At 37.2% G+C, this 144,179-nt stretch overlaps 1 protein-coding gene across 1 annotated transcript; it reads left to right on the top strand.

Annotated features, from left to right (window-relative positions):
• Positions 1-19,308: 19,308 nt before the first annotated feature.
• Positions 19,309-111,681, top strand: KLF8 (KLF transcription factor 8; the record flags this gene model as incomplete). The annotated part of the gene is made up of 5 exons (XM_084259236.1): positions 19,309-19,371; positions 51,661-52,222; positions 62,781-62,892; positions 63,523-63,662; positions 111,500-111,681. The coding sequence occupies exons 1-5, from the start codon at positions 19,354-19,356 to the stop codon at positions 111,679-111,681; spliced, it is 1,014 nt and encodes a 337-aa protein (XP_084115362.1). The 5' UTR covers positions 19,309-19,353.
• Positions 111,682-144,179: the final 32,498 nt, after the last annotated feature.

Raw genomic sequence — 144,179 nt, forward strand, 5'->3', positions numbered from 1 at the left:
TGGTATTTCAAATTCCATGAAATATGATATATTTTCCCTCTCACTAGTCATTGGTTAAGTTTTATTCACACTCATTTATTTTATTTTATTTTATATATTTTACATCATTTTTCACTTTTGCACAATGTATGTATTTTCATCTTGATTATATTCCCCATACAATTACCACCCCCCTTATTTGACCCTAATCCCTCCTCCTTTCCCCAAACATGTGTAGTGTATCTCTGCTTTATAGTTGCTTGCTGATTTTGATTTTTACTTTATTATAATTAGTTTTTTTCCTGGTCCCTTATTCAGGTTTTCTAAATTCTTGCTATGATTGAGACCATCCAGTATTTTTATTTTTCTTTCTGGCTTATTTCACTGAGCATAATCCCTTCCAGCTCCATCCATGTTCCTGCAAATTTCATGAGTTTATCTTTTGTGATTGCTGAGTAATATTCCATTGTGTATATGCACCACATCTTCTTGGTCCAGTCATCTATTTTTGAGCATTTGAGTTGTTCACATAGCTTAGCTATTGTAAATAGTACTACTATAAACATAGGTGTGCAGGTGCCCTTTTGAATTAATGATTCTGTATCCTTTGGATAAATACCTAGTAGTGGAATTGCTGGGTCATATGGAAGCTCCATCTTTAGCAGGTTGAGGAATCTCCACACAGCTTTCCATAGTTGTTTGACCAGTTTGCACTCCCACCAGCAGTGCAGGAGAGTTACTTTTTCTCTACAACCTCACCAACTTTTGTTGTAGCTAGATATTTTTTTTTAATATGTGCCATTCTCACTAGTGTAAGATGGTATCTATTGTAGTTTTGATTTGCATTTCCCTGATTACAAGTGATGCTGAACATATTTTCATATACCTGTTGGCCATTTACATTTCCTCTCTGGAGAAGTCTTTTTAGCTCTTCTGCCCATTTTTTGACTGGATTATTTACTTTGTTTGTAGATATTTGTGATCAGTCCTTTATCATTAGTGTTGTGTGAAAAAATTTCCTCCCAGTCTTTGTTTTTGTTACTCTTTTGCTGTACAGAACTTCTTTAATTTGATGTAGTCTTAGCTGTTTATTTTTGCCTTTGCTATCACTGCTTTGGGCGATGAATCTTTAAAGATGTTGCTGAGGTGTATGTCATGTAGTGTTTCAATTATATTTCCTTCTATGTATTTTATGGTTTCAGGTCTTATGTATAGTTCTTTTTTTTTGTCATTTCAAAGTAGTTTTATTCATAGAAAGTGGTTCTGGCTTTTGGTATGTGAAAAATTAATTTTCATAGCTAACTATGTTTTTTTTTTAAAATAATAAATTTTATTTTTACATTCCCCATACAATTGCAGCCCCCCCATTCTGACCCCAATCCCTCCCCTCCCGCCCCCGCCCCCCTAAAAGTGTCTCTGGTTCATAGTTTTTTGTTGATTTTGATTTTCACTTTCTTATAGTTATTCATTTCCTGGTCCCTTATTTAAGTTTTCTAGATTCCTGCTATGAGTGAGACCATCCGGTATTTTTCTTTTTCGTTTTGGCTTATTTCGCTGAGCATGATCCCTTCCAGCTCCATCCATGTTGCTGCAAATTGCATGTGTTTATCTTTTTTGAATGCTGAGTAATATTCCATGGTATATATGTACCACATCTTCTTGATCCAGTCATCTATTTTTGGGCATTTGGGTTGTTTCCAAAGCTTAGCTATTGTAAACAGTGATGCTATAAACATAGGGGTGCAGGTGTTCTTTGGAATTGATGTTTCTGTGTCCTTTGGATAAATACCTAGGAGTGGAATTGCTGGATCATATGGAAGCTCTATGTTTAGTAGGTCCAGAAATCTCCACACAGCTCTCCACAGTGGTTGGACCAGTTTGCACTCCCACCAACAGTGCAGAAGAGTTCCTTTTTCTCCACACCCTCGCCAACATTTGTTGTTGCTAGTTTTTGTAATATGTGCCATTCTCACTGGTGTAAGATGGTATCTCCTGGTAGTTTTGATTTGCATTTCCCTGATGACAAGTGATGTTGAACATTTTTTCATATGCCTGTTGGCCATTTGCATTTCCTCTTCAGAGAAGTTTCTTTTTAGCTCTTCTGCCCATTTTTTGACTGGATTATTGTCTTTGTTGTTGTTGAGTCTCATCAGCTCTTTGCAGATTTTTGTGATCAGTCCTTTATCATTAGTGTTGGGTGCAAAACTGTTCTCCCAGTTGGTGGGGTTTCTCTTTGTTTTTGTTATTGTCTCTTTTGCTGTGCAGAAGCTTTTTAATTTGATGTAGTCCCAGCTGTTTATCTTTGCCTTCACTATCACTGCTTTGGGTGATGTGTCTGTAAAGATGTCTTTGATGTGCAAATCACATAGTGTTTCGCCTATATTTCCTTTTATATATTTTATGGTTTCAGGTCTTATGTCTAGTTCTTTAATCCATTTTGAGTTGATTTTTGTGTATGGTGTGAGGTAGTGGTCAAGCTTCATTCTTTTGCATGTAGCGACCTAGTTTTCCCAGCACCATTTATTGAACCAACTCTTTGCTCCAATGCAATGTCTCTACTCCTTTGTCAAAGATTAGTTGATCATAAATCTGTGGGTTTATTTCTGGATTTTCTATTTGATTCCATTGGTCTGTTTGTCTGTTCTTGTTCCAATGCCATGGAGTTTTGATGATTATGGCTTTGTAGTATAGTTTGAGGTCTGGGAGTGTGATGCCTCCATTCCCTTCTTTTTTTTTTTTCAGGAGAGCTTTGGCTATTCGGGGTTTTTTGTGATTCCATATGAATTTCATCAATAATTGTTCTATTTCTTTGAAGAATGACATTGAAATTTTGATTGGAATAGCATTGAATCTGTATATTGCTTTTGGTAGGATGGCCATTTTAATAATGTTTATTCTTCCAATCCATGAACAGGGGATGAGTTTCCATTTCTTTGTGTCTTCTTCTATTTCTTTTAGGAGTGTTTTATAGTTTTCTTTGTATAGGTCCTTTACCCCTTTTGTTAGATTTATTCCCAAATATTTGATTTTTTTTGTTTCAATAATAAAAGGGATTTTTTTTATTTCTTCTTCTTCAGCTTTATTGTTTGTGTATAGGAAGGCTACTGACTTTTGCATGTTGATTTTGTATCCTGCCACTGTACTGAACAGACTGATGAGTTGAATTAGTTTTTCTATGGTGTTTTTGGGGTTCTCTATGTATATTATCATATCATCTGCAAATAGTGATAGTTTGACTTCTTCTTTTCCTATTTGGATTCCTTGTATATCTTTCTCTTTTCTTATTGCTCTGGCTAGGACTTCCAGTATTATATTGAAAAGAGGTGGTGAGAGTGGACATCCTTGTCTTGTTCCAGGTCTTAGTGGAATTGCTTTCAGCTTTTCACCATTCAGAATGATACTGGCTGTTGGCTTATCATATATGGCCTTTATGATGTTGAGGTATGTTCCTTGTATCCCAAGAATTTCAAGGGCTTTTATCATGAATGGGTGTTGCACTTTGTCGAAAGATTTCTCAGCATCTATTGATATTATCATATGGTTTTTATATTTTTTTATTGATGTGTTGGATAATGTTGATTGATTTTTGGATGTTAAACCACCCTTGTGTCCCTGGAATGAATCCTACTTGGTCGTGGTGAATTATCTTATGGATGCATTGTTGGATTCTGATAGCTAAAATTTTATTGAGGATTTTTGCATCAGTGTTCATTAGGGAGATTGGCCTGTAGTTTTCCTTTTTTGTGTTGTCCTTGTTCGGTTTTGGTATTAGTGTAATGTTGTCTTCATAGAACGTGTTTGGTACTGTCCCTTCCTTCTCAATTTTTTGGAAGAGTTTGTGAAGGATAGGCACTAATTCATCTCTGAATGTTTGGTAGAATTCATTTGTAAATCCATCAGGTCCTGGGATTTTGTTTTTGGGGAGGTTTTTGATTACCATTTCAATTTCGCTAATTGTAATTGGTCTTTTTAGGTGTTCTATTTCTTCTTTATCTAGCTTTGGGTGATTGTAGAGTTGTAGGAATTTGTCCATCTCCTCTAGATTGTTGAACTTGTTTCCATATAACTGCTCATGGTAGTTACTGATTATTCTTTTGATTTCTGCTATGTCCGTTGTGATTTCTCCTCTTTCATTTATGATCCTTTTTATTTGCTCCTTCTCCCTTTTTTCCTTTGTGAGCCTGGCTAGGGGTTTGTCTATTTTATTGATTTTTTCGAAGAACCAGCTCTTGGTTTCATTGATCTTTTGGATTGTTTTTTTAGTTTCAATTTCATTTATTTCTCCTTTGGTTTTTATTATTTCTTTTCTTCTACTGGTTTTGGGGTTTTTTTGTTGTTCTTTTTCTAGATCTTTGAGCTTCGAGATTAGGTTGTTTCTTTGAGTTCTTTCTTGTTTCTTGATGTGAGCTTCTATTGCTATATATTTTCCTCTTATTACTCCTTTTGCTGCATCCCATACATTTAGGAAATTGGTGTCCTCCTTGTCATTCAATTCAAATAATTTTTTAATTTCTTCTCTGATCTCCTCATTAGTCCAGTGGTCTTCCAGTAGTGTGTTGTTTTTAATCTCCATGAGGTAGGAAAGTTCCTTGCCTTCTTTTTATTGTTTATTTCTAGTTTGATGCCTTCATGGTCAGAAAAGATGGTTGGTATGATTTCAATCTTGGTGTATCTGTTGATGTTTGTCTTGTGCCCCAGTATGTGATCGATCATGGAGCGTGTGCGCTTGAGAAGAATGTGTACTCCATTTTTTGGGGGTTTTAGTGTTCTATAGATGTCTGTTAAGCCCAAATGCTCTAGGTCCTTATTTAGATCTTTAGTTTCTTTACTTATTTTTTGTCTTGTTAATCTATCCATTGTTGATAGTGGTGTGTTGAAGTCTCCCACTATGTATGTGTATTCTCTGATGTGTTTTCAGAGATGACAACCGTTGTCTGATATATTTTGCTGCTCCTTCGTTTGGTGATTATATGTTAATGAGTGTTATTTCTTCTTGAATTACAGTCCCCTTCATCATAATGTAATGACCGTTGGGGTCTCTTTTTATTTTTTTGAGTTTGAAATCTTTTTTTGTCTGATATAAGTATAGCTGTTCCTGCTTTATTTTTTTGGTCCATTTGCTTGTAGGATTGTTTTCCATCCTTTAACTTTGAGTCTATTTTTATATTTTGTACCTCAATGTGTTTCCTGGAGGTAGCAAAAGGTTGAGTTTTGTTTCTTAAACCAGGCTGCCACTCTGTGTCTTTTAGTCCATTTAGATTTAGAGTTAATATTGATATGTAAGCATCTGTATTTGCCATTGTGTTTGTCTTTCCTTTGATTTTATTTATTTATTCTTTTAGTAACCTTTTTTTTGGCCTTTTTTCATTGTTATTTGTCCCTCTGAGGTTCTGGCTTTAGGATTCCTTGTAGTATTTTTTGGAGTGGGGGTTTAGTCGTAATGAAATTCCAGAGTTTCTGTTTGTCTGGGAAAGTCCTTATTCTTTCTTCATAGAGGAAGTAGAGCTTTGCGGGATAGAGTATTCTTGGTTGGCATCTGTTTTCTTGGAGTCTGTTGACTATGTCCCTCCACTCTCTCCTTGACCCTAGTGTTTCTTCGGAGAAGTCTGATGTCAGCCTGATTGGTTTTCCTTTGAATGTTATCTGTTTCTTCCCTCTTGTCAGCTTCGTTATTTTTCCCTTGTCCTGGATTCCTGGGAGTTTTACTATTATATGTCTTGCTGTATTTTTCCTTTCGTCGTGGAAGTTTGGTGATCTTCTTGCTTCTTGTATATCAAATTTCAGCTCCTTCACATTTGGGAAGTTCTCTTCAATTATCTCTTTGAATATTTTCTCTGTTCCTACATCTCTCTCCTCTCCTTCTGTTATTCCTATAACTCTTATATTTCCTTTCCTCATGGAGTCAGATAGTTCCTGAAGTCTTTCTTCGTTCTTTTTCCTTCGTTATCTTTCCTTTTCTGTTTTGGTTCTTTTTATTTCTGTGTCTTCAAGAGTACTTATTCGTTCTTCCATTTCATCTATTCTGCTTTCATTGCTTTTCCAGAGTTCTTTAGTTCCTCCATTAATGCTTTAATCTCCTGAATTCTTTTGCTTCCCTCTTTAGGGACTCAATTTCATTCTTCTGACCATTGTTTTCCCTCTTTAGAGACTCAATTTCCTTCTTCTGATCATTGTTTTCCTTCATGAGTTCTGTCATTTTTTTAATCATGGCAATTTTAAATTTTCTCTCTGGAAGGCTCAGAAATTCTTCCAAGTTACTGTCGTTGCAATCTGGGGGGTGTCCTCCTTTTTGTGGTGTGCTATTTTCCTGAGCGGTTGTTAGGTTGCGTGTGGTTCTTCTCCTCCCTACTGTCTGTTTTCTAATTTGTCGCATGCATTGGGACACTGTGTTGCTGGGACTGGCCGGCATCTTGGGTGAGCTTCTCTGCTCCCCTCCTCCAGGAGCCATCTGTCGGTTTCAAGCAGTCTTTACCTAAGAAAGGTCCCTGTTCTAAAATGCCGATGTGGGGAAACACTCCCCTGTGCACTTGGTCTGCCCCGGCGGTGGATTCCCGCTCCCCCTCTGGGTTTGGACTGTAGGCCAGAACGGGCCTGGCATGCGCGAGCTTCCCCGCTCACCTCTGGCTCCTGAGGGAGCCTTCTGCAGGCAGTCTTTACTGAAGAAATGTCCCTGTTCTAAAATGGCGATGCGGGACTCACTCCCTGCGTGTCCCGTCTCAGGCACACTCTTCTGAGCGCATGGTCTGCCCTGGCCATGGGTGCCCGCTCCCCCTGTGGGCTCAGACTCCTGGTCTGAAGGGGTCTGGGGTGTGCTAACTTCCCAGCTAGCCACGGGCTCCTCCAGGAGCCTTCTGCTGGTTTCAAGCAGTCTTTTCTGAAGAAAGGTCCCTGTTCTATGGGGTGTTAGTGACTTTTTTTCTGTTCGCTAGGTGGCGACAAAGATCTCTCCTATTGTTCTTGGGGAGCTGTTTTTTTAACCCTGTGGGACAGGAAACAGAGTGGGAATGGTAGGGAAAACCTCAACGGCTTTGGGGTGCTGTGTCTGCCTTGTGCCTCACCGACGTGGAGGACCCACACCCCGAATTTCATGCCCCGGGTCTCAGTTCCAAAGCCCTCAGGTCCAGGACACGGGCTGTAGCCCAGTTTAATGACCGCAGAAATGGCGCCTTTTGCACCCTGCTCCCGTGTCTGGGCGCCTGGTTTCTGATTACTCAGTGAGGGACTTTCACCTCAGTGAGGGCACATCTCCCCGCAAGCCTAGGTAGCAGGCACGGGTACCTGGGCATCCGCGATCCGCGTTTGCTTTTCAAGTGCACCACTTTTCTGCACAAGCTTTCCAGCCAGCCCGGTGCTGTGTGCAGGTCTCCAGAGTCTCTGTTGTTCTCTAATGGCTCCCGGAGTCGTTCACTCACCTCTACGGCAAATCCTCAAGGTTTCTCCACAGCTCCAGTTCACGGGGTGTGGTGGCTGAAATAGTTCCTTTCCACTCACAGTCCCGCTTGATGTGTACTTTGTTCTTGTTGGTCATTTTAGTTTGTTTTTTTCCTCCTTTCTGTTGGTTGGAGAGTGCTAACTTTGTGGGTGGGGGAGGGTAGCAGGGTTCTGCGCTTTCCTCCCTTCTAGTCCTCTTTTATGACAACTTTCTTCTTCGGGTAGTTTGCTGGAGTCGTCCGTTTATCTTCCGTGTCCCAGTTCTCACTGGGACCTGCCGCTTTTCCTCCCTATTAACTTTTTTTAATGGGAGATCTTACTCACAGCGTCTCCTCGCCGCCATGTTGCTCCGCCCCCTTCCTTCTCAATTTTTTGAAAGAGTTTATGAAGAATAGGCACTAGTTCGTTTCTGAATGTTTGCTAGAATTCATTTGTAAATCCATCTGATCCTGAGCTTTTGTTTTCAGGGAGGGTTTTGATTCCATTTCAATTTCATTGCTTGCAATTGGTCTGTTTAGGTGTTCTTTGTATTCTTTATCTAGCTTTGGGTGATTGTGGAGTTGTAGGAATTTTTCCATCTCTTCTAGATTGTTGAGCTTGTTTGCATATAACTGTTCATAGTACTTTCTGATTATTCTTTTGATTTCTTCTGTGTCTGTTGTGATTCTCCTCTTTCATTTGTGATCCTATTTATTTGTGCTTTCTCCCATTTTTCCTTTGTGAGCCTGGCTAGGAATTTGTCTATTTTATTTATTTTTTCCAAGAACCAATTTTTGGTTTCATTCATCTTTTGGATTTTTTTTAGTTTCTATTTCATTTATTTCTGCTTTGGTTTGTATTATGTCTTTTCTTCTACTGGTTTTTGGGTATTTTTGTTGTTCTTTTTCTAGTTCTTTGAGATGTGAAATTAGGTTGTTTCTTTGAGTTCTTTCTTGTTTCTTGATGTGAGCCTGTATTGCTATATATTTTCCTCTTATTACTGCTTTTGCTGTGTCCCATACATTTAGGAAATTGGTTTCCCTCTTGTCATGCAACTCAAAGTATTTTTTAATTTCTTCTCTGATCTCCTCATTAGTCCAGTGGTCTTCCAGTAGTGTGGGTTTCAATCTCCATGAGGGAGGAGGGTTCCTTGCCTTCTTTTTACAGTTTATTTCTAATTTGATGCCTTCATGGTCAGAGAAGGTGGTTGGAATGATTTCAACCTTGGTGTATCTGTTGATGTTTGTTTTGTGTCCCAGTATGTGATTGATTCTGGAGAAAGATCCCTGTGCACTTGACAAAAATATGTACTCAGATTTTTTTGAGTTTGGTGTTCTATAGATGTCTGTTAAGCCCATGAGCTCTAGATCCTTATTGAGAGCTTTAGTGTCCTTACTTATATTTTGTCTCATTGATCTAGCCATTGCAGATAGTGGTGTGTTGAAGTGTCCTACTGCGTATTTGTTTTCTCTGATGTCTGTTTTCAAAGATGATAATAGTTTTCTGATATATTTTGGTCCTCCTTAATTTGGTGAGTATATGTGAATGAGTGTTATTTCTTCTTGAAGTATTGTCCCCTTGATCATAATGTAGTGACCGTCTGGGTCTCTTTTTGCCTCTTTGAGTTTGAAGTCAATTTTATCTGATATAAGTATAGCTGTTCCTGCCTTTGTTTTTGATCCATTTGCTTGTTGGATTGTTTTCCATCCTTTTACTTTCAGTATATTTTTTTCTTTTGTAGTTAAATGTGTTTCCTGGAGACAGCAAAAGGTTGGGTGTTGTTTCTTAATCCAGCTTGCAATGCTGTGTCTTTTTTATTGAAGAGTTTAGTCTGTTTACATTTAGAGTTAATATTGATATGTCAGTGTCCGTATTTGACATTTTGCTTGTCTTTTCTCTGGTTTTATTTATTTTTTTAATTTTTTTTGTCTTGTTTTGTTCATATTCATCCCCCTTTGGTTATGGCTTTAGGACTCCTTGTAGTATTTTTTGGAGTGGTGGTTTAGCTTTCAGGATAGAGTATTCTTGGTTGGCATTTGTTGTCTTGGTTCTATTGACTATGTCCCTCCACTTCTCCTTGCCTGTAGTGTTACTTCGGAGAAGTCTGATGTCAGTCTGATTGATTTTCCTTTGTATGTTATCTGTTTCTTCTCTCTTGTCACCTTCATTATTTTTTCCTTGTCTTGGATTCTTGGAAGCTTTACTATAATGTGTCTTGCTGTATTTTTCCTCTCATAATGGAAGTTTAGTGTTCTTGTTTTTTGTATGTCTATTTTCAGCTCCTTCTTCATGTTTGGATAGTTCTCTTCAATTTTTTCCTTGACTATTTTCTGTGTTCCTATGTCTCTCTCCTCTCCCTCTGGGATTCCTATAACCGTTTTATTTCCTTTCCTCATGGAGTAAGATAGTTCCCGAAGTCTTTCTTCGTTCTTTTTCCTTCGTACTTCTCTTTCCTTTTCTGTTTTGTTTTTTTTAATTTCTGTGTCTTTGAGAATGCTTATTCATTCTTCCATTTCATCTATTCTGCTTTCACTGCTTTTCCCAGAGTTCTTAGCTCCTCCATTAATCCTTTGATCTCCTGCATTTCTTTCACTTCCCCCTTTAGGGACTCAATTTCATTCTTCTGATCATTGATTATCTTCCCCTTATCATTGTTTTCCTTTATGACTTCTGTCAGTTTTTTAATCATGGCAATTTTAAATTCTCTATCTGGAAGGCTCAGAAGTTCTTCCAAGTCACTGTTGTTGCATTCTGGTGGGTTATTTTCTTTTTGTGGTATGTCTTTTCCTTGAGGATTGGCTTGGTTGCTTGTAGTTTTTCTTCTCCCTGCTGCTTGTTTTCTAATTTGTCCTATGCGTTGGAACACTGTGTCACTGGTACTGGCTGGCATCTTTTTGGTGTGCTCTTTCTGCGATGTTGGAAACCGGTGGTCCAATCGAGTCAAAAACTGTTACGCGAGAATTTTAGTAGGGCATTGGTACTATGAATATGTTAGTGATTGCTGTCACAGAAAATCTCCCCCTTCTGTATTTGTTTAATTCCGGAGGTAGGTCCTGTGGTCCCACAGACTGCCCTATTCATGGCTGGATTGCCCACTGGGCTCCAATACCCTATATCCCCCTCTGGGCTCTGACTGGTGGCCAGATGGGACCTGGCTTGTGGGGGCTTTTCAGCTCACCTCTGGCTGTGGGGGCAGCCCTTTCCCAGCTCCAAGTAGTCCAGATGGGTTCCGGACACAAAGATCCCTCCAACTTGTTCTTCTATTAGCAAACATTTTTTCTGAAAAAAGATACTCACTAGATTTGGGATATTAGAAAATAGTATGGGATCACTGTAACTTAAGTCATAGGGAAAGAGTTCAGATTCTGATTCTATTATTTCTGAAACTATGTGACCTTGTATCACCAAATTCATTATTTATGAACTGAGAATGGCATAAATGCTGTCTCTTTCAATACTTTCAAGCTATGTAGATGCCTTTGTTGTTTGTGGGTTTTTGTGATATGAGCCATTCTCACAGGTATGAAGTGGTGGGTATCTCATCAAGCTTTTTATTTTCATTTCCTTGATGATAAGTAATGATGAGTATTTTTTCATATGTCTGTTGACTAAGGGTGGGTGTGGAGAAAAAGGAAACTTATTATTATGTTGGTGGGATTGTAGACTGGTCCATCCCCAATGGAAAGAAATATGGAGATTCCTCAAAATATTAAAAATGGATTTAACATATGATCCAACAATTCCACTCCTGGGTGTTTATCCAACAGGCCAAATAAAACACAATAATTTGAAAGGAAACCTGCATACCTTAGAATAGATGAGTGAATCAAGAATTTGTAGTGCATATGTACATGGAATACTACTCAGTAATCAAAAAATATGAACCCATGCCATATATGGCAATATAAATTGAACTAGAAGGGATTATTCTAAGTGAAGTGAGCCAGAAAAAGAAAGATAAATACTGGATGGTTACACTTATGTGTGGAATCTAGAGAAACCACAGTGTCAGGAAACATACGAACTATAAGACTGACCTTTGAAAGCATACCTTATATTTGTGACATTCAGGAGGTAAGGGAGAAAGAGAGGAAGAGGAGAAAAGTAAAGAACAGAGGTGGAGGAGAGTGCAGTGCAATGTGGTGGACTGTGAGCACTTTTGTGGTGGGAAAACTGTGGAAACTGCACCTGTAGGGACAAATCCTAATTGGGGCTTCCCCTGGTAGTGCAAGGGGTTAAGATGCAACCTATGAAGATATCCACAGCAACTGAAGCACCAGTTCAATCCCCAGCCAGGGATCTACCCACATGCCACAACAGACCTCACCTGTCTCACTCGCTGCTCCCCTCAGCAGTGCATTTCAGTCAATCTGCCTGTTCTGCTCCCCACTCTGTCTCTGGTGTATTCTCTCATCCCACACACCTCTGGCCTGTCTCCCAGTTCCTGTATGTATAAATAAATAAATATTAAAACAAAAAGAAATCCTAAATTGTGAAAAAATAAACAAGGATGTTTAAAAAAAACTATGTAGATACACTTGAGTTATTATTATTTATTTTGTCCAAATGTTCTGTATTGTTACAGCACTAGGTAATTTTTTTTTTTGGCTTGTAGGGTTGTCAGTGGTCTCGTTTTTTTTAAAGTTGTAGGTCCCAACAACTTTAATTTGCTCCCCTTCTTTTGTAAAAAAAATATTTATTTATACATACAAGAACTGGGGTACAGGCCCTAGGTGTGGAGGCGGGGTGAGAGGATTCACCAGAGACAGAGTGGGGAACAGAACAGGCAGAATGACTGAAATACACTGCTGAGGGGAGCAGTGGACAAGACAGGAGAGGTCTGCTGTGCCATGTGGGTCACCTCCCTGGCTGGGGATCGAACTCGTGCTTCAGTAGCTGCAGATAGCTTCATAGATTGCGTCTTAACTCCTTGAGCCACCAGGGAGACCCTGCTCCCCTTCTTAAAATTTTAATTTCTCACCTCTTGTTTTCCCTCTAAGGGCTGGCTAATGAGTGGCATATGTTCTTATTAGCCAGCTCCTGTGCCTAGAGATTTTGTTCAGTTTCATACAAACATATCACTATGGGAAATGTCATTTGGGTATCAAAATATACTTGGAAAAATGACAAAATAACTTTATATAATCTTTTTAAATTCATATGGTCACAGTCCCAGGAATATGGTTTGTGATACATTGATCCTCTTGTGGATGAGGCTCAGTTTTCTTATTTTCTCCTCTAGTATTCTCTCCCGTAGGAGAACCAGAAAGTCCACCTTCCAGACACAATGTCTTGAAGAGCCAAACCAAGCAGAATAAGGTTTATTATCTTAAGTAGGAAATTTGCATTTCTGACACAGTCCTGCCTATGTGATTCACATCTCAACTCCCCAGGATACATCTTAGCTCCCTTTGGAGGTTTCTTCACCACATCCCTCATAGTTTTTGTGAAGCTGCCTGTTGTCAGACACTCAATTCTAGAGAAAAGCAATATATTTAAGTCCTTTTATTAAAAAAAAAACTGGCCATTTAATACCATTCTGTTGGTCTGAATATACTTTATTTTTAAATTTTGGCTCACTAAATATTAAAGAAAACAAATTAGCCCCCACACCTCTGGCCTGTACCCCAGTTCTTGCATGCATAAGTAAATAAATCTTAAAAAAAAAACTTTCTTTAAAAAAAAAAAAAAAGACAAGGTTATACATCTTCCTGATAGCTTTTCCTATGCTCACTCCTACAAAAAATTTAGAATGCTGTCCATGGTTATCTAACAGCTATTCCATTTGGCTGGTCTTCAGCTGTGGGTACATTAATCAAGGATATTTGTCATGTGAATGGGGCAAGAGAATGGAAACACTAATTCAAAAACATATACACCCCCATCTTCATTGAAACATTATTTACTATAAACAAGGTATGGGAACAATCTAAGTGTCTATCTAAGGATGAATGGACAAAGAAAATGTTGTGTGTGTGTGTGTGTGTGTGTAAAACACTATTGAAATATAGAAAATAATACAATATTGCATTTGTGACAACACGGCTGTACCTTGAGGGCTTTATGCTAAGTGAAATAAGTCCGACAAAAATTGTTTTATCTAATTTATACATGAAATATTAAAAAATCATGCCAAACAAACACTGAAAGAAAACACAAACTTACAGATTCAGAAGACAGATTGCTGGTTACCAAAGGCAGTGTCGGGCCTTGGGGGAAGGAGAGGTAGAAGGGATTGGCATAGGGATTGAAATGAGTTAAGGATGCTAAAAGGTACAGACTTCAATTTATAAAATACATAAGCCGTGAGGAGTGAAATGTACAGCATGGTGACTACAGTTAATAATACTGCATTGCATATTTGAAAATTGCTAAAAACAGATCTTAAACATCCTCATCACAAGAAAAAAAATTTAAGTATGCATGAATAGAGATATTAACTGGCCTTATTGTGGTGCTCATTTTGTAATATATGCAAATATTGAATCATTTTGCTCTACACCTGAAGTTACTATAATGTTATGTATGAATAAAAATAAATTATAAATAAACAATTTCTTTATTCCTATGATCATTCATTCATGTGACATCAACAAATAATATGGAAGAGATACTCTGCTAAAAGATAGCTATATAGAGAGGAATACACTTTAGTAACTATTGAGGGGTTCCCCTAATGGTGACGGAACTAGACATATAATTCCTTTTGTACCAGGCACTATTGTAACACTGGAGCACATGTTAACTTGATAAATCCTCATGATAACCCTGAGAGCTAGTACTGTTATTACTCCCATTTTTTTTTTACATCATTGTCATTTTTAAACAATATTTGCTTCCCTCCCATCAGGTGTAGTCCCTATAGAATTACCTTTGCCAATGCACCTGTGCACCATAACCACAGTCCGCTGTGCTTCTCTCTCCCTCCCTTTGATCCCTCTCCCTCCTCCTCCCCTGCAGGATGTCTCTGATTTATAATTTTCTGTTTTTGTTTTGTTGTGTTTTGTATTATTATTTTTTACACTGATGTTTTATTTGGTTCCCCTATATTCCTCCTATAAGTGAAACCATCTGATATTTTTCTTTTTCCTTCTGACTTGTTTCACTGAGCATAATTCTTTCTAGCTTCATCCACGTTGCTGTGAATGGCATGAATATATCTTTTTGGATTGCTGAATAGTATTCCATTGTGTATACATACCACATCTTCTTCATCCACTCATTTATTTTTGGGCATTTGGGTTGTTTCCAGGTTTTACTTATTAGAAATAATGCTGCAATAAAAATAGGGGTACATGGGCTTCCCCTGGTGGGCTTCCCCGCACTGTGAAGCTGTCTGCAGCCTCTGAGCTCCAGTTTGATCCCGGCTGGCTGACAAGGGTCCCACATAATGCTGCAGACCTCTCCTGTCTCACCCACGCTCCCTTCAGCAGTGTAGTTCATCAGTCTGCCTATTCTGTTCCCCGCTCTGTCTCTGGTGAATCCTCTCTTCCTCCCGCGCATCTGGCCTGTACCCCGGTTCTTGTATAAATAAATAAATAAATTAAAAAAAAAGTTTAAAAAATATAGGGGTACAGGTGTTCTTTTGAATTAGTGTTTTTGTGTCCTTTGGGTAGATCGCTAGGAGTGGAATTGCTGGGTCATATGGTAGCTCCATTTTTAGTAGACTGTGGAAATTCCAGACAGCTTTCCATAGGGGCTGGACAAGTTTGCACTCCCACCAGCAACATAGGAGAGTTCCTTTTTCACCACATCCTCACCAACATCTGTTATTGCTAGTTTTTTTGATAAGTGCCTTTCTTACTGGTGTAAGGTGGTATCTTAATGTGGTTTCGATTTGCATTTCCCTGATTACAAGGGATATCGAACATTTTTCATATGCCTGTTGTCCATTTGCATTTCCTCTTTGGAGAAATGTCTTTTAAGTTCTTTTGCACATTACTCCCATTTTAAAGATGCGGAAACATCAGCTGCTAATAATAGTTAATTGTATTGAGATCTTTTTATATGCTAAAAACTAGTTTACATGCATCCCTATATACTAATTTATGTAATCGTCACATTAACCCCATTAAGTTAGTACCATTTCCGTCCCCACCCTCCTTCTTCACAAGTGAGGAGACTAATGTTTGTAGGAGCTAAATAGCTTGACAAAGTCAGTCGGATTTCTCAATACTGTTGTCTTATAACCCATAGCAATTAAAGAATACCAGTTAGGAAATGACTTATAAATTATTTTGACTAGTAACAATGAGGCCTAGTTGAAAATTATGTGAATGGAGAATAAGAACAAAATTCTCTCCTACATGTTTTTCTGGGAGCAACCAAGTATAATCTGCTGGGTTTCTGGTGCCCGTCTGTGGACTGTGTTTCCCTCCTCCTTGAAATCAGAAAAATAAGTTGTCACTGCTACCTTGTACTTCATAGCTAATTATACCTCAAGTATCTCTCATGCATGTACTCTTAATTCTTTCATTCTTTCCCACTCTTGTCCAATTCTGGCACTTGAACAAAAACACACTTCTCATTCTCATTTTCTGTATTGAATACCTGCCATGTGCCAGATGCTATTCTAAGCCCTTGAAATATATCATGGGAAGAAAACTTCAAAAATCAAAATCTCTGTCTTCAAAGAGTTTACAGTCTAATGGAAATCAGTTTTCTACATATAATACTATGTTTATTCCTTACTATACTTCTTCCTTTGTTAAGCCAAAATCCTAGACTCCAAGAGGCTTCATAGAAGACTTAGAACCCTGCAGAGAATGGTTTTAAATATTTTAATTCTAGATGGAAAAGTAGAAATTTGTAAAGAAAAAGACCTTGTCAGAAATGTGATTTCCAGGCACTTAAATTGCAGGTTAGTGTTCTCCGGTATATTTGCTGTTTCTCTAATTCTGGTTGACCTAGAGACAAAACAGATAATAATGTGCCTTTTTTATATTTTTTATTTTTTTGGTTAATGATGAATGTATGTATGAACTGGTCTACTCATATACTTAAATCAATAAAAAGAAATTTCATGCAATAAAGATATTTTAAAGCTTCAAAATTCCCCAAGCTCTCTCTGATAGTAGCCCAAAAGCTTTCCTTATAACCCCAATAGAATGTTCTTTGTGCATTATTGCCATCTAATTGGGACTGGTTTCCTTCATTCCTGACATTCAATAAAGGAATTGTTTTTAGGTTTAACTTTTACTTTTTTAAAAAATATATTATTTATCCAAGAACCGGGGTATAAGCCAGATATGTGGGAGGGTGAGAGGATTCACCAAAGACAGAGTGGGGAACAGAACAGGCAGACTGATAAAATACACTGCTGAGGGGAGCACCATGTGGGTTTCTCCCCAGTCGGCTGGGATTGAATTCACGCAGCAGAGGCTGCGGACAGCTTCACAGCATGGCGCTCAACTGCCTGCACCACCAGGGAGGCCCCTATCTTTTACTTTTTTTTTAAAGATTTATTTATTTATTTATACAAGCACTGGGTACAGTCAGAAGTGTGAGCAGCTTCGCAACCCAGCGCTCAACCGCTGCGCCACCAGGGCCCGGATGGTCTCACTCATAGCAGGCATCTAGAAAACTTAAATAAGGGACCAGGAAAAGGAATAACTATAAGAAAGTAAAAATCAAAATCAACAAACAACTATGAACCAGAGACACTCTATGGGGGGTGGGGGGAGGGGAGGGATTGGGGTCAAAATAAGGGGGTCGCAATTGTATGGGGAATATAAAAATAAAATTTATAATAAAAAATAAAAAAAGAAAAGAAAAGAAAAAGAAAAAAGAAAAAGAAAAAAAAAGTGGGGGGGGGGGCGAGAGAATTCACCAGAGCCAGAGTGGGGAGCAGAACTGGCAGAAGGACCAAAGTACACTGCTGAGGGGAGCAGCGGGCGCAACAGGAGAGGTTTGTGCGCCAGGTGGGACCCTCGCCTGGCAGCCGGGGATCGAACCCGCGCTGCAGAGGCTGCGGGCAGCTTCGCAGCCCAGTGCTCAACCGCTGCGCCACCAGGGGAGGCCCACTATCTTTTACTTTTTATGTGCTTTTATTGTAATTTTATATCATCGCTGTTTGTGCATTTGCTGTATTTTAACTGCATTATGTCTTAAATGGCTATTGTGGTATGATCTGTAAAAGGATCATTTCTATGTACAACTGTATTTGACATCTCAAAATTAACTGATTTATGGACTACTTTTTGAAATGCTATCAGGTATGAAATGAGTTGCCTGACTGTGGGTCCACACCCGTGTACTTGAAAGGGACTTATTAATACTCAACTGCAGGCACACAAAAAAGGTTAACAAAGAGGACCTCCCTAGTGGTGCAAGGGGTTGAGCACAGCACTGTGAAGCTATCCACAGTCTCTGCAGCACAAGTTCGATCCCCAGCCCAGCAGGGAGCAACCCCGTGGTGCACTGGACCTCTCCTATTTCCCCTACTGCTCCCCTCAGCATTGTATTTCAGTCCATCTGCCTGTTCTGTTCCCACATCTGTCTCTGGTGAATCCTCTCAAGCCCCACACCTCTGGCCTGTACCCCAGCTCTTGTATGTATGAGTGAATAAATCTTTAAAAACAGGTTAATAAAGGGTTTATTTGCAAAAGGAGACATGAAGAAATGAATAACTCAGGGAGAAAAAGAAAGAGATAAATTCGTAAATGCATCCTACCAGTTCTGCTGTCCTGGAATCCCAATGGCACACTGAGATCTGGTGAAAAGCCAAGAGCCGTGAGGGCAAGAGAGAGACACCCCCAAGGACCACATGTCTGGTTTTATACCCAACATGGCTGTTTAACTCCACCCTCAGGTCCCAGCAACCATCCCTTTGGTGATGATGGGATTTGTAGTTCCCAGTGTCTTGATGGCTGGTCTGGAGTGGGGGTGGAGTCCACAAAACCTGTATGGAGTTTGCTCAGGACATCCTTTCCCCTTAACAATTCCCACTTTCACTTTTGCCACCATTTCTATGGTGATGAAAATCAAATGTATGGATGCTGGGGTGTAGCCTCAGATGAAATTTTTTCAGTGTTCCAGTTTGAAAGAAAAACCACTGTCAGTCTCTCCAGGTATTGTCCATTGTGGAAAACAAAAGTCTCCATTCCTGGAAAATAGTTCATTAGTCCCAGCCAAAAGAAAAAAAAAATCTGGGGGCATTAGCCAAAACAAAACATCAAATATATTAGAATCACAGGAAGAAAAAAAATAATAATTGGTTCAACTTCTCTAAAAACAATTGAAATTAAGTTACAGCAAACTGTGGATTCATCTTTTTTTAACCTCTCTAATGAAATTAGACTGTAGATAGACAAAAGAACATCTGTTTGAAGAGCGGATGCCATATTCTTCTGGTGGGAATATCTATGATGGTGTAGTGCAGATGACTGAAGTCTCTGAGTCTCTCCTTTCATAGGAGAAAAAACTATATAACAAGGAAATAGAGGACTGCTTATGTTAACACCACATGGCTTGTATGTTTATGAAAGGTTGACAGTTAAAGTGTTTCTTTAGAGAGATCTGGTGTGTGAATGAATTCACTAGGGTAAATATCCACACAGGAGCATGGAACTCCTTAGAATGAGAACTATACCAGGATCACAAGGATTCTGGAAAGTAGTATGTTGATATTCCCATGGAGATGGAGTGGGTTGGAGAGGTAGGAAAAAACAGGAGTCACATTCATATAGGATTTGAGTGCAGGGGGCAGCTAATATTGTGGGAACAATTTAGGGTATCTTGTTGTTTAAAATATATACATCAGACTATTGCCCAAATATGTAGTAAATCCGAAAAAAAGAATAATGTTCATAGATCACTAATATTTGTAACCAAAGGTAAATGGTATGCTGTATGCATATAAAAGCTTAGACGTTATTTTAAAATTGTCTTTCACTGTTCTCTTTTCCAGATTTGGATAAATTCATAAACAACTTGGAACTCCAACTTAAATCAGAAGGTGGATCAATGCATGTATTCAAACAGGTCAGTTATCAGAAAAATGAGTTACTAATACCAAACCATAATAGTTGGATACCAACCTGTAATCATTATAGATGCTCATTTTTCTTTCTAACAACATGTTGGAAACTGTGGAAGGGTGAAGAGTGGGAGGTTTCTGAATGCCAGTTTTCAAGTTCAAATAGGGAGTTGATCCGAAAGAAAAGAGACATAGTAATATAGATCAGTAATATAGGGGCAAGATTAAACTCTTTGTATACAACAGCAATCATTTATCTAACATTATTCCATATTTCAGACACTCTGAAGATTAAATATGTTGTCTTACTTAATCTAAACAATAACTCTGTTGGATAATTCAATAGGGTTCTCCAGAGAAACAGAACCAACATAATGTATATATTTCAGTATCTCTCTCTAGATAGATAAAAGAATGGGTGGATGGGTAGATAGATAGATACATAGATGATAGATAGATATAAAGTACAAGATACATGTCTCTCTCTCTCTCTCTCTCTATATATATATATATATATATATATATGACATATGTAGATACATTCAGAGAGAGAGAATGGTTAAGAAATCGGCTCACATGACTGTGGAGTCCATATTTTGAGTTAGTCCAAAATTTGATGGGGTAGGCAGGCAGTCTGGAGATGCAGAGAAGAGTTGCCGTTCAAAGATAGTTTGCTGGAAGAAATTCTGGCTTGGAGGTCAGTCTTTTTCTATTAACCCACTTTAGGAAGGGTAACCTGCTTTACTCAATGTCCAATCATTTAAATGCATACACCACCCCAAAAATCACCTTCACAGCAACATTCAGAATGATGTTTAACCAACTATCTAAGAACTGTGTCAGCCAAATTGACACGTAAAATTAAGCATCAAGATAAGTATTCTCAATGTTCCCATTTTTATAGAAAAGAAATTTGTGACTTTGGACACTTCCAGAGCAAGTATTCAAAAGAGATTACCTGATTTTTGTAGGCAAACACTGTGTGTTAGATGTGGAAATTGGGGGGACTTCCCTGGTGGCCTAGGGGTTAAGTTTCAGTACTACCACCATTACTGCCTGAGTTAGATCCCTGGCGCGGGAGCACCAACCCATACATGGCACAGCAGACCTCTCCTGTCTCTCCCCACTGTTCCCTTTAGCAGTGTATTTCAGTTAATCTGCCTGTTTTGCTCCCCACTCTGCCTCTGGTGAATCCTCTTGCTCCCCCTCCCACTGCACCTCTGGCCTACACCTCAGTTCTTCTACGCAAAAAAGAAAAAAAAGAAAAGAAAAGAAAGAAAAGAAAAATAGACCTGGAAGTCAGTTTTGCTCAGGTTTGAGTTGTAAAATGATTGCATAAGTGAAACTTAAATACAGTTTAAAAAAATCCTTGAAAAACCATTCAATTGCCTGTATAACTATGTATAGTAAGTCCTAGTAAACAACTACAATAGGTTCTTGAAAACTGACTTTAAATAAAACAACATAACAAAGCCATTGCCTCAAATAATGTCCTTTACTTCAAAGTCTGTTTGGATTTCCTTTTTAATATCAATGTGTTAATGAAGCGACATTATTCAGGGACCCATTGTATACAGTCTTGTGAATCTAGTACTAACCTGTTTATTTACTTAAATCGCCAGATAAAGTTATCTGGATTGTATTTAGAAGTCATTTTTTACACACACACACTTTTTAATTATTAAATGTTTTGCCCTTGGTGTATAATTAAACTTGTTTAAATTACATGTGCATTTGGATGGCATTGTTTTAATTATATAATCTCAATTTAATGCCTTATCTTACTTGCATCTGTTGCCATTTATGGACAATTAGTACATCAAAACTTGCTAAATGTTGCAAAATGTCTGCTGGTTATTTGTGTTCAGTCATAGTTAATACTAAGAGGAAACTGATTACAAGTGTTGGGAATCTATTGTGTTTGTAATAAAAATTACCCAGTTAAATTTTGTCAAGCATGCATAGCTACCGGGCCTCCCCTGGTGGCACAGCGGTTGAGCGCTGGGCTGCGAAGCCGCCCGCAGCCTCTGCAGTGCCGGTTCAATCCCCGGCTGCAGGCCAGGGTCCCACATGGCGCGCAGACCTCTCCTGCCGCCCGCTGCTCCCCTTAGCGGTGTGTTTCGTCGGTCTGCCTGTTCTGTTCCCCACTCTGGCTCTGGTGAATTCTCTCACCCTCCCGCACTTCTGACTATACCCAGTGCTTGTGTAAATAAATAAATAAATCTTTAAAAAAAGAATGCATAGCTACCTTATCTTGAGATCTTAATACTTATCTTGAGATCTTAGTACACCTAATTACAATTCCAAAAATGTTTTTCCATGCATTATTTTAGTATACTAAGTTTTCAGAATTTGAAGCAACTTTGAAATTGGCTCAATGGTATGGGAAATTCTGGATAGTAGATAAGCAAAACACTGTTTTTGTTTCTTCTCATTTCCAGGATATCTCCTTTAGTAAAGGTTGGGTGATTGTGGAATATGGCTGCAGAGCACTGCAGCTCACCCAGGGACAAGGACCCAGACCTTGTATTTTTTTTTAAAGATTTATTTATTTATGCATACGAGAACCCGGGTAGAGGTCAGAGATGCGGGGGGTGAGAGGATTCACCAGAGACAGATCCGGGAACAGAACAGGCAGACTGACTGAAATACACTGCTGAGGGGAACAGAAGGCAAGACAGGAGAGGTCTGCTGCACCATGTGGGTAGCTCCCTGGCCGGGATCAAACTAGTGCTGCAGGGGCTGCAGACTGCTTCATAGGTTGCATATTAACCCCTTGTGCTACCAGGGAGACCCCAGAGCTTGTGTTTTATAACAGCTCTCACTAATCTATAGTGCACTTTATCCCCTGAATGGCTAAATTATCTGTATCAGTTACTGATGTGATTCTGTTCAATGCTTGTTCTCTAATTGTCAAATTCTTCATGTAAATACTCTTGTCTTCACAGTGATATTTGTCTCTCAAACTTGTTATTTAATTTATGTACCACCCTCACAATTTTGCCATATCTTTATCATGTATATTATTTGCTTATTTTTTAAAAAATTGGGTAAGCTAAAAATAAACAAATGCCTATATTAATTGTGTTTTAAGCAATCTAAAGAATTCTGAATCTTTTAGTGCTGCCACAAAAAAAAATATTACTGAAACTCGGTTGCTTAAAACAACAAAAATTTATCACTTACAGACATAAAAACAGAAGCCTAAAATAAAGGTTTTGTAAGAGCTGCAATTTCTCCTGAGGCTCTAGGACAGAATCTGCTCTTTGTTTCTTCCAGCCTTTGGTAGAAAAGGATATTCCTTGATTTATGGACTCAACACTCCATTAACTGTGCATTTCCTCAGTACTTTCTCCTCTATGTCGCTGTGAGCCTCTCATATGTGTACATCTTACAAGTAAACTTATCAATGAATTTTTTAAAGATTTCTCTATTTATGCATACAATAACTGGGGTATAAGCCAGGGGTACAGGGGGTGAGAGGATTCACCAGAGTGGGTAGTAGAACAGGTAGATCTACTGAAATACACTGCTAAGGGGAGCAGCAGGCAAGGCAGGAGAGGTCTGCTGCACCACGTGAGTTAGCTCCCTGCTTGGCCTGGAATCCAAATCCTGCTGCAGTGGCTGATGATAGCTTGATAGTGTTGTGTCTTGAACCCCTGCACCACCAGGGAGGCCCAATGAATTTAAGATCTACCCAAATATTCCAAGATAATCTCCTCAATATCAATAGCTAAATTGGCTCTTCAAAGACATTCCAAGTAAGGTAACATTCCTGGGTTCTGGGGATTGATTAGGGTGCTAACATATATTTTGGGGTAACACCTTTCAACTCAATACAATGTATTATATTCATTTTTACAATATGTAAACTATTAAGTATATAACAAAAATTTAAATGAAATAACATCTATATACCACCTAAAAACAATCTTAGATGCTTTGATGATGACAAAGTCATTAATCTTGCTATTATTTTTCATAGCTTCACTTTAGTTAATAATATTTCCACATTATCATTTTAGGTAATAATCAAATACCTAATGAATGAATATATGCATGCATACACATACATACATATATACATGCATATATACATACATACTTCTTGGACATCATTTTCCTGGATGTGGATTTTACTATGCTTGAAATTATCCTCCAGTCACTTAGGACTGCTTAGCTCATTAGTTTGTACAAATTGATTATTTGTTCTTATAGTGCTCCATTTCCTGATTTGAGGCAGTGTAAGATTTGAAATCTCTCTAGGTTTATATTAGCACTACCTTTATAATGATATCCAACTACATCTACCTTTACTTTTTTTAATACTCAAATACATGATGTCCTTATTGGAGAAGGATTGGATTGGCATTTCAGAGATTTAAAAAATGAGTATGTACATAATAGTGTGCATGTGCGTATTTGTGCACCCAACTATGAAAATTGTTAGTCTAAACTCAGAAGGAGAGTATAAAGGACCTCTATACAAAAGTATGTTTTCTCTTTCTATTTGGGAGGATCATGGGCTTTGTATTATTACCATGACAATACTACTCTTTGCACTTACTATATTGTGTGAAGAAATTTGTTCTTTTACTTTTTTTCTAGTGTACCTTCCCAGTTTCAAAATACAAATCAGAAGTGTTTCAAGCTATTAATTCCCTTAAACCTCCACATCCCTGGGCCTTTCAATCTAAATCAAATGCTTGAAAGCTTAAATAGTTGTAAAATTTACCACCTAGTTCTAGGTTACTTTCTAGAATTCAAGTGCCAAGGTGGGGGACAGGTCACTGTACAACAGAGCCATGGTGGGGGACAGGTCACTGTTTTGAATTTTCACCTGTGCACTCACAATTGCAGATACCATGCAGGCTTAGGTATAACAAAAAATGGGGTTCATTAACAAAGGGAGATTGCAAAAAAGGAATGGGTTTCTAAAGCTAATATTCGTCAGCTCTCCCACCCTAGACAGTGTCTGTACTGTTCACTAGTCCAAACAAGGCTGCTAATGCAAGTTGGTACTATCCCTTTGACAAAAGCCTGGAGCTGTTGGCACAGTGGTTAGCTCTGGACCAAAATACAACTCATGAAGGCAGGTGATGACATCAACCACATGGTGGTAGAGAGAAGATGGGATCAACCTCTCTCCTAAAAACAAATAAAAAAAGGACTAATAACAAGCTTTTAGCAAAACCCAGACACTTTGAACCAGCTATGTGGCACCAGCGATTTTCCAGGAATCCCAAAAACCAAAAGGGGGCAAAAAATGGATGTGTCTGGCCAAACGGGGAAGTCCAGCCCACTAAGCTGGCCAACATCAAACAGCCTAGACTGGGTCCCAGACTGCAATCTCCAGTATCCCACTATACTACATCGGGAACCCTTGGATAACCACATTTAGAGAATTCAGAATTATGTCAATTAAAAAAATAAAAGAAGCTGAAAATTAACAGAATATTATGAGAAACATAATCAATGAACAGAAGAACAAGATTGAGGGCCTCCCTGGTGGCACAAGTGATTGAGCGCCGCACTGTGAAGTTGTCTGCAGCCTCTACAGCGTGGGTTCGATCCTGGCCGGCCGGCGAGAGTCACACATGGAGCAACAGACCTCTCCTGTCTCGCCCACTGCTCCCCTCAGCAGTGCATTTCATCAGTCTGTCTGTTCTGCTCCCTGCTCTGTCTCTGGTGAATCCTCTTAACCCCGCCCCCCGGGGCATCTGGCCTGTACCCCAGATCTTGTATAAAAATAAATAAAACTTAAAAAAAAAATATTGAATCTTTAAATAAGAAAGTAAAGGGACCGAAAGTTATAAGCTCAATGGAGGAACTGAAAAATTCTGGGAAAAGCCACAAAAATACAATAAATGAAATAGAAGAATGAATCAGTTCTCTTGAGAATACAGATATAATAAAAAGAGTCAAAAAGGAAAAAGTAATAGAGCAACAAAGGAAAATGGAATAAAGAAACACTCTGAGGGGGCCTCCCTGGTGGCGCAGGCTGTTGAGTACCACGCTTTGAAGCTGTCCACAGCCTCTCCAGCGCCAGTTCGATCCCTGCCGGGGAGATACCCACATGGTGAGCAGACCTCTCCTGTCTCACCCACTGCACCCCTCAGCAGTGTATTTCAGTCAGTCTGCCTGTTCTGTTCCCCACTCTGTCTTTGGTGGATCCTCTCACCCTCCCGCACACCTGGCCTGTACCCCGGTTCTTGTATAAATAAATAAATCTTTTTTAAAAAGTTAAAAAAAAAAAGAAACACTCTGAGAATTATCTGACTCCATGATAATAGGATATATAAGAGTTAATAGAAGAGAGAGGTGAGGGAACTAAGAACAATTCAAGGAAATATTGAAGAGAACATCCCAAACTTGAAAAAAGAAACAAAAATGGACCTATGGGAAACTAAAAGGTCACCAAACTACCATAATGAAAAGAAAACTACAGCTAAGGCCTCCCCGGTGGCGCAGTGGTTGAGTGCTGGGTTGCGAGGCTGCAGCGCCAGTTCGATCCCCTGCTGCTCCCGGGCCACCGGAGGAAGGTCCCACATGGCCCGCAGACCTCTCCTGCCGCCTGCTGCTCCCCTCAGCAGTGTACTTCGGTCCTTCTGCCTGCTCTGCTCCCCACTCTGGCTCTGGTGAATTCTCTCACCCTCCCGCACTTCTGACTGTACCCAGTGCTTGTATAAATAAATAAATAAATATTAAAAAAAAGAAAGAAAGAAAGAAAAGAAAACTACAACGAGACACATAGTAGTAAAGCTTCCAAGAGTCCAAGACAAAGAAAAAATAATGAAGCTAATGAGGGAGAATGAACAGATAACCTATATATGAAAACCAATTAGAATGACATCAGACTTCTCTGAAGAAATACTACAGGCAAGAAGAGAATAGAGCAACATATTCAAAATGCTCCAAGACAAAAAATTGCCAGCCAAAAATACTTCATCCTACAAAGTTCTCCTTCCTTTATGAGGGAAAAATAAGGGCATACTGAGACAAAAAAAAAAATCTTCAGGAATTCACGATTACTAAACACCACTTCAAGAAATGTTAGGGGGCCTCCCCAGTGGCACAGCGGGTTGAGCACAGTGCTGTGAAGCTGTCCATAGCCTCTGCGGCACAGCTTCAATTCCCAACTGGCCAGGGAGAAACCCACATGGCAGGGCAGAACTCTCCTTTCTTGCCCGCTGCTCCCTTCAGCAGTGTACTCCAGTCCATCTACCTGTTCTGTTCCCCACTCTATCTCTAGTGAATCCTCTCACCCTCCCACACCTCTGGCCTATACCCCAGTTCTTGTATAAAAATAAATAAATCTTTAAAAAAAAAAAGAAATATTAGAGGGGCGGAGCAACATGGCGGCGAGGAGACGCTGCGAGTAAGATCTCCCATTAAAAAAAGTTAATAGGGAGGAAAAGCGGCAGGTCCCAGTGAGAACTGCGACACGGAAGATAAACGGACGACTCCAGCAAACTGCCCAAAGAAGAAAGTTGCCATAAAAGAGGACCAGAAGGGAGGGAAGCCCAGAACCCTGCTCCCCTCCCCCGCCCACAAAGTCGGCACTCTCCGACCCCAAAACGGCCAACAAGAAAAACGGACGCAGCAAGTGGGACTGTGAGTGGAAAGGAACTATTTCAGCCACCACACCCCGTGAACGGGAGCTGTGGAGAACCCTGCAGGATCCGCCGCTGAGGTGAGCTCCAGGCGCCATTAAAGACAGCCCCGCCCCCCAGGAGGAGACCAGCACCAGCACACAGCCCCGGCCGCCCGGTAAACTTGCACAGAAACCTCGGAGGCCCTCCCTGAGTGAGCAGGAACAAGGCGCCCAGGCAGGGAAGCGGGATTCAAAAGGCGCCATTCCCGCGCCACTGATCTGGGCTACAGCCCGCATCCTGGAACTGAGGGCTTTGGAACTGAGACCCGGGACACAAAATTAGGGGTGTGGGTTCCCCACGACGGTGGGGCACAAGGCAGACACAGCACCCCAAAGCCGTTGAGGTGTACCCTACCATCCCCGCTCTGCTCCCTGTCCCACGGGGTGGAAAATCAGCTCCCCAAGGGCTCTAGGAGAGATCTCTGGCGCCACTAGCGACTTGAAGCCAGCAGAGGCTCCTGAAGGAGCTAGTGGCCAGCTGGGGAGTTAGCCCACACCGGGCCCCTTCCGAACAAGTAGTCTGAGCCCACAGGGAGAGCGAGCACCCACAGCCGGGGCAGACCAGGCGCGCAGAAGAGTGTGCCTGAGACCAGACACGCAGTGAGTGTGTCTCACATCACCATTTTAGAACAGGGACATTTCTTCAGTAAAGACTACCTGCAGAAGGCTTCCTCAGGAGCCAGAGGTGAGCGGGGGAAGTTCACCCATGCCAGACCCCCTCAGGCCTGCAGTCCAAGCCCAGAGGGGGAGCAGGAACCCACCGCCGGGGCAGACCAGGCGCACAGGGGAGTGTGTCCCCACATCGGCATTTTAGAACAGGGACCTTTCTCCAGTAAATACTGCTTGAAACTGACAGACGACTCCTGGAGGAACCAGAGGGGAGCAGAGAAGCCCACCCAAGATGCCGGCCAGTCCCAACAACACAGTGTCCCAACGCATACGGCAAATTAGAAAACAGACAGTAGGGAGGAGAAGAACCACACGCAACCTAGCAACTCTCCAGAGAAAAAGAAAACCACAAAAAGAAAACCAGCCCCCAGATTGCAACGACAATAACTTGGAAGAATTTCTGAGCCTTCCAGAAAGAGAATTTAAAATTGCCGTGATTAAAAAACTGACAGAAGTCATAAAGGAAAACAATGATAAGGGAAAAATAATCAATGATCAGAAGAATGCAATTGAGTCCCTAGAGAGGGAAAACAATGGTCAGAAGAAAGAAATTGAGTCCCTAAAGAGGGAAGTAAAAGAAATGCAGGAGATCAAAGAATTAATGGAAGAACTAAAGAATTCTGGGAAAAGCAATGAAAGCAGAATAGATGAAATGGAAGAACGAATAAGTAATCTTGAAGACACAGAAATAAAAAGAACCAAAACAGAAAAGGAAAGAGAAGTACGAAGGAAAAAGAACGAGGAAAGACTTCGGGAACTATCTGACTCCATGAGGAAAGGAAATATAAAAGTTATAGGAATACCAGAAGGAGAGGAGAGAGATGTAGGAACAGAGAAAATATTCAAAGAGATAATTGAAGAGAACTTCCCAAATGTGAAGAAGGAGCTGAAAATTGATATACAAGAAGCAAGAAGAACACCAAACTTCCACGACGAAAGGAAAAATACAGCAAGACACATAATAGTAAAGCTCCCAAGAATCCAGGACAAGGAAAAAATAATGAAGCTGGCAAGAGGGAAGAAACAGATAACATTCAAAGGAAAACCAATCAGGCTGACATCAGACTTCTCCGAAGAAACACTACGGGCAAGGAGAGAGTGGAGGGACATAGTCAACAGACTCCAAGAAAACAGATGCCAACCAAGAATACTCTATCCCGCAAAGCTCTCCTTCCTCTTTGAAGAAAGAATATGGATCTTCCCAGACAAACAGAAACTCTGGAATTTCATTGCAACTAAACCCCCACTCCAAAAAATACTACAAGGAGTCCTAAAGCCAGAACCTCAGAGGGATGAATAACAATGAAAGAAGGCCAAAAAAAAAAGTTATTACAAGAATAAATAAATAAAATCAAAGGAAAGACAAACACAATGGCAAATACAGATGCTAACATATCAATATTAACTCTAAATGTAAATGGACTAAACTCTTCAATAAAAAGACACAGAGTTGCAGCCTGGATTAAGAAACAAAACCCAACCTTTTGCTGTCTCCAGGAAACACATTTAGCTACAAAAGATAAAAATAGGCTCAAAGTTAAAGGATGGAAAACAATCCTACAAGCAAATGGACCAAAAAAGAAAGCAGGAACAGCTATACTTATATCAGATAAAAAAGATTTCAAACTCAAAAAGATAAAAAGAGACCCCAATGGTCACTACATTATGATCAAGGGGACAATACTTCAAGAAGAAATAACACTCATTAACATATACTCACCAAACGAAGGAGCACCAAAATATATCAGACAACTGTTGTCCTCTCTGAAAACAGATATCAGAGAAAACACATACGTAGTGGGAGACTTCAACACACCACTATCAACAATGGATAGATCAACAAGACAAAAAATAAGTAAAGAAACCAAGCTCTAAATAAGGACCTAGAGCAATTGGGCTTAACAGACATCTATAGAACACTAAACCCCAAAAAAACGGAGTACACATTTTTCTCAAGCGCACACGGATCATTCTCCAGGATCGACCACATACTGGGGCACAAGACAAACATCAACAGAGACACCAAGATTGAAATCATATCAACCATCTTTTCTGACCATGAAGGCATCAAACTAGAAATAAACCATAAAAAGAAGGCAAAGAACTTTCCTACCTCATGGAGATTAAAAACCACACTACTGGAAGATAATTGGACTAATGAGGAGATCAAAGAAGAAATTAAAAAATTTTTTGAATTGAACGACAAGGAGGACACCAATATCCTAAATGTATGGGATGCAGCAAAAGCAGTAATAAGAGGAAAATATATAGCAATAGAAGCTCACATCAAGAAACAAGAAAGAACGCAAAGAAACAACCTAATCTCGAAGCTCAAAGATCTAGAAAAAGAACAACAAAAAAACCCCAAAACCAGTAGAAGAAAAGAAATAATAAAAAACCAAAGCAGAAATAAATGAAATTGAAACTAAAAAAACAATCCAAAAGATCAATGAAACCAAGAGCTGGTTCTTTGAAAAAAATCAATAAAATAGACAAACCCCTAGCCAGGCTCACAAAGGAAAAAAGGGAGAAAGCACAAATAAACAGGATCATCACTGAAAGAGGAGAAATCACAACGGACACAGCAGAAATCAAAAGAATAATCAGTAACTACTATGAACAGTTATATGGAAACAAGTTTAACAATCTAGAGGAGATGGACAAATTCCTACAACTCCACAATCACCCAAAGCTAGATAAAGAAGAAATAGAACACCTAAACAGACCAATTACAATTAGCGAAATTGAAATGGTAATCAAAAACCTCCCTAAAAACAAAAGCCCAGGACCTGATGGATTTACAAATGAATTCTACCAAACATTCAGAGACGAATTAGTGCCTATCCTTCACAAACTCTTCCAAAAAATTGCGAAGGAAGGGACAATACCAAACACGTTTTATGAAGCCAACATTACACTAATACCAAAACCGAACAAGGACAACACAAAAAAGGAAAACTACAGGCCAATCTCCTTAATGAACACTGATGCAAAAATCCTCAATAAAATTTGAGCTATCAGAATCCAACAATGTATCCATAAGATAATTCACCACGACCAAGTAGGATTCATTCCAGGGACACAAGGATGGTTTAGCATCCGAAAATCAATCAACGTTATCCAACACATCAACAAAAAGAAATATAAAAACCATATGATAATATCAATAGATGCTGAGAAAGCTTTCGACAAAGTGCAACACCCATTCATGATAAAAGCCCTTGAAATTCTTGGGATACAAGGAACATACCTCAACGTCATAAAGGACATCTATGACAAGCCAACAGCCAGTATCATTCTCAATGGTGAAAAGCTGAAAGCAATTCCATTAAGATCTGGAACAAGACAAGAATGTCCACTCTCACCACTGCTTTTCAATATAATACTGGAAGTCCTAGCCAGGGCAATAAGACAAGAGAAAGACATCCAAGGAATCCAAATAGGAAAAGAAGAAGTCAAACTATCACTATTTGCAGACGATATGATATTATACATAGAGAACCCCAAAAACTCCACAGAAAAGCTAATTCAACTCATCAATCAGTTCAGTAAAGTGGCAGGATACAAAATCAACACGCAAAAGTCAGTAGCCTTCCTATACACAAACAATAAATCTGAAGAAGAAGAAATCAAAAATACCATCCCTTTTGTTATTGAAACAAAAAAAATCAAATATTTGGGAATAAATCTAACAAAAGAGGTAAAGGACCTATACAAAGAAAACTATAAAACACTGTTAAAAGAAATAGAAGAAGACACAAAGAAATGGAGAGACATCCCCTGCTCATGGATTGGAAGAATAAACATTATTAAAATGGCCATCCTTCCAAAAGCAATATACAGATTCAATGCTATTCCAATCAAAATTTCAATGTCATTCTTCAAAGAAATAGAACAATTATTGATGAAATTCATATGGAATCACAAAAAAACCCGAATAGCCAAAGCTCTCCTGAAAAAAAAAGAAGGGAATGGAGGCATCACACTCCCAGACTTCAAACTATACTACAAAGCCATAATCATCAAAACTGCATGGTATTGGAACAAGAACAGACATACAGACCAATGGAATCGAATAGAAAATCCAGAAATAAACCCACAGATTTATGGTCAACTAATCTTTGACAAAGGAGCAAAGACTATGCATTGGAGCAAAGAAAGTTTGTTCAATAAATGGTGATGGGAAAACTGGGTCGCTACATGCAAAAGAATGAAGCTTGACCACTACCTCACACCATACACAAAAATCAACTCAAAATGGATTAAAGAACTCGACATAAGACCTGAAACCATAAAATGTATAGAAGGAAATATAGGCAAAACACTACGTGATTTGCACATCAAAGACATCTTTACAGACACATCACCCAAATCAGTGATAGTGAAGGCAAAGATAAACAGCTGGGACTACATCAAATTAAAGAGCTTTTGCACAGCAAAAGAGACAATAACAAAAACAAAGAGAAACCCCACCAACTGGGAGAACATTTTTGCACCCAACACTAATGATAAAGGACTGATCACAAAAATCTGCAAAGAGCTGATGAGACTCAACAACAACAAAGAAAATAATCCAGTCAAAAAATGGGCAGAAGAGCTAAAAAAGAAACTTCTCTGAAGAGGAAATGCAAATGGCCAACAGACATATGAAAAAATGTTCAACATCACTTGTCATCAGGGAAATGCAAATCAAAACTACCATGAGATACCATCTTACAACAGTGAGAATGGCACATATTAAAAAAACTAGCAACAACAAATATTGGCGAGGGTGTGGAGAAAATGGAACTCTTCTGCACTGTTGGTGGGAGTGCAAACTGGTCCAACCACTGTGGAGAGCTGTGTGGAGATTTTTGGACCTACTAAACATAGAGCTTCCATATGATCCAGCAATTCCACTCCTAGGTATTTACCCAAAGGTCACAGAAACATCAATTCCAAAGAACACCTGCACCCCTGTGTTTATAGCAGCACTGTTTACAATAGCTAAGCTTTGGAAACAACCCAAATGCCCAAAAATAGATGACTGGATCAAGAAGATGTGGTACATATATACCATGGAATATTACTCAGCATTCAAAAAAGATAAACACATGCAACTTGCAGCAACATGGATGGCGCTGGAAGGGATCATGCTCAGCGAAATAAGCCAAAAAGAAAAAGAAAAATACCGGATGGTCTCACTCATCGCAGGAATGTAGAAAATGTAAATAAGGGACCAGGTAAATGAATAACTATAAGAAAGTGAAAATCAAAATCAACAAAAAACTATGAACCAGAGACACTTTTAGGGGGGCCGGAGGGGAGGGATTGGGGTCAGAATGGGGGGGCTGCAATTGTATGGGGAATATAACAATAAAATTTATAAAAAAAAAAAAAGAAATATTAGAAGAAGCCTGGAAATCTAAACCAACAGAGGAATGAACAGGAAGAATGGGACAAGGTAGTGAATAGAACCACAAAATGATCACCAAAATAGCAGTAACACACTTCCATATATCAATAATCACCCTAAATGTAAATGGACTAAACTCACCAATAAAACAACAGAGAGTAGCATACAATACCAAAAAAAATAGAATCCAACCTTCTGTTGCCTCCAGGAAACTCACTTAAACTATAATGATAAGCATACATTGAAAGTAAAGGATGGGTTAGAAAACAATTCTACATTAAAATGGCCCCCAAAAGAAGACAAGGGTACCCATACTTATATCAGATAAAACAGACTATAAACTGAAAAGGTGAAAAGAGACACCAGGGACACTATGTAATAATCAAGGGGACAATGCATCAGAAAATCATGACACTCATTAATATATACTCAACAAATGAGGGAGCACCAAAATACATTGGACAAGTACTACCAGTTCAGAAAACAAACATTGGAGAAAATACATATGGGGTGGGAGATTTCAACACCCCATTCTCACCAAGGACAGATCAACAAAACAGAAATTAAACAAGGACACAGTAACCCTAAATAAAGATCAAGACTACACAGACCTAACAGATATACATAGGACACTGTACCCCCTAACAACTGAATACATATTTTTTTCTCAAATGCACATGAATCAACCACATATTATGTCACAAGACAAACATCAAAAATAAATGAAGACTGAAGTCATACCAAGTATCTTCTCAGATCATAAAGACATCAGGGTAGAAATCAACTGTGCAAAGAAAGCACGGAGATTGGAGATTGCCCATTACTTGGAGAATGAACAACATGCTACTGAGAGACCATTGGGTTACTAAGAAAATGAAAGAAGAAATTAAAAAGATACCTCAGACAAATGACAAAAATGACACAACTTTCCAGAACTTAGGAGAATCAGCAAACACATTATTAAGAGAAAAGTATATAACAATACACACCATATGAAGAAGCAAGAAATAATCCAAAGGAATATCCTAATCCCCCATCGTGAGGAACTAGAAGAAGAACAACAAAAAAATTCAAATGCCAGTAGAATAAACAAAGTAATAAAAAAGCAGAAATAAAGTAAATAAAAATAAGAAAGGCAATCCAAAGATGAATGAAACCAAAAGCTGGTTCTTTATAAAGTTAAATAAAATAGACAAACCCCAGCAAGGCTCACACACAAAAAATGCAGAAAACCCAAATAAGTTGTATTATTAATGAAAGAGGAGAAACTACCACAGACACAGCAGAAATCTACAGGATGATTAGTGATTATTATGAACATTTATATGCAAACAGATTCAACAATCTAGATGAGATGGACAAATTCTTAGAACTATACGATCACCCAAAGTGGAACAAAAAGAATTTGAAAACTTAAACAAACCAATTATAAATGGTTAAATTGAAATAGTAATCAAAACCCTCCCAAAAAACAAAACCCCAGGAACCAGAGAGTTTCACAAACAAGTACTGCCAAAACCATCAAAGATGAATTAATATCTGTCCTACAAAAACTTTTAATAAAAAATTGAGAAAGAAGGAAAATTACCAATTTCACTTTCTAAGGTCATATTACAGTGATAGTGTAAACTAAATCAACAAACTAGATTTGGGTTTGGTATCAAACCCAAAAAGACATTACAAAAAAACAAACCAACAAGCTAGATTTGGGTTTGGTATCAAACCCAAAAAGACAATACAAATAAAAGAAATCTATGTTCCTATTTGTGCTTTCTCTTGTTTTTTCTTTGTGAGCCTAACTAGAGGTTTGTCTATTGTGTTTATTTTTTTGAAGAACCTACATTTGGTTTCATTGATCTTTTGGATTGTTTCTCCTATTTCATTTATTTCTGCTTTTATTTTTATTATTTCCTTTCTTCTAGTGGCTTACGGGGTTTTTTTGTTGTTGTTGTTGTTGTTCTTTTCCTAGTTCTTTAAAGAGGGAGATTTAGTCATTTCTCTGAGTTATTTCTTGTTTCTTGATATGAGCCTGTATTGCTATATATTTTCCTCTTATAACTGCTTTTGCTGTGTCCCATACATTCTGGAGAGTTGGGTCCTCATTATCATTGATCTAAAGGTATTTTTTAAGTTTCTTATTTGATCTCTTCATTGATCCAATGTTCTTCCAGTAGTGTGGGTTTCAATCTCCATGAGGTAGGAGGCTTCATTGCTTTGTTTTCATGGTTTATTTCTAGTGTGATGCCTTCATGATCAGAGGAGATAGTTGGTATTATTTGAATCTTAGTGTATCCATGGATATTTGTTTTGTGTCCCAGTATCTGATCAATACTGAGAATGATCAGTATGTATGCGAGAAAAATGAGTACTCAGATTTACTTTTCGGTGCAGTGTTCTATAGCTGTCCGTTAAGCCCATGAGGTCTAGGTCCTTGTTTAGAGCTCTAGTATCCTTCCTACTTTTCTGTCTCTGGTGCAGTGTATTGAAGCCTCCTACTAGATATGTATTTTCTCTAATTTCTGTTTTCAGAGATGATAATAATTATCTGATATATTTTGGTGTTCCTTCATTTGGAGAGTATATGTTAATGAGTGTTATTTCTTCTTGAAGTATTGTCCCCTTGATCATAATGTAGTGACCGTCTGGGTGTCTTTTTAGCTTCTTGAGTTTGAAATCTGTTTTACCTTATATAACTGTTCCTGCCTTCTTTTTGGTCCATTTGCTTGTAGAATTGTTTTCCATCCTTTTGCTTTCAGTCTATTTTTATCTTTTGCAGTTCAATGTGTTTCCTGTACAGAGCAAATGGTTGGGTCCTTTTTTTTTATCCAGTCTGCTACTCTGTGTCATTTTATTGATGAGTTAAGTCTAACGAATAATCAGAGATTGCTATGAAAAGGCATATGCAAACAAGTTCAACAATCTAGAAGAGATGGGCAAAGTCCTACAACTTTACAACCATCCAAAGCTAAATAAAGAAGAAATAGAACACCTAAACAGAACGATTACAAGCAGTGAAATTGAACTAGTAATCAAAACCCTCCCCAAACACAAAAACCCAAAACCAAATGGATTCACAAATGTATTTTACCAAAAGTTCAGAAATGAACTAGTGCCTATCCTACACAAATTCTTTCAAAAAATTGAGCAGGAAGGGATACAACCAAATACGTTTTATGAAGCCAACATTAATCCAGTACCAAAACTGAACAAGGACAACACACACAAAAAAGAAAGCTACAGACCAATCTTGCTGATGAACACTGATGCAAACATACTCAATAAAATCCTAGCCAACAGAATCCAACAATGCATCAAAAAGCTAATTCACCGTGGCCAAGTGGGATTATTCAAGGGACACAAGGAATGTTCAACATCTTAAAAATCAGTGTAATCCATCACATCAGCAGAAAGATAAAAACTATATGATCATATCAATAGATGCTGAGAAAGCATCTGGCAAATTTCAACAACCATTTATGATAAAAGCCCTTCAAAATTCTTGGGATAGAAGGAACATACCTTAGCATAATTAAGACCATATGTGACAAGCCCATAGCCAATATCTTCCTCAGTGGTGAAAAGTTGAAAGCCATCCCCTTAAGATCTGGAACAGGACAAGGATATACACTCTCACCACTGCTTTTCAATATAATACTGGAAGTTCTAGCCAGAGCAATAAGACAAGAGAAAGACATACAAGGAATCCAAATAGGAAAAGAAGTAAAACTATCACTATTTTCAGATGATATGATAATATACATAGAGAACCCCAAAAACTCCACAGAAAATCTAAACAAAGTAATCAATAAGTTTAGTAAAGTAGCAGGATACAAAATCAACACCCCAAAATCGGTAGCCTTCCTATATGCAAGCAATCAATCTGAAGAAGAAATCAAGAAAACCAACCCCTGTACAATTGAAACGAAAAAAAAAAATCAAATACTTGGGAATAAACCTAACAAAAGAGGTGAAGGAGTTATACCAAGAAAATTGTAAAACATTGTTAAAAGAAAGAGAAGACACAAAGAAATGGACAGACATCCCCTGCTCATGGATCCTTCCGGAAGAATTAACATTATCAAAATGGCCATCTTACCAAAAGCAATTTACAGATTCAATGATATTCAAATAAAAATCTCAATGACATTCTTCAAATAAATGGAACAAATATTGATGAAATTCATATGTAGACACAAAATCCTTGAATAGCCAAAGCTCTCCTGACTAAAACGAACGGGAATGGAGGTATCACACTCCCATATTTCAAACTATACTAAAAAGCCATATTAATTAAAACTACATGGTACTGGAACAAAAACAGACACACAGATGAGTGGAATTGAATAGAAAACCCAGAAATAAATGCACAGATTTATGGACAACTAATCTATGACAAAGGAGCAAAGCATATGCAATGGAACAAAGACAGTTTGTTCAGTAAATGGTGCTGGGAAAACTGGACTGCTACATTCAAAACAATGAAGCTAGACTACTACCTTACACCATGCACAAAAACCAACTCAAAATGGATTAAATAATTAGACATAAGACCTATAACCATAAACTATATAGAAGAAAATAAAGGCAAAACACTACATGACATACAAGCTCAGTAACATCTTTAAAGACATAGCACCCAAAGCAAAGGAAGTGAAGGAAAAGATGAACAGCTGGGACTACATCAAATTAAAGAGTTTCTGTACAGCAAAAGAGACGTTAACCAAACCAAATAGTACCCCACTGATTGGGAGAAAATTTTTTGCACAAAACACTAATGATATGGAACTGATAACAAAGGTCTACAAAGAGCTAATGAGACTCAACCAAAACAGAGTTAACAACCCTGTCCAAAAATGGGCAGAAGAGCTAATAAGACACTTTTCAAAAGAAGAAATGCAAATGGCCAACAGGCTTATGGAAAAATATTTTATATCCCTCATAATCAGGAAAATGCGAATCAAAACTACAATGAGGTACCACCTTACACCAGTGAGAATGGCATATATTAAAAAAAAAAAAAAACTAGCAACAACAAATGTTGGCGAGAATGTGGAGAAAAAGGAACTCTGTTACGCTGCTGATGGGAATGCAAACTGGTGCAACCACTCTGGAAAGCTGTGTGGAGTTTCCTCAAACTACCAAAAATGGAGCTTCCATATGATCCAGCAATTCCAAAGGAAACAAAAACAATAATTCAAAAGGACACCTGCACTCCTATGTTTATTTCAGAACCTTTTACAATAGGTAGGATATCTAAACAAACCAAATGCCCAAAAATAGAGGAATGGATCAAGAAGATGTGGTATATATACACAATGGAATATTACTCAGCAATCTAAAAGGATAAATTCATGTTATTCACAGCAACATGGATGGAACTGGAAGGGATTATACTCAGAGAAATAAGCCAGAAAGAAAACAAAAACTGTTGGATGTTTCACTTATGGGAGGATTGTTGAAGAACCAAATAATGGATCAGTGAAAAAATAACTATAATAAAGTAAAAATCAAAATTAACAGGCATCCATACACCAGAGACATTCTGTAGGGGAGGAGGAGGGAGAAGGATCAGGACAGGAGTGAGATATTTGAATAAAAATTACAATGACATTCTTCAAAGAAATAGAAATAATATTGAAATTCATATGAGACCACTAAAACCCTGAATAGCAAAAGCTCTCCTGACTAAAAAAGGGGGAAGAATGGAGGCATTATACACCCATTGCAATAATGCTGCAAAACCATTATAATAACAGCAGCATGATATTGGAACAAAAACAGATACACATCAACAGAATCAAATTGAAAACCCAGAAATAAAACCACACATATATGGTCAACTAATCTATGATGAAAGAGCAAGGAATATATGCTGAAGCAAGGGAAGCCTCTTCAATAAATGGTATTGGGTAAACTGGACTGCAACATGCAAAAAAATGAAACTAGACTACTATGTCCCACCATATACAGAAATTGACTCAAAATGGATAAAAGACTTCAATATAAGATCTGACACCATAAATTATATAAAAGAAAATATAGGCAAGACATTCCATGACATAAACCTCAGAAAAAACTTTTGAGGATTCTTTCAGAAGCAAGGAAAATAAAGGAGAACATAAACAGCTGAGAGTAAATCAAACTAAAAAGGTTTGTACAATAAAAGAGACCACAATCAAAACAAAGAGACTTCATACTGAATGGGAGAAAACATTTCCCTACTATATGACAGATAAGGGACTGATATCAAAGATCTACAAAGAACATACTCAACTCACCAAAAACAAAGCACACAACCCAGTCAAAAAATGGACAAAAGAGCTAAAAATACAGTCTCCAAAGAAGAAAAGCAAATGGACAACAGGCATATGAAAAAATATTAATTCCTAGTTATCAGGGTAATGCAAATCAAAATTATAATACCACCTCAGTCCAGTCAGAATATCCCACATTAAAATAATGGAAACAGCATATTCTGAAGAGGATGTGGAGGTAAAAGAACCCTCTTAAACTGCTGGTGGAATCTAAAATGGCCCAGCTACTATGGAAAGCTGTGTGGAGGAACCTCTGAACATTAGAACATTAAATATGGATCTACCAAATGATCCAGCAATTCCACTCCAAAGAATCTACCCTAAGGAAACCTGCACTCCTCTGCTTATTGCAGCACTATTTACTATAACCAAAATATGGGGGAAAAAACTCAAATGTCCCCAAATAGAGGAATGGATCAAAAAGTTGTGCTTATTTATACAATGGAATATTACTCAGCAATGAAAAAAGACAAATTCATGCCATTTGCAGCAAAATGGATGGAGTTGGGAGGGGGTATGCTAGCTGAAATTAGTCAGAAGGAAAAAGATAAATATCGGGTGGTCTCACTTATATATGGAATATAGATAGACAAAAGAAAATATCAAGAAAATGTCAAAACTAGCAAGGTGACCATAGAACTGAAGCATACAGCAAAGGAGGGATTAGAGTGGGAAAAGCAGGAGAGGGATGAACACAAGACAACATGGTGATGGTTAATGGGTGATATGATGTTGGGAAAACTATGTGGACTACAATTATGTAAGAAAAATAATTAATAAAAAATAAAATAATACATATGGATAAGGATATGAAACCAAACAACATCTAGTAGTTCACATATAGGTACATGGTTATGAGCCCACAGAGTCCTTATATAGAAATATATAAGAGGTCTTATATAGAAATAACCACATGAACCACACAAACCCAAGGAATTCATTAACAATAAAATTATATGAACTCACAATGATGTTATGTTTATATGTATATGTATAGGTATATTAACCTCCAAACACTGTGGTGTACTTATAAATGGAATGGTATATGATCCCACTCAGCCTCATGGGGTTCATTTACAGAGATAAGTTTATGAACCCACACAGCCCCTAGAGCCCACAAATAGAGATAAGGAAATGAACTCACATAGAAATGTAGTGTTAATATAAAGGGGTAGGGATATGGACCCAGCCCCTTCCCTCAGATTCATATAAAGGGATAGGCATATGAAACCCTTATCTCAGTGGGGTTCATATGTAGAAAAAAGGAAATTAAAAAATATATAAACAACTCATGGTAGCAGCTGGAAGTGATCACAAGTGGGGCAGCTGAAGTGACACCACAGCAGCCAACAGCAGGATTCAAAAGGCCAGGAAGGACAGCACCTAATGCTGGAGCAGACAATATAGATGCAACATCACCAAGAGGTGGCACCAGAGGATCAGTAGCCGTGGCCAGCTCTCAGAGGTTGCCAGACACACGTCAGCAATGCCAGTCATCAGGTCAGCACCAGTCATCAGTTCTGGTCAGCTCAGGTCAGCAGTGCCAGTCAGCATAAGTCAGCAGGTGGCAGAACCAGAGATATCAGTGTTACAACTCTTTGAGTGCTATTGGCATAGGCCAACAGCTAACAACTCTTTTAGAGACACCAGGCATAAGCTGATGGTGCTCTCTACAGGTGATGCTAGGGGAAAGCATGGAGGCAGGTGCAGTGGTTATGTCTCTGTGGAAGTCTTGGAGATCTCAAAGTCTGTGAAGCTCTACAGAGGTCTCAAAGTCTGTGAAAATCTATGAAAAGTCTCCTGGAAGTCCAGGAGTCCTGATGAATAGTCTGCAAAGGGTCTGATCAAATGATTCATGCTGGCTGCCTCCCCGGCTTAAATCCTCTTCAGTGTTCCCACCTTTCAAGCCTGATTGGTCCATTTATAATCCCAGCTGTTTGATTTGTGCCAGTCAGGCTCCCATCAGATTGGTTCATTTTCAGTCTGCAGTGGTCTCAAAATTTTTGGATGGCGTTGGTAAGAGTTCAAATTTGATTGGTCCATTTGCAATTCCATTGTGGTATTCAAAAACATTTATTCAAAAGGATACCTGGACCTCTATATTTATTGCTGCACTATTTATAATAGCTAAGATATGGAAACAACCCAAATGCCCAAAAATAGATGACTGGATGAAGATGTGGTATACATCCACAATGGAAGATTACTCAGCAATCAAAAAAGATAAACTCATGCCATTCACAGCAACATGGATGGAGCTAGAAGGGACTATGCTCAGTAAAATAAGCCAGAAAGAAAGTAAAAATATTGGATGGTTTCACTTATAGGAGGAATGTAGGGGAAACAAAGGGTCAGGAAAAAATAATTATAATAAATTAAAAAACAAGATAAAAAGGAAAATATAAATCAGAGACATTATGCAGGGGACGGGAGAGAGAGGTATCAAAACAAAGGAGGGAACAGCACCAGGGACAATGGTGATGGTGCATGGGTGAATTGGTGGTGGGAATTCTACGGGACTACACCTGAGAGGAGAAAGCATACATTGTACAAAAAGGAAGAATGATGTAAAAAAAAAAAAATATATATATATAATAAAAAACAAAACAATTTCATTGTGATATTCATAAGTGAAACCCCAGCCAGCTGTCCAGACCTGACCTACACTGAGGTCAAGTGGTCTCATTGATTGCAGAGCCATGGTCAGACTCAGCTTCACCATTGCTGGGTGCTCACTGCACCCAGCATGCATCAGTGGGCTGGGTGTGGTGGTGCAGGGGGGTCCCACAGCAGAGCTCGGGCATCAATATGAGTGGCTGGAGTGCAGATGCTGCTCAAAGCCCACCAAGCTGGCCTGGCAATTGTAGGCTTCTCTCCTGTTGCTTGCACTGGGCAGGGGCATGACTTGCTGCTGGACACCCAAGGCCAGCTTGTGCTGGGTTGGGGTGAGGAAACTACTGCCGCTACTGCTGTTGAAGCCCATCAGGCTGGCCTTTGGGCTGCCACAGTGCATATTAGGCCTATGCCTCCAGAGCTCAGAGCAATGGCCTTCAAACATGGCTGGCACCTGCATTGGCCATCAATCCCAGATCACAGAGGCAGACCTCAGTAAAGCCATTCATTCCCCAGTGGGCTTTTGTTACAATAGTGCCATTATTACACCATTTGGTGATATATCAATAAATATTTCTTTTTTTATTAACTCAAATGGATTTAAAAATTACTTAGGTTTCTGAACATTTATGAACTTTGGAAATTAAAACTTCTCTCCAAGAACTACCAGGTTTCTATATTATTTTTTCTTACCCAACTTTCTCTAAAAAATCAGAACTCTTAGAAAACTACAGCCTAGAGTTTAAAAATAGCAAATGGGTAAAGTTGCTATTCTTTTTCTTTTTAAAAGTGACAGTTACTACAGAGTGCTTCAAAACTGAAGCCATCACAAGATGTTGAAGATGAAAGGTGATTGAAAGGAAAAAATTGGGGATCCACCATCAGGGTGACCTGCCAGCACCAGATGTGTGTACCCCCTGTGCCATTGTTGGAAGCAAGAAACTGCACTATTCCCCTCTGGAACTGAGAGAGGGTAAGCTCAATGAACAAAGGTCATCAGGGTAATGTGCATGGAGCCCAGCAGAGCTGCTGTAGGCTCCGAGCCCATGATTTGGAACTGAGCTGATCAGCCAGGGTGGGATCTGCCATCATGGTGACCTGCTAGCACCAGGAGTGTGCACCACTGTGCCACTGTTGGAAGCTAGGGATCCCACTATTCCCCTCTGTAAATAAGTAAATACAGAGGGAGGGGAGGATCATGGACAGCACTCATAACATACACAGTATCAGGTCCCTTTTGGAGTTTTGGGACAATAGAGCTGGACTTGATCTGACTAGCAGTTCCCAACATCGTAGAAGGAGCATCCCAAAGAGATGTGCATCAGTACCAGCAGCACAGTGTCCCAACACATAGAAAAAAATAGAAAACATACTACAGGGAGGAGGAGAAATACAAAAAAAACCAAAACAAAAAAAACAAGCAAGCCCTCAGGGGAAGGACATGCCACAAAAAGAAAATCAGCCACTAGAACTCAACAACGATGACATGGAAGATCTTCTCTGCCTGCTAGATAGAGAATTTAAAATCATTATGATTAAAAAAACACAAAGAAGATGAAAGGAAAAGAATGATATGAGACAAATAATTAATGTAGTAAAGAATGAAATTGAGTCCTTAAAGAATTAAAGAAGGAAATAAAAAAATAGGAGATTAAAAGATTAGTGGAGGAGTGAAAGAATTTTGGGAAAAGCAGTGAAAACAGAATTGATGAAGTGGAAGAACGGATAAGTACTCTCAAAGATACGGAAATAAAAAGAACCAAAACAGAAAGGGAAAGAGAAGTACAAAGGAAAAAGAATGAAGAAACACTTCAAAAAATCTCTAACACAATGAGGAGAGGAAATATTTAAGTGATAGGAATCCCAAAAGGTGAGGAGAGACGAAGGAATGGAGAAACTACTAAAGGAGCTAATTGAAGAGAACTTCACAAACATGAAAAAGGAGATGAAAATAGACATACAAAAAATGAGAACACAAAATTTCCATGATAAAAGGAAAATTACCACAAGACACATGATAGTAAAGTTCCTGAGAATCCAAGACAAGGAGAAAATAATGAAGATGACAAGGGGAAAGAAACAGATTACCTATAAAGGAAAACCAATTAGGCTGACATCAGACTTCTCTGAAAAAACACTAGGGGCAAGAAGAGAATGGAAGGACATATTCAAGAAACTCCAAGAAAACAAATGCCAACCAATAACACTTTGTCCTGCAAAGCTCTCCTTTATCTATGAATAAAAAATATGGACATTCTCAGACAAACAGAAACACCAGAAATTCATTACCACTAAACACACACTAGATAAAAATACTACAAGAAATTCTTAACCCAAACCAACAGGGAATGAATAAAAAGAACAGAATAAGGCAAGGAATAAAATCACAAAAAGACAAACAAAACAGCAAATACAGACACAAGCATATCGATATTAACTTTAAATGTAAATGGACTAAACTCATCAATAAAAAGACACAGATTATCAGACTGGATTAAAGCACAAAATCCAATGTTATGCTGTTTCCAGGAAACACATTTAACTACAAAACATAAACATAGACTGAAAGTAAAGGGTTGGAAAACAAGCCTATAAGCAAGTGGACCAAAAAGAAGGCAGGAACAGCTGTATTTAGATGGAATAGACTTCAACTAAGAAAGGTAAAAAGAGACAAAGATGAAGAGTACATTGTGAATAAGGGGATATACATCAAGAAGATATAACACTCATCAACATATACTCACCAAATGAAGGAGCACCAAAATATATGAGAATTATTATCAGCTCTGAAATAAGACATTTGAGGAAATAGATATATAGTAGGAGACTTCAACACCCCACTTCACCAATGGACAGATCAACAAGATAAAAAATAAATACATTAGAGCTCTGAATAAAGTCCTAGACCTCATAGGCTTAACAGACACCTATAGGACACTGTACCTACAAAAATCCAAGTACACATTTTCCTCAAGTGTGCATGGATCATTCTCCAGAATCGATCACATATTGGGCCACAAGACAAACATCAACAAATATATTAAGATCAAAATCATCCAACTATCTTTTATGAACATAAAGGCATCACTAGAAATAAATCATGAAAAATAAAGCCAGGAACCCACCCACTTCATGGAGATTGAAATCCAAACTACTGGAAGACGATTGGATTAAAGTAGAGCGCAAAGAAGAAATTGAAAATGCTTTGAGTTGAACGATAATGAAGACACCACTTTCCAGAACATAGATGATGCAGCAAAAGCAGTAATAAGAGGAAAGTATATAGCAATACAGGCTCACATCAAGAAACAAAGAATAACTCAAAGAAACAGCCTAATCTCCCATCTCAAAGAACTAGAAAAAGAACCACAAAAAACAGTAGAAGGAAGGAAATAATAAAAATCAAAGCAGAAATAAACAAAATAGAAATTTAAAAACAATCCAAAAGAAAATGAAACCAAAATTTGGTTCTTTAAAAAAATAAAAACTAGAGACAAACCTCTAGCCAAGCTCACAAAAAAGGGAGAAAACACAAATCAATAGTATCATAAATGAAAGAGGAGAAATTACAACAGACTCAGTAGAAATCAAAAGAATAATCAGAGATTACAATGAACATTTATATGTAAACAAGTTCAAAAATCTCGAAGAGATGAACAAATTCCTAGAATGATGTAATTATCCAAAGTTAAATAAAGAAGAAATAGAATACCTAAACAGACCAATTACAAGCAATAAAACTGAAATGGTAATCAAAACCCTCCCCTAAAACAAAAGCCAAGGGCCAGACGGCTTCACAAAGGAATTCTACTAAATGTTCAGAAATGAACTAGTACCAATCCTACACAAACTCTTTCAAAAAACTGAAAAAAAAGGAATACTACCAAATATGTTCTATGAAGCCAACATTACACTAATACCAAATTGAAACAAAGATAACACAAAAAAAGAATACAGACTAATCTCCCTAACGAACACTGATGCAAAAATCCTCAATAAAATGCTTGCCAACAGAATCCAACAATGTATCAAAAGGACAATACATAACGATCAAATGGGATTTATCACAGGGCACAAGGATGGTTCAACATCCAAAAATCAATTAATGGAATTCAATACATCAACAAAAATAAAAGCCATATGATCATATCAATAGATGCTGAGAAAGCATTTGACAAAGTCCAACATCCATTTATGATAAAGGCCCTTGATATTCTCAGCATAGAAGGAAAATACCTTAACATAATAAAAAGCCATATATGACAAACCCACAGCCAATATTATTCTCAGTGGTGAAAAGCTGAAATCTTTTCCTTTATGATCACAAAGAAGACAAGAATGACCACTCTCGCCACTGTGTTTCAATATAATACTGGAGGTCCTAGCCAGAACAATAAGACAAGAGAAAGAAATAGAAGTTTTCCAAATAGGAAAATAAGTAAAACTATCACTTTTTGTAGACAATATGATAATATACATAGAAAATCCTAGAAGCTCTACAGAAAAACTAATAAAAATAATCAACCAGTTTAGTAAAGTAGCAGGATAAAAAACCAACACACAAAATCAGTAGACTTCCTATATACAAACAATCTGAAAAAGAAATTAAGAAAACTATCCCATGTAAAACTGAAGCAAAAAAAAAATCAAATATCTAGCAATAAACTTAACCAAGGAAGTGAAGGGCTTATACAAAGAAAATTATAAAACATTACCAATACAAATAGAAGAAGACACAAAGAAATGGAAAGACATCCCTTTCTCATGGATTGGAAGAATTAACACTTAAAATGGCCATCCTACCAAAAGCAGTTTACAGATTCAGTGCTATTCCAATAAAAATCTCAATGTTGTTCTTCAAAGAAATAGAACAAATATTGATGTAATTCATATGTAGCCACAAAAGAAAACCTTGAATAGCCAAAGCTCTCCTGACTAAAAGAAAGAAGAAGGGAGCTATCACATTCCCAGACTTCCAACTATACTGTAAAGCCATAACAATTAAGACAGTTTGGTACTAGAACTAAAGCATCCACACAGACTAATGGAACTGAATAGAAAGTCAGGAAATGAAGCCAAAACTAATCTTTGACAAAGGAGCAAAGAATAGGCAATGGAACAAGGACAGTGTGTTCAATAAATGGTGCTGGGAATACTGGAACACCACATGCAAAAGAATGAAGCTACACCATTATCTCACACCATACACAAAAGTGAACCTAAAATGGATAAAAGAACTGAAATAGACCTGAAACCATAAAATATATAGGGGAAACACTATAAGACATACATCTCAGTAACATCTTTAGAGACTCATCCCCCAAAGGAAAGAAAGTAAAGGAAAAGATAAACAGCTGGGATTACATCAAACTAAAAAGCTTCTGTGCAGCAATAAAGACTTTAACCAAAACAAAGAGACACCCTAAAGATTGGGAGAAAATTTTTACACTCCATACAGCTGATAAGGGATTCATCACAAAGATATACAAAGAACTCACATAACTCAACAAAAACGAAGTAAACAATCCAGTTCAAAAAATGGGCAGAAGAACTTCAAAAACACTTCTCCAAAGAGGAAATGCAAATGGCCAACAGGCATATGAACAAATGTTTAACATCCCTCATAATCAGGGGAAAGGAAATTAAATCCACATTGAGATACCAACTTACCCCAGTAATAATGGCATATATTAAACAACAACAACATTGATGGTGAGGATGTGGTGAAAAAGGAATTCTCCTACAATGCTGGTAGGAATGCAAACTCATCCAACCACTATGGAAAGCTGTGTGGAGGTTCCTCAGACTGCTAAAAATGCAACTACCATATGACCTAGCAATTCCATTCCTAGGGATCCACCCAAAGGACACAAAAACTTTCATTTAAAAGGATACCTGCACCCCCATGTTTACTGCAACACTATTAATAATAGGTAAGACTTGGAAACAACCCAAATGCCCAAAAATAGACAACTGGATCAAGAAGGTGTTGTGTATAAGATGGAATACTATTGTGTATAAGATGGAATACTATTGTGTATAAGATGGAATACTAGTCAGCAATCAGAAAAGATAAACTAATGCCATTTGCAGCAACATGGATGGAGCTAGAAGGGATTATGCTCAGTGAAGTAAGTCAAAAGGAAAAAGAAAAATATTGGCTGGTTTCACTAATAGGACGAATATAGAGGAACCAAATAAGGGATTGGGGCAAAAAATAATAACAATGGAATACACAATAAAACAAAAACAAAAATAAACAGCTAACTATAAATTAGAGTCATTCTTCAGGGGAGGGGAAATGAGAGGGATCAAAACGAGAGAGGGATGAACACAAGGGACTATGGTGATGGTGTACGGGTGAATTGTTGGTGCACGGGTGGAAATTCTATGGGGACTACACCTCAGCAAAAATAGGAAACATTGTTAAAAAAAGGGGGGAACAATGATGTAAAATAAATAAATAAATAAATAAATAAATAAATAAATAAATAAATAAATAAATATTTTTTTTTTTTAAAAAGAAAGGAAAATCTAATGGTACAACTATATATCAGTCATCAGAGTTGCTTCTGATATCTGATGAAGAGTGGAATGGGGAACCATGTTGTGTCATCTTGTGCAAATTCTTAAAAATCACTAAAACTGTGCAGCTGAAAGCTCACTGAGAAGAACTACGGTTCTTCTTCAGAACCTTCATGTATACTATGCTATGTACAAAGTGAAGATAAAGCATGTTGTGTGTGTTTTGTTGTTGTTGTTGTTGTTGTTTAAACCATAGGGATAGTTATATTCAAAATAAGAAAGAAATCAAACTCATATTGAAAAGAGAATTCTCAGTGCACACAAATATTATTCACTATTGTAATGTGTCGATATTTAACATATCTTCAGGCCATAATACAAGAATTATTAAGGTCAACCTTGAGAGCTGCTTTTAAGCATAGTCCATTTTCTGGAGAATGCTTACTTGCAGAAAACAGCATTCATACCCAGAAAATACTTGCACCATGATGTATTCACTTAGTTATAATAGGTAATTGTAAAGGAAATGTGTGATATGTTTTGAGGAGACAACTGTTAAAACAATAAAACACAAACAAATGGTCTTCTAACATTTCTTTCAAAGAGTTGTGATGATGGCCAAAGAGGAGTAATGTCTGAAGTATTTTTTGAATAAGGTTTTTATTAAGAATTGGTAAACCACAGTGTAGGCTTAGTGTATAGAAGGATGACTCATGATGACTTGCTGAACCAGGGCCCTGTAACATCTTATCTCATTAAGGCAATAATGATAGTCTATATGTTCTTCAGTATTTGTATTTTCATTTGTCAGTTTCCATTTTGGATTTTCCTGAATAATATGTTTTTTTTCCCAATAATGTGAATAACTGTAGATTGAGCATAAGCTAATCACAAGGTCTTGAACTAGTTGCATTATTCTAGGCAAGGCTTAGCATCTTGGATATGGCCTCTGTTTAGCAAAAGACAGCAAGTTTGCCAAAGTATTCTCCATTTTATATTTAGAATTCACGACTTCATCTTACTTAGGTTTCTGTACCTAAATCATAGAGTCTGGGAAGACCCAAAATTTAGCTAGATCCTTCCTTAATGTATATTGGAATAGTTCAGTCTATTTCTATATCTTCATTCATGCTCTTAATTTTTATAGAAAATGATAGCATACCTATCCTCTCCTTATGCTTTCTGTTTAATTCTATTTCTCAGTGTTATTGAAAACCTTGATAGAGACTATAGAAAGATATACTTCTTCCTACTCTTCCTTGGAGATTCCTGAGATTGTGCCCCTTTAATATGGGAAGCAAGCTAGACAAGTAGAGAGGTAATTGAGAAATGTAGAAAAAATAGGTGCTGAAGTTGATTTGGGGGCTTCAGAGAGCAAGGAATGTTTAAGTTCAATAGAGGCAATCTTGACAACTTCCTCTCCCTATTCTCCTCCCAACCAACAGGATTCTGCTGCCTCTTACTTAATAGAAGTGTTTGCAATAGCAGCATAATTCACAGAAGTGATGTCTCACAGAAGGAGCAAATTGAAAGGAACAAGACCTGAGTTAGGGTGAAGGGTTTGTAAATCAATTGTCATAGCATAGAGGGAGAAAACAGATAACGATCTGGGTAAATTCTAGGGATAAATAATAGATGCTTCTTGGTGCCTTTGCTAACTCCCAGTAATATTTGAAGATCTTTTAAACAAAATCAAAGCAAGCAGACACTACCTCTCCTTGCCTCTCATCATTCTGTGATTTCAGGCCCTTTTTACTCTCACGTAAATTTTTAAAAATCACACTCATGATGTCATTATCAAGTCTTTAAAAGCTAACAATAATTTCTTAATTTCATCCAATATCCAATCAATATTCACGCTTTTCTAACTTTCTCATAAATGTCTCACAATATTTTTTCCTCTGTCTTCCCTTTTGGTTTCCTTGAATCCAGTCTAATTCTTCCTTCAATCTACACTTCCTGAGAAACTAGTTAAATCTCACATAAGTAGCTTCATACACATCACTCCCTTCCTCAAAACAATTATCACCTAGCCTTTCCTCAAAATCCACCTTCCTTCACATACAAAATAAAATATACAAAATAAAGGGTAGTTGTATTTTGTGTAAGGAATGCATTTCTGAACACCTCATAATTAAAAATTCCCATAACTCAAAATATAATCCTGATATACAATTTTTTACTAGTTTATTTGGTGGCTAAAACAGTATCATCTCCAAGGCTATCTTTAAGGTCCAGAGAGGCATATACATTTCCCAATGTCCCTGAATTTTGAATTCACAAAATTTTTAACAAGTTTTAAATTATGTTGAGGTTTTATCTTAATTTATGTATAATCTTTGAAGGGATCGTTCATTAGTGTTTTTAAAATAACTCAATTTAAATGGGTCAAATTTATGTTGAAGGGATAGAATTGAACTTTTAGTGGTGAACTTAATGTGGTATATACACATGTTGACATATAATAATGCACACCCAAAATTTATACACATTAAAATGCAATGTGATTTCAATTAAAATACAATTCTTTTCAGAATATAATACATCTAATTGTACTACATCATTATTACCTAGACATATTGCCTGTTGTCATATCTCTGCAGACAGAAATATCTTTATTACCCCTTCTCCGCCTAGCAAATCATATCATGTCCTCCTTGAAGCCTTCCCTGATCTTGTCTAGACAGAATGAATCATTGCCTTTTCTTTTTCAAAAATACCTTGCTTATATGGCTAGCCCACCACTTTTGTGGTATAAACTACCCATATTATTCTATCGTTATGACTGTATCTTATTCATATGTAACTGCACTGGGCTTAGCACAGTGTGTATAGTGCATATTCATAATGTGTTGACTTTAATCTCACAGGATTATTATAAAGATTAAACAAAATAATTTCTACTAGTTGTTTGATACAAGACCTGTTACTGCTGCTTAGTAAAGTTTACCTTCCTTTTTCTTCTTAAATGTGCTCCTGTCTCATTTATCTTACCTCTGTATATTCTGCCCATGAGTAAATATAGAGGGGATTTTTTCTTTCATTGTTCACATGATTCTTCTTCAGGGTACTAACACTGATTATTTTTGCACCTCTCATTTGTTTTACTTATTTATTTCATTAGGTTACTGGCTCTGTTCAGATTAGAGATTCCCCTAAGACAGCAGACAGAGGTAATATGACATCTCCACCACTCCTGGATGCCAACTCTATGGAGAACCCAGCACTGTTTAATGACATCAAGATTGAGCCCCCAGAAGAACTTCTGGCTAATGATTTCAACCTGCCCCAGGTGGAACCAGTCGACCTCTCCTTTCACAAGCCAAAAGCTCCTCTCCAACCTGCTAGCATGCTGCAGGCTCCAATACGTCCTCTCAAGTCACAGCCTGCTCCCCAGACCCTTGTAGTATCCACTTCAACATCTGACACAAGCACTTCGGCAAATATCCCTACAGTTCTGACTCCAGGCTCTATCCTGGCCCATCAGGGCACTGGTAGCCAGCAAATATTACATGTGATTCACACCATCCCCTCAGTCAGTCTGCCAGATAAGCTGGGTAGCCTGAAGACCATCCCAGTGGTGGTGCAGTCGCTGCCCATGGTGTATACTACTTTGCCTGCAGATGGGGGCTCTGCAGCTATTACAGTCCCACTCATTGGAGGAGATGGCAAAAATGCTGGATCAGGTAAGCATCAATGTGCCTCTTTTCTGGGACACGCCTTCCTCCATCTACTCTTTTTTTGAGTCATCACCTCTTCTCTTTTTCACCCCTTCCAGTTATTCTTGTACAGTTTTGAGAGTAACTTTACAGAAACACTGTTTTTATCATGATTTTTCAATGCTTAAGAATTTATAATAACGCTCTTTTGCTTAGCTCATGCTTCTCAAATTGGGGTAATCTTATCCTTGAGTGAAATAATGTGCATCTTCCTAGAATCTTTATACTATTTGATATTAATATAAAACATTTTATATTATTTAAGTATGATTTTTATTAAAAAGCAAAATATAAAATTTGAATAACATTTTAAGATAAGAATCAAACTCAAAAAATGTTTTAGGCCTATTAAGGTACCTTTCCTGGATAATGTGTTTATTCTTCTATTATGCTAAGAATGCTTTGGTGGAAAATTTTATACACTTAACCTGTCTTAGCTTCTGCCTCTCCCCAAACCTTATTTTTTTTTCTTCCCTACAGGTAAAATATTCCTCTTTGAAATATTGCCATCCTTCCTGTATTCCCTCTCATTTGTCTGCTATCAACTTCCATTTTACCTTTTTCTTGCCTGTAGCACAGAGTACAGGCATTCTTCCCAACTGAATTGTAAATTCCTCAAGGACAAGATTCTATCTTATTTCTCTTTGGGCATCTCCAGAGAACCTAATACAGTGGCAAATAGTTGTTTTCTTGTAACAAATACTTTAATGAGCAAGCAAACCTCATTTTTTTTTCCTGGAGATAGTTCATATGTGGTAATCGTCATTTTTACATAATTTTAAATATATGTTCAGAATTCAGAAAGATATAAATTAAGTCTCCCTCCCACCACTGTCCCCCAGACACCCAGTTCTTTTCCTGGAGGTATATCTTCTGTGTTTATAATTGGAAATGATCAAAGAAAATTTTATGGTCTCTATAGTGGTTCAAGATATTTAGCTTCACCACATCTGTACAATTATGATCAGTTTCTTATGTTATGCCTTTGGAATAACTTTGGAAAATTCATTTATAATCAGAGGAGAGAGATTCAAATCCATGTCAAATGTAGAATTGATAAGTGAATAGTAGGAATTTTAAGACCAAAGGAAAGATATGTGTCTAGAGACTAGATTTCATCTCAGTATAAAAAAAAATCTTTCTAAAATTTTCTTTGAATTTCAGTGTCTTGTGATAACACCATCACTAAATGTAGGAGACTGAAAAACACCTTACTGAGCATCAAGTTGCTGAGACTCTGCAGTGTTCTTTTGAATAAAAATATTGTCATGAACTAGTGGTAAATTGTGGTAATGATAACGTTTTTGAGAGACCATGAGGATGTTAATTAAAATATGGTTATCATACAGTGTAAACTTTTAGACTTCAGGACAAAATCAGTAGTTGCCAGAGGAAAGAGGGAATGGGTATGTGTAAATCAGGTAAAAGGGGTGTAAAGGATGGAATTGGATTTTCAGTGATGAGAGTATTGTATTATATAGACATGTTGATTTATAACGATACACACCTGAAACCTATAAAATGTTATAGAGCAATGTTACATCAATGAAAGTTTTTAAAAAGAGTGAATTGGGGGAACAATTACAGTTTATCAATTCTCGTATAAAGAGAAATAGTTAAACAAAAAAAAGGAAATGGGATTGGGTGAACAATTATGGTTTATCAATTCTCATATAAAGAGAGATAGTTAAAAAAAAAAAAAAGGAAATGGGAAAGCAAAAGTCCCCATGTGAGAATTTGATGATATAGAAACTGTGGTACCATTAATGACAAACTTTGAATTCACCAAAAAATATCCATAAGTTTATCAGAGCCACTCAAAAAAAAACTGAATATATATATTTTTAAATATCTTTGTAGTTTCAGGCTAAGACCATTAGCCTAGTGGTCTCTGAAATAGTATGCTTAAACCTTGATATGGGAAGGGAATGACACACAATAAGTTGGAGCACAAGAGAAAGCATCAACATTTATAAAATATTTCTGGTTTCTTACTTGTTACATATTACATTTATTTTTGCTAGTTATGTATTTCATCTCATTGAAAAGTTTCCATTTAGATGAACAAAATTCAAAAAATGTGTTCTGAACTCCAGAGTGAGTCTCAGTATCAGGACAGCCGTGGAGTTTTTCAGAGAATTTGATTGCAAAACCTCTTTGAGGAAGCTCCTTCCTCTTTGAAGGGAAAATGAAGACCTTCTCAGACAAAATCTTTGGAAATTTGCTTCTACTAAACCTCCTTTCCAAAAAAATATGACAAGAAGCCTTATAGTCTGAATCAATAGAATGAACAGGAAGAATTTAACAAGGTGCTAATTAGAACTAAGAAATGATGAACAAAATACCAAGTAGGGACTTCAGTGTATCACCCTAAACTTAAATGGACTAAAGTCACCAAGAAAAAGAAACAGAGTAGAAGGCTGGATAAGAAAACAGAATCCAACTTTCCACTGCCTCCAGGAAACAAGCCTAACTGGAAACGATCAATATAGAAAGTAAAGTGTTGGAAAAAATTCTACAAAGTTTTCCAAAAGAAGACAGGGGCAGCCATAATTATATCACATAAAATAGATTTCCAACTAAAAAAGGTGACAAGAGATATAAATGGAGACTATATGATATAGGTGACAATTAACCAGGAAGATGTAACACTCATCAATATACACTCACCAAATGAGGGAGCACCAAAATATACTAGACAATTGTGATCATCTCTGAAAATAGACATCAGAAAAAATACATATGTAGTAGAAGTCTTCAACACCCTGCTCTCACCAATAGACAGCTCAACAAAACAGAAAATAAACAAGGACACAATAGCCCTAAATAAAGATCTAGACCACATGGCCCTAACAGATATCTATAGGACACTGCACCCAAAATAAACCTGAATGCAAATTTTTCTCATGTGCACATGGATCTTTCTCCAGGATAGAGCATGTACTAGGAAAAAAGAAAAACATCAACAAATATAGGAAGATCAAAATCATACCTACTACCTTCTTTGACCATAAAGACATCAAACTAGAAATCAACTATGCAAAGAAAGCAAGGAGCCACCTTATTACATGGAAAATGAACAATATGCTACCGAAAGACCACTGGATCAATGAGGAAGTCAAATAAGAAAGTAAAAGATACACTGAGACAAATTACAAGGAGATACAACTTTCCAGAATGCATGGGACATAGCAAAAGCAGTAATAAAAGGGAAGTATATAGCAATACAGGCCCACATTAAGAAACAAGAAAGAGTTCCCCTGCAAAAACAAAGAACAATATAATCGCCCATCTCAAAGAACTATAAAAAGAACAACAATATTAAAATCCAGCAGAAGATAGGAAATAATAAAAATATCAGCAGAAATATGGGCCCCCCTGGTGGCACAGGCAGTTGAGTGCTGTGCTGTGAAGCTGTCCGAAGCTTCTGCAGCGTGTGTTTGATCCCAGCCAGCTGGTGAGAATCCCACATGCTGAATCAGACCTCTCCTGTTTTGTTTGCTGCTCCCCTCAGCAGTGTATTTCATCAGTCTGCCTGTTCTGTTCCCTTCTCTGTCAACGGTGAATGTTCTCACCCTTCCATGCATCTAGTCTGTGCCCTGGTTCTTGTATAAAAAAAAAATAAATGTTGAAAAAAAATAAGAGCCAATTAAAAGAAATAGAAGTAGACACAAAGAAATGGAAAGACATCCCCTGCTCATGGATAGGAAGAATTAAAATTATCAAAATGGCCATCCTACCAAAAGCAATCTATAGATCCAATGCTATTCCAATTAAAATTTCAATGTCATTCTTCAAAGAAATAGAAAAAAATATTGATGAAATTCATATGGAGCCAGCAAAAACCCCGAATAGCCAAAACCCTCCTGGAAAAAAAATAAGGGAATGGAGGCATCACTCACCCAGATTTCAAACTATACTACAAAGCCATAATAATCAAAACTGTATGGTATTGGAAACAGAACAGACACACGGGCCAATGGCATGAATAGAAAACCCAGAAATAAACCCAAATATTTACGGTTAACTAATCTTTGACAAAGGAGCAAAGAATATGCAATGGAGCAATGAAAGTTTGTTCAATAAATGGTGCTGGGAAAACTGGGTCACTACATGCAGAAGAATGAAACTTGACTACTACCTCACACCATGCACAGGAACCAACTCAAAATGGATTAAAGAACTAGACATAAGACCTGAAACCATAAAATATATAGAAGGAAATATAGGCAAAACACAACATGACATGCACCGCAAAAACATCTTTACAGACACATCACCCAAAGCAGTGATAGTGAAGGCAAAAATCAACAGCTGGGACTACATCAAATTAAAGAGCTTCTGCATAGCAAAAGAGACAGTAACAAAAACAAAGAGAAACCCCACCTACTGGGAGAACATTTTTGCACACAACACTAATGATAAAGGACTGATCCCAAAAATCTACAAAGAGCTGATGAGACTCAACAAAACCAAAGAAAATAATTCTGTCAACTATGAACCAAAGACACTTTTTGGGGGGGTGGGGGGCGGGAGGGGAGGGATTGGGGTCAGAATGGGGGGGTTGAAATTGTATGGGGAATATAAAAATAAAATTTATTATTTAAAAAAATGGGCAGAAAAGCTAAATAGAAACTTCTTTGAAGAGGAAATGCAAATGGCCAACAGGCATATGAAAAAATGTTCAACATCACTTGCAATCAGGGAAATGCAAATCAAAACTACAATGAGATACCATCTCACACCAGTGAGAATGGCACATATTAAAAAAAAAAAAAAACTAGCAGCAACAAATGTTGGCGAGGATGTAGAGAAAAAGGAACTCTCCTGCACTGATGGGGGGAGTGCAAACTGGTCCAACCACTATGGAAAGCTGCGTGGAGATTCCTCAACCTACTAAAGATAGAGCTTCCATATGATCCAGCAATTTCACTCCTAGGTATTTACCCAAAGGACAGAGAAACATTAATTCCAAAGAGCACCTGCACCCTTATGTTTATAGCAGCACTATTTACAATAGCTAAGCTTTGGAAACAACCCAAATGCCCAAAAATAGATGAATGGATCAAGAAGATGTGGTGCATATACACAATGGAATATTACTCAGCATTCAAAAAAGATAAACAAATGCAATTTGCAGCAACATGGATGGAGCTGGAAGGGATCATGCTCAGTGAAATAAGCCAGAACGAAAAAGAAAAATACTGGATGATCTCACTCATAGCAGGAATCTAGATAACCTAAATAAGGGACCAGGAAAAAGAATAACTATAAGAAAGAAAAAATGAAAATCAACAAACAACTATGAACCAGAGACACACTATGGGGGAGGTGGGGAAAGGAGGGATTGGGGTCAAAATAAGGGGGTTGCAATTGTATAGGGTATATAAAAATAAAATTAAAAAAAGAAAAAGAAAAGAATGAACAATAAAAAAAATAAGGGCCAAAATAAAATATATACAAATATAAAAGACTATCCTAATGATCAATGGAGCCCAAAGCAGGTTCTTTGACAAAATAAACAAAATAGACAAATGTTTATCTAGTTTCACAAGGAAAAAAGGGAGAAAACTCAAGTAAATAGGATCATAAATGAAAGAGGAGAAATAACAACAGATATTGCAGAAATCCATAGTATTATCAGAGATTACTGTGAATGTATATATGCAAACAAGTTCAACAATCTAGAAGAGATGGTCAAATTCTTAGAACTATGCAACCATACAAAGCTGACAATGAAGAAGTAGAAATCCTGTTAAAAAGAAATTATGAATAGCAAAATTGGAACAGTAATCAAAACCCTCCTCAAACAAAAGCCCAGAATCATATGGTTTCACAAATGAATTCTTACCAAACATTCAAAAAGGACCAGGTGTTTACCCTACAAAAACTCTTTCAAAAAATCATGAAAGAAGGCATACTAGAAAATACATTTTGTGGGCTGCCCTGGTGGTGCAGGTGGTTGAGCACTGCACTGTGAAGCTGTCCACAGCCTCTGCAGTGCAGATTGGATCCAGGCCGGTGAGAATCCCACATGGCACAGCAGACCTCTCCTGTCTCACCCGCTGCTCCCCTCAGCAGTGTATTTCGTCAGTCTGCCTGTTCTGTTCCCCACTCTGTCTCTGGTGAATCCTCTCACCCTCCCGTGCATCTGACCTGTACCCCGGTTCTTGTATAAAAATAAATATATCTTTAAAAAAAAAAAAGAAAATACATTTTGCAAAGTCAACATTACACTAATACTAAAACCAAACAAAGACAATGCAAAAAAAGAAATCTACAGAGCAATCTCCCTAATAAGCACAGATGTTAAATTCCTCAATAATATCTTTGCAAACTGAATCCAACAATGCATCAAAAGGATAATATACCATGTCCAAGTGGGATTTACCCATGGACATAGGATGGTTCAACATCTAAAAATCAATTAATTTAATCTACCACATCAACAAAAAGAAAAACATAAGCCATATAGCCATATCAATAGATGCTAAGAAAGATTTGATAAAGTTCAACATCAATTTATGATGAAAGCCCTCTAAATTCCTGGGATAGAAGGAATACATCTTAATGCAATAAAAGTCATATATGACAAATCCACAGCTAATATCATTCATTTTATCATTTTTACTTTATTTTTAATATTATTTATTTGTGTGTAGAAGAACTGGGATGTAGGCCAGAGGTGTTGGGAATAAGAGAATTCGCCAGAGACACTACTCTGGGGAGCATTGGGCATGACAGGAGAAGTCTGCTGCACCATATGTGGATTAACTCCCTGGCTGGGGATTGTACTCAGGCCATAGCAGTGATTGCACTGAGACTTAACCTCTAGGCCACCAGGGAGGCCTGCTAATATCATTATTAATGGTGAAAAATTGAAAGTCTTCCCATTAATATATATTTTTTTAAAGATTTATTTATTTATTTATACAAGCACTGGGTACAGTCAGAAGCGTGGGAGGGTGAGAGAATTCACCAGAGCCAGAGCTGGGAACAGGCAGACGGATGAAGTACACTGCTGAAGAGAGCAGTGGTCACGGCAGGAGAGGTCTGCGTGCCATGTGGGACCCTCACTGGTGGCCGGGGATCGAACCAGTGCTGCAGAGGCTGCAGGCAGCTTCACAGCCCAGCGCTCAACTGCTGCGCCACCAGGGGAGGCCCTCCATTAATATCTTGAACAAGACGAGAATGTCCACTCTTACCACTGCTATTCCATATAATACAGAAAGTCTTAGCTAGAGCAATTAGGAAAGAGAAAGCAAAACAAGGAATCTAAATAGGGAAAGAAGAAGTAAAATGATCACTATTTGATGATGATTTGATAATATATAGAAAGAACCCTAGAAATGCCACAGGGAAAAAAATATTAAAATAATAAACCAGTTCAGTAAAGTAGTGGTTACAATATCAACACTCAAAAATCAGTAGCCTTCTTATATGCAAACTATCAATCTGAAGAAGAAGAAATCAACCGTCCCATTTACAATTGCACTCAAAAAAATTAAGTACTTGGGAATAAACCTAACAAAGGAAGTGAATGATCTGTACAAAGGAAATTACAAATCATTGTTAAAAGAAGTAGAAGAGGCCCTCCCTGGTGGTGCAGCGGGTTGAGCACAGCACTCTACAGTGTGGGTGCGATCACAGCCAGGCAGGGAGATACCCACATCACGCTGGCAGACATCTCTTGCTCATCTGCTGCTCCCCTCAGCAATGTATTTCAGTCAGTCTGCCCATTTTGTTCCCTGCTCTGTCTCTGGTGAATCCTTTCAACCTCCCACACATCTAGCATGTACCCCAGTTCTTGTATGCATGAATAAATAAATCTTTTTTAAAAAAAGAAAAAGAAGACACAAAGAAATGGAAAGATATTCCCTGCTCATGGATAGGAAGAATTAACATCAGAATGACCATCCTACCAAAAGCAATGTACAGATTCTAATAAAATTCTAATAAAAATTCTAATAAAATAAAATTCTAATAAAAATCTCAATGTCATTCTTTAAAGAAATAGAACAAATACTGCTGAAATTCATATGGAATCGCAAAAAAAAAAAAAACCTTCAAATAATCCAAGCTCTGCTGACTAGAAAGGGGATAAAAGGAGGTATTATACTCCCAGAATACAAACTATACTACAAAGCCATAATACTACAACAGAATAGTACTGGAACAAAAACACACAGATCAATGCAATTGAATTGAAGTGCCAGAAATAAAGTGACACATATATGGTCAACTTATCTATGACAAAGGAGCAAGGAATGTTCAATGGAATAAGGAAAGGCTCTCCAATAAATGATGCTTGGAAAACTGGACTGCTATATGCAAATGAATGAAACTAGATTACTATCTCACACCATACACAAAAAAACAACTGAAAATGGATAAAATGCTTGAATGTAAGAACTGAAAACAAAAAAAAAAAAGAACTGAAAACATAAAATACAAAGAAGAAAGCATAGGCACAGCACTCCATTATATAAAACTCAGAAACATCTTTGAGGACTCTTCTTCAGTAGCAAAGAAAATGAAGGCAAAGATAAACAGCTAGGACTACATCAAAATAAAAAGTTTCTTTATACCGCAAAGGAGACAATGACAAAAATAAAGAGACAACCCACAGATTGGAAGAAAATATTTGCACTCCATGCAGCCAATAAGAGACTGATATTAATGATCTACAAAGAGGTCACATGACTCCACAAAAACAAAGCAAGCAACCCAGTCAAAATGGGCAGATAATTAAAAAAGACACTTCTCCAAAGAGGAAATGCAAATGGCCAGGAGGTATATGACAAAAATGCTCAGAAAGAAAAAATCAAAATCAACAAACAACTATGAACCAGAGACACACTATGTGGGGTGAGGGGCGGGGAAAGGAGGGATTGGGGAAAAAAATGCTTAACCTTACTTATAATCAGGGAAATGCAAATCAAAACCACGAGATACTGCCTCACACCAGTGAGAAAGGCCCATATTAGAAAAGAAAAAAACAAAACAAATCAAAACAAAAATACTGGCAACAACAAATGCTGGTGAGGATGTGGAGAAAAAGGATCCCTCCTACACTGCTGGTGGGAATACAAAGTGGTCAAACCACTATGGAAAGCTGTGTGGAGGACCCTCAAATTACTAAAAATTGATCTACCATATGACCCAGTGATTCCACTCCTAGTAATCTACCCGAAGGACACAGAAACTTTAATTTGAAAGCAAACCTGCATTCATGTTTATTGCAGCACTATTTATAATAGCTAAGATATGAAAACAACCTAAATGCCCCCAAACAGGTGAATGGAACAAGAAAATGTGGTTTCTATACACAGTGGAATAATATTCAGCAATTAAAAAAGATAAACTCAGGCCTCCCTGGTGGCGCAGGATGTTGAGTGCAGCGCTGTGAAGCTGTCCGCAGCCTCTGCAGCAAGGGTTCAATCTCAGCCAGCCAGCAAGAATCCCACATGGTGCAGCAGACCTCTCCAGTCTCGCCAGCTGCTCCCCTCAGCAATGCATTTCTGTCAGTCTGCCTGTTCTGTTCCCCACTCTGTCTCTGGTGAATCCTCTCACCCTCCCGCACATCTGACCTGTACCCCGGTTCTTGTATAAATAGAATATAGGGAAATCAAGCCAAAGGTCAAAAAAGAAGCAAAATAGCAGGCAAACTATAGATCTGAGGCATACATCAGGGGAGGGGGAGGAAGAAGGGACAAAACGGGGGGGGGGGGAGAGCAAAGGGACTATAGTGAAGTTTCATGGTGATGCAATAGTGGGAGACTTATGTGGTCTATAACTTATGGGAGAAATATTGTGCAAAAATGGACAAGAAAGAAAATTTAAAAAAGAAAATTTAAAGAAAAATTTAAAAAGCTTAATAAATAAAATAAAAATAAAATCTAATTGAAAGACAAACTTTCAAACCCACTCAATAAAACTGACCATATATCTGAGCCATCCAAAAGAAGAGAGGAAGGGAGGGAGAAGTCTAAGAACAGGGTAGGGAGGACTGAGAGCACAATGGACTATGGTGGAAGACTACAGGTGCTTTGGTGGTGGGAGAGTTCTGGTGACCTGAAATCCTATAATACCAAAAAAAATTAAGGTTGTAAAACAATGGTGTTTTTTTTAAAGAGAATTAAAAAGGAAAAGAAAAAAGAAAGAAATTTTGAACCTGACATTTTAACAGACCTTGTCCTGGGGACTGGAAATAAGAGCATTGACTCATACTGTGACCTTACCTATTCTAGAGTAATGTACTGTCCTGTCACAATTACTATGTTGGAAAAGCTAAATCTAGTGGCACCAGAACATTCCTTACTTCCCTTCCCTTAAAGGAACTTCTGTTTCCTGCTGTGCCAAAAATTCTGAATGTTTTTCTCTTCCTTCCATACACTTCTTCCATCTTTGCTTTTTCTTATTTCTCTATCTTGCTGCTACTTCTCATTGTGAGCCAAACTAGGGAATCCTGAAAATTACAGAGGCACATATTTGTAGTCCACAATGCTTCTTTTCTTTGTTTTAGTAAAAGTTGACCCCACCTCCATGTCTCCACTGGAGATTCCAAGTGACAGTGAAGAGAGTGCAATTCAGAGTGGATCCTCAGCCTTACGGAGTATTCAGGGACTACAGCAAGAGTAAGTACCTTTATCTTTACTTCAGGTCTATCTCTGTGTACATTATGTGTCTGTGGTAAAACTGGAGTGATCTCAGACACAAAAGTCAGAATTTGAAGACAACAATATACAGGTAATTGCCTCCCAGTAAAGATATGTGTTTATGTGCAAAGATATATATGGGTATGCATGTTATAGGAGATTTATGTTCCAATTGTTGATAATCAATTTACCCTTGAAAAATCTTCAAATTTCTTACAAAGTGCAATTGTATAGTGTTTCCCTCTGTAAGTTTGAATCAACCTTGTTTTTCAATGTTGGAACTAATGAAGTAGTTGACTTGTGTTTTAGCAAACTTGTTGTATGAAAATGCATTTCTTTAAACACAAGAATGAAACTTAAAGAGTGAAATGCCCACACTGTTTGGGAATAGAAACCTCCAAGGGAAATCATAACCTGGGTTCCGCACTTACAGAGGAAAAAGGCCTTGTTGAGGAAATTGCTTAAACTATTTCAATTACTGTTTTCCTCTTATGGGCTTGGTGTTAAATTTGCGTAAATTAAATGCATATATGAGGTGGTCTCACTGTATGTAAGTCCATTTTAGTCTTCACTTTAAAATCATTCTTTGGCCTATCTTTCTTTGCTCAGACCAACGGCAATGACCCAAACGCAGGGAGAAGAGGCCATTGACTTGAAGAGAAGACGGATTCACCAGTGTGACTTTGCAGGATGCAGCAAAGTGTACACCAAAAGCTCTCACCTGAAAGCCCACCGCAGAATCCATACAGGTCTGCCCATTTCCATCCCTTCCCACACACACACGCACACACACACAGTCACACACTGGCATGCACATAGTTTCTCAGAGATAGGAAGGGAACAGATTTTTGAAACAAAGAATGATTCACTTATAATCATAGGAACAGGCTCCATTAATGGCTTTTATCCTTATTTCTTGTTCCTACTTTATGGTAATTTCTAAAAAATCAACGTAGGAAAACACTAAACCTGGTGTCTTCTGAATATGAATTGTTCCCATTGAGCACCGGTGGGTATTTCTGTTTGGGAAATCATAACACTTACGTAAAGATTAAACAGTTGGGCCTCCCCTTGGTGGCGCAGGCAGTTGAGTGCAGTGCTGTGAAGCTGTCTGAAGCCTCTGCAGCGCAGATTCAATCCCGGCTGGCCTGCAAGGGTCCCACATGGCGCAGCAGACCTCTCCTGTCTCTCCCACTACTCCCCTCAGCAGTGTATTTCTTCAGTCTGCCTGTTCTGTTCCCTGCTCTGTCTCTGGTGAATCCTCTCACCCTCCTGCGAATCTGGCCTGTACCCTGGTGCTTGTATAAATAAATAAATAAATCTTAAAAAAAAAAGATTAAGCAGTTAAGACATTACTCTGTCCCGTGCTACTGGAGCCCAATAGGTTTTATGTGCATTGGGGAAGAAAATTCTATGGGGACTACTCCTGAGGGGATGGGGGAAGCAAATATTGTTTAAAAATGAACAATGATGTAAAAAATGAAAAAAAAGAAATCAGAAAGGAAGTTTTAACTAAATGAAATTAAAGCAGGATTTTGGAGCTGAGCATTATACACCAACATGTAAAAGCTTTTTTCACATTATAAAAATGGTGTATATTAGAAAAAAAAAACCAGTAAAGCAGACCTAGTAGGCATCGTGCCAAACTGGAGGGGGACACTTGCCCTATCTGTAGAAGTGTCACTCAACTTCATATTTGTTAGCAAATATCACAAATTTTAAAGAAAAACAGAGAATCAATATTTTTATGTGTTATGTGCTACATTTTGTATGTTGACATCTAATTCAAAAATGTTTATAATAGCATGGATTCAATGAAACCTGCCTATAAGTCGATGTAGCTTTTTAATAATCAGTTTGTATCCTCTCTTGGAGACTCCTCTCCAATCATATTCAGCTCAGAATTGAGGCTTGTACACCACGCACAAGGAAAAGGTTTCTCGTTTAACATGTGCTATGTTTGGTGTGTTAGGATTTGTATACAGGAATCCAGAGTTGTAATTTCTGTGTCCTGAGACTATGAACAGGTGGCTAATATTCAGGATGATTGACCCAGCCTTCTAATGACGTATTTATTGATGCTTTATTTGCTTCTCTTCTATGTAGGATGGAGGCTGGAAAAAATATGTATATACACATAGACATACATGCTAACTTTTAAAATGCAAAAGTAGGATCGTTTATTGGACTTTCATGAACACTTCACCGAACTTCAAAGATTGCATCAGTAACAGGTCATTTTGTTTCATTTTTTGTTACTTTTACTAATGAACTAAAGTTTACAGCACAGTGCATGGCTTAGAGATACAGGATCACACCCTTCAGGTGTATGTTAACACACAATATACATCACCAAGGTACCCATAGTATAATACTATAATTAATCCATTGCACATCCTCCACACTGCTCTGCTCATCCACCTACCCCTCAATTTTACAGTCTGATTTCCAACAGTTATTATTTGTTTGGTTTTGTCTGAACTTTGTTTTGATTCTCTATATTACAAACATAAGTGAAACCATACTATATTTGTATTTCTCTTTATGAATAATTTCACTAGGCATAGTCCCTTCCAGTTCCATCCCTGTTGTCTCAAGTGACAGGAATTTATCTTTATTGAGGTTCTATAGTATTGCTTTGTGTATATCACATCTTCCTAATCTAATAATCTGTTTTTGAACACTTAGTGTTTTTGTATTCTTCAAGTAGATACCTAGGAGTGCAATTGCTGCATCATATGCTACATCATTTTTAATATTTTGTGAAACCCCCATACTGTTTTCCATAAGGGCTGGACCAGTCTATATTCCCACCCACAGTGTATGATCATTCCTCATTCTTGACATCATTGTCAACACTTGTTTCTTTTTGATATGAGCCATTCCCACAAGTGTGAAGTGATGTCTCATTATGGTTTTGGTAGGTTTTTTTTTTTTTCCATTTTCCTTTTTGGCATGTGTGACCTCTTTGGAGAAGTGCCTGTTTAGCTTCTCTGAACATTTTTGATTGAGCTCATCTTGGATATAAGTGTTTTGTCATATTTCTGTTGAGGAGATATTTTCTTCAATATTTAGGATGTATTTTTGTTTCAATGACCATTTATTTTATTGTGCAGAAGGTTTTTAGTTTAGTGTAGTCCCAATTGCTCATATTCTCTTTTTTTCTATTGCTATTGGAGATGAAGTTACAAAGACATCACTGAAACCATAATATGGAGGTGTTTGTTTGTGTTTTCTTCTATGTATTTTGTGGTTTTAGGATTTACATTCAAATGTTATTTTGATGTTCAGTTAATTTTTATTTATGGTGTGAAATAGTGATAAAATTTCATTCTTTTGCATGTGGCTATCTAGTTTGCCCAACATCATTTGTTGAAGAGACTTTCCTTTCTCCAATATACACTCTTGACTCTTTTTTTTTTGGGGGGGGTAGGTTTTCTGTCCATATAGGTGTGGGCTTATTTCTGGACTCTTGATTCTCTTTCATTGCTCTGTGTGTCTCTTTTGTTCCAGTACCATACCATTTTGATTATAATAGCTTTGTAGTACAGCTTGAAGTCTGTGAGTGTTATACCACCAGTTTTCACTCTTTTGTTGGGATTATTGTATCTATTCAGGGACTTTTGTGATTCCATGTGCATTTCCATAATCTTTATACTACCTTTTAATAATGCCACTGAAATTATAGGTATTGCATTACATCTGCATATTGCATTAGGTAAAATGGCCATTTTAGCAAAGTTAATTCTTCTGATCCATGTGCAGAGAATATATTTCCATTTCTTTGTGTCTTTTTTATTTATTTTAACAATGTCTTATAATTTTCATTGCATAGGCCCTTGCCCTTCTTTGTTAAGTTTAATCCTGGATATTTAATTCTTTTTGATGCAACAGTAAGTAACACTTTCTTGATTTCTTCTTTTTAGTTCATTGTTTGCATATAAGGAGGTAACTGATTCTTGTATGTTGATTTTGTAACCTGCCAATTTGCTGACCTGATTAATTGTTCCCATTAGATTTTTGTGGCATCTTTAGGGTTTTCTATGTATGTTACCATGTCACCTGCAAATAATATTAGCTCTTACTCTTCTTTCCCAATTTGGATTCATTTCATATCCTTCTCTTGCCTAATTGTTCTAGCTAGAACTTCCAATACTATGTTAAATAGTAATGAGGAAAGTGGATATCCTTGTCTTGTACCAGATCTTAGTGGAAAAACTTCCAGATTTTCACCATTGAGAGTTGTGTTAGCTGTGGTTTTGTCATATATGGTCTTTACTATGTTGTGGTATATTCTATCTATGCCATTTTTTTAGGTTTTATTTTTCATAAGTTTTTTTTTAATCTTATCAAATGCTTCTTGACATCTCTTGATATGATTGCATGATCTCTATCTTTTCTTTTGTTGATATATGAATTACATTGATTAAATTTTAGATCAATCAAGGATGTTGAACAATCCTTGTGTTACTGGTATGAATTCCATTTATTCATGGTGTATGACCCTTTTAATGAATTTTTGAATTCAGTTTGATAAAATTGTGTTGGGGATTATTGCAGTTATGTTGATTACTAAAATGGTCTGCAGTTTTCTGTTTTTTTAGTGTCATTATCTGGTTTTGTTATCACTGTCATTTTGGCCACACAAAATGTGTTTCTAAGTATTCCTTCTCTCTCAGTTTTTTTTTTTTTTGTATGCGTTTGGAGAAATATAGGCATTAAATCATCTGAGAATTTTGATAGAACTAACTAGTGAAATCATCTGGTCTTGGAGTTTTGTTCTTTGGGAGTCTTTTGATCACTGTTTCAATTTCAGTGTTTGTAATTGATCTCAATGGGTGTTCTATTTCTTCCTGACTCAGTCTCAGAATGTTATATATTTCTAAGAATTTGTCTGTCTCATCTGGTCATTCTACTTAATAGTATACAAATGTTCATAGTAATATCTTATGATCATCTGAATTTTTAAACTATCTGTCAGAACTTCTCTTTTGTTTATGATTCTATTTATTTGCACGTTCTCCACTTTTTTCTTTGTGAAACTATGTTTGTCTCTTTATTTTTATTTATTTATTTTGGAGAACAGTTTATTTATTTTATTTTATATATTTTTACATCATTTTTCATTTTCACACAATGTATGCATCTTCATCTTGGTTATATTCCCAATACAATTCCCACTCCCCTTATTTTGACCCTAATCCCTCCTCTCCTCCCCCCCCCCCCCATAGTGTGTCTCTGGTTTGCAGTCGCTTGTTGCTTTTGATTTTGATTTTATTATAATGAGTCTTTTTCCTGGTCCCTTATTTGGGTTTTCTAAATTCCTGCTATGAGTGAGACCATGTGGTATTTTTCTCTTTCTTTTCAGCTTATTTCTCTGAGCATGATCACTTCCAGCTCCATCCATGTTGCTGCAAATTGCATGAGTTTATCTTTTTTGATTACTGAGTCATATTCTATTGTGTTTATGTACCACATCTTCTTGATCCAGTCATCCATTTTTGGGCATTTGGATTGTTTCCATAGCTCAGTTATTGTAAATAGTGCTGCTGTAGGACCTCCCCAGTGGCACAACAGGTTGAGTGCAAGGCTGTGAAGCTGTCCGCAGCCTCCACGGTTCGGGTTCGATTCCCAGCTGGCCAGGGAGAATCCCACATGGCAAGGCAGACCTCTCCTGTTGTACCTGCTGCTCCCCTCAGCAGTGCTTTCATTCCATATGTCTGTTCTGCTCCCCGCTTTGTCTCTGGTGAATCCTCTCACCCTCCTGTGACTCTGGCCTGTACCCCAGCTCTTGTATAAGTAAAAATATATCTTTAAAAAAATAGTGCTGCTATAAACATAGGGGTGAAGATGCCCTTTTGAATTAATGATTCCATGTCCTTTGGGTAAATACCTAAGAGTGGAATTGCTGGATCATATCGAAGCTCCATCTTATCAGGTTGAGGCATCTCCACACAGCTTTCCAGTTTGCACTCCAACCAGCAGTGCAGGAGAGTTCCTTTTTCTCCACATCCTCGCCAACACATATTGTAGCAGTTATTTTTTTTTTAATATGTGCTATTCTCACTGGTGTAAGATGGTATCTCATTGTAGTTTTGATTTGCATTTCCTTGATGACAAGTGATTTTGAACATTTTTTCATATGCCTGTTGGCCATTTGCATTTCTTCTTCAGAGAAGTTCCTTTTTAGCTCTTCTGTCCATTTTTTGACTGGATTATTTACTTTGTTTTTGTTTAGTCTCTTCAGCTCATAGATCTTTGTGATCAGTCCTTTATCATTAGTGTTGTGTGCAAAAATTTTTCCCAGTCAATGGGGTATCTCAGTTTTTGATTTCATCAATCTTTTGAACTGCATTTTTAAATTTCTATATAATTTATTTCTGCTCTGCTTTTTACTATTTCCTTCCTTCTGCTGGCTTTTCGTAATATTTGTTTAACTTTTTCTAGTTCCTTAAGGTTAGAGATAAGATTATTTATTTGATCTATTCATTGTTTCTTGATGTGGGCCCTATTGTTATATTCTCCCCTCTTAGAACTGCTTTTGCTCTTTGCCATAGATTCTGGTAAGTTGTGCACTCATTTCCATTTTTTTCTCAAGGTATTTTTCAATTTCCTCTTTGATTTTGTCACTAGCCCAATAGTCATACAGTAGTGTGTTGCTTAGTATCCATAAGCAGGTTATTCATGAGAGGTTTTTGCTTCTTTCTTTTCTTGGTTGATTTCTAGTATATTAACATTGTTATCAGAGAAGCTTCGGTATGATTCATTGTTTCTTGATGTGGGCCCTATTGTTATATTCTCCCCTCTTAGAACTGCTTTTGCTCTTTGCCATAGATTCTGGTAAGTTATGCGCTCATTTCCATTTTTTTCTCAAGGTATTTTTCAATTTCCCCTTTGATTTTGTCACTAGCCCAATAGTCATACAGTAGTGTGTTGCTTAGTATCCATAAGCAGGTTATTCATGAGAGGTTTTTGCTTCTTTCTTTTCTTGGTTGATTTCTAGTATATTAACATTGTTATCAGAGAAGCTTTGGTATGATTTCAATATACATGAATTTATTGATACTACTGCAAAATGTCAAATGTGCACTTGAGAAGAATGTATAATCACCATTCTCAGTGTGCAGTGCCCAGTAAATGTCTGTTGAGTCTGCGTAGTCTAATTCTTTGTTTATGGCTATTGTTTCCCTACTATTTTTCTGTCTGATTGATCTGTCCTATGGTGAAAGTGCATCGTTAAATTTCCCCAGCCACTCATGTATTGCTCCCAATGTGTTTTCAAAATTGCTAATAATTACCTTATATATTTTGATGACTGTTCATTTGGTGAATATACATTGAAAGTATTATATCTTCCTCTTGCATTGTTCTCTTAATCATTATATAGTACCATTCCTGCCACTTGTTACCTTTTTTAGCTGGATATATTTTTTGTCTGATATAACTGTTCCTGCCTTCCTTTAGGACCCATTTGTTGTAGAATTGTTTTCCAACCCTTTACTCTGAAGTATGTTTATATGTGGAGCTCAGGTGCATTTCCTGTAGACAACATAATGTTAGATTCTATTTTCATATCCAACTTGCCACTCTGTGCCTTTTAACTGGTGAGTTCACTCCATTTGCATTTAGTGCAATTATTGATATATGAAGGTCTACTACTGACATTTAGTTTTTAATTTTATGAATCTAGCTATTTTCTCATTCAGTTCTTTGTTGATGTTCTTCTATTCAAATAGATAGAAGCTCAATCTAACATTTCTTGGAGGGCGATCTAGTGTTTGCAAAATCCTTCTTCTGTTTGTCTGAGTAGGACTTTATTTACCGCTCATGTCTGAAGGAGAGTCTTGCAGGATAGACTATTCTTGAAGGCATTTTTGGATCCTTAGGTATTTTTTATCAAATTATTCTATTCTCTCATTTCCTGTAGTCTTTCCTCAGAGATGTGAAATGTAAGCTTGATAGAGGGGCTTTTGCAGGTTATTTCCCTCTAGCCAGCTTCAATGTTCTTCTTTACTTGAACTCTTGGAATTTTCACAACTATGTGTCTTGTTATAGGTCTCTTTACATTTAGGTAATGAGTTTTTTTGTTGCTCATTTTTGTTTTTAGCTTTATAGACATGTATATTTAGTTCTCTCTCCAGGCTTGGGAAGTTTTCCTCTGCTATTTCTTTATTTAAGTTCTCTGTCTCTTCCCCTTCTGGAATCCCATTATTATTAGATTCCCTTGCCTCATAGAGTTGGATAATTCTTAAAGTATTTCTTCATTTTTTTTCTTCCTATCTCTTTTTCTTCTTCCACCTGCATTCCTTGTGTTTTCTCATAGTTGAGGACACTGATTTGATCTTCCATTTGGTTTGTTCCATCCATAGCTTTCTGCAAAAAGATTTATCTCCTCTAGTGAACTTTTAAAATCCTGCATCTACATTACTTTCTTATTTAATATTTTAATTTTAATCTCCTGTTAATTTTATTTCTCAGAATGTTCAATTGTTTTTCTGACTTATAGAGCTTTAATTAGTTTTTCTGTGTTTTCTTCCATTTCTTTACCCTTTTGATTTTGAACTCTGTTTCTGATAAGAGCAGATTTTTCATGTACGTGTGGTTGGTTTTGTGTTTTTTTTTCTCTCTTGCAAGTGAAATATTCTCTTGAAAGTAAAAGTATCATGTATTACACTTTTTCAATCTCTCCATTATTAGCTAATGTGCTCAAGTGTCTTAGTGGTGCAGAACTTCCATTTTTCAGTAGAGAGTACTGTATGTCAGGGCAAATTAATCCATAGCTACCTATTTTGGGAGTCATGGAGGGACCTGGAGGGTTCCAATTGCCAGTGAAAATGATCTGTGTATGTGGCTAGTGACTATGGTACCACCAATAACTCTCCTTTCTGGTTTTTCAGACCTACATCTCTGCAGTCTTCAGGACAGGCCATCAATGCCACACTTTAAGCTTTAGTGCTGCCCCACCATATCAGCTTGAGTCCTGATGGTGGTAGGGGAAGGACAGTATTCTGTTGCATGTTGTCCACTTCACTGGGAATCCTCTCCAATTGGCAAACCCCTGCACTTTCACCTATATCTCCCTTCAGTTATATCCACACCTAGAAGTTTTCTCCTTCCTGGACCTCCCTATCACATGATGTGTGTTTGAACCATAGTTTCTGTCCCATCTGCTGTCTACTGGTGTCTCTCACCATCTACCTTATGTTGTACATATTCTAATTTTCCCATCTTCACTATGACACATGGTCAGCAATGGTCTCTGATGTCCAGAAGGTGCTAGACATTTCCCCCAATTCATGAGCTCCTCTCAGTCCAGTGACCCCCTGGACCATGTTAGATAATCCTCCCAGGAGAAAACCTCCACTGACGCTATATTCCTCTCTTATACCTGTGTGATACATTTTTCTTGTGCAGTTAAAGGCAAGGTTCTTGAGTTCATGCTTGACTCTGATTCTTAGACAAGTTATTTAACACCTCTGTTCTTCAGTTGTCAGACTGTGTTTATTGTTTTTTTTTATTCCAGAATACTTCCTAAAAGCACTTAATCTTCCAAGGACAACACTAATATTGCTTTATTATCACCATTAAATATATACACTCCAGTTCTCTTATTCTACCTTCAAACAGCTCATCATGTTTTTTCCTACATATGATCATTTTTTAAATATAATTTATTTTCTTATATCTATTTCACATCATTGTTAATTTTTGTGCAATGTTTGCTTTCTCCTCTCAGGTGTAGTCCCCATAGAATTCTACCACCAATTCACCCATGCACCATTCCCATAGTGCCTTGTGCTCTTCCTTCCCCTGTCTTGATACCCTCCCTCATCCTTCCTGGCCGAATGTCTGTGATTTATAGTTGCCTGTCAATTTTATTTTGTTTTGTTTTTTATTGTTATTATTTTTCCGCAATCCCTTGTTTGGTTCCCCTATATTCTTCCTATAAGTGAAACCATCCAATATTTTTTCTTTTTCTTTTTTTAAAAGATTTATTTTTATTTATTTATGCATATAAGAACTGGAGTTATGCCAGAGGTGGGGGGTGAGGTGAGAGGATTCAACAGAGACAGATTGGGGAGCAGAGCAGGTATATCTAATGGAATGCACTGCTGAGAGGAGCAGTGGGCCAGACAGGAGAGGTCTGCTGTGCCCTGTGGGTTAGCTCCCTTGTCAGTGATCAAACTCATGCTGCAGTGGCTGGCTATGCTTGATGCTGTAACATAACCCTGCACCATGAGGGAGGCCCCTTTCTTTTTCCTTCTGACTTCTTTCACTGAGCATGATCCCTTCTAGCTCCATTCATGTTGCTCCAAATAGCATGAGTTGCTTATTTGTGATTGCTGAATAGTATTCCATTATGTAAATATACCACATCTTATTGATCCAGTCATCTGCGTTTGGGCATGTTGGTTGATTCCATATCTTACCTATTACAAATAGGGCTGCAATAAACAGGGGGGTGCAGGTATCCTTTTGAATTAATGTGTTTGTGTCCTTCAAATAGATTTCTATGTGTGGAACTGCTGAGTCATATGGTAGCCCCACTTTTAGTAGACTGAGGAACCGCCACATAGCTTTCCATTGTGGTTGGACCAGTTTGCATTCCCACCAACAGTGTAGGAGAGATCCTTTTTCTTTACATCCTCGCCAACATTTGTTTTTGCTAGTTTATTTAATATGTGCCATTCTTACTGGTGTGAGGTGATATCTCATTGTGGTTATGATTTGAATTTTCATAATTATAAAGGATATTGAACATTTTTAACATACCTATTGACCATTTACATTTCCTCTTTGTTTATTTTTTTACTTTTTTTTAATTTTTTTTTTTATAGAGGCATGCTTTATTTATTTATTTATTTATTTTGTTTATACATGCACTGGGTACAGTCAGAAGCGTGGGAGGGTGAGAGAATTCACCAGAGCCAGAGCGGGGAGCAGAGCAGGCAGAAGGGCCGAAGTACACTGCTGAGGGGAGCAGCGGGCGGGAGGAGAGGTCTGCGCGCCATGTGGGACCCCTCCTCCGGTGGCCGGGGAGCAGCCGGGATCGAACTGGCGCCGCAGAGGCCGCGAGCAGCTTCGCAACCCAGCGCTCAACCACTGCGCCACCGGGGAGGCCCTACATTTCCTCTTTGGACGAGTGTTTTTGTAGCTCTTCTGCCCATTTTTTAAATTTTTTTCTGGGTTGTATTTTTTAATTTATTTTTTATTTTTTTTATTTTATTTTGTATATTTTTACATCATTTTTCATTTTTACACAATGTATGCATCTTCATCTTGGTTATATTCCCAATACAATTCCCATCCCCCTTATTTGATCCTAATCTCTCCCCCCCCCCATAGTGTGTCTCTGGTTTACAGTCACTTGTTGATTTTGATTTTTACTTTATTACAATTAGTCTTTTTTCTGGTCCCTTATTAAGATTTTCTAAATTCCTGCTATGAGTGAGACCATCCGGTATTTTTCCTTTTCTTTTTGGCTTATTTCGCTGAGAATGATCCCTTCCAGCACCAGCCATGTTGCTGCAAATTGCATGAGTTTATCTTTTTTGATTGCTGAGTAATATTCCATTGTGTATATATACCACATCTTCTTGATCCAGTCATCTATTTTTGGGCATTTGGGTTGTTTCCATAGCTTAGCTATTGTAAATAGTGCTGCTATAAACATAGGGGTGCAGGTGCCCTTTTGAATTAATGACTCTGTTTGACTGGATTGTTTTCTTTGTCTTTGTTGAGTCATGTGAGCTTTATAAATCTTTCTGATCAGACCCTTATCAGTTGTATGGAGTGCAAAAATTTACTCCCAATCAGTAGGGTGTCTCTTTGTTTTGATTTATGTCTCTTTTACTCTATATAAGCTTTTTAACTTAATGTAATCCCAGGTGTTTATTTTTTCCTTGACTTTCTTTGCTATGGGAAATGAGCCTTTAAAGATAATACTGAGATGTATGTCATGTAGTGTTCTACCTGTATTTTCTTCAATATATTTTATGGCTTCAGTTCTCTTGTCTCTTGTCTCCTCAATTCTTTTACCCATTTAGTTGATTTTTGTGCTTGGTGTGAGGTAGTAGTCTACTTTCATTATTTTTCATGTGGTAGCCCAGTTTTCTCAGCACCATTTATTGAAAAAACGGTATCTGTTCCATTGCATATTCTTTGCACCTATGTCAAAGATCAGTTGTCCTTATATGTGTGGCTTTATTTCTGGGTTTTCAATTCAATGCCATTATTCTGTGTGTATGTTTCTGTTCCAGTACCATACCATTTTAATTATTATGACTTTGTAGTATAGTTTGAAGTCTGGGAGTGTGAGGCCCTAATTCTCCTTCTTCTTAGTCAGGAGAGCTTTGGTCATTTGAGGGTTTTTTTTTTCCTGAATCCATATGAATTTCATTAATATTTGTTCTATTTCTTTGAAGAATGTCATTGAGATTTTTATTAGAATAACTTTTAATCTTTAAATTGCTTTAGGTAAGATGGTCATTTTAATAATGTCAGTTCTTCCAATCCATGAACAGGGAATGCCTTTCCATTTCTTTGTATCTTCTTCTATTTCTTTTGATAATTTTCTACAATTTTCTTTGTATAGGTCCTTCACCTCCTTGTTTAAATGTATTCCCAGGTATTTGATTATTTTGTTTCAATTTTACATGGGATGTTTTTTTCTTAATTTCTTCTTCTTCAGATTGATTATTTGAATATAGGAAGGCTCTTGATTTTTGTGTATTGGTTTTGCATCCTGCTACTTTACTAAACTGGTTGATTATTTTGATTATTTTTCTGCCAGTTTTTAGGGTTCTCTATGAATATTATCATATCATCTGCAAATAGTGATAATTTTACTTCTTCTTTCCCTATTTGCATTCCTTTTATGTCTTTTCTTATCTAATTGCTCTGGCCAGGACATCCAGTATTATATTGAAAAGCAGTGGTGTGAAATGTCATCCTTGTCTTGTTCCCAATCTTAAAGGAAAGGCTTTCAGCTTTTCACCAATGAGAATAATATTGGGTTTGAGTTTGTCATATATGGCTTTTATCATGGTTTTTTTGTCTCTCTCTCCCCTCAACTTTATTGAGTTATAGTTGACAATTAAAAATTGTATATATTTAAGATATATATTGTGGTGATTTCAGATATATATAAATTATAATATATTCACAATTATACCCATCACCTAGCACAATTATCTTTTCTGTGTGTGTTGAGAACACCTAGGATAAATCTTTGTAGCAAATTTCAAGTATACAGTTAAATATTGTTGACTGCAGTCACATTGTATTATATCAAATCTCCAGAACTTCTTTTTTTCATTGGAATGTAAATGTTGTTTTTTGTTTCAATTTTTGAAATCAACCTAGAGTCAAATCTACAGAAGAGACTATACATATTAACAACCATTACAATGTAAAATTATCGGTACAGCTAACTGATATTGAGAAATGGGAGGCAGTGAAAAGGAAGCACTTGGGTGCTAATATAGGCACCTATCCAAGTGTGGATTCAGGAGAGACTGCTTCAAATTGAGGGAAGAATAAAGTACAAATTTTAAGTACATTATTTGGCTTAAAGTTATTAAACATTAAGTAACAAAAGTGCCAAAGAAATGTAGGTAAGACAAAATAATGTGAGTTAATCCTTGGTTTTCTTACTGTCAATTGGATGAATAATGTCTTAAATTGGAAAATAAAGAGCATTATAAGCACATTGTTTAGATTTAAGGAGATAATCATGAGAACTAAAACCAAAATTAGTTAAATTCATTTCATTTCGGAAGTAAGAACAGTGATAGAGGACTATTTCTTTTTATTATAAGTCCTCTATGTGTTTTATATTTTATTATGTGAATATATTACTTTCTTAAAATTTCTTTTTTTCTTTTTTTAATAATATATTTATTTATTTTTTTTACATCATGGGTCATCTTCCTATATTGTTCCCCTTATATGTGGCTCTCCCACCAATAATCCACCCACATACCAACCTTCCTCCCCCATGTCTCCCTCCCACGCTTTGATCACTCCCACTCCTCACCTGCTGCAAGACATAGTTTGATGGTCTGCTCACGGGCCTTGTCTTTTTCCTGGAAACATTTCCTTTTCCCAGGAAAGGACCTGGGCTCCTGGGCTACAGCAGAACACGCTGCTCTAATCCCCAGGTACATCTGTGAGGCAGGTAGCAAGGCAGAGCCGTTCAGGAACTTCTTGGAGGGCAGGTGTGTGGAGTGTTCTCTGGAGTTCTTGATTTGGAGCTTCCTGTGGTATAGGAAACTGTCCCATTCTGTTCAGGCCAGCATGGTCTCTGTGATCCATGCCTCCTAATCCATTCTGGTGACTGTCACATATGATGCTGCTTCTGAGTCTTATATTTCTGACATTGAGAACCCTATTCCCCACCAATGTCATTGGAGAAGTTCCCTGGTGGGGACAGACTCCAGTAGTTGGTTGGTCCAGCTCTTTTCATTTCCTTTTCTGCTTTCCAGTCCTGCCCTGTGTTCTCAGTCACATCTCTGATGTTTTCCTCCTCCAATTGGAAAAGAAGGAAGCCTTACTCATGTTGCTCCCATATCTGGAGCAGGAGTTTGGTTCGCCAGCCCTGGAGATAAAGTAGATGGAGCTCATGTGATATGTTGACACATCAATTCCTCTCATGTTCCTATATCTTTTAGATCAGACTGAGCTCTGTGTTGGTCTGCCCCAGGCTATGACTGTGTCTAGGGTTTTCATTTGTCCTTCTCCCCTCCTGAAAGTCTGCAGCAGGGGTGCCTTAATAATCTATGTCTAACACCAATTTGATTGATGTGGGAGGCCCAATGGAGGGGAACCCCCACTTTAGCCTGTGCCCCAGTTCGCACCCCAGCCCACATGGAGGAGGAGGACATATACCCCAGCCCAAGACCTGGAGACACAGGTCTCACCTTCCCTCCACCCCGCCTGCAGCCTAGGCCTCGGTGAGAGTGTGCTGGGGCCCCCTTCCCAGGACCCAAGCCACGTTGGTGAGCAAAGGTCCTACCTGCAGCCTGAATTAGATCTCCAGCACTTCTTTATATTGCAAAACAAAATATTTTTTATTATTAATTAAATTTTATTTTTATATACCCTTATTTTGACCCCAAGCACTCCTTTCCCCGCCCCCAAGCCCCATAGAGTGTCTCTGGTAGATAGCTGTTTGTTGATTTTGATATTTTCTTTCCTATAGTTATTCTTTTTCCTGGTTCCTTATTTAAGTATTCTAGATTCCTGCTATGAGCGAGATCATCTGGTATTTTTCTTTTAATTTCTGGCTTATTTTGCTGAGCATGATCCCTTCCAGCTCCATCCATGTTGCTGCAAATTGCATGTATTTATCTTTTTGGAATGCTGAGTAATATTCCATGGTGTATATGAACCACATCTTCTTGATCCAGTCATCTATTTTTGGGCATTTGTGTTGTTTCCAAAGCTTAGCTATTGTAAACAGAGCTGCTATAAACATAGGGGTGCAGGTGCTCTTTAGAATTAATGTTTCTGTGTTTGACCAGTTTGCACTCCCACCAACAGTGCAGGAGAGTTCCTTTTTCTCCACAACCTCGCTAACATTTGTTGTTGCTAGTTTTTTTTAATATGTGCTATTCTCACTGGTGTGAGATGGTATCTCATTGTAGTTTTGATTTGCATTTCCCTGATTACAAGTGATGTTGAACATTTTTTCATATGCCTGTTGGCCATTTGCATTTCTTCTTCAGAGAAGTTTCTTTTTAGCTCTTCTGCCCATTTTTGACTGGATTATTTTCTTTGTTTTTGTTGAGTCTCATCAGCTCTTTGCAGATTTTTGGGATCAGTCCTTTATCATTAGTGTTGTGTGCAAAAATGTTCTCCCAGTTGGTGGGGTTTCTCTTTGTTTTTGTTATTGTCTCTTTTGCTGTGCAAAAGATGTAGTCCCAGCTGTTTATCTTTACCTTCACTATCAATGCTTTGGGTGATGTGTCTGTAAAGATGTTTTTGAGCTGCATATCACATAGTGTTCCGCCTATATTTCCTTCTATGTATTTTATGGTTTCAGGTCTTATGTCTAGTTCTTTAATCCATTTTGAGTTGGTTTTTCTGCATGGGGTGAGGTAGTGGTGAAGCTTCATTCTTTTACATGTAGTGACCCAGATTTCCCAGCACCATTTATTGAACAAACTTTCTTTGCTCCAATGCATATTCTTTGCTCCTTTGTCAAAGATTAGTTGACCATAAATCTGTGGGTTTATTTCTGGATTTTTCTATTCGATTCCATTGGTCTGTGTGTCTGTTCTTGTTCCAATACCATGCAGTTTTGATGATTATGGTTTTGTAGTATAGTTTGAAGTCTGGGAGTGTGATGCCTCCATTCCCTTTTTTTTTCAGGAGAGCTTTGGCTATTCGGGGTTTTTTGTGATTCCATATGAATTTCATCAATAATTGTTCTATTTCTTTGAAGAATGACATTGAAATTTTTATTGGAATAGCATTGAATCTGTATATTGCTTTTGGTAGGATGGCCATTTTAATAATGTTTATTCTTCCAATTCATGAGCATGGGATGTCTTTCCATTTCTTTGTGTCTACTTCTATTTCTTTTAACAGTGTTTTATAGTTTTCTTTGTATAGGTCCTTTACCTCTTTTTTTAGATTTATTCCCAAGTATTTGATTTTTGTTTTCGTTTGGATAATAAAAGGGATGGTTTTTTAGATTTCTTCTTCTTCAGATTTATTGTTTGTGTATAGGAAGACTACTGACTTGTGTGTTGATTTTGTATCCTGCCACTTTGCTGAACTGATTGATGAGTTGAATTAGTTTTTCTGTGTAGTTTTTGGGGTTCTCTATGTATATTGTCATATCATCTGCAAATAGTGATAGTTTGACTTCTTCTTTTCCTATTTGGATTCCTTGTGTGTCTTTCTCTTGTCTTTTTGCTCTGGCTAGGACTTCCAGTACTATATTGAAAAGCAGTGGTGAGAGTGGACATCCTTGTCTTGTTGTAGATCTTAATGGAAATGCTTTCAGCTTTTCACCATTGAGAATGATACTGGCTGTTGGCTTGTCATATATGGCCTTTATGATGTTGAGGTATGTTCCTTTTATCCCAAGAATTTCAAGGGCTTTTATCATGAACTGGTGTTGCACTTTGTCAAAAGCTTTCTCAGCATCTATTGATATTATCTTATGGTTTTAATATTTCTTTTTATTGATGTGTTGGATAACGTTGATTGATTTTTGGATGTTGAACCATCCTTGTGTCCCTGGAATGAATCCTACTTGGTCATGGTGAATTATCTTATGGATACATTGTTGGATTCTGATAGCTAAAATTTCATTGAGGATTTTTGCATCAGTGTTCATTAGCGAGATTGGCCTGTAGTTTTCCTTTTTTTGTGTTGTCCTTGTTCAGTTTTGGTATTAGTGGCTTCATAGAACGTGTTTGGTATTATCCATTCCTTCTCAATTTTTTGGAAGAATTTGTGAAGTATAGGCATTAATTCGTTTCTGAACGTTTGGTAGAATTCACTTGTAAATCCATCATGTCCTGGGATTTTGTTTTTGGAGAGGTTTTTGATTACCATTTCAATTTCGCTGCTTGTAATTGGTCTGTTTAGGTGTTCTATTTCTTTTTTGGGAAATTGTAGTGTTGTAGGAATTTGTCCATCTCGTCTAGATTGTTGAACTTGTTTCCATATAACTGTTCATAGTAGTTTCTGATTATTCTTTTGATTTCTGCTGCATCCGTTGTAATTTCTCCTCTTTCATTTGTGAACCTGTTTATTTGTGCTTTCTCCCTTTTTTCCTTTGTGAGCCTGGCTAGGGGTTTATCTATTTTATTTATTTTTTCGAAGAACCAGCTCTTGGTTTCATTGATCTTTTTTATTGATTTTTTTCATTTTCAATTTCATTTATTTCTGCTTTGGTTTTTATTATTTCTTTTCTTCTACTGGTTTTGGGTTTTTTTTTTTGTTTGTTTGTTTGTTTGTTCTTTTTCTAGATCTTTGAGCTTCGAGATTAGGTTGTTTCTTTCATTTCTTTCTTGTTTCTTGATGTGAGCCTCTATTGCTATATATTTTCCTATTATTACTGCTTTTGCTGAATCCCATTCATTTAAGAAATTGGTGTCCTCTTTGTCATTCAATTCAAAATTTTTTTAAATTTCTTCTTGAATCTCCTCATTAGTCCAGTGGTATTCCTCTAGTGTGGGTTTCAATCTCCATGAGGTAGGAGAATTCCTTGTCTTCTTTTTATGGTTTATTTCTAGTTTGATGCCTTCATTGTCAGGAATGATGCCTGATATGATTTCAGTCTTGGTGTATCTGTTGATGTTTGTCTTGTGTCCCAGTATGTGATCAATCCTGGAGAATGATCCGTGTGCGCTTGAGAAAATATGTGTACTCAGATTTTTTTGGATTTAGTGTTCTATAGATGTCTTTTAAGCCCAAGCGCTCTAGATAATTATTTATAGCTTTAGTGTCTTTACTTATTTTTTTTTCATTGATCTATCTGTTGTTGATAATGGTGTATTGAAGTCTCCTACTACGTATGTGTTTTCTCTGATGTCTGTTTTCAAGGATGACAATAGTTGTCTGATATATTTTGGTGCTCCTTTGTTTGTTGAATATACCTGAATGAGTGTTATTTCTTCTTGAAATATTGTCCCCTTGATCATAATGTAGTGACCCTTGGGGTCTCTTTTTACCTTTTTAAGTTTGAAATCAGTTTTATCTGATATAAGTATACCTGTTCCTTCTTTCTTTTTTGGTCCATTTGCTTGTAGGATTGTTTTCCATCCTTTAACTTTGAGCCTATTTTTATCTTTTGTAGCTAAATGTGTTTTTTGGAGACAGCAAAAGGTTGGGTTTTGTTTCTTAATACGGCTGCAAGTCTGTGTCTTTTTATTGAAGAGTTTAGTCCATTTACATTTAGAATTAATATTGATATGTTAGCATCTCTATATGCCATTGTGTTTGTCTTCCCTTCAATTTTATTTATTTCTTCTTTTAATAACCTTTTTTTTTTTGCCTTCTTTCATTGTTATTCGTCCCTCTGAGGTTCTGGCTTTAGGACTCCTTGTAGTATTTTTTGGAGTGGGGGTTTAGTCGTAATGAAATTCCAGAGTTTCTGTTTGTCTGGGAAGGTCCTTATTCATTCTTAATAGAGGAAGGAAAGCTTTGCAGGATAGAGTATTCTTGGTTGGCATCTGTTGTCTTGAAGTCTGTTGACTATGTCCCTCCACCCTCTCCTTGTCCATAGTGTTTCTTCTGATAATCTGATGTCGGTCTGATTGGTTTTCCTTTGAATGTTATCTGTTTCTTCCCTCTTGTCAGCTTCATTATTTTTTCCTTGTCTTGGATTCTTGGGCTCTTTACTATTATGTGTCTTGCTGTATTTTTCCTTTCATCATGGAAGTTTGGTGTTCTTCTTGCTTCTTGTGTATCAATTTTCAGCTCCTTCTTCATGTTTGGAACGTTCTCTTCAATTATTTCATTGAATATTTTCTCTGTTCCTAGGTCTCTCTCCTCTCCTTTGGGATTCCTATAACTCATATATTTCCTTTCCTCGGGGAGTCAGGTAGTTCCTGCAGTCCTTCTTCAGTCTTTTTTATTCGTACTTCTCTTTCCTTTTCTGTTTTGTTTCTTTTTATTTCTGTGTCTTCAAGAGTGCTTATTCGTTCTTCCATTTCCTCTATTCTATTATCTCTGCTTTTCCCAGCATTCTTTAGCTCTTCTGTTAATCATTTGATCTCCTGTATTTCCTTCATTTCCCTTTTTAGGGACTCAATTTCATTCTTCTGAGCATTGCTTTCCTTAATGACTTCCATCAGTTTTTTCATCATGGCAATTTTAAATTATTTTTCTGTAAGGCTCAGAAGTTCTTTCAAGTCACCGTAGCTGCAAGAGGTGGATGGTTTTTTTTGTTTTGTTTTTTTGGTGTGTCTTTTTTTCTGAGGCATTGCTACTTTGCTTGTAGTTTTTCTTTTCCCTGATGTCTGTCTTCTAATTTGCCTTATACATTGGGACACTGTGCCGCTGGTACTGGCTGGCATCTTTTTGGTATGTCTTTTCGGGAGTTTCAGAAACTGGCAATCCAAACAAGTCAAAAACTGTTATGCCAGAAGTCTAGTGAGGCAGTGGTACTTTGAGTATGTTAATGATCACTGTCACAGAATCTCTCCTCCTTCTGTGTTTAGTTACAAATGTGCGTCTTGAAGTCCCATGGACTTCCCTGGAGGTGGGGCTGCTGGATTGCACTCTAGGTTCCAATTCCCTGGAGATGGGGCAGCTGGATTGCACTCTGGGTTCCTCCTCTGGGCTCCGACTTCCTGCCAGGGGAGACCAGGCTTGTGGGGGCCTTCAGCTAACCTCTGACTGTGCAGGGAACCTTCTCCCTCTGGCTCCATGGGGAGCCTTCTGCCAGATTCAAGCAGTCTTTATTGAAGAAAGGTCCCTGTTCTAAAATGGGGCTTTGGAGACAGGCACACTCTTCCGTGCTCCCGGTCTGCCCTGGCCGTGGGTGCCCACTCCCCCTCTGGGCTCGGACTGCTGGCCAGAAGGGGCCTGGCATGGGCAAACTTCCCAGCTCACCTCTGGCTCCTCTGGGAGCCTTCTGCCAGTTTCAAGCAGTCTTTACTGAAGAAAGGTCCCTATTCTAAAATGGCAATTTGGAGACAGCACACTCTTACTTGTGCCTGGTCTGCCCCAGCTATGGGTGCCCGCTCCCCCTCTAGGCTCGGACTGCTGGTCAGAAGTGGCCTGGCTTGGGCGAACTTTCCAGGTTCCTCTGCCTCCTCCTGGTGCCTTCTGCTGGTTTCAAGCAGTCTTTACTGAAGAAAGGTCCTTATTTTATGGGGTATTGGTGATTTTTTTCTGGTCGCTAGGTGGTGCCAGAGATCTCTCCTAGTGTCCTTGGGGAGCTGTTTTTTTTTTACCCCGTGGGAAAGGGGAACAGAGTGGGAGTGGTGGGAAAGCCTCAATGGCTTTGGGGTGCTGTGTCTGCCTTGTGCCCCACCGTCGTGGGGATCCCACGCCCCGAATTTCGTGCCCTGGGTCTCAGTTCCAAAGCCCTCAGGTACAAGATGCGGGCTGTAGCTCAGTTCAGTGTCTGCAGAAATGGCACCTTTTGCACCCCACTCCCGTGTCCGGGCGCCTGGTTTCTGATTACTCAGTGAGGGACATTCACCTCAGTGAGGGTCCCCGCGCATCTCCCCACAAGCTTAGGTAGCAGTCGCAGGGACCTGGGCAGCCGCAATCCGCATTCACTTTTCAAGCGCACCACTTTTCCCCGCACAAGCATACGGGCTGGCCTGGGGCTGGGTGTCTTTGTTTTTCTCTGATGGTGCCTGGAGCCGTTCGCTCACCTCCTTGGCAAATCCTGCCGGGTTCTCCTCAGCTCCAGTTCACTGGGTGTGATGGCTGAAATAGTTCCTTTCCACTCACAGTCCCGCTTGATGCGTAGTTTGTTCTTGGTTGTTTTAGTTTTTTTTTTTTTCCTCCTTTCTGTTGGTCGGTGTGCCGACTTTGTGGGTAGGGGAGGGTAGCAGGGTTCTGAGCTTTCCTCCCTTCTAGTCCTCTTTTATGGCAACTTTCTTCTTTGGGTAGTTTGCTGGAGTCGCCCGTTTATCTTCTGTGTCCCAGTTCTCATTGGGACCTGCCGCTTTTCCTCCCTATTAATTTTTTTTTTTTTAATGGGAGATCTTACTCGCAGCATTTCCTTGCCGCCATGTTGATCCGCCCTCTAGATACTTGATTTTAGATCATAAAACTAAATCTTTATTTCTCTTTACCAATATCTCCCCAATCCCCCCATCAGCCTTGGCAAACACCATTTTGTACTCTGTTTCAATGAGCTTGACATTTTTAGATTCCATTTACTGCATGAGATCATGCATGATTATATAGACACAAATAAAGATGATCTAGACTGGGCTTCCCTGGTGGCGCAGTCGTTGAGTGCTGGGTTGCGAAGCTGCCTGCAGCCTCTGCAGCGCCAGTTCAATCCCTGGCCCCTGTCGAGGGTCCCACATGGTGCGCAGACCTCTCCTGCCTCCTGCTGCTCCCCTCAGTCGTGTACTTCATCCATCTGCCTGTTCTGCTTTCCCCACTCTGGCTCTGGTGAATTCTCTCACCCTCCCGCACTTCTGACTATACCCAGTGCTTATATAAATAAATAAATAAATCTTTAAAAAAAATATATGATCTAGATCTATCTATCTATCATCTCCATTCATCTTTTCATCCATCCATAGACAATTTATTTTCATGTCTTGGATTTTGTGAATAATGCTGCAATGAACATGAGAGTGCCAATGTCTCTTTAGGGTACTGATCCCATTCCCTTTCCCCAAAAGTGAGAATGCTGGATCCTATAGTAGATCTATGCTTATTTTTTGAAGAACCTCCATATTATTTTCCATGTCCTCTCCAACACTAGTTACCGTCCACCTTTCTGATAGTAGTTACTATCAGACTATGATCATCTAGCAGGTTTGATATTGGTCAGTAGTCATCTAACAGGTGTGAATTGTGGTTGGTTTGGAATTGCATTTTCTTGATGAATAGTTATGTTGGTCCTGTTGGCTTTTTCATATATCTGTTCATCATTGAATGTCTTCTTTTCAGCCATGTCTATTCAGTTAATTGGTCCATTTTTATAGGCTTCTACTTTGCTATTGAGTTATGAGTTATTTATTTTGAATATTAACCTTTTGTGAGATATATGATTTACAAATATATTCTCACATTCCATGCATTTTAACTCTCTTAATTTTTCCTTCTGGGATGAAATTTTTTAGTTTGATGGAATCCCATTTGTCTATTTTTTTTTTTTTGTCTTCTGTGTTTTGGGCATCATATCCAAAAAAATCATTGCCCAGGTCAATATCAAAAGCTTTCCCTTATCTTACGCCATGTGCAAAAAACACCTCAAAATGGATAAAATAATTCAATGTAAAAAATCTAAAACCATAAAACTATTAGAAGAAAACATAAGGGAAAAAGGGACCAATTTCATTTCTATGTACATGGGTATCCAGTTTCCCCAAATCCATTTGTGAAAAACTGTCCTTTCCTCAGTTTTGTTACTGGCGTTTGCTTGAATATCAGTTCACTGTTTATGTTTGTATTTATATCTAAGATCTCTATCCTAGTGGTCTCTATGTATGTTTTTATACCAGTACCATACTATTTTTATTTCTTTAAGCTTGTAGCATATTTTGAAATCAGGAAGTGTGATGCCTCTGTCTTGTTCTTCTTGCTCAAATTTGTTTTGACTATTCAGATATATTGTGGTTCTATATGCATTGTTGGATTGTTTTTCTGTTTCTGTAAAGAACAACATTGGGATTCTGATAGAAATTTTATTGAATCTCTAGATTACTTTAGATAGTATGAACAATATGAACATTAATTAATAAATGAACCTGGGATGCCATTCCATTTATTTGTATATTCTTTAAATTTCTTCACATTTTAAAGTCTTCATCTCATTAGTTTATTCCTAAATATTTTGTGATTTTTGTCACTATTTTGACTCTTTTTTTGTTTTTCTTTTCTGATATTTGTTTATTTATAGAAATGTGATTAATTTTTGTACATTGGTTTTATATATTACAAATTTGTTGAATTATTCAATTAATTATAAGTCTTTAATCATTAGTATTTTCTATGTATATTATCATGCCATCTACAAGTGGAGATAATTTTGCTTCTTTTCTGATGTGGGTGACTTTTTGTTTCTTTTTCTTGTCTAATGTTTGGATAGGACTCAGATAGGATTTCCAATACTAATATTGAAAAGAAATGGAAACAATGAACATCCTTGCCTTATACTGGATTTTACAGGATAAGCTTTAATCTTTTTCCCCACTGAGTATCATGTAAGCTGTGAGTTTTTTCATTTATAGCTTATATTGTATTGTGGTAAGTTCCTTCTATGCCTATCTTGTTGAACTTTGTCAAATGTTTTATATGCATCTATCAAGACACTCATGTGGAATTTTCTTTAAATTTATCAGTGTGTTGTCTCACATTGATTGATTTGAATGTGTTGAACAATCTTTGTATTATCCTTGGGTAAATCAAACTTGATTATGAAGATCCTTTTTTGTTTGTGTGCTGTTAAATTCAGTTTACTAGTATTTCATGCAAGATTTTTATATCTACACTCATAGGGGACATTGGCTTTTCTTGTAGCACTTTGGTATTGGGTGATACTCTCCTCAGATAATGGGTTTGAAAATATTATGTCCTCTCCCATTTCTTGGAAGAGTTTTTAAAGATTTGGTATAAATTCTTCAAATGTTTGGTAAAATCCTCCTTTTGAAGTCTCTGGCCCTGGACTTTTTTTGGTGAAAGATTTTTTATTGTTAATTCAATCTCCTTATTTGTTATTTGTCTATTTAGGCTTCCTATTTCTTTATTATTCAGTTTTTGTAGATTGTATGTGTCTATTTGTCCATTTCTTCTAAGTTAACTAGCTTGTTGGCATATTATTGTTCACAGTCATCCTTTATTATCCTTTTTATTTTTTGAAGCATCCATTGTAATTTTTGTTCTCCTCTTTATGATTTGATCTATCTCCTGCTTCATTTACATTTGGTCTTGATTCCTTCATCAATTCAACAAATAATTAATTTTGTCATCTAATTTAGTGCCAGGCAATTAAGTTACTCCTATTCATTGTGATCCATCTTGTACAACATAGCTAGATCATTTCAATATATAGCTTTGACAAAATCAGTCTTGAGTTAAAAAAAAATTGCGTTACCTACTTTCCTCACACCATTGTTTTCTTGGATTAGTGTACCAAGAGAGAAGTTTGTGAGAGCTATCTATAATGGCAGGAAGAAGTATTTTAAAATTAATATTGTTCACAATGACAAGTGATAACAAAGAAAAGCTAACATTAACTTTAGTTTATTATTCTTTTAAAATTCTTCATAGTCAATTCACTTTCCTTATTACCTATACTTGAAACAAACTACTCCATTCCCCCATCCTCTTGGTATGTCACTAACTTTCATGCAAAATTTAAATTCTTCAATCTGGTCTTTGTAATTGTCATCTGATATGACTCTTAAAAATATCCCATGCTTTAAGATGGCTGACAATATGCATCATTCATTGTACTCCCTTACCAACCCAAACCCCCAACTGATTAGGTTGCTTTTTCTGTTGTACCCATCTGAAACTTATCCATGCCTCTAGTTGAATGTCTTCACATTAGCTCACAGAGTATTATTTAGCCTTGGAAATTGCATTACACATATTATATTTGTCAGGTAGTTAATATGCATTGATTATATTATAAATTATCTACCTATGTATGTTCTGTTCTTCAATATACATAATATCTTGATGAAGTCATGAGTTGTGTTGTAGGAAATATATTGGCACAAATTGGGGTTGTTCAATGATAATAAAGTGAAATCAATAAATTGGCCTCCTTGCTGAATCTCATATTCTGGCAATGAGTTCCAGTCACCAAAGGATGTCACTACTTTACAAGTCAAATTTTACTTACTTAGTATAAAGAAGATGAATTTTTTTTAGCAGATTGCAATAACATTTATAGCAATGTGACTATTGGGAAATATGGAAGTAGAATAGAATTAAGAGATCAAGAAGTGAAAAATTCCATGCACACGCTCCCAACACCTTCTGTAGTCACATTCTCCCCCACATTGTTAATAATTTGTTGTGTAAAAACAGACACAGAAAAATGGAATGGAATTGAGAGCCCAGAAATATACCCACACATATATGGACAGCTAGTCCACAACAAAAGAGTGAAGAATATACACTGGAATAAGGAAAACCTCTTCAATAAATGGTGTCTGGGAAACTGGACTGCTACATTCAAGAGAATGACAGTGGACTACAATCTCACACCATACACAAAAATCAACTCAAAATGGATAAAATTCTTGGATGTAAAACCTGAAACAATAAAATACATAGAAGAAAACTTAACACAAACAATCCATGACATAAACTTCATAGTTATTTTTGAGGATTTGTCCCCAGCAGCAAGGAAAACAAAAGAGCCTATAAACAATTGGAACTAGGGCCTCCCCGGTGGCGCAGCGGTTGAGCGCTGGGTTGCGAAGCTGCCCGCGGCCTCTGCGGCGCCGGTTCGATCCCCGGCTGCTCCCAGGCCACTGGAGGAGGGTCCCACATGGTGCGCAGACCTCTCCTGCCACCCGCTGCTCCCCTCAGCAGTGTACTTCGGTCCTTCTGTCTGCTCTGCTCCCTGCTCTGGCTCTGGTGAATTCTCTCACCCTCCCGCGCTTCTGACTGTACCCAGTGCATGTATAAACAAAACAAACAAACAAACCAGCAAACAAATAAAGCATGCCTCTATAAAAAAAAAAAAAAAAACAATTGGAACTACATCAAACTAAAAAATTACTTCACAGTGAAAGAGACCATAACTAAAAACAAAGACACATTACTGAATGGGAGAAAATATTGTGCAATATACGTGCCACAAGGGACTGATATCAAAGATCTACAAAAAGTCCATACAACTGAACCAAAACAAAACAAATAACCCAATCAAAAAATGGGCAGAGGAATTAATAGGCACTTCTCCAGAGAACACATGTAGATGACCAACAAGCACATGAAAAAATGTCCATCAGGTTTCATTAGGGAAACACAAATCAAAACTACAATGAGATACCATCTCACAACAGTGAGAATGGGCCATATCAAAATAACCAGAAATAACAAATTCTGCCTAAGAGCATGGAGAAAAAGAATCATCTTACATTATAGGTGAGAATATAGACTGGTCCAACTCCTTTGGAAAGAAGTGTGGAGATTTCTTAAATGTCTAAAAATTGATCTGACATATGACCCAGCAATTCCTCTCCTAGGTTTCTACCCCCCAAAAAAAATACAAAAATGCCAATTCAAAAGGAGACCTACACTCCAGTGTTCATAGAAGCACTATAACCAAGATATGGAAACAGACTAAATACCCCGAACAGATGAGTGGACATAGTAGATTTGGCTTATAATGGAATTCTAATCAGCAATCAAAAAAAAAAAATTAACTCATGCCATTTGCAGTAGCATTGATGGAGCTGAAAGGGCTTATACTAAGCAAAATAAACCAGAAAGAGAACAAGAAATACCAGGTTTTGTCACTGATTATGGACTGTAAAAACAAAGAGTTAGACAAAGACAAATGACAAACTTTAACCTAACCTTTGAAAGCTGACCATAGATCTGCAGCTTTCAGAGGTGGGAGGGGAGAAACAGGGAGGTGGTAGGAGAGACAAATGGACTATGGTGGAGGACTCTGTGTGTTTTGGTAGTGGGAGTGCTATGGTAAAGAGGGGTGAAATGCTAAACTGTCAAAATGCTAGCAAGGTTGTAAAACAATCATACTTTAATAAATTAAAATATAAAAACAAAAAAAATGCTGTGTAGCTTTTCATATTTTTCTTTTTGGGGTGTGTGTGTGTGTGTGTGTGTGTGTGTGTGTGTGTGTGAAACAGTCAGTCAGATAGAGAGATATCGAGAGACACAGGTTTAGAAAACTTAAATAGGTTCCCACTCTCTTGGTGTGTGTATGTGTGTGTGTGCGTGCGTGTGTGTGTGTGTGTGTGTGTGTACATTCAGAGCTTTTTCTTTTCATTTGATAACATTTTATTGGCCATCTTTTGGTCTTCATACATCCAGTGTTATCTTTCTTAGTAATTAATGCATTTTCTCAATGTTGAAATAATCAGTAATTGACATGTTTAATCATCAAAATGGTTGCCTGCATATGATCCAAAATTGCAAGTCAGAGTGAAAGCCATTTTGTTGCCCATTATTTGAAAACTGTGCAATTAATTAGAAAACACTGGGAGGATCTGTAGGTGATAAGCAGTAAATTGAGAAGCATATACACAAACGAGATTACCACCATAATAAAGGATTATAAAATTAAATTCCCTGAAAAATTTATAAGGAAAGAAAAAAATCCAGAGGAAGAGAGACCATTAGAATATCAATGCATTTGAGTTTGCATTTACAGCTTTTATTATGAAATAATATGTACTCATTGCAGAAGATGGGAAATAAAGAAGCATATTACAAAGAAAACAAATTCTAATTACACGACCTAGACTTACCCATAGTTAATATTTTGCTATATAATTTCTTCATTTTTATTTTAAATTTTTTATAGCTCTAAACACTATATTCACTTAGTTTCCCACGTAAAATAACTCAAAGGGGCCTGTTTTCCTATATTCCTTAGTGCATAGCTATTAGATTCCAGAGTAACCCATAAATCTTCTAATCAAGTCAGATACACAAATTGATATTCTACAATAATTTCTAATCTGAAAGTTATATTCTATCCCTTATACAACAGACATCTTTTTTAATTAATTTTTTCTTATAATTTTTATTATAATACATCATGATTTCTTAAAACATTAAAAAATTACAGATGGGTGTAAATTAAAAAGGAAAAATCCTCTTCCCACCATTCTCACCTTACAAATACTCAATTACCTTCAATAATTACTCTAATAATTTGCCTTTCAGTGTATTGATATTGTCTTGATAAACATAAGCTGCTTTTTCCCATTATTTGTCTCTTGCTTTTTAGAAGTCTTAAACATTTTTGAATCAGTACTTAAAAGTGGTTTGTAGAGTCTTAAAATGAGTTTTTGAAGTTCTTAGGTGAATTAAGACATTGTAATCTAGTTGGCTATAAGATTTACAAGAATCAGAGACTGGTTATATAATTGTTTCATGTGATCTATACACTACAATAGGGTTATACTCTATTAATGTACTTATATCTTTTTTTTTCAAATAGCTTCTATCCAGACCATAAATACTCCTTACATACATTCCAGATGCAAAGCTCAACTCAAAATGGATACCAGGCTTGGATGTAAGACCTGAAACCACAAAATACGTAGAAGAAAACATAACCAAAACACTTCATGCCAAGGTTTCAGAGGTGTCTTTGTGGATTTGTCTCCAACAGGAAGAAAAAAAAAATATTACCTATTAACACTACATCAAAATATTTTTTTAATTTTTTTTTATTTTTTACATCATTGTTCATTGTTAAACAATATTTGCTTCCCCCCACCCCTCAGGTGCAGTCACTGTAGATTTTCCTTCACCAATGCACCCATGCACCATCACCTCATTCCCCTGTGCTCCTTCCTCCCTCCCTCTGATCGCTCTGCCTCCTCCTGCCCTGAAGTATGTCTCTGATTTGTAATAGTCTGTTTTTGCTTTGATGTGCTTTGTACTGTTATTACTTTTCAACACTGATTTCTTATTTGGTTCCCCTATATTCCTATTATAAGTGATTGCTGAATAATATTCCATTGTGTATATATACCACATCTTCTTGATCCAGTCGTCTATTTTTGGGCATTTGGGTTGTTTCCAGGTTTTACCTATTGTAAATAGTGCTACAATAAACCTATTGTAAATAGTGCTGCAATAAATAGTACAGGTGTTCTTTGAAACTCAATAGAGAGCCCAGAAGTAAAGCCACACTTATATGGACAGCTGATCTTTGACAGAGTAGCAAAGAATATGCAACGGAACATGGACAGTTTGTTCAATAAATGGTGCTGGGAAAACTGGACCATTATGCAAAAAAAAAAAAAAAATGAAACTAGACCACTACCTCTCACCATACACAAAAATCAACTCAAAATGGATAAGAGAACTGGACATAAGACCTGAAACCATAAAATATATAGAAGAAAATATAGGTAAAACACTACAAGACATATATCTCAAAAACATATTTAAAGACTTATCATCCAGGGCCTCCCCGGTGGCGCAGCGGTTGAGCGCTGGGTTGCGAAGCTGCCCGCGACCTCTGCGGTGCCGGTTCGATCCCCGGCTGCTCCCCGGCCACCTGAGGAGGGTCCCACATGGCCCGCAGACCTCTCCTGCTGCCCGCTGCTCCCCTCAGCAGTGTACTTCGGTCCTTCTGCCTGCTCTGCTCCACGCTCTGGCTCTGGTGAATTCTCACCCTCCCGTGCTTCTGACTGTACCCCGCGCATGTATAAACAAACAAACAAACAAATAAATAAAAAAAAACATGCCTCTAAATAAAAAAAATAATTAAAAAAAAAAGACTTATCATCCAAAGCAAAGAAAGTCAAGGAAAAGATAAACACCTAGGATTACATCAAACTGTAAAGCTTCTGTACAGCAAATGAGACATTAACCAAAACAAAGAGAAACCCGTGATTGGGAAAAAATCTTTGCACTCCATACAACTGATAAGGGACTGATCACAAAGATATACAAAGAACTCACGCAACTCAACAAAAACAAAATAAACAATCCAGTCAAGAAACGGACAGAAGAACTTAAAAGACATTTCTCCCAAAAGGAAATGCAAATGATCAGCAGGCATAGGAAAAAATGTTCAACATCCCTTATAATCAGGGAAATGCAAATCAAAACCACTTCTAGATACCACCTTAAACCAGAAAGAATGGAACATATCAAAAAAACAAGCAACAAGTGTTGGCAAGGATGTGGAGAAAAAGGAGCTCTCCTACATTGATGGCGGGAGTGCAAACTGGTCCAACCCCTCAGGAAAGCTGTCTGGAGGTTCCTCGGTCTGCTAAAAATGAGGCTACCATATGACCCAGCAATTCCACTCCTAGGGATCTACCTAAAGGACACAAAAACTTTGATACATCAAAATCTTTATCAAATTGTGTACACTAGGGCCTCCCTGGTGGTGCAGGGGGTTGAGCACAGTGCTACAAACCTGTCCATGGCCTTTGTAGAGCAAGTTTGATCCCTGGCCAGCTAGGGAGCAACCCACATGGTGCAGCAGACCACTCCTGTCTTGCCCACTGCTCCCCTCAGCAGTGTATTTTGATACACTGTTCTGCTCCCCACTCTCTCTGGTGAGCCTTCTCACCCCCCGGCTCTGGCCTATACCCCACTTCTTAAAAAAAAAATAATAAATTGTGTGCACTAGATCAAAATCTTGTGCACAGTGACAGAAACTATCACAAAAAGATAAGGCACCATAGTGTGCACCATATTTGCTCACCACGAATCTCAGTTGATATCCAAGAACTCAAAGATCTCAAGCAACTCAACAAAAGGAAAACAACCCAATAAAAAATAGGCAGAATAGCTCAGTGGGCATTTTCAAAAGAAGACCCCACACTAATGATAAAGGACTGATCACAAAAATCTGCAGAGAGCTGATGAGACTCAACAACAACAAAGAAAATAACCCAGTCAAAAAATGGGCAGAAGAGCTAAAAAGAAACTTCTCTGAAGAGGAAATGCAAATGGCCAACAGGCATATGAAAAAATGTTCAACATCACTTGTAATCAGGGAAATGCAAATCAAAACTACCATGAGATACCATCTTACACCAGTGAGAATGGCACATATTAAAAAAACTAGCAACAACAAATGTTGGCGAGGGTGTGGAGAAAAAGGAACTCTCCTGCACTGTTGGTGGGAGTGCAAACTGGTCCAACCACTATGGAGAGCTGTGTGGAGATTTCTTGACCTACTAAACATAGAGCTTCCATATGATCCAGCAATTCCACTCCTAGGTATTTACCCAAAGGACACAGAAGCATCAATCCCAAAGAGCACCTGCACACCTATGTTTATAGCAGCACTGTTTACAATAGCTAAGCTTTGGAAACAGCCCAATTGCCCAAAAATAGATGACTGGATCAAGAAGATGCGGTACATATATACCATGGAATATTACTCAGCATTCAAAAAAGATAAACACATGCAATTTGCAGCAACATGGATGGCACTGGAAGGGATCATGCTCAGTGAAATAAGCCAAAAAGAAAAAGAAAAATACCAGATGGTCTCACTCATAGCAGGAATCTAGAAAACTTAAATAAGGGACCAGGAAAATGAATAACTATAAGAAAGTGAAAATCAAAATCAACAAAAAACTATGAACCAGAGACACTTTTTGGGGGGGTTGGGGGCGGGAGGGAGGGATTGGGGTCAGAATGGGGGGGTTGCAATTGTATGGGGAATATAAAAATAAAATTTATTATTAAAAAAAAAGAAGACATACATATAGAAAATAGGCACATGGAAAAAATGCTTATCATCACTTAGTGTCAGGGAAATGCAGATCATAACCACAATGAGATACATTGTGTGAGATACAACTGTGAGAATGTTCTATATATAAAAAAAAAGACCAGAAACAACAAGTGCTGACCAAGATGTGGCAAAAATGAACCCTCTTACACTGTTGTGAGAATATAGACTGGTCCATCCCCTAAGGGAAACAATATGGAGTTTTCTCAAAAAACTAGAAATGGATCTGCAATATGACCCATCATGCCCACTCCTAGATGAAGAATACAAAAACAATATTTTGCAAGGAAACTTGTATTTCCATGTTTATCACATCACTGTTTAAAATAGCCAAGCTATGAAAACAATCTAAGTGACTGCAAACTGATGAATGAATGAAGATCTGGTATGTATACACAGTGGAATACTACTCAGTGATAAAAACAAATAAAACATTTCATTTTAAGCAACATGGATAGAGTTGAAACTGATTGTGCTAAGCAAAATAAGTCAGAAAAAAACACATGCTTTATGGTGTCACTTTTTCCAACATTGAACATATTTATATATATATATATTTTTTTTTATATCATTGTTCATTTTTAAACAATGTTTGCTTTCTTTCTCATGTGTAGTCCCCATAGAATTTCCACCAGCAATTCACCCATAAACCATCACCACAGTACCCTGTGCTCCTCCTTTCCTCTTTCTGATCCCTCTCCATCCTCCTTCCCTGCAGGATGTCTCTGGTTTATAATTGTCTGTTTGTTTTTGTTTATGTTTTCTTTTGTATTGTTATTATTTTTCCCTGATGCCTTATTTGGTTCCCTATCATTCCTCCTATAAGTAAAACCATCTGATATTTTTTCTTTTTCCTTCTGACTTATTTCACCTCTAGCCCCATCCATGTTGCTGCAAATGGCATTAGTCTATGGTGTCACTTTTATGTGGAATATAGAGATACAAAATAAAGATCAGATAAAGTCAAACTTTAAAATGAACCTTTGAAAACTGATTATAGAACTGAGGCATCAAGAGGAGGAGGGGGAGGGAAGGGTATTAACAAATTGCGTAAGGAACACAATGGACTCTGTTGGTAGACTATGTGTTCTTTCGTGGTGTTGGGTACACTGTGGTAAATAAACCTGAAGGGGGAACTTATCCTTGAATAGTAGTATCAATGATGTACATAATGGTATCTCCAAAATTTTTTTAAAGTATTTAATGTCATAACAAAATTAAACTTGGCTACATAAATCTGAATTTTTAAAAGAGAGAAACCAAAAGACTAGAAGAAAGTGTTGTTGAGGAGAAAAAGGTACACTGTTGTGTTGAAATATGGAGTGTTCTGAAACTTATGGAAAAGAGAATGGAAGTTTCTCAAAACAAAAAATAGATCTACCATATGATCCAGCAATTCCATTCCTGGGTATATACCAAAAGAATGCAAAAACACCACTTTAAAGGGACATATGTTCATTGCAGTGCTATTTACAGTAGCCAAGCATTGGAAACAATCTCAGTGCCCAAAGAGAGATGAGTAGATTAGAAAGATTTGTCATATAAACACCACTCTATCATAAAGAAAAAATAAACTCTTGCCATTTATGACAACATGGATAGAACTGGAGGGGATTATGCCTAGCAAACTAAATCAGAAGAAGAAAGACAAATACTGTATCGTTTCACTTATATGTGGAATAGAAAAACAAAGGAATGATAAAATAAATCCAAATCAATAACAAATTCTAGAAATTTGACTATAGAATTGAGGTTATCAAAAAGGGTAAAGCAAAGTAGGAAGGAATAAGCTGGTAGAAGACTTTCATGCCTTGGTGGTGGATATGGTATGGAAATACTGAGTGTGTGAACCTATACCTCTAAATTGTATGCGATGTTGTAAGTGAATGCTTATTTATAATATAAAAGTAATATCAAAGGAATTAGGAACAATACACTTACCTATTAATAAAGGAATAGATTAAAAAAAAAAACCATGTTACTTGGGTGTACGGAGAATGAAATCACTTAAAAAGTTTAACTTGGCACTTCTTACCCCATTCCATACCTTTGATTTTATGACCTTAGCCCAAAGAAAACCTGTAGCCTTAGCTAAGGGGCTGTTCTAGTGACTCACCAATCTTCCTGTGTGACTCTATTTTGGATGATTTAAAAGTAGATATTAAAGAAAAATGATTACTACAGTACAGTGTCAACGACTTGGGTTTATATGCCTGTTTTCTTGTTTACTAGATCTGTTTTAAAAAGAACATGTTTCAAACAACCCTGTGAGGACTTTTTAACCCCTGTTAGAGATGAGAAAACAGACCTAGTCAGGAAAAAGTGATGTTTGTAAGGTCATATAGCTATAAATAGTAAAGCCAGGATTCAAAGGCCTGTTTGAGCCAGATTCTGTTTTCCATTCTGTCATCGTGGCTTATCTTATTAATTTTATCTTTTAAAAGTATTTAAGTTATTTTTAATTGAGGTAATATTTGTATATACAAATAGGTAATGCCACAATAGCACACACACTACCAAATCACCCATTGTCCATTTTGCTTCTTTCTCACTTTGTTCTTACCCCTCCCCCTCACCTCCTTTGGTGATTCAGTTCTTTCATCAGCTTTCAAGGGCTAGTTTTTTTTTAAAAAAAAAAGATTTATTTATTTATACAAGCACTAGGGTACAGGCCAGAGGTGCGGGAGGGTGAGAAAATTCACCAGAGACAGAGCAGGGAGCAGAACAGGCAGAAGGACGGAAGTACACTGCTGAAGGGAGCAGCGGGCGAGACAGGAGAGGTCTGCCTCGCAATGTGGGAATCTCCCTGGCCAGCCGGGAATTGAACTGGCTCCTCGGAGACTGCGGACAGCTCCACAGCACTGTGCTCAACCCGCTGTGCCACTGGGGAGACCCTCAAGGGTTAGTTTTTAAGCATGTCTTTATTTGACCCTTATTTTAGTTTCTCTATATTCCACATATTAGTATATGTCTAATTAGTATTCCACATATCTAGTATTTGTCTTTTCCTTCTGACTTGTTTCTCTTAGCATTATCTCTTCCAGCTCCATCCATATTACCACAAAAGGCATGAGTTCACCTTTTGATTGCTGAGTACTATTCAGTTGTGTATATATACTGCATCTTTTTGCTCCACTCATCTTTTTTTGGCCACTTAGTTTGTTTCCATATTTGACTATAGTAATTTTTGGCTATATAATTTGCTACAATAAACTTCTTTTTAAATTACTATTTTTGAATTTTTCAGGTAGATGCCTTGGAGTAGAATTACTGAGTTTTATTTCAAATACATATTTTACCCTCTAAGTAAATCTATTTTTGATGTTTTAAGCCACCTCCATACTATTTATTTGTTTAAATATTTTATTTTATATGATTCTTACATCTTTTTTCATCTTTGCACAATGTATGCATTTTCATTTTGGTTATATTCCCCATACAATTGCACCTCCCCCCTTATTTTGACTCTAGTCCTTCCTTTCCCTGCCCCTCCCTCCCACCCCCCACCACCCAGTAGTGTGTCTCTGGTTTATAGTTGCTTGTTGATTTTGATTTTTACTTTGTATTGATTAGTCTTTTTCCTGGTCTCTTATTTAGGTTTTCTAAATTCCTACTATGAGTGAGACCATCCGGTATTTTTCTTTTTCTTTCTGACTTATTTCGCTGAGCATGATCCCTTGCTTGACCAGACTGCAGACCAGTAGAATAGCAAGGCTCCCTTTTCTCCATATCCTTGCCATCACTTGATGTTTGTGGTCTTTTCAAAATAAGCTATTCTCCCAGATATGAGGTGGTATCTCATTGTGGTCCTGATTTGCATATTCCTGATTATAAATGATGATGAACATGTTTTCATAGGCCTGTTTGCATTCTGTATGTCTTTGGAGAAATGTCTTTTTAGTTCTGCCCATTGTTTAATGGGTTATTTGTTTTGTTTTGTTTTGTTTTTTTAAATGGTATAACACTTCACTCAAAATAGAAAATCAGGTAAACTAAGGATTACAAATGGGACATTTGTTTCCTTTGATTGAGTTGTATGAGTTATTTGTAGATCTTTGATATCAGTACCTTGTCAGATGTAAGATATGCAAATATAATCTCCAGTTTACTAGGGTGGTTTTGTTTTGTTTGTTTTGTTTTAGTTACAGTTTCTTTTGCTGTGCAGAAGCTTCTTAGTTTGAGGTAGTCACAGATTTTTTTAGTGTTCTCTTTTGTTTTAAATGCCTTTGGGAAGGAATCCTTAAAGTAATCACTGGTGCTTATGTTATGAAATGTTTTCCCTATGTTTTCTTTAATGCATTTTATAGATTCATGTCTTAATCCAAGTCTTTTATTAGTTTTTAATTGATTTTTGTGTATGGTTTGAGAACGTAGTCTAGTTTCATTCTTTCCTTAGAGCTGTCCATTTTCCCCAAAAGGCTATCCTTTTTCTGGTGTATGTTCTTGACTCTTTTGTCAAACATTAACTGTTCATATGCATATATATATATATATATATATATATATATATATACACACATGTGGGTTTACTTCTAGGCTCTCAAATCTATTTTATAGGTCAGTGTGTCTCTTTTTGTTCAAATACCAGGCTGTTTTAATTATTTTGGTTTTAAAATAAATTTGAGTTCTGGAGGTATGATGCCTCCATTCTGTTTCTTTTATGTCAGGATTATTTTGCTATTCTGGATCTTTTGTGATTCCATATGGATTTCAGCAGTGTTTTATCCAGTACTTTGAAAAACACCATTTTTATTGGGAATGCATCGAATCTGTCTATTGCTTTGGGACGAATGGCCATTTTGACAATGTTGGTTCTTCCAATCCATGAAAAAGAAATATTTTCCATTTCCTTGTGACTTCAATTTCTTTTAGCAGTATCTTTTAGTTTTTGTTGTATAGATATTTACCCTCCTCTGTTAGGTCTTCTCCTAGGTGCTTATTTATTTTGGTGTGATAATAAATGGGATTGTTTTCTTAATTTCTCCCTATTTTTACTCATTTTTATAAGACGGAAACTGATTTTTGTGATTATTAATTTGTGATTTTTGTGATTATTGATTTGATACCTTAATACTTTGCTAAACTGTTTCAATCAGATTTTTCATGGGGACTTGAAGCTTCTTGATAAATAAATTGTCATGTCATTTACGAATAACAATAGCTTTACTTCTTTCCCAATTTGGATTTCTTTTATCTTTCTCTTGTTTAATTGTTCTAGCTAGAACAATTAAATAGTAGTGTTTGAATAGTAGGTGGTGACAGTGGAAATCCTTGTCTTGTTCCAGATCTTAGTGGAAATCTTTCAGTTTTTCATCACTGAAAATTAAATTGGCTGTGGATTTGGTGTAGGTGGCATTTATTATGTTAAGGCATGATCCTGAACATAATGATGAATCACACTTCATAATGGCATATATTTCACTTTCGTTTTTTAATATTTTATTTATTTAAATAATATTTTCTTCCCCCCTCCCCCTCAGGTTTGTCCCCATAGAATTTCCTTCCCCAAGGATGCACCATCACCACAGTCTCCTAATCTCCTCCCTCCCTCCCTCTGATCCCTCTCCCTTCTCCTCCCGTGCAGTATGTCACTGATTTGTATTTGTCTGTTTTTGCTTTGTTGTGCTTTGTACTGTTACTATTTTTTTACACTGATGTCTTATTTGGTTTCCCTATGTTCTTGTTATAAGTGAAACCATCCGATATTTTTCTCTTTCCTTCTGGCTTATTTCACTGAGCGTAATTCCTGCTAGCTCCATGCATGTTGCTGCAAATGACATGAGTTTATCTTATTATATATGTATTTTATTTTATATAATTCTTACATCATTTTTCATTTCTGCACAATGCATGCATTTTCATTTTGGTTATATTTCCCATACAATTGCAGCCCCCTTTATTTTGACCCTAATTCTTCCTCTCCCCGTCCCACCCACCTACCCCCGCCCCGGGAGTGTGTTTCTGGTTTATAGTTGCTTGTTGGTTTTGATTTTTACTTTATTATGATTAGTCTTTTTCCTGGTCCCTTATTTAGGTTTTCTAAATTCCTGCTATGAGTGAGACCATCCGGTATTTTTTCTTTCTTTGTAGTTTATTTTGCTGAGCAAGATCCCTTCTAGCTCCATCCATGTTGCTGCAAACTACATGAGTTTATCTTTTTCGATTGCTGAGTAATATCCCATTGTGTATATGTACCACATCTTCTTGATCCAGTCATCTGTTTTTGGGCATTTGGGTTGTTTCCATCGTTTAGCTATTGTAAATAGTGCTACTATAAACATAGGGGTGCAGGTGCCCTTTGGAATTAATGTTTCTGTGTCATTTGGGTAAATACTTAGGAGTGGAGTTGCTGGATCATATGGAAGCTCTATCTTTAGTATGTTGAGTAATCTCTATATAGCTCTCCATAGTGGTTGGACCAGTTTTCACTCCCACCAGCAGTGCAGGAGAGTTCCTTTTTCTCCACAGCCTCGCCAATTTGTTGTTGCTAGTTTTTTAATATGTGCCATTCTCACTGGTGTGAGATGGTATCTCATTGGAGTTTTGATTTGCATTTCCCTGATTACAAGTGATGTTGAACATTTTTTCATATGCCTGTTGGCCATTTGCATTTCCTCTTCAGAGAAGTTTCTTTTTAGCTCTTCTGCCCATTTTTTGACTGGGTTATTTTCTTTGTTGTTGCTGAGTCTCATCAGCTCTTTTTAGATTTTTGTGATCAGTCCTTTATCATTAGTGTTGTGTGAAAAAATGTTCTCCCAGTCGGTGGGGTTTCTCTTTGTTTTTGTTATTGTCTCTTTTGCTGTGCAGAAGCTCTTTAATTTGATGTAGTCCCAGCTGTTTATCTTTGCCTGCACTGTCACTGCTTTGGGTGATGTGTCTGTAAAGATGTCTTTGAGGTGCCTGTCATGTAATGTTTTGCCTATATTTCCTTCCATGTATTTTATGGTTTCAGGTCTTAGGTCTAGTTCTTTAATCCATTTTGAGTTGGTTTTTGTGTACAGTTTGAGGAAGTAGTCAAGCTTCATGCTTTTGCATGTAGCGACCCAGTTTTCCCAGCACCATTTTATTGAACAAACTTTCTTTGCTCCAGTGCATATTCTTTGCTCCTTTGTCAAAATTTAGTTGACCGTAAATCTGTGGGTTTATTTCTGTATTTTCTATTCAGTTGCATTGGTCTGTGCAGTTTTGATTAATATGGCTTTGTAGTATAGTTTGAAATCTGGGATTGTGATGCCTCCATTCCCTACTTTTGTTTTTCAGGAGAGCTTTGGCTATTCGGGGTTTTTGGTGGCTTCACATGAATTTCATCAATGTTTGTTCTATTTCTTTGAAGAATGTCATTGAAATTTTTATGGGTATAGCGTTGAATCTGTAAATTGCTTTTGGTAGGATGGCCGTTTTCATAATGTTAATTCTTGCAATCCATGAGCAGGGGATGTCTTTACATTTCTTCGTGTTCTTCTCTTCTTTTAACATGTTTTATAGTTTTCTTGATATATGACCTTTATTTCTTTTTGTTAGGTTTATTCCAAGTATTTGATTTTTTGTTTCAATAATAAAAGGGATGGTTTTCTTGATTTCTTCTTCAGATTTATTGTTTGAGTATAGGAAGGTTACTGATTTTTTTTTATTTTTTATAAAAAGGTTTATTATTTATCCTGCCACTTTACTAAACTGATTGATTAGTTTAATTAGTTTTTCTGTGGGTTTTTTGGGGTTCTCTATGTGTATTATCATATTATCTGAGAATAGTGATAGTTTTACTTCTTCCTTGCCTGTTTGGATTCCTTGTATGTCTTTCTCTTGTCTTATTACTCTGGCTAGGACTTCCAGTATTATATTGAAAAGCAGTGGTGAGAGTGGATATCCTTGTCTTGTTCTAGATCTTAATGGTAATGCTTTCACCTTTTTGCCATTCAGAATGATACTGGCTGTTGGCTTGTAATATATGGCCTTTATTATGTTGAGGTATGTTCCTTATATGCCAAGAATTTCAAGGGCTTTTATCATGAATGGGTGTTTCACATTGTCAATAGAGGTTTACATCATATGATATTATCATATGGTTTTTATATTTCTTTTTGTTGATGTGTTGGATTACATTGATTGATTTTCGGATGTTGAACCATCCTTGTGTCCCTGGAATAAATCCTATTTGGTCATGGTGAATTATCTTATGGATACATTGTTGCATAGTGATAGCAAAAATTTTATTGAGGATTTTTGCATCCGTGTTCATTAGAGAGATTGGCCTGTAGTTTTCTTTTTTTGTGTTGTCCTTATTTGCTTTTGGTATTAGTGTAATGTTGGCTTCATAGAACATATTTGGTATTATCCCTTCCTTTTCAAGTTTTTGAAAGAGTTTGTGAAGGATAGGCACTAATTCATTTCTGAATGTTTGGTAGAATTCATTAGTAAATCCATCTGATCCTGGGCTTTTGTTTTTGGGAAGGTTTTTGATTAAAATTTCAATTTCACTGCTTGTAATTGGTCTGTTTAGTGTTCTATTTCTTCTTTATCTAGCTTTGGGTGATTGTAGAGTTGTAGGAACTTGTCCATCTCCTCTAGATTGTTGAACTTATTTCCATATAACTGTTCTTAGTAGTTTCTGATTATTCTTTTGATTTCTGCTGTGTCTGTTGTGATTTCTCCTCTTTCATTTGTGATCCTGTTTATTTGTGCTTTCTCCCTTTTTTCCTTTGTGAGCCTGGCTAGGGGTTTGTCTATTTTATTGATTTTTTCGAAGAACCAGCTCTTGGTTTCATTGATCTTTTGGATTGTTTTTTTAGTTTCGATTGCATTTATTTCTGCTTTGGTTTTTATTATTTCTTTTCTTCTACTGGTTTTGGGTTTTTCTTTTTTTGTTATTTTTCTATATCTTTGAGCTTTGAGATTATGTTGTTTCTTTGAGTTCTTTCTCGTTTCTTGATGTGAGCCTCTATTGCTATATATTTTCCTCTTATTACTGCTTTTGCTGCATCTCATACATTTAGGAAATTGGTATCTTTGTCATTCAAACCAAAGAATTTTTAAATTTCTTCTTTGATCTCCTCATCAGTCCCGTGGTCTTTCAGTAGGGTAGCTTTTAATCTCCAACATGTAGGAAAGTTTCTTGCCTTCTTTTTATGGTTCATTTCTAGTTTGATGCCTTCATGGTCAGAGAAGATGGTTGGTATGATTTCAATCTTGTTGTATCTGTTTATGTTTGTCTTCTGTCTCAGTATTTGATTGATCCTGGAGAATGATCCGTGTGTGCTTGAGAAAAATGTGTGCTCAGATTTTTTTGGGTTTAGTGTTCTATAGATGTCTGTTAAGCCCATGAGCTCTAGATCCTTATTTAGAGCTTTAGTGTCTTTATATAACTTTTGTCTTATTGATCTACCCATTTTTGATAGCAGTGTGTTGAAGTCTCCTACTACATATGTGTTTTCTCTGATGTCTGTTTTCAGAGATTGTAATAGTTGTCTGATATATTTCGGTGCTCCTCATTTGGTGAGTATATGTTAATGAGTGTTATTTCTTCTTGAAGTATTGTCCCCTTGATCATTATGTAGTGACGGGGTTTCTTTTTACCTTTTTGAGTTTGAAATCAGTTTTATGTGATATAAGCATAGCTGTTCCTGCCTTCTTTTTTGGTCAATTTGCTTGTAGGGTTATTTTCCATCCTTTTACTTTCAGTCTATCTTTATCTTTTGTAGTTAAGTGAGTTTCCTGGAGACAGCAAAGGTTGGGTTTTGTTTCTTAATCCAGCCTGTGACTCTGTGTCTTTTTATTGAGGAGTTTAGTTCATTTACACTTAGAGTTAATATTGATATGTGAGCATCTGTATTTGTGATTTTGTATGACTTTTCTCTGGTTTTATTTATTTTTTTAGTAATTTTTTTTTTGGTCTTTGTTTTCTTATTCACCCCTCTGTTTGTTCTTGCTTTAGGACTTCTTGTAGTATCTTTTGGAGTGGGGGTTTAGTCATCTGGGAATTTCCTTATTCTTTCTTCATAGAGGAAGGAAAGCTTTGTGGGATAGAGTATTCTGGTTGACATTTGTTGTCATGGTGTCTGTTGACTCTGTCTCTCCACTCTCTCCTTCTCCGTAGTGTTTCTTTGGAGAAGTGTGATGTCAGCCTTATTAGTTTTCCTTTGTATGTTGTTAGTTATCTCCCTCTTGCCGTCTTCATTATTTTTTCCTTGTCTTGGGAGCATTATTATTATGTATCTTGCTGTATTTTTCCTTTCATCATGGAAATTTGGTGTTCTTGCTTCTTATATGTCTATTTTCAGCTCTTTCTTCATGTTTGGGAAGTTCTCCTCAATTATTTCCTTGACTAGTTTCTCTGTTCCTATGTCTCTCTCCTCTCCTTCGAGATTCCTGTAACTCTTATATTTCCTTTCGTCATGGAGTCAGAAAGTTTCGGAAGTTTTTCTTTGGTCTTTTTCCTTCATACTTCTCTTTCCTTTTCTTTTTTGTTTCTTTTTATTTGTGTGTCTTCGAGGGTACTTATTTGTTCTTCCATTTCATCTATTCTGCTATCACTGCTTTTCCCAGAGTTCTTTACCTCTTACATTAATGCTTTGATCGCCTGCATTTCTTTCATTTCCCTATTTAGAGACTCAGTTTCATTGTTCTGATCATTGATTATTTTTCCCTTATTGTTGTTTTCCTTATGTCTTCTGTCAGTTTTTTAATCACGGATTTTTAAAATTCTCTGTCTGGAAGGCTCAGAAATTCTTCCACGTCACTGTTGTTGCAATCTGGTGGGTGATTTTTATTTTGCGATGTGTCTTCTCCCTGAGGACTAGCTTGGTTGCTTGTAGTTTTTCTTCTCTCTGCTGCTTGTTTTCTAATTTGTCCTATGCATTAGGACACTGTGTCGCTGGTACTGGCGAGCATCTTTTTGGTGTGCTCTTTCTGGGATGTCGGAAACTGGTGGTCCAATTGAGTCAAATATTGTTATGCCAGAAGTCCAGTAGGGCAGTGGTACTATGAATATGTTAATGGTCGCTCTCACAGAATATCTCCTCCTTCTGTATTTGTTTAATTCCATAGGTGTGTCTTGAAGTCCTGCAGACTGCTCTGGAGGTGGGGTGGGTAGATTGCTTGCTAGGCTCCAAATTGCTGGATCCCCCTCTAGGCTCCAATTCCCTTCCAGGCGGGACCTGGCTTGTGGGGACCTTCAGCTCACCTCTAGCTGCAGGGTCAGCTCTCTACCAGTTTCAAGCAGTTTTTGATGAGGCAAAGGTCCCTATTCTAAAATGGCGAGTCAGAAGCGAGCTTTCCTGAGCTTTCCTGCACCCACTGTCTGACCTGGCTGTGGCTGCCACTCCTCCTCTGGGCTCTGAGTGCTGGCCAGAAGGGGCTTGGTGTGGGGGGCTTCCCAGCTCATCTCTGGCTCTGGGGTGAGCCTGATGCCAGTTTCAAGCAGTTTTTGATGAGGGGAAGGTCCCTATTCTAAAATGGTGAGTCGGAAGTGCACTTTCCTGTGCTTTCCTGTGCCCGCGGTCTGCCCCGAGTTATCTTTTTCAATTGTGTCTTTCTTTGTTTCTTTGTTTCTTTCTTTGTTTCTTTCTTTCTTTGTTTGTTTCTTTGTTTCTTTCTTTCTTTCTTTCTTTCTCTCTCTCTCTCTCTCTTTCTTTTCTCTCTTTTTGTCTTTCTCTCTTTCTTTCTCTCTTTCTCTCTCTTTCTTTCTCTCTTTCTCTCTCTCCCTCCCTCCCTCCCTCCCTCCCTCCCTCCCTCCCTCCCTCCTTCTCTCTCTTTCTCTCTCTCTTTCCTGCCTTCCTTCTTTCTTTCCTTATATTTTACATCATTTTTCATTTTTTACAAAGTTTTCTTTCTTTTCTCAGGTATAGACCCCACAGCACATATTTTTAATGCATTGTTCAAATCAACTTGCTAAAAAATTTTGTGGAAATTTGTGTCTATGTTAACTAGGAAAATTGATGTATAGTGTTCTTTTTTTCTGTGTTTTCTTTGTTTGGTTTTAGTATCACAGTAATGTTGGCCTCAAAAATATATTCGGGGGCCTCCCTGGTGGTGCAAGGGGTTAAGTCTCAGCACTATGAAGCTATCAGCAGCAACTGCAGTGTGAGTTCGAACCCTGGCCAGGGAGCTGATCCACATGGCACAGTAGACCTCTCCGGTTTCACCTGCTGCTCTCCTCAGCAGTGTATTTCATTAGATCTACCTGTTCTGTTCCCCACTCTGTCTCTGGTGAATCCTCTCACCAACTCCCCTGCACCTCTGGCCTATACCCCAGCTCTTGAGCACTTGTATGCATAAATAAATAAAATAAATCTTTATATATATATTTATATATATGTGTGTGTATATATATGTATATGTATATGTATATGTATGTATGTATATATATATATATATATATATATATATATATATGTAAGTGTCCCTTCTTTTCCAAAATTTGGAAGAATTTTAGCCAGGTAAGTATCATTTCATCTTTGCAAGTTTGTTAGAACTTACTTATGAAGCAATCTGGTACTGGACTTTTGGTTTGGCGGAGAGTTTTGATTATTGTTTCCATTTCCATGCTTAAGATTTGTTTGTTCATGATTTCTATTCCTTTTTTAATTAATTATTTTATTTATTAAAATTTTTTCTTGCATCATTGTAGTCCCCATAGTTCTTCCACCATGATATCACCCATGAACCATCACCATATTGCTTTGTGTTTATCCCACCCTTGTTTTGTCTCCTCGCCTCCTTTGCTATATGCCTCAGTTATATTGTCAGCTTTCTAGTTTTTACTTTTTCTTGACCTTTCATTTGGTTTCTCTATATTCCACATATAAGGGAGGGATATTTATCTTTTTCCTTCTGACTAATTTTGGCTAGCATAATCGTTCCAGCATCATCCATGTTGCCACAAATGGCATGAATTTGTCTTTCTGGGAAACTGAGTGATATTTCATTCTTTTGCCTGTTTTCTTTTTTATGTTTTATTGTGTCAGGTCTTACACACCAGTCTTTAATTCATACTGAGTTGATTTTTGTATATGGTGTGAGATAGTAGTCTAGTTTCTTTTTTTATTTTTTTTGCATGTTGCAATCCAGTTTTTCCAACACCATTTATTGAAGAGGCTTTCCTTGTTCCTTGTTCTACTGTATGTTCTTTTCTTCTTTGTCATAGATTAGTCGACCATATATGTGTGATTTTATTTCTGGGCTTTATTTGATTACATTGATGTGTGTCTGTTTTTGTTCCAATATGATGTTTTTTTATAATGGATTTGTAGTATTGTTTGAAGTCTGGGAGTGTAATGCCTCCATTCTTCCCCCTTTAGGGCAGGAGAGTTTTGGTTATTAGTGTTTTTTTGTAATTCTGTTAATATTTCTTCTATATTTGATCTCAGTTGATTATATAATTCTACTTTATTTTCTTTGTCTTGTTGGTTATTGAATCTGTTAGCACATTAATATTCATTGTAATTTCTAATTATCCTCTAAATTTCTGCAGATCTGTTGTAATGTCTCCTTGTCTGAATTTGATCTTATTTATTTGAAATTTCTCCCTAAGTGAGCCTTGCTAGAGTTTGTCTATTTCATTTATTTTTCCAATGAAGCAGCTTTTGGATTCCAGTAATATTTTTTACTGTCCTTTAAATATATATTTTATTCATTTCTGCTTTCATTTTTATTGTTTCTGTTCTACTGGCTTTGGATTTGTTTCTTCTTCTTTATCAAATTTCTCAAGTGGAGAGATAAATATATTTATTTGAGCTCTTGTTTTTTAATATGAATTTCTATTGTTATATATACTTTCTTTTTAGTACCACTTTTGCTGCATCCCATGCATTTTGGAAAATTGTGTCTTCAGTATCATTTGTCTGAAGGTATTTTTTTTCCTCTTTGATATTTTTTCATTAATTCAGTGGTCCTTCATTAGTGTGTTGCTCACTTTGTAGAATTTCCTTGCTTTCTTTTGATAGTTGATTACATAATTTGATTCCTTTATAATCAAAGAACATGCTAGGTAGGGTTTCAATCTTTGTGAATTTATTGTTATTTGTTTTGTGTCCCAGAATTTGGCCTATTCTGGAGAACATCCCAAAATTCCTTAAGAAAAATTTGTATTCTGCTTTTGGGGTGTGTAGTGCTCTGTATATGTTTATTATAAAGTTATAATAATATAGATATGAAATTATAATATATAAAATTATAGTATATCCTAAAATATTATTTGTAATATTATATTAATTTGTGGTATAATTTTGTATAAAAATAATATATTAATATATTATATAATTTTATATAATAATATAACTGTAATAATACATAATATAATTTTATATAATATATAAAATTAGTATATTATATATTATGTTATATTATCACATATTAATATATTATTATAATGAAATTATAATAATATAGACATATATGTCTATTATATTCATGCATTTTATTTTTTTGTTTAAGGTTATTTTTTCCTTGTTTATTTTCTAATTGATCTGTCCACTGGTTGAGAGTGGGATGTTGACGCCTCCTACACAACTATGTTTTTTCCAATATCTGCTTTCAACATTGATAGTAGTTGCTCAATGTATTTTGATACTCCTTCATTTAGTGATTATATTTTGATTAGTGTTGTGTCTTCCTGATGTATCATTCCTCTATCATTATATAGTATATATAATGATATATATACTTTTGTTAAAAAGTACCCCATCTTTTGTTAAAAATTTTAATTGGAAATCTACTTTGTCTGATATTAGTATGGCTATCTCTGCCTTCGTTTGGGTCCCACTCATTTGTAGGATTGTTCTCCAGCCCTTTACATTAAGCCTGTTTGTTTCTGGAGTTTAGGTGTATCTGCTGGAGACAGCAAAAAGTTGAATTTTATTTCCTGATCCAACTAGATACTCTGGGTCTTTTAATTAGTTCAATCAATTTACAGAATGATTATGTATATGCAAAAGTCTGTTACAGCCATTTTGTTAATTTTTGTGATTCAAGCTATTTCCTTATTCAATTCTTTGTGTATTTTCCTCTCTTTAGTCTAGATGTATAAGGTCCTTTCAATATCTTGTTGAGTGGTTGCCCATTTTTTACAAACTCCTTGAGTATCTCTCTGTCTGAAAGGGCTTTTTTTCTCCCAGATATAAGAAGAAGATCCTTTCAGGTTAGAGAATCCTTGACTGGTAGAGTTTTTCTTTTAGTATTTGGAACACATCATTCCATTCTCTCCTTGCCTATAGTGTTTCTTCAGAGATGTATATATTATCTCCATTAATAAGTTTTGTTAGGTTATCTGCTCCTTCCCCCTTTCCAGCTTCAATATGCTTTCTTTGTCTTTAACTTGTGGAAATTTCACTACTCTTTCTTGTTGTAGCTCTTACTTTGTTTAGGTGCTGTGGGGTCCTTTTATCTTCCTGGATTTGTATATTTATTCACTTCTTTAGGTTTGGAAAGTTTTCTTGATGATTTCTTTAAACACATTTTCTGTTCCTTTCTCTCTGTATCCCCACTCTGGTATTCCCATTATTCTTATCTTGCCTTTCCTCATGGAGTCAGATAATTCCAAAATATTTCTTAATTTTCTCTCTTCCTTTTTTTCACAGATTATTTGTACTTTCATATCTTAAAGTACATTGACTCATTATTCCAATTGATCTATTCTTCCATAACTTTCTCCTCAATTTTTCATCTGTATTTCTCTTTTTATATCTTGAAACACCATTGTTATGTTGTTGAGAGCTTAATTTTTTATCTTCGGTTCATTGATTTTATTTGTAAGAACTTTCATTTGATTTTCTGAGCCTTCTTGACTTTCTTTCATTTCTTTGAATTTCTTTAGCATGGCAATTGTAAACTATGTATCTGATAGGAAGTACTTATCTTCCATGTCTATGAAGTTTTATTCTGGAAAATTGTTCTCTATCTGTGTTGTATTATTTCCCTGAGGACACATGTGTCCATTTGTTGGGTTTTTCATTCTTTCCATTATTTGCTTTGGGACCCAGCTGCTGTAGATAGGGCTTCCTCTGCATGTTCTTCCTCAGCCCTCACTGGTACAAGAAATCTTACTGGTCTGGTTGGATGCTGGTGGAGTCTCCTGGCAGGTTGCATGGGCTGGGGCTCTTTGGCACCTCCCCTGGCTTATATATTTTTTTCCCCAGCCATCTGGGCATGGACTGGCTGAGTTTCACAGGTTTCAAGGATTCTGGCATATTTGGCATCTCTCTGGGCATGGGTCCTGGGTCTCAGGTTCGGACAGGTGTTGGCAGAGTCCCATGGTAGGCCTTGGAATCCTGGGGCCACTGTGGCATCTTCCCTAATGCAGGTCTGGGTTCTTGGGTTCTAACAGTTTGGGTGGGCACTTAGATTATCTTTGAGACTTCTGGAAAGGTGATTAGGATCATGGATGCAAAGTAATTCCATCACCTTTAGACCAAAATCTCTTGAAAAGATTATGTACTCAGTAAACTTTTCAGTATCCAAACTGCTCTTTTTGACTCCCTTTGTTTTGTCATGTTCCCTTTTTAGGAGAGAAACCTTATAAATGTACCTGGGATGGCTGCTCCTGGAAATTTGCTCGCTCAGATGAGCTCACCCGCCATTTCCGCAAGCACACAGGTATCAAGCCCTTCCGGTGCACAGACTGTAACCGTAGTTTTTCTCGTTCTGACCACCTTTCCCTGCACCGCCGTCGCCATGACACTATGTGAGCAATGCAACTGCACTGGAAGAACTGCCCTGTTCTCTTTCTTGTGTGTTTGCTGAAGTCATGACCATCCTTGCCTCTGTGCTAGGGTTGGAACTGCTTACTGAACCAGATTGATGAAACTGGAGGAAGAGATAGCTGGGCTTCTATGGAGGAGACCTCATATTCCAACTTCACCTCTCCACTAACCAGTCCCCAATTTTTTCAACCTCTGATGGGTTGAATTCCACTGTGGCACCAATGGTTGCCCCCATCACCCTCAACTTCTGGCCCTCATGCTCCGAGATAAGACATTTTCCTATCACAACACAAGAAGAGTCAAGCTCAAGGCTATGAACAAATAAGCTGCTTTCCCTACTGTTTTTCTCTTGTTTTCTAGAATTCTTATCCATATATTTTGAATCAGTACTTAAAAGTGGATGGTAGTATCCTAAGATGACTTTTTTTCCAAAACCTCAGTAAAAGAGCACATAACAATATAGCTAGTTGAAAGATTTATAGGAATTTGTGTCCTGATTCTAGGGCACATTCTCAGAGTAAGCTGAGTTCCATACTAAACTCTAAGTTCTGTAAATACAATTTTGTTTGTTTTTACTGTTTCGTTTTCAGGCAGTGCTGGTGCTTCTGCTGAATTCCATGGAAAGGGATGAAGGGGTCCTTGTCCTACAGTTCTTCCTCATTCTCTTTCAGGATTAAGGATCTTGTGACACAATTACATTCTTTGTTAAATTGAATTTGAAAAAAAAAATATTCAAAACACACACTGACATCCCAGTAAGGAGAAAAGTGTTTCAGGAGACAAGGAACTAGCAGACCCGGGATCATCCTGAAAACAAAGAGGCAGAGTTGGATAGGATATCAACAGGATAGGCTATCAAAAGTGCTGTAATCACAAACCTCTTTCAAATGGCAGCCTTTTGATACAGTGTCTTCAAAGACTGCACTGTACTTTTTATTCTTTTGTTTATATAAAGCAGTTGTTATGAACTATTGCATGATGAGAAAGCATACATTGAAGTCACGTTCTACAGAGGTGAAGGTTTGGAAGACAAATCTTTTCATTCTGTGGCATTATTAGCATGCATCCTGGTGTTTCAAATGGAATATAAAAGGCTTTCAGTGAAAACTGACATAAAAAACAATTTGATGTTCTGCAACTGATATGAACACCTAAGCCATTCTTTTAGCCATAATGACATGTTGTTTAACATATACATTTGGTTAGTCAGACTGTTTCAAAATAGTCTTGGGACAAAAACCCTTTGTTCCAGGCCTGAACTTCAGATCTACCTCCACATGGCATATTTCCTCTTTTGAGAGGTTGTGTGTGGCAGGTGAAGGAATTGGGGGGTGGGGGAATTTTCATAACTTAGTTTTGGATTCAGTCTCTTTTTTAGAAGTTGTCTTCATGTTGACCCCTTTTTTCCTTAGAAGACATTCAACAAGTTGCTGCTTGAATCTTGAATGATTTAGATTACTTCCTCCCAAATACACATATTCTGACTAAATCATAGAATTCTGGCATCAAGAAGGGATCCCATTAACCATCTAATCTTATCCATCATTCATATTTTACAGATTCAACAAATATGGGTCAGATACTTCCTATTCAATAATGTTACAATGAACATTCCCAGGTATTTGATTGAGGCCTTATAAACTTGCACACCCAGTCTCCCAGTGTTCACAATTTAAGTTAATTTTTTAATTGATTGACTGCAGCATTTATCCAATTTTATATGTTAAGCTTCAGAAAACTTTAGTAAACAAAATGTACTTGTGGTTATTGATATATACCATTAAGCATGCAATTTCTTTGCTATAATGTTTTCTTATAATATCTCAGATTTCACCAACCTCATTTTGACCTAACAATATCTTTCCAGACCATAAACCCCAATAATTCATGGTTTTTCCAAATCTTTCAAAATGACATATGTACTTTTACTATTATTGTTATTTTGTAATGGGATATTCCCTAATTTTTGGTGTGTAAGTTCCACACTGTAGAATAATTGCTAAAGCACTAGAAAATATCTAGGATTAATGTTAAGAGCAATTCTATGTAGCTTAAATTATTCCTGTTTCTCTTGATAGCAAGACATTGTTAAAGGTGAATTGCCATCATACATTGATGTAAGCTTATAATTGAAAGGTTGATATAGTATTTTACAGTAAGTTCCCAGGGCTTACCAATTTTCTCTAGAGTTTGAATTCTGGACCTCCTTTTTTTTCAGAGTTTATAAATGATTTCTGCCCCTCAGACCTCAGATTCTTTTGCATTATAGCCTATGATTTATTTATAAATATAGTCTATCAAACATACTATTATACTGACTAGGATGATCAAATTAGGATTCCAGTCAGGATTCCAAATTCAGATTCTAGTTATTTCCAAATTCTTTAATACATATGAACAAAATATTAAGAGTATGTCATAAAGCACAGTGATTAAATATAGCAGAACTCACACATAGTGCAAAATCACATAGAACTTTGCTAAATAGATATTGACATTCAAAGGAACTAAAAATTATCTCTCTTAGATTGTTTGTGTTTAATTGAATTTCTCTCTTCAAATCAGCAAAACAACATTATGTGGAGAGTTGCCTGGGGTATGGAAAATGCCCTCTTAGATAAAGTTGAATAATAACCAGGGATTGATTGGAGAGAAATTCCTCTATCTGTAGATGATTAGTAGTTGAGCATAGCTACTGATGGTTATGATTGGAAGATTTAGAAAAAACTGTAAAGAAAACTGGTTTGGGTATATTAGATGGAGTGCACTATGAGTAAGAAGGAATAGTTTGTGAGAGTAACTTCTTATTAAAGAAACTTAAAAAATTTTAGAACAATTCTAAATTTACAGAAAAAAATACAAAGCTAAAACAGAGTTTCTGTATATCTCACATGTAGTTTTGCCCTTTATTTAAACATTTCATTAGTATGGTTTATTTGTTACAATTAATGAAGTAATAACAATATATTAGCATAAAGTAAAGTATAAATTTTATTCAAAATTCCTTAGTTTTTACCTAATTTTATTTCTCTGTTCCAGGTTTCATGCAGGGTACCACATTACATTAGTGGTCTGTCTCTTTAGGCTTTTCTTGGTTGTTACATTTTATAAGACTTTTCTTGTTTCTTATAGCCTTGAGAGTTTTGACAATATGTTCATGAATTGAGATTTGCTTGATGTTTCTCTCACGATTAAACTGAGGTTATGGGTTTTGGGCAGAAAGACCAGGGAGAAAAAATTCTATTTTTATCACATCATATTTTCATGACCTATAGGCCATGATGCTAACTGCTTGATCCACTGAGATGGTGTTTGACAGGTTTCTCCCCTATACTCTTTTCCCCCTCCCATACTATACTATTCGAAAGTAAATCACTCTGTCACGGTTAAGAAGTACATTATGCACCATATCCTTGAGGGTATCTATTTAAATTTGGGGGAATTTTTCTGCATGGTAGATTTCTTTCTTATCCTTCATTTATTTATTTATGCAGTCATTTACAGGGCCATGCTATTTATTTGATACTTTGAGTATTAATCAATAAAACTTTATTTTTGTGCAAATTATTCCAGCTTATTGCCCAATGACCTAAACTGGAATAATTTTACTTCCAAGACTTTTGAAATACGCCAGTTTTTTCAGTATGTACTTTCTGTTACTGAAAGATCCTCCAGGATCATCTTGTAGATTTCTTGGTTCACTCCTATAATTAGCCTTTTCTTTAAGGAGCACTGGGTTCCTTTTAATGGAGACTTGTATTAGAAACCAGCAACAGATAATTAGGTATACTTGTTGCTACTGAAATATTTTTAGTCCATTTCCTCTGACAAAACAATAAAATATGTGTATATATACTAACTAGTATATACACTGACTCATGTATATATACTTATCTACAAATATTTCTACATATAATCATCTATATACCTATAAAGCTAAACATGAGTTCATACTGATATCTGCAACACAGATTATTTTACCTCATGGATCATTCTAACATTTTCCATTGCTTGTATGTAACCTTCCACTCCAACATTGAAAAACCTGGTTTTCACACTTTTCCATCTCTTTCATTATTTATTCAATTCCAGTATAAATATATTATTAGTATCTGAATTGTTAACCTATACACCTATGGGAAACAACTTTTCAACTAGAGAACAATGTATATATGCACAATATTGCATTTTTACAACTCCAACACCTGTTTGAAATAAAGCCATCCACAAAATTTGGGAATTAGGGATTTCCGTGGTCTGTTCCAGGAACTTGGGTCTATCTTCCCCTTCAAAAAAGTTTTCTCAATAATCAAGCCATAGGGAATTAACCTTATCTTGAATAAGCTAAAGGAAATTATTTATCCTTCACAATGTGCTGTATAGAGAGAGGTACAAAGAACTGGGTGTGTCCAATTTAAAGAACACTATCTTTTCTCACTGGTAAATATGGCATTCTGACAGTAGAGATTACCTTAAGTTACTTCTCTTCCATATTTTCCCCAGTCTCTCACTTGGTTGATATTAGGTAAGTCATATCACTTCTCTGAGCCTCAGTTAACCCTTCTGTAAAATGAGGGTCCAATATCTACCTCACAGAAATGTTGTGAGGATTCTCATTAATGGATGTTGACAAAAATTAGAAATTTTTAAATCAACAACAAAATGGTATGATCATCACTATGATAATTATAGTACCTTATATTTAGCCTAGCAAATGGAGATGAATAGGCTTCCTGGATGATAAAGAGCTAAATTTGAGCCAGTAACAGAACACTGTAGAGAAAAGTGGTCACTGGAAGCAAAAGCATTTATTCTCTTAATTTCCCTACATTCTCTTCATTACTAATTATAGATTCTCTTCTATTTCAAAATTCAAAGCATTTTACAACCCAAAGCAATAGTTAGGTAATAATCCATTGCTTCAAAAGATGTATCCTTCCCTTTTCTTTACTCTACCTTTATCACATTACATGTCACCCTGTCAAAAGCACAAAAGCAATTTCCCAGAGCCCTTCAAACTTCAGTCAGTTCAACTTCACTAATTGAATTTTCTCTTTCCTCACCTACTATACTCTGAACAGTGTAAGTAGGAAGAATGTGAGGTGGGATCGTTGGGTTGGGAGTGGGATATAAGATAGAATGTGTACCAGTGACAAGATATTTCTTTGATTGACAAACTGGTTTCACATCCCATTTCTTTTTCTGGTGGCAGGTGATGGGCAGGGAGAAAAACACTATTTTATTAAGAGACTCTTCTTCCCTTCCAGTAAATGTTTCACAGTGTCAGTGCAAGTAGTTGTATTGGTCATTGATTTATGTTGTATGCAGTGCTGTTTTCATTGTATTCCTGTGTAAAAGAAGAAGAGTATCCTTAGTGTTATCCATCACTGTTTTTTGATAGCAGTCCATAGCAGAACAGTGCCAGCAACTGATCCTTTTGGGGGGTGTTAGGGAAGAGCATGCATTAGAGGAATTTATTGTTTTTTTTTTTTGCTTTTGTTAGTTTGTCTAAAGAAGTTATAAAAGAATATATTAAGCTTTAGTCTTTATAACTATTCAGTTCATGTCATTATTTCAGTGTTTACAGCAGGACATTTTCCTTCTATTTTATAATAGTTCTTGTTCCAGAGACATGAATTTGAGTCTAGGATCATAAGCAGTGTATCATATACAAATCTGTTATATTCTAGTATTGCCTCAGTTAATATGGTGAATTAAAGGTTGCTCTGTTCTGACCCAATGAAGCTCTCACTCTGGCACTGAGGGCAGCATGTGTGCTTGGGTACTAAGCAATCTTGTTATGTTTGATTATTGTACATATCATTAATAAAAATATTTTAAAATTTAGAGGCCATGGCTATCAACTTGACTATGTCTCTATTTTATGTTTCCTCATGAGTACATTTGTTTTCCTGTAGCTAGGTAAAATTATGATGAAACTACCAGGACAATTAGCTATCTTAAACATAATCATCGGCTGTTTAATCACATGAGGCCCTTCCAATTCCTGGGGCTCCATGAAGACTCTGTGCTCCTTTGTATATTCCTTCAAATGATCCCACAAGAGTTTGTGAGAGCAGACTAAATTGTCTAGGTTCTTGTGCTTATCTCTATTCTCACCATTTTTTTTTCCCTAAGAAACAAGATGCAGGGCCTCCCCGGTGGTGCAGTGATTGAGAGCTGGTTTGCGGAGCTGCCAGCAGCATCTGCAGCACCGGTTCGATCCCCAGCTGCCGGGCCAGGGTCCCACATGGCAAGCAGACCTCTCCTGCCACCTGCTGCTCCCCTCAGCAGTGTACTTCGTTGGTCTGCCTGCTCTGCTCTCCCCTCTGTCTCTGGTGAATTTTCTCACCCTCCCGCACTTCTGACTGTACCCAGTGCTTGTATAAAAAAAAAGAAAAGAAAGAAACAAGATGGAAGAGGAGTGTATTAGGTCAGCTATAAACTCTAAAACTGCCTCAGAGCAAATACTATCCCTGGGTAAAGATGTGAAAAGTTGCCTAGTCTGAAGACTTTTTTTTAATGATGTATTGTTTGTAACAGAGAAACTGGGTGAAAAAGTAGAAGGCTGAAATTAAGTGAGATTCACAGTGATCAAAAAAATCTGGTGTAGGGCCTCACCTGGTGGCGCAGCAGTTGAGCACTGGGCTGCGAAGCTGCCTGCAGCCTCTGCAACACCAGTTTGATCCTTGGCCGCCAGCGAGGGTCCCATATGGCGCGACAGACCTCTCCTGCCCTGCCCGTTGCTCCCCTTAGCAGTGTATTTCATCAGTCTGCCTGTTCTGTCCCCCTCTCTGGCTCTGGTGAATTCTCTCACCATCCTGCACTTCTGACTGTGTCCAGTGCTTGTAGAAATAAACAAATAAGCCTTAAAAAAAAGTTTTAAAAAATCTGGTATATTGGGACTCCCTAGTGGTGCAAGGGGTTGAATACAGCACTGTGAAGCTACCACAGCCTCTACAGCACAAGTTTGATACCCTGACCATGTGGGGAGCTACCCACATGGCATAGCAGACCTCTCCTGTCTTGCCTACTGCTCCCCTCAGCAGTGTATTTCAGTCAGTCTGCCTGTTCTGTTCCCCAATCTGTCTTTGGTGAATCCTCTCACCCCCCACAAACTTTGGCCTGTACCCTGGTTCTTGTATGCATAAATAAATCATTCTTTTTTTTTTAAAAAAAAAAAGCTGGTATAGAAACCAAACAAGGACAACACAAAAAAAAAGAAAACTACAGGCTAATGTCTAATGAACACTGATGCAAAAATCCTCAATAAAATGTTAGCTATCAGAATCCAACAATGTATCCATAAGATAATTCACCACAACCAAGTAGGATTTATTCCAGGGACACAAGGATGGTTCAACATCCAAAAATCAATCAATGTTATCCAACACATCAACAAAAAGAAATATAAAAACCATATGATAATATCAGTAGATGCTGAGAAAGCTTTCGACAAAGTACAACACCCATTCATGATAAAAGCCCTTGAAATTCTTGGGATACAAGGAACATACCTCAACATCATAAAGGCCATCTATGACAAGCCAACAGCCAACATCATTCTCAACAGTGAAAAGCTGAAAACATTTCCATTAAGAACTGGAACAAGACAAGGATGTCAACTCTCATCACTGCTTTTCAATATAATACTGGAAGTCCTAGCCAGAGCAACAAGAAAAGAGGAAGACATACAAGGAATCCAAATAGGAAAAGAAGAATATTTGCAGATGATATGATAATATACATAGAGAACCCCAAAAACTCTACAGAAAAACTAATTCAACTCATCAATCAGTTCAGTAAAGTGGCAGGATACAAAATCAACACGCAAAAATCAGTAGCCTTCCTATACACAATAAATATGAAGAAGAAGAAATTTTAAAAAATCCCTTTTATTATTGAAAAAAATCAAATACTTGGGAATAAACCTAACAAAAGAATTAAAGGAAGTATACAAAGAAAACTATAAAACACTGTTAAAAGGAATAGAAGTAGACACAAAGAAATGGAAAGACATCCCTTGCTTATGGATCGGAAGAATTAACATTATGAAAATGGCCATCCTACCAAAAGAATCTACAGATTCAATGCTATTCCAATTAAAATTTCAATGTCATTCTTCAAAGAAATAGAAAAAAATATTGATGAAATTCATATGGAGCCACCAAAAACCCTGAATAGCCAAAAACCTCATGAAAAAAAAAAAAAAGAAGGGAATGGAGGCATCACTCTCCCAGATTTCAAACTATGCTACAAAGCCATAATGATAAAAACTCTATGGTATTGGAACAAGAACAGACACACAGACCAATGGAATCGAATAGAAAATCCAGAAATAAACCCACAAATCGATGGTTAACTAATCTTTGACAAAGGAGTAAAGAATATGCACTGGAGCAAAGAAAGTTTATTCAGTAAATGGTGTTGAGAAAACTGAGTCGCTACATGCAAAAGAATGAAGCTTAACTACTTCCTCACCCCATGCACAAAAACCAAATCAAAATGGATTAAAGAACTAGACATAAGACCTGAAACCATAGAATATATAGAAGGAAATAGAGGCAAAACACTACATGACATGCACCTCAAAGACATCTTTACAGAAGCATCACCCAAAGCAGTGATAGTGAAGGCAAAGATAAACAGCTGGGACTACATCAAATTAAAGAGCTTCTGCACAGCAAAAGAGACAATAACCAAAATAAAGAGAAACCCCACCAACTGGGAGAACATTTTTGCACCCAACACTAATGATAAAGGACTGATCACAAAAATCTGCAAAGAGCTGATGAGACTCAAAAAAAACAAAGAAATAATCCAGTCAAAAATTGGGCAGAAGAAAAAAATGTTCAACATCACTTGCAATCAGGGAAATTCAAATCAAAACTACAATGAGATACCATCTCACACCAGTGAGAATGGCACATATTAAAAAAAACTAGCAATAACAAATGTTGGCGAGGATGTGGAGAGAAAGGAACTCTCCTACGCTGCTGGTGGGAGTGCAAACTTGTCCAACCACTACGGAAAGCTGTGTGGAGATTCCTCAGCCTACTAAAGATAGAGCTTCCATATGATCCAGCAATTACACTCCTAAGTATTTACCCAAAGGACACAGAAACATTAATTCCAAAGAGCACCTGCACCCATATGTTTATAGCAGCACAATTTACGATAGCTAAGCTTTGGAAACAACCCAAATGCCCAGAAATAGATGACTGGATAAGGAGATATGGCCATGGAACATTACTCAGCATTCAAAAAAGAAAAACACATGCAATTTGCAGCAACATGGGTGGAGCAGGAAGGGATCATACTCAGCGAGATAAGCCAGAAAGGAAAAGAAAAATACGGATGGTCTGACTCGTAACAGGAATCTAGAAAACCTAAATAAGGGATCAGGAAAAAGTATAACTACAAGAAAGAAAAAAATCAAAATCAACAAACAACTATGAATCAGAGACACACTTTCTGGGGGGGCAGGGAAAGAAGGGATTGGGGTCAAAATCAGGGGGTTGCAATTGTATGGGGAATATAAAAATAAAAAAAGAAAAATTTAATAAACACAACAATAATTATTTGATTACATGAGGAAGGTTAATATGAAAGTAATGGGATTATCAGAAGGAGAAAAGGGAGGAAAGGGAGCAGAAAAAGGTATTTAAAGAGATAACAGAGGAAAACATCTTGAATCTAGAGAAAAGGATAGATATAAAAATCCAGGAAGCTAAAAGAGCCCTGGGGTAACTAAGTAAAACAAGACACACACCAGAACACTTACTATTTTGCTTTCAAGAATTCTGGACAAGGGCCTCCCCTGGTGGTGCAGTGGTTGAGTGCTGGGTTGCGAGGTTGTCTGCAGCCTCTGCAGCGCCAATTCAAAATCCCCGGCCACCAGTGAGGGTCCCACAAAAAAAAAAAAAAAAAAGAATTCTGGACAGAGAAGGTATACTGAAACTGGCAAGAAGGGGAAAAAGATAACATGTAAAGGCACCCAGGTCAGGCTAACCTTGACTTCTCTGAACACACAGGCAAGGAGAAAATGGAAAGATGTGTTTTAAATACTAAAAGATAAGAACTGCTTGTGAAGAGCATTCTATCTTACAAAGGTTTCCTTCAAATACTGGGGTGAAATAAAAGTGTTTCTTGACATATAGAAACTTAAGTAGTTTGCAAACTCTAATCCCCCTCTCCAAGAAATACTGAAAGGAATACATCAAAACTGTCTTTTTTAAAGATTTATTTATTTATACAAGAACGGGGGTACAGGCCAGATTTGTGGGAGGGTGGGAGGATTCATCAGAGCTAGAGCAGGGAGCAGAATAGGCAGACGACCAAAAACAATGCTGAGGGGAGCAGTGGGCAAGGAAGGAGAGGTCTGCCGCACCATGTGGGTATCTCGCTGGCCAGCTGGGAATCAAAACCACACTGCAGAGAGTGCGGACAGCTTCAAAGTGCTGTGCTCAACCTGCTGCACCACCAGGGCGGCACCCATACATTGAAACTGAAAAGAGAAATCCACACAAAGAACTGACTAAAAAAGTTGAGTGAAATCCAAAAAACTCAAATTGAAAAGGCAGCAACAAACTTTCACATACAGACAATCTCTAATCAGTAATCATAAATAGAACAAACTCAGCAATAAAAAAGAAGCAGATTAACAGGTAGAATCAGGAAACAAAACTCAAGATTCTGCTGCTTCCAGAAGACACACCTAAACTCCAAAGATAAACAGGCTCAAAGTAAAGGTCAGAAAGCTGATCTATGTGCAAATGAAACACACACGCACAAAAAAGTCATCGAACTAGAAATAAACCAAAAAGAAAGCAAGGAACCCTCCTACTTCATGGAGATTGAAACCCACTGGATTAATGAGGATATCTAAGAAAAAATAAAAAATGTACCTAGAGATGAAAGACAATGAAGACACAACTTTCCAGAAAGCATGGGGCACTGAAAAAGCAGTAACAAGAGGAACGTATATAGCAATATAGGCTTACATTAAGAAACAAGAAAGAACACAACGAGACAACTTAATCTCACATATCAAAGAAATAGAGAAAGAACAACAAAAAAAATGCAAAAGCCAGAATAAGAAAGGAAATAATGAAAATCAAAGCAGAAATAAATTCAATAGAAATTTTAAAAAACAAGCCAAAGGTCAACAAAACCAAAACATTGTTCTTTGAAAAAATAAATAGAATATACAAACCTCTGGCCAAGCTCACAAAGAAAACATGGGAGAAAACAAAAAAAAAACAAATACTTGGGAATAAACCTAACAAAAGAGGTGAAAGACCTATACAGAGAATTTATAAAATATTGTTAAAAGAAATAGAAGACACAAGAAATGGAAAAACATCCCCTGCTCATGAATTAGAAGAATTAATATTATCAAAATGGCCATCCTACCAAAAATAATTTACATATTCAAGATTTTTCCAATAAAATTTCATTGACATTCTTCAAAGAAATAAAACAAATATTGATAAAATTCATATCGAACCACTAAAAACATTGACTAACCAAAGCGCTCCTGAGTAATAAGAAGGAGAATGGAGGTATCACAGTCCTGAACTTCAAACTATACTATAAAGCCATAATAATTCAAACTGCATGATACTGGAACAAAAACACACAGACCAATGTAATCGAATAGAAAATCCAGAAATAAACCCACATGTATTTTACATCATTGCTCATTTTTGTGCAATGTTTGCTTCCTTTTCTCAGGTGTAGTCCCTATAGAATTTCCACCACAATTCATCCATGTGCCATCACCATAGTCCCTTGTGCTCTTCCCACATTCCCACCCTGGTTTTGAACCATCTGCTTCCCCTTACCACACAGAATGTTTCTGATTTATAGTTGCCTGTTTATTTTTGTGTTGTTTTATTGTTATTTTTTTCCTGATCCCTTATTTGCTTCCCCTATATTCCTCCTAAAAGTGAAACCATCCAATATTTTTCTTCCTTCTGACTTATTTGACTGAGTATATTCCTTTCTAGATCCATCCATGTTGCTGCAAATGGCATGAATTTATCTCCTCTGATTGTTGAATAGTATTTTATTTTGCATATAAACCACATATTCTTGATCCAGTCATCTATTTTTGTGAATTTGGGTTGTTTCCAAATCTTACCTATTATAAATAGTGCCACAATAAACATAGAGGTGCAGTATCCTTTGAATTATTGTTTTTGTGTCCTTTGCATAGATCCCTAGGAGTAGAATTGCTGGTTCATATGATAGCTCCATTTTTAGTAGTCTGAGGAACCTCCACACAGCTTTCCATAGTGGTTGGACTAGTTTGCATTCCCACCAGCAGTGTGACAAAGTTCCTTCTCCACCACATCCTCGCCAATATTTGTTGTTGCTAGATTTTTTTAATGTGTGACATTCTCACTGATGTGAGGTGGTGGTGGTACCTCATTGTAAATGCACATATTTATGGACAACTAATATTTGACAAATGAGCAAATAATAAGCAGTGGGATAACAACAGTTTGTTCAGTAAATGGTGTTGGGAAAACTGGACTGCTACTTGCAAAAGAATGAAGCTAGACTACTACCTCACACCATGAACAAAAAAAACAACCAAAATGGTTAAAAGTCCTGAATGTAAGACCTGAGACCATAAAACATATTGAAGAAAACATAGGCAAAACACTACATGACATAGATATCAGTACATCTTTAAAGGCCCATTCCCCCAAAGCAAAGAAAATGAAGGAAGAGACAAACAACTGGGATTACATCAAACTAAAAAACTCTGTAGCACAAAAGAGACACTAACCAAAACAAAAAGACACCCTATTGATTGGGAGAAAAATTTTGCACACAATACAACTGATAAGGGACTGATAACAAAAATCTACAAAGAGTTCACACGAACACAAACAAAATAAGCAATCCACTCAAAAATGGGCTGAAGAGTTAAAAGTCTTTTCTCCAAAGAGGAAATGCAAATGGCCAACAGGTATATGAAAAAAATATTCAACATATCTTATAATCACGGACATTCAAATCAAAATCACAATAAGATACCACCTTACACCATTGAGACTACCACACATTAAAGCATTAAAGAAGCAGGCAACAACAAATGTTGTGGAGAAAAAGGAAGTCTCTTACATTGCTGATGGGAATGCAATCTGGTTCAGCCACAATGCAAAGCTGTGTGGAAGTTCCTTAAACTATTGAAAATGGAGCTACCATATTACCCAGCAATTCTGTTATGGAGCAACCCCGATACAAAACGGGTTGCCTGGCTGTGGGTCCTCACCCGCGCACTTAAAAGGGACTTATTAATACTCTACTACAGGCACACACAAAAGGTTAATAAAAGGTTTATTTACAAGGGAAAGGGAATTGAGGAAATGTACAACTCAGGGAGAAAATAGGGAAATAAAGTCTTTAATGCATCCTACCCAATCCACCAACCAGGAAACCCAAAGGCACTCTCAGAGCTGGCCGAATGCTGCAAGCTGGCAGAAAGCCAAAATGGGGGATCTTCTCCAAAGCCCACGTGTCTGGATTTTACCAAACCTGGCTGCTTAACCCAACCCTCAGGTTCCAGCAACCTTCCCTTTGGTGGTGATGGGATTTGGAGTTCCCAGTGTCTTTTGGCTTTGGTCTGGAGTGGGGGGTGGAGTCCACAAAGCCTGTATGGAATTAGCTTTAGGACATCCTTTTCCCCCTAACAATTCTACCTTTAGGAATCTACACAAAGGACATAAAAACAATAATTCAAAGAGTTACCTGCACCCCTATGTTTATTACATCACTATTCACAATAGGTAAGATATGGAAACAACCCAAATGCCCCAAACTAGGTGACAGGATCAAGAATTTGTGGCTTAAGTATCATTCTCAATGGTGAAAAGCTGAAAGCAATTCCATTAAGATCTGGAACAAGACAAGGATGTCCACTCTCACCACTGCTTTTCAATATAATACTGTAAGTCCTAGCCAGAGCAATAAGACAAGAGAAAGACATACAAGGAATCCAAAGGAAAAGAAGAAGTCAAACTATCACTATTTGCAGATGATATGATAATATACATAGAGAACCCCAAAAACGCCACAGAAAAACTAATTCAACTCATCAATCAGTTCAGTAAAGTGGCAGGATACAAAATCAACACGCAAAAGTCAGTAGCCTTCCTATACACAAACAATAAAGCTGAAGAAGAAGAAATAAAAAAAAAACATCCCTTTTATTATTGAAACAAAAAAAATCAAATATTTGGGAATAAATCTAACAAAAGAGGTAAAGGACCTCTACAAAGAAAACTATAAAACACTGTTAAAAGAAATAGAAGAAGACACAAAGAAATGGAAAGACATCCCCTGCTCATGGATTGGAAGAATTAACATTATGAAAATGGCCATCCTACCAAAAGCAATATACAGATTCAATGCTATTCCAATTAAAATTTCAATGTCATTCTTCAAAGAAATAGAACAATTATTGATGAAATTCATATGGAATCACAAAAAAACCTGAATATCCAAAGCTCTCCTGAAAAAAAAGAAGGGAATGGAGGCATCACACTCCCAGACTTCAAACTATACTACAAAGCCATAATCATCAAAACTGCATGGTATTGGAACAAGAACAGACATACAGACCAATGGAATCGAATAGAAAATCCAGAAATAAACCCACAGATTTATGGTCAACTAATCTTTGACAAAGGAGCAAAGACTATGCATTGGAGCAAAGAAAGTTTGTTCAATAAATGGTGCTGGGAAAACTGGGTTGCTACATGCAAAAGAATGAAGCTTGACCACTACCTCACACCATATACAAAAATCAACTCAAAATGGATTAAAGAACTAGACATAAGACCTGAAACCATAAAATATATAGAAGGAAATATAGGCGAAACACTACGTGATTTGCACATCAAAGACATCTTTACAGACACATCACCCAAAGCAGTGATAGTGAAGGCAAAGATAAACAGCTGGGACTACATCAAATTAAAGAGCTTCTGCACAGCAAAAGAGACTACAACAAAAACAAAGAGAAACCCCACCAACTGGGAGAACATTTTTGCACCCAACACTAATGATAAAGGACTGATCACAAAAATCTGCAGAGAGCTGATGAGACTCAACAACAACAAAGGAAATAATCCAGTCAAAAAAGTGGGCAGAAGAGCTAAAAAGAAACTTCTCTGAAGAGGAAATGCAAATGGCCAACAGGCATATGAAAAAATGTTCAACATCACTTGTAATCAGGGAAATGCAAATCAAAATTACCATGAGATACCATCTTACACCAGTGAGAATGGCACATATTACAAAAACTCGCAACAACAAATGTTGGCGAGGGTGTGGAGAAAAAGGAACTCTTCTGCACTTTGGTGGGAGTGCAAACTGGTCCAACCACTATGGAGAGCTGGGTGGACATTTCTGGACCTACTAAACATAGAGCTTCCATATGATCCAGCAATTCCACTCCTAGGTATTTACCCAAAAGACACAGAAACATCAATTCCAAAGAGCACCTGCACCCCTATGTTTATAGCAGCACTGTTTACAATAGCTAAGCTTTGGAAACAGCCCAAATGCCCAAAAATCGATGACTGGATCAAGAAGATATGGTACATATATACCATGTAATATTACTCAGCATTCAAAAAAGATAAACACATGCAATTTGCAGCAACATGGATGGCGCTGGAAGGGATCATGCTCAGCGAAATAAGCCAAAAAGAAAAGGAAAAATACCGGATGGTCTCACTCATAGCTGGAATCTAGAAAACTTAAATAAGGGACCAGGAAAATGAATAACTATAAGAAAGTGAAAATCAAAATCAACAAAAAACTATGAACCAGAGACACTTTTTGGGGAGTGGGGGGCAGGAGGGGAGGGATTGGGTGTCAGAATGGGGGGGTTGCAATTGTATGGGGAATATAAAAATAAAATTTATTATTTAAAAAAAAAAGAATTTGTGGCTTATATACACAATTGAATACTATTCAGCAATCAAAAAAGATAAACTATTTCCTTTCACAGCAACATGGACAGAGCTTGAAGGGATCATGCTTAGTGAAATAAGCCAGAAGGAAAAAGAAAAATATATAATGGTTGAATTTATAGGAAGAATATAGGGGACCCAAATAAGAGATCATAGAAAATACCACTAATAACTATATTAGTAATAGTAATAATAATATTAGTAATAATAATAATGAAACAAAACTAGAAGGCAACCATATATAAGAGACATTCTGTGAGGGAGGGGGTGGAAAGGGATCAAAACAGGGGAGAGAAGTGCACAAGGGATTATGGTGTTGTTCACAGGTGAACTGGTGGTCGAAATTTTATGGGGAATACACAAAGATGTAAAAGATATAAATAAAAAAATAAAGGTAAAAAAAATTAAAAAACAAAATGCAATACTTAGTGATGAAAAAATGTGTAGACAAATTCAACTAAAAGAAAGACAGTCATACTTATATCAGACAAAATAGAATACTAGTTAAAAGGTAAAAAGAAGCAGGGGGACACTATATAATGATTAACAGAACAATGCATCAAGGAGACATAATGCTAATCAACATATACTCACCAAAATACATAAAGCAAATATCATTAAGTAGAGAAACAGGTAAAGAATAAACACATTTGTAATAGGGGTACTCAACACCCCACTTCACCAATGGACAGATCAACTAGACAGAAAATTAATGGGGGCACAATAGCATTGAATAAGCAATTAGAACACATGGAGCTAATAGATAACTATAGGACACTGCAACCCTAAAAAGTGGAGTTGTAGGAAAATGAAGTGTTAATGCCCTTTTGCCAGGGACATCGGAGGACGTGCGACTGCCTTTTGGCCCCCTGGTCCAGGAGCCTGGCCAGCGACCAGACCGGGAGCCAAAAGATAGGGCTGATTATGTAACTGTTCCCGATGTCCGGGACAGCGAAGAAATATGGCTGGTTATGTTACTCTGGGGCACTGTGCGAAGAAACGTGATCAGCCCACCATCAATCCCTGGGCTTGGATACTGGCCATATCCAGCCTTGGGAGATAAAAAACACAGTGGTCGCGTAGCTGCTGCTGCTTGTAGCTGCTGGACTTGGATACGTCTCCTGTGCTGTTCTCTGTAGTGCTGATTGTTGCCTCCGTGATGCTGATTTCTGAGGAAACTGTACAGTATGTATGCATGATTATTAGTCTGGTCGGGTTTGAGGCATTGTTTGTAATTCTGATAGTGCATCACTTGTGCTGTCTGTAATAAACTCCTTTTCCCTAGTTTCATAGGTGTGGTCATTGAATCCCACTGAATCGAGCCTCCCTAAAACACCTGTGCACAGGGCTGGCAACTGGTTTCGGTTGCTAGTTACAGGAGTACACACATGTTATACTCAAGATAACTTGGGCCACTCTCTAGAATGGACCACATCTTGGGTCACAAAACAAATATGAAAAAATTCACAGACTGAAATCACACCTAACATCTTTTTGGATCATAAACTTATCAAACTAGAAATCAGTTATAAAAAGAAAACAGGGAAATCCTATAAAATGTTGAAATTTAACAACACACTGCTAAAGGACCATTGATTAATTAAGAAATCAATGAGAAATAAAAAGAAATACCTGAAGACAAATGATAATGAGAAAACAGCCTTACAAAAATTATGGGATGCAGAAAAAGCAGTACTAATCAGAAAATATATAGCAATACAGGGCCACATAAAGAAAAGATGCTTCAAATAAATAACCTTCTCTCTCATATTGAGGTATTAGGAAAAGAAGAATAAATTAATTAAAAATTAGCATAACAGAAATAATTAAAAATTAAAACAGATATGAAAAAACTAATAAATGAAATAGAAATAGAAGTAAAAATGCTGGTCCAAGTAATTAATGAAAGCAAAAGCTCTTTCTTCAGAAATATTGAACAAAATGTGGAAACCTCTCATAAGAATCACAAAGAGAAAGGAGAAAAACTCAAATATTTTGGATCAATAATTAAAGAAGAGAAATTACATATGACAAATCAGAAATTCAAAGGATAAGTAGAGACGACTATGACAATTTACATGCTAACAAATTCAACAATCAAGAATAGATGGACAAAATCCTGGAATAATATAATTATCCAAGACTGAATAGGGGAGAAATTGAAATATTGAACAGATCAATTACAAACATGGACATTGAAACAGTAATCAAAACTCTGCCAAAAAACAAAAGTCCAGGACCAGATGGCTTCACAAATGAATTCTACAAAACTTCAAAGATGAAATAACAACTATCTTACTCAAAGTATTTCAAAAAAGTTGAAATGAACATTCCCAAACACAGTGTATAAGGCCAACATTATTCTAATACCAAAAACAAACAAAGAAAATACATACCAATATCCCCAATGAACACCGATACAAAAATACTCGATAAAATCTTAGCAAACTGAATCTAATGATGCATTAAATGAATCATACATCAGGATCAAGTGGGAATCATACCAGGGGTACAATGATGGTTCAATATTCAAAAATCAATCAACAAAATTCATCACAGCAATAACAAAAAAGCTAAAAACCATTGATAAAATCTATTGTATCAATAGATTCTGAGAAAACATTTGATAAGATCCAAAAGCCTTTTGTGGTTTTATTTGATTCCTTGTTTATTCTTCATGTTCCTTCCTCTGTTTGGTTTGTATTCAGTCTCCTGGTAATATTTCTTGGAGTGGGGGTTTAGTAGAAGCAAATTCCTAAATATTTAGTTTGTCTGGGGCCCTTATTTTCCCCTCATATAGAAAGGAAATTTTTGCAGGATAAAGTATTCTTGCCTGGTATTTTTTGGGTTTGTCACTCCATTCTCTTCTTGCCCATAGTATTTCATCAGAGAAGTCTATGGAATACTATAGCTGAGGGGAGGTATCAAATACTGTCCAAAAGTTAACAGCAAAATAAATAATTATAAAAAATAGCCAACTTCCATTTATGATGAAAACTCTTGAAATACTGGGCTAAAAGGGAATATATCTCAATGTAATAAAAGTCATATATGACAAATCCATAACTAGCATTAACTGTGAAAAACTGAAAGCCTTTCCTCTCAGATTAGGTACACAAGTATGCCCACTCTCATCACTATTATTCAATATAGTATTTGAAGTCCTAACTAGAGCAACCAGGCAAGAGAAAGACAAAAGGATTCCGAATTGAGAAAGAAGCAAAGTATAATTATTTGCAGAAGTCATGATAATATGCATTGAAAAGCATAAAGATTCTATGGAAAAACTAATAATAAGCCACTTCAGGGCCTTCCGGGTGGTGCAGTGGTTGAGTGCTGGGCTGCAAAGCTGCCCGAAGCCTCTGCAGCGCTGGTTCAATCCCTGGCGGCTGGCAAGGGTCCCCCGTGGTATGCAGACCTCTCCTGCCACGCCCGCTGCTCCCCTCAGCAGTGTACTTCATCAGTCTGCCTGTTCTGCTCCCCGCTCTGGCTCTGGTGAATTCTCTCACCCTCCCGTGCTTCTGACTGTACCCAGTGCTTGTATAAATAAATAAATAAATCTTTTAAAGAAAAATAAGCCACCTCAGCAAAGTGTCAGGTTAAAAAAAAAATCAGTATGCAAAAATTTATTAGCTTCCTATATGTGAACAATGAGCTAAAGCAGGAATAAATTGAGAGAACCCACCCCACTGACAATCACACTAAAAAAAAAAAAAAACCTAGAAGTTAGCCTTATAAAATTGGTGAAAGACCTGTATAAAGAAACAAGACATTGTTAAAAGAAACAGTAGAAGACATAAAGACATGAAAGATATTCCCTACTCATGCATCAGAATAATCAAGTCTCAAAATGGCCATTCTACCTAAAGCAATCTATAGATACCACACACATATAATTAAAATTTCAATGGCATTCTTCAAACAAGTGGATCAAATATTACTGAAATTAATATGCAACCACAAAAACCCCACTAAGTCAAAGCTATCCTAATAAAAAAGAGGGGAAATGGTGGTATTATACTATCAGACTTCAAACTGTTGTATAAATCTGTAATAATAAAAAGAGCATGGTATGGGGAGGGGGGGAAGACACAAAGAGAAATAGAACAGAATTGAGAGCCCAGAAATAAAACTCACACGTATGTAGTAACCTAATCTACAACAAAAGTGTGAATAACCAATGCTGAAACATGGAAAGCCTCTGCAATAAATGATGTTTGAAAAACTGGGCTACCACATGCAAAAGAATGAATCCAGACCACTACCTCACACCATATACAAAAGTATCTCAAAATAGATAAAAGACTTGGATGTAATATCTAAAACCATAAAATTTATTGAAGAAAACAGGCAAAACATTTCAGAGATATCTTTACAGAACCATCTCCTGCAGCAAGGAAAACAAAAGTGAATACTAACAAATGGGTCTACATCAAGCTAAAAATCTTCTATCAGAGAAACATGCTATCACTAAAACAAAGAAATACCCTACAGAATGGGAGAATATATTTGCAAACCATATATCTGACAAAGGATTGATATAAAAAAATCTACAATGATTTTATAGAGCACAATAAAATCCACTCAATTAATAGGCAGAGGCTCTAAATAGGCACATCTCCAAAGGAAATGTATAGATAACATATAGGCACATGAAAAAATACTCATTATCACTTATCAGTAGGGCAACACAAATAAAGCCATAATGAGAGACCAACGCATACCAAAGAGAATCGCTCACATCAAAATGAATAGACACATGTGCTAGCAAGGATGTGCAGAAAATGGTATGCTCTTATATTGCTGTGGGAATGTAGACTGGTTCAACCACTATGGAAAGCTGTATTGAGGTCCAACCACTATGGAAAGCTGTATGTCATGACTAAGGATGGATCTGGCATATGATCCACCAATTCCATTCCTAGGTATTTAACGAAAGGACACAAAGACAAAAATTCCAATGGGAACCTGCACCCCTATGTTCATTACAGCACTATTTACAATAGCCAATATATGAAACAATACATGTACTCAAAAGCAGATGAGTAGATCAAAAATATGTGGTATATATACACAATGGAATACTACTCCACTATCAAAAGGCTTAAACTCATGCCTTTTGCAGAAACATGGATGGAGCATGAAGGGATTATGTTCAGTGAAATAAGCCAGAAAGAGAAAAATAAACACTGGATAGTATCAGTAATATATGAAATATAGAGGAAACAAATTATGAGCCAGAGATAGAAAACTTATAAATCTAACTCTTGAAAACTGATATAGAAGTGAAGCATCCAAAGGAGGGGAGGAAGAGAAATAAAAGAAGGAAGGAAGCATAAAGGTCTACAGTGGTGGAGTATGGTTGATTTGGTGCTAGGTACCCTGTGGTGGATACCTGATATAAGAATGGTCATGTAATCACAATTAAAATAATAAAATTATAAAAAAGAAAAAAGCAAGAAAGAGTTCATATAAATAATTTAACATCACACATTAAGTAACTAGAAAAAGAAAAAATGAAACCAAAACCAATATAAGAAAGGAAATTATAAATTTCAGAAGTGCAAATAAATGAAATAAAAGTCAAAAAGACTTGTTCAAAAGAACAATGAAACCAAAAGTTTGTTCCATCAGAAAAAAAATTAAAAATAGACAAACCTGAGGCATCCCTAGTGGCACAAGGTGTTAAGCACCATACTATGCAGCAATCCACAGCCTCTGCAGCATGAGTTCAATCCCTGGCCAGGCAGGGAGCTACCCACATGGTGAGGCAGACTTCTCCTGTCTCGCCTGCTGCTCCCCTCAGCAGTGTATTTCAGTCTGTCTGCCTGTCTTTTCCCCACTCTGTCTCTGGTGAATCCTCTCACCCCCCACATCTCTGGCCTGTACCCCAGCTGTTGTATGCAAAATAAATAAATCTTTAAAAAAAAAAAGACAAACCTCTAGCTAAACTCACTTTGAACGAGTCAGAAAACTCTCATGAATAGTTTCAGAAATGAAACAAGTTATTATAGATACATCAGAAACACCAGGATCATAAAAGGCTACTATTCATATCTTTAAAACAACAAATGGGAAAATTTGGAAAAATGTGCAGATTCTTATGTGCATACAACCTTCTAAGAATGAAGATATAGCAAGAAATAGAAAACCTGGACAGACCAATTACAAGCAAAGAGATTGAGACAGCAATCAAAAATCTTCCCAAAACCAAAAACCCGGATCAGATGATTTTACTTGAATACTACCAAACATTCAAAGAGGAAGTAATACCTATCTTTCTCAAACTATCCCAAACAATCAAGGAATAGGGAGTGCTCTCAAAAACATTGTACGAGGTGAGCATTACTCTAAGAGCAAAAGCAAATGAGGTCTTCACAAATAAAGAGAACTACAAACCAATATCCTGATGTACACAGATGCAAAAATCCTCAACAAAATCTTAGCAAACTGCATTCAACAATATATTAAAAGAATTATACATCATGAAAGAGTGGGATGTATTCCAGGAATGCAAGTATGATTCAACATATGCAAATCAATCAATGTAGTTCACTACACCAACAAAAGGAAAGATAAAAATCTTATGATCATATCAATAGAAACAGAGAAGGTATTTGACAAGATTCAGCATCCATTTATGACAAAAACTCTGTTAAATTGGGATAGAAGGAGTATACCTCATCATAATAAAGACCACTTTAGCTAAACATACATCATACTCAATGGTGAGAAAATGAGAATTTTTTTCTCTAATATTAAAGTATATGAAAAGTATATGAAAAGGAAGCCCACTCTAGCCACTATTATTCAGCATAATATTGGAAAATCCTAGCTAGATTAGGCAAGAGAAAGCTTTACAGAGAATAAAATTGGAAGAGAAAATGAAAATTTTGCTATTTGCAGGTAATATGATAATATGAATAGAAAACATTAAAGACCACTAAAAATGGTTAGAAACAATAAATCAGTATAATAAAATGACAAGCTAAAAATCAACATACAAAATTGGGCCTCCCCTGGTGGCACAGGCAGCTGAGCGCCACGCTGTGAAGCTGTCCACAGCCTCTGCAGTGCAGGTTCGATCCCAGCCAGCTGGCAAGGGTCCCACATGGTGGGGCAGACCACTCCTGTCTCTCCCACTGCTCCCCTCAGCAGTGTATTTTGTCAGTCTGCCTATTCCATTCCCTGCTGTGTTTCTGGTGAATTCTCTCACCCTCCCACGCATATGGCCTATACCTAGGTTCTTACGCAAAGAAATGAAAAAGTACAAAAAGTACAAAAAAAAAAGAAAAAGTACAAAAAGTACCCAAAAAAAGTACAAAAAAAGAAAAGAAAAAGTACAAAGAAATGAAAAAGTACACAAAGAAATGAAAAAGACACAAAGAAATGAAAAGTTACTCAGTGATCATGGCCTGGAAGAAATAACATTGTTAAAATGGCCATCTTACTCAAGGCAATAAATACATTCAATGAAATCCTTTTCACATTTTCAATTAAATAAATCAATAAATTAGAGAAACATTTCTGAAATATTTATTGGACCATAAAAGGGCCCAAATAACCACGGGCATTTTGCAAAAGAAGGAGGAGAAAGAAGAGAAGAGGAGGATGAAGGGAGCGGTCATAGTCCCAGATTTCAGATTATACTATTAAGTTATAGTAATCAAAACAGAATGATATAGGAACAAAAATAGACATTCAGACCAATGCAATAGAATTAAGAACACTCAAATAAACCCACACGTATATGGACAGTTATCTGTGACTAAAGAGCCAATACTATGCAGTAGAGAAATGAAAGTCTAACAAATGGTGCTGGGAAAGCTGGAGAGTCAAAGCAGAAACATAAAACTAGACCACTCTTAATAACATGCACACACACAAAAGCACAGATATATTAAATACTTGGATGTAAGACCTGAAACCATAAAATACATGGAAGGAAACACATGCAAAACACTTCATATCTTGGTGTCAGGGGTGTCTTTGGGTACTTGATCCAGTAACATAAAACAAAAAGTGAAAATAAATGAATGTGTGTACTTCAAGCTAAAAACTTGCTTAAGGTGAAATAAACAACTATTAAAACAAAAAGTCACCTTAGTAAATAGGAGAAATTTTTTTCACATTGTACATCTCACAGTGTTCTAATAACCAAGATATACAAAGAACAAATACATTTTAACAAATAGAAAGTAACTAAATAAAAAAAAATAGGTAGACGGTCTAAAGTGGCACTTCTCCAACAAAGATACACAGGTGAACAGTAGGGACATGGAAAATATATTGTACATAATTTATCATCAGGGAAGTGGTAAGGAAAAACCACAATGAGATACCATCTCACTCCAATACAATGGACCTTATTTTAAATGCTAGTGACAAAGCAATAAGACAAGAAAGACATACAAGGAATCCAAATAAGAAAAAAAAAAAAAAGAAGTAAAATGATCACTATTAGCAGACAATATAATTACATAGAGAACCCCAAAAACTCCACAGAAAAACTAATGAAAATAACTAGTTTAGTAAAGTAGCAGGATAAAAAATCAACACACAAAAGTCAGTAGCCTTTCTATATGCAAACAATCAATCTGAAGAAGAAATAAAAAAAAACCTTATATAATTGAAACAAAAAAATCAAATACTTGGTAATAAAGCTAACTAAAGAGGTGAGGGTCCTATACAAAGAAAATTATAAAACATTGCTAAAATAAAGAGATGAAGGGAGACGTCATCAACATGGAGGCGAGGAAACGCTGCGAGTAAGACCTCCCATAAAAAAAAAAAGTTAATAGGGAGGAAAAGCAGCAGGTCCCTGAGAGAAATGGGACACGAAGATAAACGGGCAACTCTGGCAAACTGCCTGAAGAAGAAAGTTGCCATAAAAGAGGACTAGAAGGGAGGAAAGCTCAGAACCCTGCTACCCTCCCCCACCCACAAAGTCTGCACTCTCCGACCAACAGAAAGGGGGAAAAAAAAAAAACCTAAAATAACCAAAAAAAAAACAAAGTATGCATCAAGCGGGACTGTGAGTGGAAAGGAACTATTTCAGCCACAGCACCCTGTGAACTGGAACTGTGGAGAACCCTGCAGGATTTGCCACAGAGGTGAAGGAACAGCTCCGGGCGCCATTGGAGAAAAATAAGGACTCCCAGGAGACATACAAACAGCCCAAAACCAGCTAGTAAGCTTGTGCAGAAAAGCAGCACGCTAAAAAAGCATACGTGGATAGGGGCTGCCCAGATACCCGCGCCAGGCCCTCATTGAGGTGAATGTCCCTCACTAAGTAATCAGAAACCAGGCACCAAGACACCTGAATGGGGGGGGGGGGCAGGCAAAAGGTGCCATTTCTGTGGAAACTGAACTGGGCTACAGCCCTCGTCCTGGACCTGAGGGCTTTGGGAAATGAGACCTGGGGCATGAAATTCGGGTCATGGAATCCCCACAACGGTGGGGCACAAGAAAGACACAGCACCCCCACACCACTGAGGCTCTCCACTTCACACCCACTCTGTTCCCCCGACCCACAGGGTTAAAAACAGTTCTGGAAGGAAACTAGGAAAGATCTCTGGCGCCACCTAGTGATCAGAAAAAATCACCAACACCTATAGTTGGAAACCAGGGATCCCCAAAACACCCTCAGGTGCTGAGAGAGGGTGGGCCATGCAAATGGGGGTAAGGGGAGAAATAAGGCATGGAGCATGACCCCATCCTGGAACTGAGAGCTAGGCACAGGATCCGGGGCGTGGGAAGCACCATAGCAGCGGGCACTGCAAAGGGTGACAGCCAACATTTTAGATCTGATAGCCCTGGAACTGAGACCTAGAGTGCAGACTTCAGGGCATGGGATCCATACAGCTGTGGGCACAACACCTGGTGAACACAGGGCAGAAACAACACCTGGCTTGAATAAGAGCCCCTGTGGGGAGGTGCTCCCCTGCACCCCGCCTCCTCTACTCAGAGAACCACTAGGAAAAAGCACAGGTCAGCAAGTAAGGGTCTCTGGCTCCATTCCTGACCTAAATCACTAACTAGCTGATTCTCTGTTGGAACTGAGTAAATACAGAGGGAGGGAACTTTAAGTGACAGAGCCCAGCAACACAGCATCAACACCCAGGTGGAGTTTTGGCCTACCAGTGCTGGTCTCAGTCTGGTAAACAGTTTCCAAGACCCCTAAAGGAGTACTCCAAAGACATGCCCACCAACACCAGTGGCCAAACGTCCTAATGCATAGAACTAATTTGAAAGCAAACAACAGGGACAAGAAAAAATATAAATAACCAAGCAAGCCAGCTAGAGGACACACCACAAAAAGAAACACAGTCACCATAGCTCAACGATGACATGGAAGAACTTCTCAGCCTATCAGATAGAGAATTAATGATCATCCTGGTTTAAAAGCAGAAAGAAAACGAAAAGGAAAAAAATGACTTGACACAAATAATCACTAAACAAAAGAATGAAATTGAGACCTCAAGAAAGGAAAGAAAAGAAACACAGGAGATAAAAAGATTACTAGAAGAGATAAAGAACTCTGGGAAAAGCAAAGAAAACAGGATTGATGAACTGGAAGAATGGATCTGTACTATCGAAGATACAGAAATAAAAAGAGCCAAAAGAGAAAAGGAGAGAGAAGTGCAAATGAAGCAGTATGAGGAGACTCTTAGACAATTATCAGACTCCATGAAGAGAGGAAATGTAAGAGTTATAGGCATTCCAGAAGGTGAGGAGAGAGACAAAGGAACTGAGAAATTATTCAAGGAGATAATTGAAGAAAACTTCCCAAGCATGATAAAGGAGATGAATATAGACATACAGGAAGCGAGAAGAACTCCCAATTACCATAATGAAAAGAAAATTATGGCAAGACACCTAATAGTAAAGCTTGGAAGAGTCCAAGACAAGGAAAAAATAATGAAACTGGCAAGGAGGATGAAACAAATAACTAATCAGGGAAAACCAATCAAGTTAACTTCTCACTTCTCTGAAGAAATTTTATAGGCAAAAAGAGAATGGAGTAACATATTCAGCAAAATTCAAGACAGCAAATGCCAACCAAGAATTCTTTACCCTGTAAAGCTCTCCTTCCTCTACGAAGAAAAAGTATGGACCTTCTCAGACAAACAGAAACTCCAGAAATTCATTACAACTAAACCCCCACTCCAAAAAATTCTACAAGAAGTCCTAAAGTCAAAACCAACAGAGGAATGAACAAGAAGAACAGAATAAAACAAGGAATAAAATCACAAAAAAGACAAACAAAATAGCAAACACAGATGCCAATGTATCAATATTAACTCTAAATGTAAATGGATTAAACTCATCAATAAAAAGACACAGAGTAGCAGATTGGATTAAAATACAAAATCCAACTTTCTGCTGTCTCCAGGAAACACATTTAACCACAAAAGATAAACATAGACTGAAAGTAAAAGGTTGGAAAACAATCCTACAAGCAAATGGACCAAAAACGAAGGCAGGTACAGCCATACTTATATCAGATGAAATAGACTTCAAAATTAAAAAAAAGTAAAAAGAGACATCGATGGACACTACATTATGATCAAGGGGACAATATATCAGGAAGATATAACACTCATCAACATATACTCACCCAATGAAGGGGCACCAAATTATGTTAGACAATTATTATCAGCTCTGAAAACAGATATTAAAGAAACTATGTATATAGTGGGAGACTTCAACACCCCACTCTCACTGATGGACAGATCAATGAGACAAAAAATAAAGACACTAGAGCCCTAAATAAAGACATAGAACTCATGGAATTAACAGACATCTATAGGACACTGCACCCAAAAAAATCTGAGTACACATTTTCCTCAAGTGTGCATGGATCATTCTCCAGAATCGATCACATATTGGGCCACAAGACAAACATCAACAGATACATAAAAATCAAAATAATACCAACCATCTTCTCTGACCATGAAGGCATCAAGCTAGAAATAAATCATGAAAAAAAAAACTAGGAACCTTCCCACTTCATGGAGATTGAAATCCACACTACTGGAAGACTGTTATAGGACAGGGAGAAGGGCAGCCCAAACCCCGCAAACCTGCCTGTTCTAAATGGGTTTTGCCATCCGCCGCATCAACACAAAACATATGAGACTTTAATGGGAAGGAACTTTAATAAAACTAGGAAACAATACAGGTAAGGCAAAGAGTCTAGTTTCTAAATGAAGCACCCAAAGTTACCCATCCCCCTCGTGGGTAAAAGTCCATCCATATGGGTATGGCCCAGAATAAGGCCCCAAAGCCTGCCACAAGTCTAAAGCATCTTCCAGTGGGGACCCACAGAAAAGGGTGAGAAACAACCAGACAAGCCCGGAAGGAAAAGAGCAAAATCAACATCAAGATAAAAGCTGCCATTGTCACCTCTCCACGGGTCTCACCCACATCTGTGTCACCCAGTCCACAACCAAAAGACAAGCGCAGTTTCTTCATGTGTCTCTAGGCTCCATGAGCCTCCTCCAGGTCTCCTGGCTCCATCCTGCTTCCTTCCTTCCTCAGTCTCTTCTGCAGCTTCTCCTCTTCCTGCTCAGCTCCACCCTCCCTTGGGTGGGGCAGGGAACCTCCCCCTTTCCTGGGACCACCCTGTTACAAGACCACTGGACTAATCAGGAGATCAAAGAAGAAATTAAAAAATAGTTTAAGTTGAATGACAAGGAGGATACCACCTTCCAGAATGTATGGGATGCAGCAAAAGCAGTAATCAGAGGAAAATATAAACCAATACAGGCTCACATCAACAAACAAGAAAGAACTCAAGGAAGCAACCTAATCTCACATCTGAAAGAACTAGAAAAAGAACAACAACAACAAAAAAAAAACTCTAAAGCCAGTAGAAGAAAGGAAATAATAAAAATCAAAGCAGAAATAAATGAATTAGAAATCTAAAAAAAAATCCAAAAGGTCAATGAAACCAAAATTTGGTTTTTTGAAAAAATAAACAAAATAGACAAACCACTAGCCAGGCTCACAAAGAAAACATGGGAGAAAACACGCATAAATAGGATTATAAATGAAAGAGGAGAAATCCCAACAGACTCAGTAGAAATCAAAAGAATAATAAGAGATTACTATGAACACTTATACGCAAACAAATTTAACAACTTAGAAGTGATGGAAAAATTCCTAGAACGATATCATCCAAAGCTGGACAAAGAAGAAATAGAACAAGTAAACAGACCAATTACAAGCAGCAAAATTGAAGCAGTAATCAAAGCACTCCCCAAAAACAAAAGCCCAGGCCCAGATGGCTTCACAAATGAATTCTACCAAACATTCAGCAGTTAATTTGTGCCTATCCTACACAAACTCTTTCAAATAATTGAAAAAGAAGGAATATTACCAAATACGTTCTACGTAGCCATTATTACACTAATACCAAAACCCAACAAAGACAGCACAAAAAAAGAAAATTACAGGCCAATCTCCCTAATGAACACTGATGCAAATATCCTCAACAAAATCCTTGCTAACAGAATCCAACAATACATCCATAAGATAATTCACCACGACCAAATAGGATTTATTCCAGGGACACAAGGATGGTTCAACATCTGAAAATCAATCAACGTAATCCAACACATCAACCAAAAGAAATATAAAAACCATTTGATAATATCCATAGATGCTGAAAAAGCATTTGACAAAGTACAACATCCATTTATGATAAAGGCCATTGAAATTCTCGGGATGCAAGGAACATACCTCAACTTCATAAAGGCCATCTATGACAAGCCCACAGCAAGTATCATTCTCAATGGTGAAAAGCTGAAAGCATTCCCATTAAGATCTGGAACAAGACAAGAATGTCCACTCTCACCACTGCTTCTCAAGATAATACTGGAAGTCCTAGCCAGAGCAATAAGACAAGAGAAAGACATACAAGGAATCCAAATAGGCAAGGAAGAAGACAAACTATCACTATTTGCGGAAGATATGATAATATACATAGAAAACCCAAAAAATCCACAGAAAAACTAATTAAACTAATCAATCAGTTTAGTAAAGTGGCAGGATACAAAATCAATGCACAAAAATCAGTAGCCTTCCTATATGCAAACAATAAACATGAAGAAGAAATCAAGAAAACCATTCATTTTATTATTGAACCAAAAAAATCAAATACTTGGAAATAAACCTAATGAAAGAAGTAAAGGACCTATACAAAGAAAACTATAAAACACTGTTCAGAGAAATAGAAGATGACACAAAGAAATGGAAAGACATCCTCTGCTCATGGATAGGAAGAATTAACATTATCAAAATGGCCATCCTACCAAAAGCAATCTACAGATTCAATGCTATTCTAATTAAAATTTCAATGTCATTCTTCAAAGAAATAGAAAAAAAATTGATGAAATTCATATGAAGCCACCAAAAACCCCAAATAGCCGAAACCCTCCTGAAAAAAAAAAGAAGGGAATGGAGGCATCACTCTCCCAGACTTCAAACTATACTACAAAGCAATAATAATAAAAACTTCACAGTATTGGAACCAGAACAGACACATGGACCAATGGAACCAAATAGAAAACCCAGAAATAAACCCACAGATCTTTGGTCAACTAATCTTTGACAAAGGATCAAAGAATATGCACTGGAGCAAAGAAAGTTTGTTCAATAAATGGTGCTGGGAAAACTGGGTAGCTACATGCAAAACAATGAGCTTGACTACTACCTCACCCCATGCACAAAAACCAACTCAAAATGGATTAAAGAACTAGACATAAGACCTGAAACCATAAAATACATAGAAGTATATATAGGCGAAACACTACATGATATGCACCTCAAAGACTTCTTTACAGATGCATCATCCAAAGCACTCATAGTGAAGGCATAATGAAAAAATGTTCAATGTCACTTGTAATTAGGGAAATGCTAATCAAAACTACAATGAGATAGCATCTCACAACAGTGAGAATGGCACATATTAAAAAAAATTAGCAACAACAAATGTTGGTGAGGATGTAGAGAGAAAGGAACCCTTCCACATTGCTGGTGGGAGTGCAAACTGGTTCAACCACTATGGGAAGCTGTCTGTGGGTTCCTCAGTCTACCAAAAATGGAGCTACCATATGACCCAGCAATTCCACTCCTAGCGGTGTACCCAAAGGACACAAAAACATTGATTCAAAAGAACACCTGTACCCCTATGTTTATTGCAACACTATTTATAATAGGTAAAACCTGTAAACAACCCAAATGCCCAAAAAAGATGACTAGATCAAGCAGATCTGGTATATATACACAATGGAATACTATTCAGCAATCAAAAAAGATAAATTCATGCCATTTGCAGCAATGTGGATGGAGCTAGAAAGAATTATGCTCAGTGAAATAAGGGGAAGGAAAAATAAAAATATCGGATCATTTCACTTATTGGAGGAATATAGGGAAACCAAATAAGACATTAGGGGAAAAATAATAACAATACAAGACACAGAAAAACAAAACAAAAGCCAGCAGACAATTATAAACCAGATACATCCTACAGGGGAGGAGGAGGGAGAGAGGTTTGAGGGAGGGATGGAGGAGCACAGGGGGCTGTGGTGATGGTGCATGGGTGCATTGGTGAAGGAAATTCTGTGGGGACTACACCTGAGGGGGGGAAGCAAACCTTGTTTAAAAATGAACAATGATGGGACCTCCCCGGTGGCACAGCAGTTGAGCGCTGGGTTGCGAGGCTGCCCGCAGCCTCTGCAGTGCCGGTTCGATCCCTGGCCAACAGGCGAGGGTCCCACATGGCGCAGACCTCTCCTGCCACCCGCTGCTCCCCTCAGCAGTGTATCATCAGTTTGCCTGTTCTGTTCCCCACTCTGGTTCTGGTGGATTCTCTCACCCTCCCACGCTTCTGACTGTACCCAGTGCTTGTATAAATAAATAAAAATAAATCTTAAAAAAAATGAACAATGATGTAAAAAGTACATATAGATAAAAAGAAAAATAAAAAAAAATTCTTAGAAGCTGTAAAAAAATATAACGATACCAGAAGGGATGACAGGAGGAGGGGTTTAGGGAGGAAAGGTGATAGGGTATTGACACTGGAGATGTGTTGGAAGGTAAGGGAAGCATATGCATATATGGAGTATGAAGTTGTAATAATAAAATTGTATAGTTACATGAACAATTGACAAATTAAAAATTAAGAAAAATAGGAAAATACTTCATGCACAAAAGATTAACACACAATTCACATATGGGTTATATGTAGTCAACAAATTTATAAAAATATATTCAATCTTGGGGCCTCCCTGTTGACACAAGGGGTTAATCACAGCACTGTGAAGCTATCCATAGCCACTGCAGCATGAGTTCTATCCCTGGCCAGCCAAGGAGATACTCACATGGTGCAGCAGACCTCACCTGTCTGGCGCCCTGCTCCCCTCAGCAGTGTATTTCAGTCAGTCTGCCTGTTCTATTCCCTAATCCATCTCTGGTGAATCC

This window comes from Talpa europaea (assembly GCF_964194135.1).
Source record: "Talpa europaea genome assembly, chromosome: X".
NCBI classification, from domain to species: Eukaryota; Metazoa; Chordata; class Mammalia; order Eulipotyphla; family Talpidae; genus Talpa; species Talpa europaea.